General features: G+C 39.5%; 5 protein-coding genes, 2 long non-coding RNA genes, 1 other non-coding gene and 1 pseudogene across 8 annotated transcripts; 2 read left to right on the top strand and 7 right to left on the bottom strand.

Annotated features, from left to right (window-relative positions):
• Positions 1-16630: 16630 nt before the first annotated feature.
• LOC131224507 (small nucleolar RNA R71) lies at positions 16631-16737 on the top strand. Its single transcript, XR_009160985.1, has one exon. It is a non-coding gene; the product is annotated as a small nucleolar RNA R71 (small nucleolar RNA).
• Positions 16738-35025: 18288 nt separating this feature from the next.
• On the bottom strand, positions 35026-41220 carry LOC131222894 (acid phosphatase 1-like). The gene is made up of 3 exons (XM_058218136.1): positions 40821-41220; positions 37570-37779; positions 35026-35350 (listed from the first exon to the last, which is right to left on the bottom strand). Exons 1-3 carry the CDS (start codon positions 41216-41218, stop codon positions 35176-35178), a joined length of 783 nt encoding a protein of 260 aa, XP_058074119.1. The 5' UTR covers positions 41219-41220; the 3' UTR covers positions 35026-35175.
• A 20372-nt stretch (positions 41221-61592) lies between these two features.
• LOC131222897 (uncharacterized) lies at positions 61593-103668 on the top strand. The gene is made up of 2 exons (XR_009160222.1): positions 61593-61702; positions 103530-103668. It is a non-coding gene; the product is annotated as an uncharacterized LOC131222897 (long non-coding RNA).
• On the bottom strand, positions 75712-81514 carry LOC131222893 (acid phosphatase 1-like). The gene is made up of 3 exons (XM_058218135.1): positions 81099-81514; positions 76358-76567; positions 75712-76044 (listed from the first exon to the last, which is right to left on the bottom strand). The coding sequence occupies exons 1-3, from the start codon at positions 81494-81496 to the stop codon at positions 75870-75872; spliced, it is 783 nt and encodes a 260-aa protein (XP_058074118.1). The 5' UTR covers positions 81497-81514; the 3' UTR covers positions 75712-75869.
• On the bottom strand, positions 99697-102433 carry LOC131222896 (uncharacterized). The gene is made up of 3 exons (XR_009160221.1): positions 102145-102433; positions 101432-102086; positions 99697-101293 (listed from the first exon to the last, which is right to left on the bottom strand). It is a non-coding gene; the product is annotated as an uncharacterized LOC131222896 (long non-coding RNA).
• Positions 103303-113270, bottom strand: LOC131222895 (pentatricopeptide repeat-containing protein At2g22410, mitochondrial-like). The gene is made up of 3 exons (XM_058218137.1): positions 110953-113270; positions 103951-104030; positions 103303-103667 (listed from the first exon to the last, which is right to left on the bottom strand). The coding sequence occupies exon 1, from the start codon at positions 112993-112995 to the stop codon at positions 111367-111369; it is 1629 nt and encodes a 542-aa protein (XP_058074120.1). The 5' UTR covers positions 112996-113270; the 3' UTR covers positions 103303-103667; positions 103951-104030; positions 110953-111366.
• LOC131224116 (pentatricopeptide repeat-containing protein At2g22410, mitochondrial-like) lies at positions 108279-109070 on the bottom strand. The gene has a single exon (XM_058219666.1). It carries the CDS (start codon positions 109068-109070, stop codon positions 108279-108281), a length of 792 nt encoding a protein of 263 aa, XP_058075649.1.
• Positions 113271-113983: 713 nt separating the features above from the next.
• Positions 113984-122704, bottom strand: LOC131222891 (pentatricopeptide repeat-containing protein At2g22410, mitochondrial-like; annotated as a pseudogene).
• Positions 117343-119145, bottom strand: LOC131224115 (pentatricopeptide repeat-containing protein At2g22410, mitochondrial-like). Its single transcript, XM_058219665.1, has one exon. It carries the CDS (start codon positions 119143-119145, stop codon positions 117343-117345), a length of 1803 nt encoding a protein of 600 aa, XP_058075648.1.
• Positions 122705-142128: the final 19424 nt, after the last annotated feature.

The following is a 142128-nucleotide window of genomic DNA, read 5'->3' as shown; positions in this document are numbered from 1 at the left end:
CAATTGCACCTCCAATCTTCGAAAAGGTTCAAATTAATCCCTCACTCGAAAGCACCCTTCCTCAACTTGCATTGAAAGAGGCTATGGTTGTTGGAGGTACAGATATTAAAAAAAACCCTAGTGTGGTTTATAGATACTTTCCTTTGTAGTATTGGACGACGATTAATTGACTACATGTGGAAATTCAACTAGTAATTCACCAAGGGTGCTTGGTCAAACTTAGCCATTGCACGCATGAATTTGAAGAAGAACTCACGGAAGTTAAGACGAGCCCAAGTCGACACAATTGATCGACTACTCATCAAATTTCATGTGAAGTTTGGTGAATTTCATGCCAGGCTCTTACAATTTCATTTGTTAGGCTTAGTCAATTTTATACATTGATCGTTCAAATTCATGTGAAACTCGTTCAATTCCATTTGAAGCTCACTCAATTTCATTTTAGGGCTCACTCAATTTCATGTTAGGGTCACTCAATTTAATGTTTGCCTAGCTCAATTTCATGCTAGGCTCACTTAATTCAATATTTGCCCGGCTCAATTTCATGCTAGGCTCACTCAATTCAATGTTTGCCCAGCTCAATTTCATGCTAGGCTCGCTCAATTCAATGTTTGCCCACTCAATTTCATGCTAGGCTCGCTCAATTTAATGTTTGTATTGATAAATTTCATGCTAGGCTCACTCAATTTAATGTTTGCATCGATAAATTTCATGCTAGGCTCACTCAATTTAATGTTTGCATTGATAAACTTCATATTTTCCTCCATGAATTTCATTCTTGTCTCGCTCAATTTCATGTTTGCGTTGCTCAATTTCTAGTTTGTCACAATCAATTTTCAGTTTGCCATGCTCAATTTTAGCATTCCTCGCTCAATTGTCAGTTTGCCTCACTCAATATATAGTTTACCTTGCTCAATTTTCGCTCTTCCCTCGCTGAATTTCTAGTTTGCCTCATTCAAAATTAGGTTGCATCGCTAAATTTCCAGGCTTCCCTTGATCGATTTCATTTTTCCCTCGTTCAATTTCTAGTTTGCCTCGCCTAATTTCTAGCTTGTCTCGTTGAACTTTCGCTCTTCCCTTGCTGAATTTCTAGTTTGCCTCGTTCAATTTATAGGTTGTGTCGCTGAATTTCTAGTTTGCCTCGTTCAATTTATAGGTTGTGTCGCTGAATTTTCATGCTTCCCTCGCTTGATTATTTGTTTTCCCTTGCTCAAATTCGAACTTCCCTCGCTCGATTTCATGTTTCCCTTGCTCAATTTCTACTTTACCTCGTTGAAGTGCACGTTTGCCTCATTGAATCAGATGTTTACCTTAATCATTTTCATGTTTACCGTGCTTAATTTTAGTTGAGGTTTATTCCTTTTTATCCGAAGCTCATTCAAATTTATCAAGTGCTTGATATTTAGTATTAATGTATGTGAGGTAATGCTTAAATTCCTATTACTCTAATTCTATATGGATTAACCATGTGTAGAGAAGTTAGCCTTGTATACCCTTATACATTTGTGATTGCTTAATTATAAGTATATTTCTAGTAGATATGACATGAACCTTCAAATTACATTTTATTTTGTCTTATAAACCGTACAATGTGGAATATATGTTGAATGTTGAATGAACTTTTAAATATTCCAAATTGCTTAACCATACTTGAGATTGATATGCCACGTTTGTGGGCCGTCATTTGAGCTTAGAGGAATTATAAGAATCCATGTTAAATTCATGTGTTGATGTTTAATATCATAATTTGATAATATCTACAATTTAAAGAGCAATCTTGCCAAAATTTAAGGGATGTACGTGAGTACCATGATGCATAACATCCCCCCATGATATAAAAGCTTTACCGGGTGCTCAATGTAAGCCACATTCTGCTCCAGTTACTAGAATAACTATTTGAACCTATTTCGAATTCCCTCGGAACAACGGAAAATTGTGAACCTAGAGACGTAAAACTTTAGGACCCTTAGGAAATTTTAGATTTAGTTGTTTGAATGTAGAAATGAAACTTAGGTTTCCTTGAAATCATTAGAATAGTCATTCAAACTTGGTTGGAATCACTTTGGAATTATGAAATTTGAAAAGATAGAGACTCAATATTTTAAGTTCTCTAGGAGATTGCCTGCATAACCATGAAACCTAGGAACAAAAACTAGGTCCCCATTAAAAATTATTAGAATGATTGTTTGAACTTAGAACTAAACTTAGGAATTATGGGAGAACAAATAAACTGCTATGATGTATATTAGATTAAACAAGAATGCTCATTGAACTTGACCTCCAATGAACTTTTTCGCAATTTAGGATTTAAATTTTTCCATAATTTTCCTTAGTTGAAATGACATCGTGAAGACACTCAATAGACAGTAGGTGAAACGAGTTTAGGCATTGTAAGCAGTTCCTTACCCATTACATTGTACATTAGATCAAATTTAAGCACTCCCTAAACTTAAAACCCGCACTAGGAGTTAAAAATTAAAATTTCCTAAGAAATCTCATTAGTTAGATATGATATTTTACATAACTTTTAGCAATTAACATTAACTAGAAGCGATTTTATAAAGGTTTAAGAAAAAAAAATTAGCTCTAGATAGAGCATATTGAGACTAGGATTTTGTAATTTGAATCCCCAAATATATCTCTTTGATCAAAAACAACATCTATCGTATGTTCCAACAATTAGAAATAATTAATAGTGAAATTTCAACCATAGACTACTTGTTGAGACTAGCTTTGAAAATTTATGTAAGTTTAACATATTTTAAACCCAAATTCTCATGTAGAAATGTTAGGCTCCTAGATATATTTTTTTTTGTTTAAAGCGTACTAGGCCATCATAGAATCGTCCCTTATTAAAATAGAAGACTATATGATATTCCATCATAGATAGCGTCGCTGAATTTAACAAGCACCACATGAAATCATTCATATCTCCGAATTTGTAATCCATATAAGCTCTTGTTGTTTATTTAAAAAATTTAATGCATTGCTTACTCTTTATTTCCTTAAGCTTTCTATCATCCTCATTTATTATGGAACGTGAGTACTCGGTCCTCTATTATTTAATCAAGTTTTGTCTTATGGCAAGCTTCCATTGCTTAACGATTCACTAATATAATGTCATTGTATTGGTTTTCAGATAATGTCTATGAGAATCATCTGTTGTTATGGCGGGGAAATGGAATATGAAAACAAGCGATACTCGTACACTGGTGGGGATTCGATTTTTTTTTTGCCACGTGTCGAGACTACGTATGAGGAGCTTCTATCTAGAATTCACAAGATTATTAAGAGTCAACCAATAGATTGTGATATTAGGATGAAAGTAATATATCCTTACACAAACGAATCAATCCCTCCAACCGTAATCGTAGACAACGATGACGTGCGAGGGTTCCTGGCAACACAGTTGGAGCATTCAGATAAATTCATTTCTTTAGTTATTGAGACAACGCAACACATTAATAGGACAACACACGTGGAGAGTGTGCCTGAAGAGCATGGCGTGGAATTTGAATATATGACATCTCTATTACAAGTGGTAGTAAGCAACGATCAACTGCCCGAGCCGCCTCAAACATCAAACTTTGTGAGTAGCCAAGTCAGCTAGGCACGTGACCTTAACCTCATTTATGAATACATGGCATTGCCTTTAACAACAACAACAGATCTGTCATCATCATCCACCACTCAAGCCGTATGTGTAAGCGAACATGAAATTCAGCAGGCCAAGCTTGAATTTCAATGGGGCAAACATGAAATTGAGCGGGGCAAACATGAAATTTCAGTGGGGCAAACATGAAATTCAGCGGGGCAAACATGAATTTAAGCAGGGCAAACATGAAATTCAGCTGGGCAAACTGAAATTTGATCGGGGCAAGCATGAATTCAGCGGGGAAAACATGAAATTGAGCGGGGCAAACATGAAATTCAGCGAGCCAAACATAAAATTTAGCGAGGCAAACTTGAATTTCAGCGGGGCAAACTGAAAATTGAGCGGGGCAAGCATGAAATTCAGCAGGGGAAACAGAGTATGAGAATGGTTTCTACAATGGTGGCCCACCTGCAATGATGGTGGGTGTGGATCAATCAGGCTATTTGGATTCTTCAAACTCTGTAGTTTCGGCAGCAGAATCAGTGGCTAACATCAGAAATAGGCCCCATGTGTATGGAGGAAGTGATCATGGAAGAGAGACGATGAGCTTGCCTTTCATTGATTTCCTTGGAGTTGGGGCCACATAGAGATAGAGAGGTGTTTTCCATTGAAGTTTCCCTTGAGTCCTCATATATACATGTATTCAAAAAAAAAAAAATGAAAAGTAGAAAAAGAAAGGAATTGAACGAGGGAACCTCGCAATTGAGTGAGGCAACCTAGGAATTGAGTGAGGCAACCTAGGAATTGAGCGAGGGAAGCTAGAAATTGAGCGAGGGAACCTAGAAATTCAGCAAGGCAACCTAGGATTTGAGCAAGGGAACCTAGAAATTGAGCGAGGCAACCTACGAATTGAGCGAAGCAACCTAGGAATTGAGCGAGGGAAGCTAGAAATTGAGCGAGGGAACCTAGAAATTCAGTGAGGCAACCTAGGAATTGAGCGAGGAAACCTAGGAATTGAGCGAGGAAACCTAGAAATTAAGTGAGGGAGGTTAGAAATTGAGCGAGACAACCTATAAATCGAGCGAGGTAACCTAGGAATTGAGCGAGGGAAGCTAGAAATTAAGCAAGGGAACCTGGAAATTCAACAATGTAATATAAGATTTGAGCAAGGCAACCTAAGAATTGAGCGAGGGAAGCTAGAAATTGAGCGAGGGAACCTAGGAATTGAGCGAGGCAACCTGTAAATTGAGCGAGGGAACCTAGGAATTGAGCGAGGCAAGCTAAAAATTGAGCAAGGGAACCTTGTAATTGAGTGAGGCAACCTAGGAATTGAGCGAGGGAAGTTAGAAATTCAGCGAGGCAAGCTAAAAATTAAGCTAGGCAACCTAGGAATTAATTAAATGAGGCAAGCTAAAAATTGAGCGAGGGAGGCTAGAAATTGAGCAGGGCAAGTTAGAAATTGAGCGAGGGAAGCTAAAAATTTAGCGATGCAATATATAAATTGAGCGAGGGAACCTAGGAATTGAGCGAGGCAACCTAGGAATCGAGCGAGGTAGCGTAGAAATTCAGCAAGGCAACCTATGAATTGAGCCAGGTAACCTAGGAATTGAGCGAGGGAAGCCGAAAATTCAGCGAGGCAACATATAAATTGAGCGAGATAACCTAGGAATTGAGCGAGGCAACGTAGAAATTGAGCGAGGCAACCTACAAATTGAGCGAGGAAACGTAGAAATTGAGCAAGACAACATAAGAATTGAGCGAGGGAAAGTATAAGGTGAGCTAAGGAAACTTGAAATTAGGCGGGACAAACTAGAAGTTGAACAAAGCAAGCATGAAAGTTGAGCGACGGAAACATTTACACGTTATGAAATTTAATTCATTATAAATTTTTCTAAAGTACAAATTGTGTGGGATATATACAACACTATATATAATACAACATTCCATAAAATTTTCCTCTTCATCTCATGCCTATGACAAGTATCATTTACAGGTTACAGACAAACAATCATACATTATCGACTTCCTACAATGTATAGCAAATTTTTGCATGTCTGTTCCCTCTAAGGTGCGACCGCTGCAGAGTGTATCGTGAATTTCATTACAAGTATGCCACAGTCAAAACCATTACTTTGCTTTGGCACAGATTTCTATTCTTTAGCGGTCCATGTCTTCCCTTTAAGCGCGGTGACGTCTCCGGTGGCATGGAAGAGAATCGGGAGCGCCTCCGTCATCAATTTGATCTTCTGCTTATATTTTAGGAGAGTATTTAACACTAAGCTATCAATAATAACGATCTCCCGTTGTCTTAGATATAGGACCATCAAGAACCAATAAGAGTTATCATGGTTGAAGGGTACATAAACCTATCATGTTTAAGTAGGCTATCAGTAAAAAAAACATGATCAAAGAACACATTACAACCAGGCTTGATGTTATGTGACAAATGCATTACCCATTCACTATACCAAATCTCCTTGGCATGTGATTTACCCCGCTGCTTGGCAATTGCGATCACATTGTTCATCTTGCCTACCAACTTTGCACGTTCTAAAGCAGACTTCGAGTCCCGATACGCCTTTAGAGTCGGCATACTAGTTTGAAGGCATGCCTATTACAAACGTAATCAAAGATCGATGCAAGTAGAAAAAACACGAATTAATAGAAAAAACAGATTAGCGATAATTCGAAGTAAACATTTACCGTAAAATATGTGGAACAGAACTTGCAATCTTGGGGATATGCAATTGCACAATCAAACTGTCTTTCCTCTAGGAAGGTAACATATTTGTCGATAGCCTATTTCACAAAATAATATGATTCAACAATAATCGATTAAAAGATATAACTATATGAAAGTCAATGTATATAGACACTCTCATACGAATGCTTACCCCACTATCAACCCACGCATCATCTACCCATAAGGACTTGAACCATGAAGTCGTTGTCGTCTCCTTATTTGCTTCATAGTAGTTTTATAGCTCTTTGAGTTCATCCGTCGATAGCATCTTGAATGGATCCAACTGTAGATGAAATGGTATCGGAGATGTAGGAAAGGTTACAGCTTCCTTGGGTCACCTCACCACGTTCAGGATTGTATCGATCGAAGACAAGGACAAGAATGGAGAAACCATATAATAGGATGACTTCATTACCCTTTTAATTCTCCTTACATAAGTGGGTGGAGAAACGGATACTTCATCCAATAGATTACGCTAGGCCATACCATACGTTTGCACCTCCAACCCCACATTTCCCTGTTCTTTTTCTTCCATATCCTCTACCTCCACTTTCTTCTTCAACTCCTTATCCTCATCCTTCAAAAATTGTCCCCTCTATATATAGAAATCTTCCTTCTCCTTCTTCAAGGCCTCACTCTCTTTCGCTAAGTTTTCAGTTTCTCTCAACAACTCACACATCTGCCTATTCAACTCCTCTTTCTCCCTGAAAAACAATTCCTTCTCTTTCTTCAACTGTGCTCTCTCGTTCAGATCTTCTCTCTCTATCTTCAACAATTCCTTCTCTTTCAACAACACCTCCCTCTTATTGAGCCTCTCTTCTCTCTTTCTCAACTCTTCCTTCTCTTTCCTTAGCTCATCCCTCTCCTTCTTCAACTCCTCTCTCTCCTTCTTCAACTCATCTATCCGAACCCTAAATTCATCCATCAAAAGAGATGGTTTCACGATTTTCCCCCCCCCCCCCCCCCCGATCCCTCTCCCTGTACGCCTTTTTCATCACTTTCCGTTGATCCCTCCTCACCCTCGTCATCATTCTCGTTACCCTCATCGCTCAATTCCTGGGTTTCGATGACCTACAAAATGTAGTAATGCACATATAAGAGTCAGAAAACTTTTAATGATGAATTAAACAACATTCCATTTTAATTAAATGTTCATGATATCTCACCTGAAAACTATCACGAAGCAAGCGAACGGCGTCCGTTTCCCATTCTCGTAGGGTGGGTTCCAAGTTCTTTATTAAGATAGTCTAGAAAAGAACCCAAGACTGATGTTAATATACGGAGTGTAAGTGTTAAATCAAGCAAAGTGAACGGCGGAGAAATACATATACTTACAGCTTCACTCTAAAAAATTACATGTATTTTGTTGTACCTCCAACCCTTCCGGCCTCGATATTGAATGAAGCGTGAAATTTATGAGAGAACAAATGAAATAACACACTCTCGTAGGGCCGGTAATCTCTCCACAGCCCATATCTGTTTTAATGAGATTGCATGAGGATAAAAATCAACAATTGAATATAATCATGTAGAATAAAGAAAGAGTTCTTACCTGTAAAGGAAAGACACAACCATATACATTGTAGCGAACCGCACTTGATGCCATCACAGTAGTTGCGACCCCTTGCGACATTGTATTGTAGGCCAAACTACCCCAAGGATAGCTATAGAAATCCTCTATGAAGTCTACTAGGTATATATAATCCATGTTACACATAGTTTTCGATTCGGTTCCCCTAACAAAACACTCTACACACATAAGTAGAGCAACCTTCACGACATCCTCATGCTTATTGGTGTTAACTATTTTATTAAACACATATAATAAATGCTTTTTAAAATCTGAATATTCTTTAAAGTATTTGTCCATTAATGTACTCCTGATGGGACGTTTTATTTTTTTTGGTATTGTAAGCTCCCCAGTCTTAAGCCCCGTTATGAGGACGAAGTCCATCTCCGTGAATTGCAACCGTGTCCCCCATATCTCAAATATAAGATCACCTTTATATCTTATAAGAAGAAGGTGAAATAGAGCCCCTATAAATTGAAAGGATGAGAGGTGCAATAAGAAGGAAAATGGAGATTACTTGAATAGACTTAGCCGAGTATCATGCTTCTTTAATCCACCCTTCACCGTGTCGAACCACCATCTCAATGAACACTTAGAGGATGGGTTTGGGAATTGAGAATAAGAATCGTCACTTATAAACATGTAATGGAAAATATATTAAAAGTAAATTTCATTACTTAAAGAATTATAACGCAAAAAATTAAACATAGTTGAAATTGAGCAAGGCAAATTAGAAAATGAGTGAGGGAAACATGAAATTCAGCGAGGCAAGATGAAATTGAGCGAGGCAAGGTGAAATTGAGCGAGGCAACCAAGAAATTCAGCGAGGGAACCGAGACAATGAGCGAGGGAATCTAAGAATTCAGCGAGGCAACCTAGGATTTGAGCGAGGCAACCTAGGAATTGGGCGAGGGAACTTAGAAATTGAGTGAGGGAACCTAGGAATTGAGCGAGGCAACGTAAGAATTTAGCGAGGCAACCTAGGAATTGAGTGAGGGAAGCTAGAAATTGAGCGAGGCCACCTAGGAATTAAGCGAGGGAAGCTAGAAATTGAGCGAGGTAACCTAGGAATTGAGGGAGGGAACTTAGAAATTCAGCGAGGTAACCTAGGATTTGAGTGAGGGAAGCTAGAAATTGAGTGAGGCAACGTAGGAATTGAGCGAGGCAATTTAGGAATTGAGCGAGGGAAGATAGAAATTGAGCTAGGGAACCTAGAAATTGAGCGAGGGAACCTAGAAATGACCTTGAGAACCTCTTGTGGAGGTTGATTTTCACTCCCCAAGTGCGGGGTTGTGATGTAGTAATAAACTCGGTAAGACCGAGGTCGAATCCACAGGGACTGAAACCTGTACGTTATCTGAAAATAACCAGATCTAGAACTAGGCTAAGATGAAATTTAAACCAATTGTGATTTGAGGAATATGGTGAAATATTAATTTAAACTTAAAGAATTCAGAGAAAGTGAACTAGGGATTCAGAGGATCCACTTGTAGAGATCAGGGAGATCTTATGCCTGCTTCATGGATATTATACTGAACTTACTTGATATAGTTTTCAAGAGATGAAAGGTATAAGAATTAGGTATGATTCCATCACAAATCCATGCCTAAGAGACAAGGTAAACAACAGAACTTAGACCAATCCATAACCAACTAAAAGATGTATGAGTGTTAGGAAGGATTCCATTATCCAACCATGTCTATGAGACGATGGCGAACAACAGGGTTTCTGAACATCAAAATAAAAGGAAAGGAATTATTCAAGCCATCACAGATCTACTGTAATTTAAATCACAACATACCATTAATGATTAAAAGAATTTCTTAAATCAAAACAGAGTTAATCAGTTCAGTTTAAATTAAACTTGTAGAAGCTCCCATCACGCCACAAGCTTCACCTCTTAGCCCTAGCTAAGAGATTTAGCCTAACATAATCATAGGAAAAAGAAGAAAAATAAAGAAAAAATACATAAAAATTCCAAACACTTCTCTCTCCGCCTCTCTTTCTCTATCTGACGTCCCCTGTTCAAGCACACCCTCTTCTCCATGTTTGGAACTCTCTTTATAGTTGCTGGAGTGGTGGAAATCGGATTTGGGAAGCTATCCCACGCGCAGCAAAAGCCTTTTCGCAGCCAAGTTTGGGGCTTCATAACTCTCGCGTTCCTTGCATTATTTCTGTAAAATCAACGTCTCTTGGAAGTATTTTGGCTGGCCTACACGATGGACGGTTCAGATCTGTCATATGATCAAAGATGGTGGGCCACAACTGCCTGAAAAATTAGATTTCGCGGACGTGCGTAGCCTTTCGCACGTCCGGCACTGACGTGATCGGTGGGCCCCACAGAGGTGTTTTCAAGGAAATCCACCCGTCCATTAGATTGCCCTCGAAATTTCGGTAAGAAACAGATAGTTTTTCATGTCCATTGACTCAGAATCAGAGAAGAAATCATTCAAATATCAATTTGAACGTTGCAAGGCAGTCCACTTATGGCCTCTGTATCGCGCACGTGTGCTTACATGGGTTCAAAAGTTCAGCATAGGTTTGAAGAATTCATGGCCCTCTACAAGATGGACGGTTTAGATTAGCCGTCAGGCCATGGGTGGGGCCCACTTGCGTCCGCAAAAACGGACAGTTTCCGTCCGTTATACAACGTTAATGCGGCAATTGCCGTTTTAAAGAAGAAGATACGGGTCAGCCGCGCTGACCCGTTATACACGGTATGGTGCGGCTCGGCACATGTGTACCTCATGTACACACTTTGGTTATACGGGGCCCACTGTAATGTATATACAAGATCCGATCCATCCATTTGTTTCCTCATCTTATTTAAACCGCCGAGACCAAAGTTGAGACAGTTCCAAATATCAGGTGGGCCCAGAATCAACGGTTTATGGGCTGATCTGTCAGTTGGGGCACTTCTATAGTGATCCAAGGGCTAAATTTTGATATGTACGGTTAATTTATGGCCCTCAGGCCATGTATGAAGTTTTGAGCCAATCAGATGGCGAGAACTATATGATCTTGCATTTTTCACCAATTTCGGGCCTCTTTAACGTGAATAACTTGATTTCCTCGGATCCCTGGTGTGTAATTCCATCGATCTTGGTCCCCTGGAGTCCGTCCCTTGCCTTGGGTGTCATCAGAGCGTCAAATCCATGGTTTAAGCACCCTTTTTCAGTTCATGCTTGTAAATACACTCTGCATCACAAATACAATTAAATCAGGCTATTAAACGGTATCATGCTTGTAAATCCATGCAATAAATGGGTCTGATATGCAATATTTGACCCTCAACACAACCCCCAACCAGCATTTTGCTAGTCCCGAGCAAAATATGCGAAAAGTAAGTTGAGAATTACAGAACAATTTCTATAAACTCGCGTGATTTTTGTAGAATAATCCAGATATGAGAATTCCCAGATTCATGAATGTTGGATATTACTTCCTCCTAGACTCAAGCGCATGGTAAACTTCATAGTCAAGTTCAAAGTATTATTCCATTAATTAGAAAAATTCTAATCATTGAGATCTATGAGCGTACAGTGTAATCTCAGCTTATCATCATTAAAATTCACTTCTCTATTTTAGGATATCACTGGTAACCAATAAGAAGATTCATGATAACCAAAACTTGCCTCACAGATCATCTTTTCATTCCTTCAGCTTTTGATTTTTTTCATTAAAAGTAAAAATAACAAAAATGAAATCCTACCTACACCACTTTCGCAGGTACTCTTGATTGCATTTAGCGTATGCAACAAGCCTTTAAACCCCTAGGTTGCTCCTAGTGGACGAGTTGTAGTCTCGTGAGGGTTTGCAGCAATGTTACCCACAAACATTGAACTAACTAACTAGGAAAAATGAAACGGAAAGAAAAGTTGGGTTGGCTCCCAGGAGTGCTAGGTTTACCGTCTATCCTAAAACAGTATAAAGGAAACTACCCTAGTCCTATGAAAACAGGAAACCTACTTATACCTCTATCAGACTAGGAGATCAATCCTGGTAAACAGGATCAGTCAGAAGTATGGACATGTCCTCTGAATTAAATTTCTCGACAAATGGCTTTAAGCGATGTCCATTTACTTTAAACTCCTTGCCATTGTCAGGATCTCTTATCTCAACGGCCCCATGAGAGTAAGCAGTGATAACAGTGAAAGGGTCGATCCAACGAGATCGAAGCTTACCCGGAAAGAGATGTAATCGAGAGTTATACAAGAGGACTTTCTGGCTTGGCGTGAATGATTTTCGTAAAATATGTTGGTCATGAAACGCCTTCATCTTGTCCTTGTAAATTCTCGAGTTCTCATAAGCGTCGTTCCGGATTTCTTCGAGTTCATTTAATTGAAGTTTGCGTAGCGAGCCAGCGTTGTCCAAATTGAAATTCAAACTTTTGATTGCCCAGTAAGCTCTATGTTCCAACTCCACAGGCAAGTGGCAAGCTTTCCCATAGACAAGTCTAAAGGGAGACATTCCAATAGGAGTTTTAAAAGCAGTACGGTACGCCCATAAGGCATCGGTCAATCGAATTGACCAATCCTTACGGTCAGGGTTAACCATTTTTTCCAAAATGTGTTTGATCTCCCTATTGAAAATCTCAACTTGCCCGCTTGTCTGTGGGTGGTATGGGGTGCTCACCTTATGAGAGATACCGTATTTCTTCATTAAACTCTCAAATGGTCTATTACAAAAGTGTGAGCCCCCATCACTAATGATAGCTCGAGGCGTTCCAAATCGGGAAAGGATGTTTTCTTTCAGGAATTTAATGACCGTGCGATGGTCATTAGTTCGACATGGAATCGCTTCGACCCATTTAGTGACATAGTCTACGGCAAGCAAAATATATAAATTCCCAAAAGATTGGGGGAATGGCCCCATAAAATCGATGCCCCAGCAATCAAATGCCTCGATGATAAGAATGGGGTTCAGAGGCATCATATTTCGACGGGACAATGCTCCCAATTTTTGACAACGCTCACAAGCTTTGCAAAACTCGTGAGTGTCCCTGAACATAGTGGGCCAGTAAAAGCCACATTGTAAAATCTTGGCTGTGGTCTTTTTAGCAGAAAAGTGACCACCACAGGCCTGTGAGTGACAAAAGGAGATGATACTTTGATGCTCATCATCTGGCACACATCTCCTCAGGATTTGGTCTGGGCAATATTTAAACAAATACGGATCATCCCAGAAAAAGTTACGTACCTTGGTGAAAAATTTCTTCTTATCTTGCGCAGTCCAATGTGTCGGTATGGAACCTGTGGCAAGATAATTAGCAATATCAGAGAACCAAGGTGAATGGGAGACTCTGAACAATTGTTCATCAGGGGAACATGTCATTTATGTGTGTCGTCTCAAGGGAATCAGAAAGATTAAGATGGGAAAGATGGTTAGCCACTACATTCTCTACTTCTTTTTTATCTTTTATTTCCAAATCGAATTCTTAGAGTAGGAGGATCCATCTAATCATGCGGGACTTAGCATCATTCTTAGAAAGAATATACTTAAGTGCCGCATGATCTGTGTAACTGATGATCTTGGATCCGATCAAGTAGGAACTAAATTTGTCCAAAGAGAACACTACGACTAAGAGTTCCTTTTCCGTAGTCAAGTAGTTCACTTGGGCGGGATTTAGAGTCTTACTTACATAATGAATAATGTAGGGCTTCTTTTCTTTTCTCTGGCCTAGAACCGCCCCAAGTACATAATCAGATGTGTCATACATAAGTTCAAAAGGAAGACTTTGGTCGGGTGGCTGTATGATAGGTGCAGTAGTTAATATGCCCTTAAGCTTGGTGAAAGCTTTCTAGCATGGCTCAATCCACTCGTATGGTGCATCCTTTTGAAGTAGATTACATAGAGGACGAGAGATGAGACTAAAGTCCTTTATGAATCTTCTGTAAAACCTGGCGTGTCCTAGGAAGGATCGCACGTCCCTTATGTTCTTGGGTGGAGGTAGGTTAGAGATAAGATCGATCTTTGCCTTATCCACCTCGATTCCTTTGGATGAAATAATGTGCCGAAGGACAAGTCCCTTCTGAACCATGAAATGGCACTTCTCCCAATTAAGTACCAAGTTCTTTTCTTCACATCTTTTCAGCACGCATTTAAGGCTTTCCAAGCACTCGCTGAAAGATGGACCGAAGACAGAGAAATCGTCTATGAAGACCTCTAAATATTGCCCCACCATGTCAGAAAATATGCTCATCATACATCGTTGGAAGGTGGAGGAGCATTACATAGCCCAAACGGCATCCTTCGGTAAGCAAAGGTGCCGTAGGGACATGTAAATGTAGTCTTTTCTTGATCTTCAGGGGCGATCTCTATCTGGTTGTAGCTCGAATACCCATCAAGGAAACAGTAATATGAATGACCAGCTAGCCTTTCTAAAATTTTGATCAATGAAGGGCAAAGAAAAGTGGTCCTTCCTCGTGATAGTATTCAACTTCCTGTAGTCAATGCACATTCTCCAACCAATAATAACTCTAGTTAGCATGAGTTCATTATTGGTGTTGGCTACAATGGTGATTCTGGACTTCTTACGAACCACCTTAGTTGGGCTCACCCATTGACTATCGGATATAGGGTATATGATACCCACATCCAATAGTTTAAGAAACTCGGCCTTAACCACTTCCTTCATGTTTGAATTTAGTGTACATTGTGATTGCTGAGAGGTCTTCGCATTATCCTAAAGATATATGCGGTGAGTACAAATTGAGGGGTCGATTCCCTTGAGGTCCGCGATTGTCCATCCAAGGGCTCCCTTATGCTCCAGGAGAGTAGATATGAGCATACTCTCTTGTTCTTTCTCAAGGTGGGCAGAAATCACCACCGGGTATGTCTCATCTTGACCTAAGTATGCATATTTTAAATCAGAGGGCAAAGGTTTTAGGTCAAGCTTCGGTGGCTTGAGGTTAGACGGTAGAGGCACTTCATCAGTTTGGGGTAACTCTTCAAATTGTGGCCTCCACCGGTTAACTTCAAGTACCGGTACCGCATCAAGCATGGCACACGTCTCCCTAATTATGTCATCATCAAACTCATGGGAGTGGGCCAGGCACGTCTCTAGAGGATCAGAGGATAAGGTAAGGGGTGTCCTGTCATCCACGAAAGTATCGATCATGTTAATATTGTAGATATCGTCATCTTCCTCTATCCGTCTGGCCGTGTTGAAAAAGATATTCATTTCTAATGTCATATTCCCGAAAGACATACTCATGACACCATTCCTGCAATTGATAATTGCGTTTGAAGTGGCAAGGAATGGGCGACCAAGAATGACGGGAATCTGAGTGCTTGTGTTACCGATGGGTTCGGTATCCAGGATGATGAAATCAACTGGGTAGTAAAATCGATCAACCTGGACCAACACATCCTCAATTATCCCTCTTGGTATACGAACAGAGCGATCAGCAAGTTGTAGTGTGGTTAAGGTGGGTTTTAATTCACCTAAGCCCAACTGTTTATATACCGAGTAAGGGATAAGATTAACGCTCGCTCCTAAGTCAAGAAGTGCGTGATCAATTCGATGGTCCCCAATTACACATGATATGGTTGGGCTACCGGGGTCTTTGAATTTTTGCGGCACATCTTGCTTTAGGATGACACTCATTTTCTTAGTTAAGAAGATTTGCTTTTGCATATTCTGTCGTCTTTGGGTCGTACATAAGTCTTTCAGAAATTTGGCATATGAAGGTATTTGTTTCACGACATCAAGTAGAGGAATGTTGACCTACACTTGTTTCAACACCTCTAAAATATCTTGAGAGTTAGAAAGAGGTTTTGGTGCAACCAACCGTTGGGGAAATGGAGCAACCGGCTTTCCTTGAGGTTCCGGTTCTAACTCTGGTGGGGTATGACTAGATCCATCTTCTTTATCCACTTCCGGGTCCTTAGGATTTTCAGCCCTAACCGGAATGGTTTTGTCAATGATCTTTCCACTCCTAAGAGTGGTGATGGATTTAACTTGCTCCATCCGATTTGAAGAGCTTGGGTCGCTAACTTCATATTGCGGTTTAGGATTGGGAAGAGGTTGGTGGGAAGCTCCTTGTTCCCAATCGTATTTTCACCTTAAGTCCTTGTATTGCTTTTGTTAGGTCTTGGAAGGCTTGTAGCATACCATGATTGAAAAGCTCTTGCTTTTGAAAATGTTTGAACCGAATCCTCTTGAGGTTTCTCTTGAGTTGGATTTTGATTTAGGTAACCTTGAGGTGTAGCGGTTTGTCCATTCCTCCAACCGAAGTTTGGATGATTTCTCCAGCCAGGATTGTATGTGTTAGAGGTGGGCCCACTGAAAGGTCTTTGGTAATTGCTTACAGCATTGGATTGCTCATTTAATACCTCTTGAAAGGCAGAGATAGTTGGACAGTTTTCAGTAGTATGAATGTTGCAACCACAGATGCTACAAACAATTTCCTTAGCCTTATCCTTCTTAAATTCTATGGCCTCGAGTTTCCTAGTGAGATTAGCTACCTTAGCATTAATATCATCATCTTCTCTCAGGAGATACATTCCACCCCTTTCCTTGGAGTGAGTCGGCCTAGACGCAGTACTAGGTCTAGGAGAGATATCCCATGTTTGTGTGTTCTCAGCAAGTTTATCAAAGTAATCCCACACTTCATCAACTCCTTTATTCATAAACTCTCCATTACACATCGTCTCGACTAATTGGCGCATGGGAGATGTCAGTCCATCATAGAAAAAGTTCGTGATGCGCCACGTTTCAAAACCATGTTGTGGGCATGAACTGACAAGATCCTTGAACCGCTCCCAACATTGGAAGAATGTTTCATCTTCCCTTTGGACGAAGTTCATGATCGACTTTCTTAGGGTGTTCGTCTTATGGTATGGGAAAAACTTCTTAATGAACTCCCTTGTCATGTCATTCCATCTGCCAATTGATCGAGGACGTAGTGAATGTAACCACGTCTTGGCTTTCTCTTTCAAAGAAAAGGGAAAGAGTTTCAACCTGACCGTGTCATCAGATACGTTAAGAAAGTATAAGGTAGCTATGATCTCGTCAAATTCTTTTAAATGTAAGTAAGGATTCTCTGACTCAAGCCCATGAAATTTAGGGAGGAGTTGGATCACCCCTGGCTTGATATCCATGTGTCCTTCATTCTTAGGAAAAACCATGCATGAGGGCGTGCTCACCCCCGCCGGTTGTAAGTAATCTCGTAAGGTACGAGGCGGGGGTGCTTGATGCACCTCATTCTCATCTTGGAGATCTTCTACCCTAGGTTGGGGTAGAAGAGGTTGATTTCCAGCCATATCCTCCATTAACTCGGGGGATTTCGAGCGGTGTCTAGTCCTACGATGAACAGTTAACCCCTCAACTAATCCTCCTTCAGTCAAGAGACGTCGAGTGTTGTCACGAGCCCACTTGGGCATGAATCACTCGCAGCCCTCAATCAAATTCTAAACCTAATCCTAAGAAGGAAAATAAAAATCTAAACAGAAAAAGAGGGTTGGAAGGAAGTTACCAATTTGGAGTCCCTAAATTGAAACCTGCAAAATAGAACAAAACAAGTTAGTTTCTAAGAATGGCAAGCCTATAAAATTCCTAAGAAGAGAAATATAGAAATAAAAAGAAACAAGGAAGAATTCCTAAATTAGAAAGTAGCAATTTAGAAAGAGCGTACCAAATTTAGAAATTTCTAATAAGCCTACAAAACAGAAAAGTTAGTTTCTAAACAGAAAGTCTTAAAATAGAAAATTTCTAAAAATAAAATAGGAAACAAAATTAGATTCTAAAAAAGTTAGAATTAGAAACTCATTAAAAAGGAATCCTAATCAAGAAATAGTAAGGAAGAGAGAAATTACCACTTTAGAAACCTATCTCAGAATCCTACAAAATAAGAAAGTTGGGTTAGTTTCTAAAAAAGGAAAACTATCTAAAAATAGAAAGTTATTTAAATAGAAGATTTCTAAAAATTAAAGGAAAACATGGAATTAGAAAATTCTAAAATAAATCCTAAAAATCAGAAAAGTCCTAATCCTAAAACCAGTTATCTTCAGGAAACCGTCAGTCCCCGGCAACGGCGCCAAAAACTTGTTCACTCCCCAAGTGCGGGGTTGTGATGTAGTAATAAACTCGGTAAGACCGAGGTCGAATCCACAGGGACTGAAACTTATACGTTATCTGAAAATAACCAGATCTAGAACTAGGCTAAGATGAAATTTAAACCAATTGTGATTTGAGGAATATGGTGAAATATTAATTTAAACTTAAAGAATTCAGAGAAAGTGAACTAGGGATTCGGAGGATCCACTTGTAGAGATCAGGGAGATCTTATGCTTCTTGGATATTATACTGAACTTACTTGATATAGTTTTCAAGAGATGAAAGGTATAAGAATTAGGTATGATTCCATCACAAATCCATGCCTAAGAGACAAGGTAAACAATTGAACTTAGACCAATCCATAACCAATCAAAAGATGTATGAGTGCTAGGAAGGATCCCATCATCCACCCATGTCTATGAGACGATGGCGAACAACAGGGTTTCTGAACATCAAAATAAAAGGAAAGGAATTATTCAAGCCATCACAGATCTACTGTAATTTAAATCACAACAAATCATTAATGACTAAAAGAATTTCTTAAATCAAACAAAGTCAATCAGTTAAGTTCAATCAAACCTGTAGAAGCTCCCATCACGCCACAAGCTTCACCTCTTAGCCCTAGCTAAGGGATTTAGCCTAACATAATCATAGGAAAAAGAAAAAAAAATACATAAAAATTCAAAACACTTCTCTCTCCCCCTCTCTCCCTCTATCTGACGTCCCCTATTCAAGCATACCCCCTTCTCCACGTTTGAAACTCTTTTTATAGCTTTTGGAGTGGTGGAAATCGGATTTGGGAAGCTATCGTACGCGCAGCGAAAGCCTTTTCGCAGCCAAGTTTGGGGCTTCATAACTCTCGCGTTCCTTGCATTATTTCTGTAAAATCAGCGTCTCTTGGAAGTGTTTTGGCTGGCCTACACGATGGACGGTTCAGATCTGCCATATGATCAAAGATGGTGGGCCACAACTGCCTGGAAAGTCCGATTTCGCGGACGTGCGTAGCCTTTCGCACGTCCGGCGCTGACGTGATTGGTGGGCCCCACAGAGGTGTTTTCAAGGAAATCCACCCCGTCCATTAGATTGCCCTCGAAATTTCAGTAAGAAACGGATGGTTTTTCATATCCATTGACTAAGAATCAGAGAAGAAATCATCCAAACATCAATTTGAACGTTGCAGGGCAGTCCACTTATGGCCTCTGTATCGCGCACGTGTGATTGCATGAGTCCAAAAGCTCAGCATGGGTTCGATGAATTCGTGGCCCTCTACACGATGGACGGATTGGATTATCCGTACAGGCCATGGGTGGGGCCCACTTGCGTCCGCAAAAACGGACAGTTTCCGTCCGTTATACAACGTTAATGCGGCAATTGCCGTTTTAAAGAAGAAGATACGGGTCAGCCGCGCTGACCCGTTATACACGGTATGGTGCGGCTCGGCACATGTGTACCTCATGTACACACTTTGGTTATACGGGGCCCACTGTAATGTATATACAAGATCCGATCCATCCATTTGTTTCCTCATCTTATTTAAACCGCCGAGACCAAAGTTGAGACAGTTCCAAATATCAGGTGGGCCCAGAATCAACAGTTTATGAGCTGATCTGTCAGTTGGGGTACTTTCATAGTGATCTGAGGGCTAAAATTTGATATGTACGGTTGATTTATGGCCTTCAAGCCATTTATGAAGTTTTGAGCCAATCAGATGGCGAGAACTATTTGATTTTGCATTTTTCACCAATTTCGGACCTCTTTAACGTGAATGACTTGATTTCCTCCGATCCCTGGTGTGTAATTCCATCGATCTTGGTCCCTTGGAGTCCGCCCCTTGCCTTGGGTGTCATCAGAGCGTTAAATCCATGGTTTAAGCACCCTTTTTCAGTTCATGCTTGTCAATAACCTAGAAATTGAGCGAGGGAACCTAGAAATTGAGCGCGGTAACCTAAGAATTAAGCAAGGCAACATAAGATTTGAGCGAGGTAACATACAAATTGAGCGAGGCAACCTAGGAGTTGAGCGAGGGAAGCTAGAAATTGAGCGAGGGAACCTAGAAATTCAGCGAGGCAACATAGAAATTCAGCGATGGAACCTAGGAATTGCGCGAGGCAACGTAGAAATTGAGCGAGGCAACCTAGAAATTGAGCGAACGAACCTAGAAATTGAGCGAGGCAATTTAGAAATTGCATGACGTAACCTAGAAATTGAGCGAGGCAACGTAGAAATTGCGCGAGGCAATGTAGAAATTAAGCGAGGCAACCTATGGAAATTCAGCGAGGCAACCTAGAAATTCAGCGAGATAACCTAGAAATTGAGCGAGGCAACCTAGAAATTCAGTGAGGCAACATAGAAATTGCACGGGGCAACATAGAAATTGAACAAGGTAACCTAGAAATTCAGCGATGTAATGTAAAAATTCAGCGAGGCAATCTAGAATTTGAGTGAGGGAAACTAGAAATTCAGCGAGGCAACCTAAAAATTTAGCGAGACAACCTAGAAATTGAGCGAGGGAACCTAAGAATTTAATGAGGCAACTTAGAAATTCAGCGAGGCGACCTAGCAATTAAGCGAGGCAAACTAGAAATTGAGCGAGGCAAACAAGAAATTGGGCGAGGTAAGGTGAAAATTGACCAAGGCAAGATAAAAATTGAGCAAGGCAAGCTGGAAATCGAGTGAGGTAACCTAGAAATTGAGCAAGGGAAACATGAATTTGAGCGAGGCAAGCTTGAAATTGGGTGAGGCTAACTTGAAATTCAACGAGGCGAACATGAAATTCAGCGAGGCTAACATGAATTGGAATGAACTTTAAATGTAATTGAACTAACCTAACAATTTGCTCTTTGGTGAATTTGATCGAGCAGTTAATGAAATTGACCAAGCTTTACATGAAATTCTCTTCGGTGAATTTGATCAAGCAATTAATGCAGTTGACTGAGTAGTTCATAAAATTTTCCTTTACATTACATGAATCCGTGGAAGTTTCCCATCATATTTTTATGATATCTCTGTCAAATTTATGAATTGCTTGAGGAATTTCACCAATCATGAACCAAGAAGTAGGTCAAATGGACCAAAACCTCTCGCAAATTGGATTTATAGTTTGCTCAGTACGCTCTTATAGTACTGAGTTAACTGAGTTGAGCACACCCAGAGCCATAACTCAATTGGCAGACTGAGTGGAGATACCTCGTTTCAACACTTGAGGTCTTGGTATCGATCCCTAGCGGGGGTGGCTAACATGGAGTGTGTGTACTGACATGGGTGTGGTTCCACCGTAAAAACCTTGTTATGCCCCCACAATGATGTTTTATTTGTAATCCATCATGTTCGTAGGATGATTTTACATGGATGAGCCGAAAACCAAGATGCGAGCTTCATCCAGCAGTTTAATGGCCCATAAAAAATTTACACCGTTTAGGTAAATATACTACATTATACTTGTGGTGCGTGCTTTCTTCCGTGGAGGGACCATTTTTAGAAAATCGAGAGAATGCTGATGAATAGAGAGGGTGGGATCCAGCTAGAGGATGGTGCGATCCAAGCAACGGAAGTAGTGCAGGATTTTTTGTCTCTCTCTTTCTTTTTTCTTTTTTTGAAAATGGAGCGAGGGAAGGGAGGGAGAGGAAATGCAACAGCAATGAAAAGGAGGGGTAGTTTCATCCTCAAATTTGTTGTTCGCACGTGCCAGTCTAAGTTGGTAACTTAAGTTTGTATTGCTTCATAAAAACTGCTGGATAAAAGGTGGTGTCTACAGTGGTAAATTTCTCTGAAACAGGGATATCGATGGCCTGGATATCTAGGCTTAGGAAGCAGATTTGCTAGTGTACCACACACCATTGACCTCGGGGGTTGACGTATCTGGCTTACGTGGGTATCATAGTGAGAAATTGGTGTTGGCATTTGCTTTGCATCTGTGTTTCAGATGGCTTAATCGAGTTCTACCAGATTATATATGCAAAAGTTCGACAAATTCAATTACACGTTGTGGAAACTTAATATGAATGTGGTGTTAGTGAAGTAAGGATATACAATTACAACTAATGAAAAGAAAAGAAGTTTAAAAAGATGAAAGACAAATTATTTGAGAAGAAAAATCAATTAAATATTATAGACCTTTTTTTATATTAGATAATTCGGTTTTGGTCAACATATCTAATCCAACTACTACAAAATGTTTGTGATACAAATTATGAAACCCATGTGAGGTGAAATCGACGTCAAACTGTAACATCCTGAATTTTCACTATTTTGGATTTCCAAAAATTCTTGAAATTTTTTATTATTAATTAACTTATAATATCACTTAATGACTATTAGCACTCAATAATAGTGTAAACGCAGGTGGAACCAGTAAAGAACCGCACAAGTCCATTTAATCAACTTTAAGAAGCCAACGAATCCGCCCGATCACCTGAACATTAAGTTTAGCCCCATGATTCATTCACAGAGGGCCCAAATCTAACCGACCCATCGTCAATAAATTAAGACAATCATAACTAAATTAAAAGATCCAACCGAAGCCGAGTCAGACAAGGCCCGGATCTTGGCTAATAGACCAAATGAACCCCATTACTCTTTTAGCCTAAAACCGACGGTTTAGAGTGATCATGACCAAATCTCTACTTCCACTAGTTATAAATAGGCCACCCTATAAATTTAGTTAATCTAAACCCTGATCATTGCCCACGAGAAATCTCAATACCTAATTCATTCCAGAAAGGCCCCAATTTTCCAAACAAGATCTATACTGCTCGTTGGTGGGCCACTAGTTCCAAAACTATAGAATAATATCCGTCTTACTGGGCTTGACGTCTATCGCTGGAGTCAGACTTGAGTGCTGTCCAGAACCGCTCAACTTGAGCTAAAGGACGAGTGCATGAGAAGTGCAAATACCCTAAAAGAATGAATTGAAACTTAAGTAAATTGGGTCGTCCACTCTTATGCAAAGTTGAGGATTTCGGACCGTCAGTTTACGAGCAAACTTTACCCGTGGAGTAAGGATATTTTTCTACTCATATCCATATAGTCGCGGCCCTGATCGACTATCGGTGACCGTTAAACAGACTTCTAATCATATCTGTCGATCAACGTATCCAAATGGCGGGTCGATTATATACATACGTAGATCATCATTAGGGATAAATATCCTACGGTGTATATCAATATGTACACCCCATAGTGGGCCCTAGAGGATAGAAAAATCCTCCCATAGGATTAGTATAGTAAAAACCCAACACTTGGGGCCATTTGCACCAAATCTGACATTATAAAAGGGACTTCTTTGGGCACCCCTCTCCCCATACGAATTTGCCCTAGGAGAAAAGGGGGAAAAGGGAGAAGAGAAAGAATAGAAAGAAGGAGAAAGAAGAAAGGAAGAAGAGAGGAAAGGAGAGTTTGGTGGACCTTAGATCGAGGTGGGGCCCAAGGAAATCAAATCTTGTGATCCCCTACCTCCCCTCCAAGAAGAAACTCTCTACCACAACCACACCAATCGTTCCGTGATCGTCTAGGTAAGATCATTCATCCATTTTTCTTAAAATTCATGCCAATCCCATCTCAACCCATGTGTTGAGATGGGATTGACATGAATTTCTAACATGCAAATGCTTACTTTAGGGATTTCGGCCGTCCGACCCCAAAGCCCTCATTCCTAGGTCGTTTCCCAAGTCTCCAATGATCCATAGGTGCAGACTATTATCCTTAGGTGGCCTAGCACCAATTATAGTAGGAGTTTAATGATTTTGTTTATTTGGGATGTTGAAATGAAGAATCTAGAGCAAATCTAGGAATGGTATGTTTGTTGGAATTGTATAGATTGCATGTTTAGTTTTCATTTGATGTTGATCTTGCACCTCACATGATTTAGTATATGGATGATTACATGCTTATGTTTGTTTGATTTCTTCTCATATATGTTGCTTCATAGTGTGCATGATTCATTACTCTTGTGTATTTGATCCGTTGAGGTGTAGGAAGTGCTTAACTTCCTCCCTAATCCACACCACCCAAATGCACCTTGTTCATGATGTTGTATCTTGCTTGTTAGGAGTGTTTGAATCATATGTTGAGATGTCTGTGAACATGATATTGTTATGCTAGTTGATAACTTTGATGGTGGGCATGTTATGATTCGTTCTCAAAACCTTGAGTGGTTAGGAAACATGAGGAGAGACGGCAGCCCCATTGGTAGGGCTACCCCGGGCTAAACCCATGGGTTTGGGCGGGTGCGCATGGGCGGCAGTAGTTCGACTACACGGGCCTCTTGCGCTCAATGTCGTCCGTCACGTGCTCGCTTGACTCATACGGTCTAGCCTATTTACTGTCCAACCCCGTTTGTTAACCATGTTTGCTCACTTATGTATGGAATCTGGAACACCCTACCACCGTTGTAGCTCATCAGTAATGAATGAAAATTGATCCACAGTCTCGTGAGCCGAGCATGGTGGAATGGGACACTGTGTCCGAGCTGTCAGCTTACGATGGGGTGACGTGCCTCCCCGTAGTGACCGCGAGCGATCTCACATTTCAGCACCCCCCATGTGTTTGAAGTTGGAGATGTGGGAAACCTGACGGGATCAAGGATCGCGGGGTCCCAGCCACACGCGTTGGCTTGGCCTCGCAACCAGTTTAGGGCATTGATACGTGGGGTGTATTAGATTCTCCAACCTGCTGGATGAATGGAATTAACTAAGAACTTGGCTAACATGATCATTGCATCGCACTAGCTAGGTTGGCGACTCGGCAGTCGAGGTCGCTTTGAGGGAGTGTTGGTCATACGTGATCGTTAGACGGAGTCGCTCGAGGGAGTGTTGTGGCGAAGGCATGCATCATATCATCTATCATGCATATGCATTAACAAGATTAGTTAGGTGTTTCTGAATGATTGCTTTTTATTAAATTCATAATATAATTGATGTTTGTTATGACTTAAGACTAATAGCACCCACTGAGTTGATCATTATCTCCCACTCTGGGACGGTGTTTTAAAACACCAACAAGACTCTTTAGTAGCTGCAAGTAACGATGAGTTCGAGGAGGACGAGTTGTTCTACTTCCAGCTGATAGGTGGTTCGCCATAGATTAGCAGCCTATTGTGGATCGCTGAGTGGTGAACTCAGCTTATCATTCTTTTTGGACATATTTTTGTAATTCTGTCGGGCAACACCTTGCGCGACCCATTTATATTCTTTTGGATCTGTATATGTTGACCTCTTTCATTTCAGTAGACTAGTTATGATTGTACTTCATGTTCCAAGGAATTCCACGCTACGCATTTTAAGCCTGATTAAACGTAAATTAGTAAAATTGGTTATAAGTGACACCCGGGAACTTGGGAGCAGAGCGTATGCACGACCCCCAATTTTTAGGGTGTTACACAAACAATAGAATCTTCTTTGCAAGAACACTTTAATGAGTCTAACAATTTGATTACTAGATTGGCGATAGTCGATGTGAAAATTGATGATGAAGAAAATGTTGCACGCTCTATTCGATGCCAGATTCATGGGATGGTTTGATTATGAATCTCAACAACGATTCAAATCTCATTATGGAGTTAGTCATATCCATATTGCTTGTTTAAGAGTCTCGTAGAAAAACACAAAAAAATATAAATAAATAAATAAATCTACTGGTGATGCTATGACAGTCAGAGAAAGATCTACTGACAAGGACCAGTATCAGTGAGAGATATCAGACGAGATCCAAGTCGAAAGGGCACAAAACATGTAAGTGTTGAAATTGTGAAAAGAATGGCTACTTTCGTAAAAATTGTAGACTCAAGAAAGAAAATCAGAAAAATTAAAAACCTGATTTACATGATCAAGCATTAGATTGAAATGGTTCCCAAGGAAATCTAGTTGAAAAAGAAAAGTCATCCGAGGATGGGGAAGTATTGTCTGTAGTGATTCCATGAGAGAATCTGAGCCATCAATGGATCTTCGATTCGGGTATTTCATTTCACATGACTCCACGCAGCGATTGTTTCTGCACATACCAGTCATGTGATGGGGGCACAATTTACATGGATTATGATAGCATGTAAAAAATTGTGGGGATTGAAGATGTCAGAATAACTATATTTGATGGTATCACATATATAGTTTCTGGTGTGCAACAGGTACCAAACCTGTGGAATAATATTATCTAATTAGAAAACTTTGATGAAGATGACCAATTTTTTTTAGTGAAAATAGTAGATTGAAGATTGTTAAAGGAGTGATGGTGATGGTAAAAGGAGAGTTAAAGAGCAGTTTATATTATTTTATTAGAGATATTGTGGTTGACATAAACATTTGGAACACATGACTAAGAAATAACTAAAGGTACTTCTTGATTGAAATTTACTTTATGGTTTACAACTTATTAATTTAAATTTTTGTGAGGATTAACAATGTGAAAAACTTCACAGAGCTCGTTTTCCATCATACACTATCACAAGTAACGATGTTTTAAATATAATTCATTCTGATGTTTAAAAGGCTTCAGTCAAATCCTTATAATATTCAAAATACTTTGTTTCTTTTATTGACGATTTCTTTTCAGAAAAATATGGATTTACATGTTGAAAAGGAAAAGTGATGCTTTTACTTTATAAGTTTAAAGTATTAGTTGAAAATTCAAAGGGAAAAAAAATTAAGTGTTTGAGAACTAATAATGGAAGATAATACACCTCGAAAGAATTGAAGAATTTTTGCAGTGAGCATGAAATTGAGAGGCACTACACGGTCATTAGTACATTACAGCAGAATGGAGTTATAAATATATGAACTGTACGCTTATAAATTGTGTTAGGAGCATGTTGAGTTCAGCTAGGCTCGAGCAGTATTTTTTAGCATAGCCCATTAATATGACTAGTTACTTAGTAAATCATTCTCCTATGACTATGCTAGATTGCAAGATTCATAAAGAGATATTATCTAAAAAACTTGTTAATTATTTGTTCTTTCATAGTTTTAGTTGAGATCGGGAAGGCAGAGATGTAATGTGCCGCCCTACTATTGGGCTTGGGTGAGAGTAGTAGTTGCAGACGGTCGCTTAACTGTTGATGGTCAAATAGGAAAAATAAATGCGGCCTCCATTATCAGACTCAATGGCCGAGTCCACTGCCGAGTGTTGGCTGGGAAAGGGGTGTGACAAGCCCAAAGATTGCCTTATTGAAAAAATACGGGTCACCCACACCATCTAAGGGGGCTTAGTCTTGATCTTGGGTGTGGTAGAAATCTCTCTATATATATGGGCCATTGTGAGGGAATAACGTCAAAGTTTATGATTATGATTATAGATACAGTTTAATTAAGCTGTGATGGTATGAATGCGACATGCAGACATGTGTGGTATTCATGCATTTGGGATTGTGGATGCGTAAATATAATTTAAGTGCCACATATTTGTAAGCCATGATCCCCAATTAGTATGTAACTATTTAGAATTATGAGTTTATCATCCTAAAATCACTTTGTAGGTAGGCATTGAACTAACGTGGGTTGTGACCCTTGGTGCGAGGTCTCTACTTGCCCCCGATGCTACGCACTACAACTTGACCATTCATTGTGTGTTAACTTTGTAAGATGCCTACTTATGATAACATGCTTAATGTGCTTAGCAGTATTCTATTATGACTACATCTGTGATATCTCTCGTGATTGACAAATGTCCATGATAAGTCATGCTCACCTTTCAGCGCGCAGTATGATCCATGAGCTTGTGTGCTCACACCTATGTTTTTTAAAATATGCTTTCAGGACACTTCTAGACCCAAGGTGCATATAGATGTTGATGGATGTCCTTCTTATTGCTTCTTTCATTTTAAATTTTGGGCATATAAATGTTATGAACTTTGGATGATACTTTGGTGATATGTGGATATGATTTTAGCATGCCCTTTTGATTTATGGGGATGCAATATTTTACATTTTCATTGTAGCTTTAGCCTGCTTAACTAAAAATAAAAAATAAAAATCCCTCATCCACAAGCTAAATTTAGTGAGCTCGTTCGCCAAGTCTAGTGTGTGACGAGGAAGCTGGAGCAACTTGAGACCAACATTTGGAAAGTTGGAGAGCCTCATTGTCCGTTTTGGGGTGAGACATTGAATTTACCTGATTTTTAGATTCTTATCTTATTGTGGTCTTGCAAAACTGATGGATGGAGTGGATTTGTCATAGGCATCTATGTGGACCCCACACAACTTATGACTACAGGAACCTTCTTGTTTTCCGCAGGCACCGTCTATTAAAAAAAACTAGGTGGGAAAGCTCATAACATTACATATGCGTGCACAACATCTTTGAGCCCATGATGTGCTTATCGCTCAATTCAAACCGTCTGGCTAAGGGTCGTCGAGGATCCCTAGTCTAGAAATGATAACCAAAGGACCATCTGACTTTGTCATCCAATTCCGCCAAAAGACGTTAACTTGATTCAATTGTTAGGATTTCTAACCATCCATATGCTGTCCGATTAACAAGGCCCACAAAATCTATGGTTTGGATTACAACCCCAATTGCAACACTAAATAGTTGAAATAGATAATGATTATTTACTCTTTTAATTGTGTGGTGACATCATTTACATTTGACTACGTACAATTATGATTTTGCTATATTATTTGTTTCACTAAAATCATTATAAAAATGATGGTTGTGTAATGTAAAAATCTTAGTATTATAATTTACTTTATTTACTTTCTTTATTACTGTATTTGACTCTCAATTTATAGACTATAATTTTTATTTAAACAAATGCTTAAAAATGATAATGATAGCTCATATTTATCTTGCATTTCATAAGAATTTTGAAAACCAAACAGGCTTTAAAGAAAAAGTACATGTTCAAAGAGCTGTGATATTCAAATACAAATACAAGAAGCTCTTGGATATCTTCCATTTATGGTGTGGCCTATCATTAAACGGCTTGGATGACTGTAACATCACTCCTGATTTAACAACCCTAGACATAAAATGGCAATACAAGGGAATTGTATAGGCACTTAAGAATTACTTAGAAATTGCATCTGTGGCATGCAAGTAGTTCAAATTAAATTGTCAAAACCATAGGTTCCAGTTTAAATGCACCCCCAAGCAAGTAGTACATTTATCTAATCATCCAGTGTTATACTGGTGGACATTTATTGGATGGGAAAAATATAAAACCTCCCATGGTCTTATTTCAAAATAAGTGTTCACAAATTAGAGGTTAGGGTCCCAAATTATCTAACTTTGGGACTGTGACTTATGGCACATGCCTCTCAGCTGATTGGATACAGGCCCTCTTATGGTATAGTGCGTTGTATTGCATCATTTTCAATGAGAGAATGACACATTCTATTTCTCAGGTTTGAAAACCAGATGTATCATTGTTTTTAATTTTTAATTTTTAATTTTTACTTTGTGATTCACGCCAAACAGATCATTCCAGAGTCAAGTTGTGACTCATCCAGAGCCGAGAATATTTTTGAGGTGACATGTCAAACTAGTTCGATTAATGAATTGGGCCAAAGTCGTCTCAGAAAAGTTGCATCTGAACTGGACAAGTCAGCAGTCCATTCTGTGTATACTTGACAAAAAATGTTGGGTTAGGTATCATGCAATCCCTCTCAGTTAGGGCGACTGTGGGTCGGGTTCGGTTAAGTAGGGCTAATCCACGACCCATTACCCTTTCACCTCATCGAGCTGCAGCTCAACTAAGTCCAGTCCATCCAATCATAATCAGGTCTGAGCTCAACCATCCCAACCTGACCGGCCACATCCATACTGAACAGGTTTAAAGATGGAACATGGAGCTCAATGCACACTCGATCCAACTTATATATATATATATATATATATATTTTATATATATATATATATATATATATATATATATATATGCGCTCGAGCTGATGGGACCGTCCCATGAGGTTGAGCTGTGTGGGCCCCACCGTGATGCGTTTCGAACATCTACCCCATCAGTCAGATGCACCATTCCATCGTGGGCCTAGGTCTCAAAAATCAAGTCAATCCGTGACTTGTTGGGCCACACCACATATAGAAGTGGGGAGGGGCCGTGCACCATTAAAACATTCATAATCATTTTTTGGGCCCACCGAGATGTGGTTTGCAAATCCAGCCCATCCATTATGTGTGCCCCACTTGGATGAGGGTTCAGACCAAGTTTCAGTAGCATTCAAAACTCAGGTTGGGCCCCACCAACTGCTTTTATATGTTTTTGGCATGTCTTCACATGATTTTAGATGGTATGGCCCACCTAAGTTCCGTATACAGTTGATTTTTGAAATATCTCATAATTTAAAGGGGACCCATCAAATGCACAGTGTTGATGGTCGACACGCATCACGGTGGAGCCCACACAGCTCGACCTCATGGGAGCTTATCGTGAGGTCGAGCGCATAGTACCTTTTCCATATATATATATATATATATATATATATATATAGAGAGAGAGAGAGAGAGAGAGAGAGAGAGAGAGAGAGAGAGAGAGAGAGAGAGAGAGAGAGAGAGAGAGAGGAACGCTTACTGCGCACCTTCTTATGTGAGCACCTTAATTTGCAGATGTATCATGGGCATAGAATCTAAACCGTCCACATGATGTGTCACCCCTTGAAACCTCATAAGCCTAATTTTCAGCCCGATACGAAATTCTGATGGGCTATGGAAAAAGGAAAAAGTTTCCTCCCTTGATTTGCATTTCTCTTTATTATAGCCCAAAAGAGTTTTGGATTGGGCTAAAACTTGGGCCCAAAGAGTTTCAGGGGGCGCCGCATCACATGGACCATTCAGATTCTGTACCCATGACACGTGTGCAAAGGTGCACACCGAGTGCTCAAGTAAGATCTCTCTCTCTCTCTCTCTCTCTCTCTCTCTCTCTCTCTCTCTCTCTATATATATATATATATATATATATATATATATGAAAAGTTACTGTATACTCGACCGCATGTTTCCCTTCCATGAGGTCGAGTGCTGGCACTATGCTAGCGGTCGGATGGTGAAAGTTACAAAAGAAAGGTGAGATTTTACGGGAGAGTGGAGAAACAAAATGCTCTCTCTCACATATATTTCATACGGAAGCCTACTGCATGAAGGTTCTGCCCTAAAAACTTAAGTGGGGGCTACCGTGGGGGTTTTTTGTGAAATCCACCCTGTCCATCCGTTTTTCTCATATCATTTTAAGATATGATCCAAAAAATGAGTCAGGTCCAGGGATCAAGTGAACCACAAGTTGGGGATTAAACGTCCACCATTGAAAACTTCTTAGGAGATGGAGAAGTTTCGGATCAATTTGATATTTGTGTTTTCACTTCATCCACGTCTACATGACCTTTTGAATAGGTTGGATGGTAAAAATAACATCACGGAGGCCCTTAAAAAGGTTTCAAAAGTGGGTATCATTATCACCGCAGCTTCCTTTGGTGTGGTCCATTGGAGCTGTGGACTTGCTTCATTTTTAAAATCATACCTTAAAATGATCTGAGAAAGGCAATGAACGATGTGGATAAAATACTTACATCACGTTGGGCCCTACAGATCCCTACCGTCTGGGCGGGGGTAGGACACAATTCACGTCCTCTTTCTCTTGGGTAAGGCGGAATGGGCGGAAATGTATTGGCTACTCCCCTGCCACTAGCCCGGTGGTGGTGGTTGGTGCTTCACGGGCCCCACCATGGTGTATGTGTTTCATTCATGTTGTTCATCCATTTTTACATATCATGTTAATGCTTTATCCAAAAATAAAAGGAATATAAATATTAGGTGGACCACACCAAGGAAAACAATAGTGATTGGATATCCACCATTAAAATCCTCCAAAGGCCCACTGTACTGTTTATTTGACATCCAATCTGTTGATTAGGTCATATAGACCGAGATGAAGTGAAAAAACAAATATCAACTTGATCCAAAAAATTTTAATTGTCGATGCTCAATCAACACTGTTTCCTGTAATGTGGTCCACTTGAGATTGGGACATACCTTATTTTTTGTCTCATACCCGAAAATGATCTAGAAAAATAGGTGGATGAAACACATACATCATTGTGGGGCCCACGGAGCACTGACCACTCGCTACTGGCCGGTGGTAGGGGAGTAGCCAATTCGTTTCCGGAACCGCCCCATTTGACGCTGATTAGATATGACAGGTTGAGTAGAGTCATCTACTGAAGTGACGTCACCAAGTTTTGTAGGCCCCACTATGATGTATGTGTTGTATCCACACTGTCTATCCATTTTGAGATATCATTTTAGGGCATGAGCAAAAGAATGAGGTAGATAAAAATCTGTAGTGTGCGTTACCATAGAAAACAGTGGGGAGAGTGATTCCCACAGTTGAAACTATCCTAAGGCCCACCATAATGTTTATTTGAAATCCAACCTGTTCAAAAGTTAAAATAGACATGAAAGTAGGGAAAATACAAATATCAGCTTGATCTAAAACTTTTGTGGCATTTAGAAGTCACTGTTTTCTGTGTTGGGGTCAACCGGAGCTTTGGATTTAACTCGTTCTTTGGATATTGCCCTACAATGATTTTTCCAAGTGGATGGAAGGCGTGGATATAAAACACACATTATAGTGGGGCCCACGGAACTTGGTGACGTCACTTCAGTGACGAGTCCCGCTACTTAACCTTTCAGTATGGAATCCGCGCCCCCGTCTGACGGAAGCAGATTGCGCAGTAACTCACTGCGCTTAGCGGACTGAGTAAACTCTGTGATGTCCACCCTGAATTATGTATCTGATCCGCTCCGTCTATCCATTTTACCATATAATTATAGGGCATGAGTCCAAAAATTAATTATATAAAATGTTCAAATGGACCACACCACATGAAACAGTTGAATTGAACGTCTACTGTTGAAAAATTCTCGGCGCCACAGAAGTTTTGGATCAAGCTTATATTTGTTTTTTCTCTTCATCAATGTCTGTATGATATCATGAACAGATTGGATGACAAATAAACATCATTGTGGGGCCTAGCAAGATTTCAATAGTTGAAATCACTATTCCGACAGTTTCCTGTGATATGATTGACACCTGGTTTTAGGTCAATTTTAGGCTCAACTCCTTAAATGATATGGAAAAATGGATGGACCGGGTAAATTTCTAAAAAAATCCTACCGTACGCCCCCCACCTAGGTTTCCAAAGCAGTACTTCATGCTAATCAGTTTCATGGGTTTTGTTTCTCCACTCGTCCTAGTTGCCAGCTCTTGACCTCATGGAAAGGTATTATGCACTCCTTTTCCATATATATATATATATATATATATATATATATATATATATATATATATGGAAAAGGTACTATACGCTTGAGCTCATGATAAGCTCCCATGAGGTCGAGTTGTATGGGCCCACTGTGATGCGTGTCGACCATCAACACTGTGCATTTGATGGGTTCCCTTTAAATTATGGGATATCCCAAAAATCAGCTGCATACGGAACTCAAGTGGGCCATATCATCTAAAAAAATGTGAAGACATGCCAAAAACATATAAAAGCACTCGGTGGAGCCCACTTGAAATTTTCATGCGTCTGAAACTTGGTCTGAACCCTCATCCAAGTGGGACACACATAATGGATGGGCTGGATTTGCAAACCACATCTCGGTGGGCCCAAAAATGATTATGAATGTTTTAATGGTGCATGGCCCCTCTCAACTTCTGTATGTGGTGTGGCCCATACAAGTCACGGATTGACTTGATTTTTGAGACCTAGGCCCATGATGGAACGGTGCATCTGACTGATGGGGTAGATGTGGGGTAGATGTTCGAAACGCATCACGGTGGGGCCCACACAACTCGACCTCATGGGACGTTCCCATATAAAATTTTAGGTCAAGTCAGGGCCCAGTCCATCGATCAGCCATATGGACCATGGATTGGAGACTCGTCCATGCCTGATGCGACTCACCCTAGTTGACTCAGATCCAATTGAGTCCACTCCAGTTGAGAATGGCCCCACCTGCTTAGACCATTAAGAATGGCCACAGCATGGCAACTTGTGTGGCAACTTGTAGATGGCATGGATGCCTTGAACATGGCCCCACGCGCAGCGCTAATGGATGCCGCATCATCCCGCAAAACGGTTATTACAGAATTCAAGCGGTTTGCCTTTCACGGTGCTTGTGCTTTCTAGGGGTGCACATTTAACCGGGTTATTTGACCAAACTCAAAAGGGACATGGAATTTTTAAGAATATTTAAAAAACGAGGCGGAATTTTAGTATAAGTCATAATACAGGGATTTATATGTCCAAAGCCTAAAAAATGCAAAAAAAAAAGAAAAGAAAAGAAAAAAGAAAAAAGAAAAAAGCCTCCTCAATCTACAAATTCATAAATACTCATGTCCTTCAGATATGTGATTCCCACAGGTGGATTGGGAGCTTCATAGCTAGACTCAATGGCATTGGTGTCACCAATATTGATACCCATTAGGAGATAACTATCTGTTTGTGATGATACTTTAAGCTTATGTTTTTTTTTCCTAAAACTCCTCTAATACTTTCAAGATGCTAATTAGGTTTATGAAGGTAAAATAACGAGTGATCAAACCTTGGATCACTATACACCCACACTAATCAACTAACGAACCACTGATGATACTTTAAGCCTTGATCATAACCCCAATTTTAAAACATGGGTCTCCCTTACTTTTGTTGTATTTGATGTCTTAAATCAAATCAAATTTTGCACAGATTTTTTCGCAAAACTGCAAAAGTGCGGGATTTGTTTTCGATTTCGTTTATGATTCTTTATAAAACTATACATATGGGTGTAAACGGGATTGAAATGTATTCTAAGAGATTCTGAGGCTTTTTAAAAGAGTTACAGGGCTTCTAAAAGGGTGGAGCAAGAGAGTGATTTGAGGATTGCTCAAGTTTGGTAAGTCCTTCCTCTTTGTAATTTCTGCTTTCATAATGAAGATCCGTTGCTTTGTGCCATGGTTTTTTCTCGAAAAGATTTTGCATGTTAAATCTTTGTGTTCTCTTATGTTTGCTTGGTGATCTTCGATTATTATTTTAGATCCATCTCTATGCGATTCCGCAATTCAAAACCCAACTTTTGTTTTGTAAAATAAAACAACATGCATCTCCATCCATTTGATAAGCCACTTAGATATTCTTATTTGTTACATAGAGCCAATCCTCAAAACAAAGGACATACACCATGCAGAACAGTTAAGAGGAAAGGAAGAAAGGAAAGTAAACCATAGCTCAACTGATGTAGTACATAGGGTCAGGGACCTTAAAGGTTCGCTGGCCCACATTGGTTCCAAGAATATCACTCCATTGATCTCCCATATTCCCAACAATTCTATAGCCCTTGTCTTCAAGTATCCTTCTCCTGTTAGATTTGAATACGATGGCTGCTCCCTCTTCTTCAGGCAATCTGCATATCAAATAACCCAAATCTTAATATAAAAAACAAACTCCAAAATATGGTTTACATTTTGAGAGCCTGGTTTGGTACACAAACTGTACATTAAGAGGGATACACATTCCTTTCACCTTCATTGAAAATTAAAGGACAGACAGCATGAATTCAATATAGATTTTCATGAGTAACTTGGAAACATCACTTTAAATGTGTTGGGATTCTTGTCCCCTATCTTTAGAAGGTAGGTCTGCACAAGTCAGAGGTAAGAGACATGATATATGGGCACAAGTGGAAGTGTCATATGGATCACTTAGTGGGTCTGATCATGTGAATGGTTTGGATCATTGAATACAAACCAACCATGTGAACGGTTTAGATCGCTTGGCCATTGAAAACAAGCGCACTTATATGGACAGCTGGGGTCGCTGAATAAGAGCCAATCATATGAATAATTTTGATAATTTAACCATTGAAAGTCTATTTGCATCAACAATTTGGATCACTGAATATGGGCCCATTAAATTAATGGTTTGAAAAGCATAAAGGAGGTTGTGTCATCGGAAGCCATTATTGCTGTAAAAAAAAAGAAAAAAAGAAGTGAGAACCTGTTCCTTTCAAACCATGTAAAAAAAGGCAAGAAAATTGCTTAAATGATAAATGTAAGAGATCATTTCACAGCAAGTTGAACTGGGTAAGAGATACTTTACATTTTTATCATTGATGTTTCAAAAGAACGTGCCACAGATACATTATTAGCATGGCTGGACCAAAAGAATGTCAACTGGAAGAAGAAGCAGTTTGTCAGATCTGAGTCTAATCTTATGTAGGGTATGATGTAATTGGCCCCAAGCACATCGGGTTCGAAGAAATTCATTGAAGATAGAAAAAAAAATTACCATTTAAAATGCGAACCATAAATTAGTTGTAACTTTTGATTAGTGACTCATCACCGAACGCACAATATATTAATCTCTATTTAACGATGGTTTCGGGCTCAACCGACCTGCATGCTAGGTCTCGATTTAAAGTGTGATTGTAAATTGGTTGTAACTTTTGATTGGTGAATCATCACTAAATGTACCATCTATTGATCTTTACATAATGATGGTTTTAGGGTCAATCGACCTCCAAAGGTAGGTCTCGTCCGTTTGTTTTGTGAGAAAACACACATTCAGCTCAAAATCAAGATTTTAGAATAAAAATATACTATTTTTAGTAAATCCAATTTTGGTCGTGTTTTCTTATTTTTAGAGTTTCAAATTTTCATCTTTTTTAAAGATTAATTGTAATTATCCCATAATCCTCTAGTAAGGTTAATTTAGGACTTTTTATTTTTGTCAAAACTTTCTATTTCAGATAAGTTTTATTCTAATAGAATTAAAACTTCTATTAGGGCTAGAATTTTACTATTTTTGGTAATTTTGAATCAGGATTTTATTTTTTTTATTAGTGGCGTAATCGAGAAATCATAAACATTAAATAATAAAATTTTGAACTAAGTTCTTTTTTTATTTCGTGGATTTAAGATTAACTTTATGGATTCAAGGTTTTACTTAAGGCTGATGGTGATCTTTCTTTTCACACTCTTTCCTACAGCACAAGTGCAATCCATCGGTAAAGTGTGAACCCACCCACTCTAGCAAAACTTGATGGATGATTCATAGACAAAAGATTGTACAAATAACATACAAGTAATTCAAATTGAACTAATCAAATCATCAGTCTCCCTTTACATGTATCATAAACCTAAAGTTATACTATAAACCTAAGTTCACTGGTTTGATCATGTAACTATTGGATTGGTGGATGTTTTTATTGGATGATTGAGATGAAAAAGATGCACCAATTCTATTTCAACAAGCAAGCTCTCATCGTGTCATTTTTTTTTTTGGGTCCGACGGTGAGCTCAATAGGACCAAGTGTATATTGGTTAAACAAACCATTACGTAGAGCTTCGGGCGCTACTTCATCAACCCCTCATGAATCTATACAAAACTCACTAGAGGAACAACTTCAAAGGTCCCATTCTAGAAATAAATAAATAAATCATCAATCTGATTTGGCATTGTTATTTACATGGGGTTCAACAATTTAAGCTTAGTGAAATTAAAAATCTTGCAAAATATAAATATTAAAAGAATAAAACAATTCTATCCAAAATGTAAATTGGAAAATTATGTTTAAAATTAAACTGCATTATGTTAAATAAATCAAAGTTTTAAAATTATTACCTTAGTATGACTTTCTCCCAAGTATGAAAGCCTGCATTCTTAAGATTCTTCTCAGTAATTTTTCTCTTTACTTCTCTTCTTCCAGTTAAAAATACAACCTTAATTCCCAATGAGAGTAATTTCTTATATAGCTTCAGGCTCTCAGGCAATGGAGGAGCTTTTCCGAGGTCTACCCATTCATTGGATAGGGTGGAATTGAACGGCTCTGCCCTGAAAATAATGAAATATCCCATTTGTAAGTTTCCATCAATGTGTTCAATACGGGTGGCTTATGAACTACTAAGTGAGCAAATTCATAGGTTCCAACCCACCGCTCAGTAGTAAATAGAGTGCATTTCAACACCGAGGTCATGAATTCAAGTGCCCATGTGGAGTGTGTTCTTGTGTGAGTGAGTGTGTTTCAAAAAAGGGCAAGCAGATGGATGGTTGCCATATTTCACTGTCGACAGAGATGAGGAGATCATATCTTCAGATTGTGTTGGGTTATTACTTTAACAGGCATAGAGGGCCAGTACCACTTACACCCATGTGGATAGAACAACTTCACGTGGATGAAATCCACCCTGTCAATAGGTGGACTGCCCTGTGTTTGTACTGGGTGGCCCACTCAAAACCTAGATGGGCTACAACATGGGAAACAAGTGAGATGGGAAATCACACAATTAAAATTGTCAAAATATCATGTGCGTGTGCGGGCAAGTTCACAGTTGTGTGTGTGTAGAGACTATAGAGAGAAGGTCTCGAGTCCAACCAGTTGGGCTACAAGTTACAGTCCACCCAGCTGATAACTTCCCATCTGTTAAGTGCATGTAACATTCAACTCATCCAATAGCTTGCCCAAACCAGAAGGATCAAATAGTGCAAAAATCATTCATACCCACTCATCTAATAAGTCACATTTGTATTTTTCTATTTATAAATGGCTAGACATTGTTTTCTATGGTGTAGCCCACTTGAGGAATGGACAGAGCTGATTTTTTCATAAGGGAATCCTTATTGTGGAGCCAAGCTATTGGATGGGATAAAATGTCACATGCACTTAATAGGTCAGAAGTTATCAGTTGGGTGTACGGTAACCAGTAGTTCAACCGGTTGGACTTGAGACTTGCTCATACACACATTCCATCCGGTCCACTCATCTCAGGCACGACACTCTATTGAATGGAAACGTAAAAAATCAGAAAATTCCAAAACTCATGTGAGCCACACCTTCTCAATTTTAGAACTTTCATGTATGATTTTTCAATAGAAGCAAGATTACTTTTGAAAGGCTAAGATTACTTTTTAGGTATAGTCTAGCCTTCTTTGGATGGGCTAATTAGTGCATGCACGTGCCTCACCTTTCCATGACTCGGGACATATGCTTTCGTCACGAGAGAATAAAATAATACCATGCATATGAAGCAAGTACAATGTAATTGGGTGTGTCTGTGGTATATATCTACGCTTCCATATTTGAGATTGTATGTTGCCTCGTGATCATCCAAATGGGATTTGCTAGAAATGAGGGGAGTTGCATGGCAGCTCCACCAGTGCCTTGTTTCCACTGTTGGATGGCATGACTTTCCAGATCTCACCGATTATAAGGTGGGGTAAACTAGCAATGAACCCTAAACCAAAAATGACATTGGTCTACCAGAATAATAAGCCTAGTGCACAGGTTTTTAGCACATGGCATTTCCAAAATGAGCAGTATCTGATGAATGGTCCAGATCTTTGAAATATGTGCATATTATTGGAGAACAAATTACCGGATGGGAACTGCCTATAACCATGGTTGTAAAGTCCTATGTTTGTAATCCTTTACATTGCCCTGAGTGGGATATGCAATTATTAGATGACATGTTTATACTCCAAAACATATAATTTTTCTACCTAAAAATACCAGAACTTCCCTTTTCACGGAGATTTTGCATTTATCAAGCGTACATGGTGTTCGCCTGCTACAGGCTTTCGTAGGAAGTTTGTCTGCTAGGAAGCTAGCTATGGCCACCTAACTCACTATGTTGTTTTTTTATTAATCCACCTTATGCAACTGCTGTGCTACCTCATTTTGTAATGAGATAAAAAAAAAAAATTAAAAACAAATAAATAAATAAATTGAGATGGAACCAAAACTCAAGGATTACCCACAAGAGGGAGAAGTGGGGAAAGAAATCACTACAGTTGAAACCGTCCTGAATATATTTTGATGTGGATGAATTGAAAACACAAAAATCTTAGCCTGGTTCAATACTTTTGTGGCCATACAAATGTTTCAACAATGGTTATTCAATCCCTACTGTTTCCTCTCTTGTGGCTCACTTGAATTTTTGGTCAGCCTCATTTTTTATAAGGATCCTTAAAATGAGCTGGCATAACAGATGGACAAGGTGGATTAACCATGAACATAGCGGTGGGCTTCATCTAGCTTTCCAGAGGAGGAACTTCCTACCAAAATGCATCCTGCTTTTTCATTAAGCAAAACCTTAATTATAAGCAATTAAAGTCCACGAGGAGCTCTTGCATGAACCGGTACTCTATTTAAAAAAGAAAAATAAAATAAAATCTCATCCATCATGATAAAAAATAAAGCAGCTGCATACACTGAACAATGGAAAAATATTCTCATCCGTCATGATAACAGATAAAGCGGCTACATACACTGAACAATGGTGTATGAATCTAATTAGGCTTGGATGCTCATATCATCCATCTATCTCACGGAGGGTCTTTATCTAGAGAAATGACAAGAAAACAACATTTTTATCTTCCACTCATGGTCACCTAACTGGAGCATGTACGGCGTGAAAACAATGGGCCATACCGTGCAGATCGACCGATGAAAGATTGAAATATTCTACTCATCGACCTTCATGCTGTGGCCCACCTTATGCACGGACTGGATGTTAAGATTAGAAATCATCATACAGAACGTCTATTTTGTTTTAAAAAAATATATTATTTATTTATTTTTTATTTTTTTACTTATGTGCCACTTCGATGGAGCATCTGAGCCATCAAAAAGGTCTACCATACGATAAAGATGAACTTTAGTGATAGTTGAAAAACTACTCATTAGGTGAGTCACTTGGTTTATATTAAGTCAAACCATAGGCTGGATATTAATTTCAGTGGTGTAGCACACGTTATGAATGAATGGTTTTTGTCTCAGTTGATCTATGCAATGTGGCCCACCTTTTGTACGGCTAGGATGTTATAAACAAGTGACACGTGAGAAATCTACAGTCTATAAGTCAGATGAACGTTACCCAAATCCATGCTTAGCGAAGTATGGTAGATTAGAGAGCACGGTTTCATCAACGTCGAATACCCATATGTCCTTCCCATCCCCTTTCAGCTTAAGACTAGCGGCGTAGATCGCTGCCGCGTCAGCAACTACCTTCGAGTCCTTACGGTATAGATCACCCAACATGTAGTGGCCCACGTACTTCTCGCACGATAGTGGGACAGTCGTCCAATTGCGGATATTGTTAGTCTCCACCGCTAGCCTCCAGCTTGTGCATAAGATACCATGGACATGGTGGCCCCCCGATCCGGTGAGTGGACGGAGGAGATGAATTGGGAGAGGTTTTAATGCCTCTCCCACGTGTGAAGCGTGGGAAGTTGCCAGGATGGTCGTGAGGAAGAGTAGTGCAAGGGCTTCCATGGCCACAGGTTGTGTTTTCCTTATCTCTTGAGCTCCTTATATACATCTCTCTCAAGACAAATAACCGTAGTTTTGTAGAGTAACTACGATAATGCCCCTGGTTTTTGGAGGACGCGGATTGCGTCCTACCCCCGCCCGTTTCTAGCCCCGAACGGGCAGTTCTTTGGGCGGGCCCACCGTGATGTATCTGTTTATCTAAGCTGTCCATCCCCTTTTTCAGATCATTTTAAGGCATAAACGCGAAAATAAGTTAGATCCAACGCTCAAGTGGACCACACCAACTAATAAGCTTGGTTGCATTAAATGCACCAACCATTAACGTCAGTTGCATTAAATGCAAGAGTCATCTTTGGTGTGGTCCATTTGAGAGTTGGATCTGCCTCATTTTTGTGCTAATGACTTAAAATGATATTAGAAAAGAGATGCACGGTTTGGATAAACAGATACATCAAGGTGGGCTGCCCGTTCGGGGCTAGAGACGGGCGGGGGTAGGACGCAATCCGCGTCCGTTTTGGACGCATATGAGTAAACCTGGAAAGTGTGTGAAAAAGCCGGACAAAGCATAAGGTGGACCCAACCCTAAAGAGACTCGGATTTCCCGAGACCTCGTGATAAATCCACTCCGTCCATCCATTTTTCCGGCTAATTTTAGGACATTAGCCCAAAAACGAGGTAGATCCAAAACTTCAGCGTGCTACGAAACGAGAAACAGTGTGGATTGAATGCAAAACCTTCATGAGGCCACAAATGTTTTGGATCAATCTAATATTTTAGTGTTTTCATTTCATCCCAGTTGGAATGAGCTTATGAACGGTTTGGATGGCATGCACACATCACCGTGGACCCTGAAATGTTTCAACATTAGGCATTTCCCTTCTCCTTTTTTTCCAATCGTGATCCACTTGAGTTTTGAATCTGCCTCATTTTTGGACTCTCGCAGGCAATCTGCATCCACCCTAAAGGCAGAAACCGTACATTAAATGAATCGACGGCTTAGATAAATTTGCTGACCATCCACATTCAACACAACGGTTGCTTGCTTGATTCATGGATTGGACGGCCTGATCATCTTCACGGTGGGGGGCCACCTTATACACTTTTTTTTTTTTAGGTTAGCTTGTTGGTACACACCCATGTCAGTACACACACTCCATGTTAGCCACCCCGCTAGGGATCGATACCAAGACCTCAAGTGTTGAAACGAGGCATCTCCACTCAGTCTGACAGTTGAGATATGGATCTGGGTGTGGCACCTTATACAATGCAAGGATGTTTGACACGCCTGTAGGTTCGCATGCGTGCTGCTGTAGAAGTGTGCGTTGGGCACTGGGGCCTGCAAATCTCCCGCTTTATTTCTTAAGCAGAATTTTGCTGCCATACATCATACCATATTACTTTTTTAAATTTCCTTTGTTTTTTCATACGGTGGACTGTAGCCATTGAATCGGCATCATTTTCAAATAGTACAAACCATTCATGCGATGGACCTCGCCATGTGTGTATGATGTCCGTAGAAAACTTTTAAGATTAAAAGATTATTATTAAAATAATAATAATAATAATAATAATAATAATAATAAGAAAAAAAAGAAAAAAAAAAAAAGAAGAGATAAAAGGGATAGCGCCAACTTGATGTATTCTAGGGGTTGATTAGTAATGCCGGTTTATGCATACTTTAGCTCATTTGGTGGCATGAATTTGTGGGTAAATGAAATTAGAAGTGATTAAAATTCATAATTTTTGTATTTTGAAATATCTTATTTTTTTTACTTTGATTCGAATATAATTCAAATGAAATATCTTTTTTTTTTTTGCTAGGATAATTACATTGGTATCAAAGGTGTTGTTGATGCAGTTTTCCGATAGATTTAATATGCGAGACTCCCCTGAACCTGTAGATGCAGTAAAGAGGGACAAAAGAAGCCCTGGTTAATTGTAACGCCCTGAAAATCGGGGGTCGTGCATACACTCGACTCCCGAGTTCCCGAGTGTCACTTATCATAAATTTTATTGTTTTAAGGTTAATCAAATTTAGTTGCGCAACTTGGAATTACTTGGAGCATGATCACAACCGCAACTAGTCTACTGGAACGAAAGAGATATACATATATACAGGTCCAAAAGAATGCAAAATGGTTGCACAAGGCGTTGCCCAACAAAATCACAAAAATATGTCCAAAATGAATAATGAATTGAGTCCAACACCCAGCGATCCGAATCTGTCTACTAGGCTGGTGGAGAACCATCCATCAACTGGAAGTAGGACAGCTCATCCTCCTCGTCTAAGCTCGCGTCGTCAGGCTCCTCGAACTCCTCGTCACCTGCAGTTATGGAAGAGTTTGGTTGGTGTTTTAAAACACCGTCCCAGAGTGGGAGTGAGTGATCAACTCAGTGGGTGCTATTAGACTTAAGTTGCAACAAGCATCAGTTATAATATGAATTTAATGAAAAACAATCAATCATAAACACCTAGCTAATCTTATTAATGCGCATGCATGACGGATGATATGATGCATGCCCTCACCACAACTCTCCCTCGAGTGACTCCATCTAACGATCGCGTATAACCAACACTCCCTCAGAGCGACCTCGACTGCAGAGTCGCCAACCTAGCTAGTGCGATGTAACGATAATGTTAGCCATGTTCTTAGTTAATTCCATTCATCCAGTAATTTGGAGAATCTGATACACCCTACGTATCAAATGCCCTGAACGAGTTGCGAGGCCAAGACCCCCAACGTGTGAGGCCAAGACCCCGTGATCCTAGATCCCGTTGGGTTCACCGTCCCCTACTTCAAGCACACAGGGAGTGCTGAGAGAAAGGGATCGCTCGCAGTCACTACGGGGAGGTGCGTCACCCCAGCGTAGGCCGACAGCTCGGACACAGTGTCCCATTCCACCATGCCCGGCTCACAAGACTGTGGATCAATATTCCATCCGGTATCGATGGCCTACAATGGTGGTAGGGTGTTTCAGATTCCATACATAAGTGAGCAAACATGGTTAACAAACAGGGTTGGACAGTAATTAGGCTAGACTGCACGAGTCAGGCGAGCATGTGACGGACGACATCGAGCACAAGAGGCCCATGTAGTCGAACTACTGCCGCCCACGCGCACCCGCCCAAACTCATGGGTTTAGCCTTGGGTAGCCCTACCAATGGGGCTACCGTCTCTCCTCAAGTTTCCTAACCAATCCAAGGATTTGAGAATGACTCTTAACATGCCAACCATCAAGGATATCAACTAGCATAACAGTATCATGATCACATACATCTCACCATATGATTCAAATATTCCTAACAAATAAGCTACAACATCATGATCAAGGTGCTTGTGAGTGGTGTGGATTAGGGAGGAAGTTAAGCACTTCCTACACCTCAAGAAATCAAACGCACAAGAGTAATGAATCATGCACAACATGAAGCAACACATATGAGAAGAAATCATACGAACATGAGCATGTAATAATCCTTATACTAAATCATGTGAAAGGCAAGAATCAACATCATATGAAGGAAAACAAACGAGACATACGACTTCGTGCAATTCCAAACAAACCAAGTAATTCCTAGGTGTTCTCTAGATCCTTCAACACAACATCCCTAAACAAGCAAAATCATTAAACTCATGGTATAATTGGTGCTAGGCCACGTAAGGATAATAGTCCGCACCTATGGATCGTTGAAGACTTGAAAATCGACCTAGGAGCGTGGATTTGGGGTCGATCGGCCGGAATCCCTAAAGCAAGCACTTGCATGTTAGAATCTTATGCAAAATCTCCCTCAACATGAGGGGTTCCAAAAAAAATGAGAGATTTACTTACCCAATCGGCGGAGAGGGGTTCTCCCGGTTGTAGATGATGGATTTTCTTGAGGGAGAGATAGGGTTTTGTAAGATGGGACTCCCTTGGGCCCCACTTTGATTTATGGGGCACCTTCACTCTCCTTCACTCTCCCTTCCTCTCTTCTTCCTTTCTCCTTTCTCCCTTTTCTCTCTTCTCTCTTTCCTTCCCTAGGGCAAATTCGTATGGGGAGAGGGGGTGCCCAAATGAGGCCATTTTATAGTACCAGATTTGGTGTAAATGGCCCCAATAGCTAGGCCTTTACTATACTATCCTTATGGGAGGGTCTTTCTAACCTCTAGGGTCCACTATGGGGCGTATAAGTCAATATACACCGTAGGATAGTTAGCCCTAATGATGATCTACGTATGGATATGATCGGCCCACCATTTGGATGCGCCGATCGACAGATATGATGAGAAGTCTGTTCAATGGTTGCCGATGGTCGATCGGGGCCGCGGCTATACGGATATGAGTAGAGAAATATCCTCACTCCAAGTGTGAAGTTTGGTCGTAAACCGATGGTCCAAAATCCTCAACTTTGCATAAGAGTGGATGACCCAATTCACTTAAGTTTCAGCTCCTTTCTTTGGGGTATTTGTGCTTCTCATGCACTCGTCCTTTGACTCAAGTTGAGCGGTTCTCGGCAGTACCCAGGCCCAACTCCTGCAATGGATGTCAAGCCCAGTAAGACGGACATTATTCTATAGTTTTGGGACTAGTGGCCCACCAACGAGCGGTCTAGAGCTTGTTCGAAAAATCGGGACATTTCTGGAATGAATTTGGTAATGAGATTTCTCGTGAGCAATGATTAGGGTTTGAATTAACTATGTGCATGGTGTGGCCTATTTATAACTAGTGAAAGTGAAGATTTAGTTATGATTACTCTAACCCGTTGGTTTTAGGCTAAAAGAGTAACGAGGTTCATTTGGTCTATGATCTGGGCCTTGTCTGACTCGGTTTTGGTTGGATCTTTAATTTAGTTATGATTGTCTTGATTTATTAACGATGAGTCATATGTGAGTAAATCATGGGGCTAAACTTGTTGTTCAAATGATCATGCGGATTCGTTGGCTTCCTACGGTTGATTAAACGGACTTGTGTGGTTCTTTACTGGTACCACCCCTGTATAGACTAACATTGAGTGCTAATGATCATTTAAGTGATATTATAAGTTAATTTATAAAAGAAATTTCAAGGATTTTTGGGAATCCAAAATAGTGAAATTCCAGGATGTTACATTAATGTAGGGGACTCTCCGATGCCTAAGTTAACATTAGGGTTTTTCTATGTGAACATATTTGGATGGTGGACGATACCTCTTGGGATCCGATCTTACCCCCTAGATTTCTTGAAAGATCCTCTGAGACCCTAGAAGTTTACCCAAATCTTCTAGGTCGATCTTGGGTCAAGACATAAGGTGGGTCTTAACTTTATCAATGAATCATCCCTTGCTACCTGTGAGCCAATTGAGAGCATCGTTGATCTGTGGTCATGTGGCTCCTGACCTATAGTCGATCCGTAATCGACTTATGGCAGATTTATAATCAATCCGTAATCGACTTATGGCCGATCTACAGTCGATTTGTAATCGTCTATCGGCTGAGATACAATCAATCTATAATCGACCAATTCCCGACCTATGGGCTAGGTCAGTAGTACATGGCTATTAAAAGAACTCTTTGAGTATCCTTAAAGTTGCATCATCCTCCTTAGAGGTTACGCTCTTTGGATACAAAGGCTTTGTTAGGTTCGACGCTTAATGAACCTGAGCCAAATTAGTAGATTTGGTCCATTCCATAAGTTGACTTATCAACTTGTCCGTTTTTTCCCCCAACAGAGGTCATTAAGTTACTAATTCATTGTATATATGGCATGTCGATGATATCTTAAAATAATTTAACTATTAGCTGCATCATTAAAATCACATCAATAGAATAATCTGTGTAATCCAAACATTGGATATATAAATCGATGGTTAAAAAGCATTAATGAGTCGCTCGTTTGTGATTCTTATGCTTATAGCTCGTCCAAGGCTTGAAATTGTCTCTTTTTTTTTTTAATTGTTAAAGTATATATTTTAATAGACTTATTATAATCATTTTATCTAATATTATATGTAAACTAATTTATGATATTAAAGTTGATTTAGTAATCAAATTCAAATTCTTATGTATAAATGTACTATAGAATTTCGATATATTTTTATTTTAAAATTCAATGCATTTTAGTTATAGGCTGCAAAACATAATTAAGTCTTGAAATCAAATGTAATTGTGATTTGGATTCTAATACATTCCCACTACAGGCTCCCAAATAAGTTCTTAAAAGGAAATATAACTACATAATTAGAGAGTTGGTATCTCCCATTTATGATGTGGTTCATCGTATAAATAGTTAATTTGAATCATTGTAAAATGGCTAATGATCAAACATCTCTTGCACGAATGCATTATATGCACTAAGGAATTATTTGAAAATTGCATGTGGCATGCAAATAACTCAAGTTATCTAAACCATGGTTCCTAATTTAAATACACCATGAACCAAATAGCCAAAATAAAGTTTATAACATTGGAAGTCAATATATACCGTTATGTGTCTATATAGGGGTGGATAATTGGACCCGCAGCTATATGGTTGAATACATTAAAAAAAAATGATTGGTGGAGTAGAAAATTGGTCACTATAGATTCTTTATAGCCGTGGATTTTTATTTCCACCTCTAATATCTGACTACTATATATTTTATAAATCGATACCAACACTCGAGGCCTTGGTATCGATCCCTAGTGGGGGGTGGCCAACACGGAGTGTGTGTACTGACATGGGTGTGTACTAACAAGCTAACCCCCCCCCCCCAAAAAAAAAAAAAAAACTGATTTTAATGACCGAAAATAAAACTATTGTAAACGTTTAGGTGATAAGCTCTTTTAACTTAAATGTGCCACATTTTCCAGCTGGCCCAACTTACTTTAGGACCGAGCCAATTGACATCGGGTTAGAGGTATAATCTTAAATCAGTAATAAGCCTTTGCAAACCGGCTTGGCTCACCGGCGACACTACCCTACGGTGCGATACAAACCTGTTTCCATGATTTCAACCATCGGTTGAAATGCGGGCTCACCACACCCTTTGCCAGCCCTGCATCTACACTTTGTTATAAAAGAAAGTGGCACGAGGGTTAGTTCTAAATTTTTTAAAAAATAAAATTAAAATTTTAAAAAATAAAATAAAAGTAAAAATAAAAATAAAAATTAAAGTTGAGAATTATAAAAACGAAACACCGAAAGTGCCTGGCTAGAGAAATAAAATAACCAGCACGTGGAAATGGAGATGTCCCTGTATTTGATGGGGCCAGTGAGGAAAAGGAGGTGGAAAGGATGTTCGCTCGAAGAATATCGAAGAGGATCTTTTGACCACAAGTTCCCATATGCTACATGTTCAGGGAAACGGATTGGCTACGCCCCTGCCACCTGCCCGGTGGCTGATCGTCGGTGCTCAGTCGGCCTCACTATGATGTATGTGTTTCATCCATTCTATTCATCCATTTTTACTAATCATTTTAGGGCTTGATCTCAAAAATGAGAGGGACATAATTATAAGGTGGATCACACCATAGGAAAACAATAGTGATTGGATATCCACCATTAAAATCCTCCTAAGGCCTACTTTACTGTTTATTTGACGTCTAATCTGTTGATTAGGTCATTAAAATCCTCCTAAGGCCCACATTACTGTTTATTTGACATCCAATCTGTTGATTAGGTCATACAATCCCAGATGAAGCGAAAAAACAAAGATCAACTTGATCCAAAACTTTTATGGCCCCCAAATGGTTTTTAATGGTCAATGCTCATTCAACACTGTTTCATGTAATGTGGTCCACTTGAAATTGGGATATACTTCATTTTTGGTCTCATACTATAAAATGATCTGGAAAAATAGATGGACGGCATGGATGAAACACATACATTATGGTGAGGCCCACAGAGCACCGACTACCAGCCATTGGCTGGTGGCAGGGGGAGTAGCCAATTCGTATCCCATGTGTGCATAGCCATTCATCAGGCGGGCCCAATGTGGACGGAAGTGGATTGCGACAAGAGCTCCTATGGGGCCCTTGATGTATCTGCTTATTCATGCCGTCCATCCATTTTCTCGTATCATTTTAAGTTATGTGACCAAAAATGAGGCAGATCTAACGCTCATGCGGACCACCCCAAATAGTGAGCTAGGTTTTTATTAAATGCAAGAGTCATCTCTAGTGTGATCCACTTGAGCGTTGGATCTGACTCATTATTGGTCCCATACATTAGAATGATATTAGAAAATGGACGGGTAGCGTGGATAAACAGACACATCACGGTGGGCCCCATAGGAGCTCTGATCGTACGGCTTACTGTCCAACCGTGGTTGGGATGCAATCCAGCGATTAAGCAGATCGAACGTATGTGAGAAAGATGGATGGTTTTTTTTAAAAAAAACGACCGTTGGCATATAGTTAATAAAATATTGTGGCAGTCTGATGTGTAGACCAACTCTACGATATGTCTGGGATGGTCACGGCTAGATCAACGGTCCAGATCGCACACATCTGCTTCTCGGATGGCTCTTCACATAAATTCCTAAGCAGGTCTCGAGGATATCGGGTTCGTTAATCTAAGAATAGGTGTCCCTGACTGACACAGACAGTTATTTGGTCCGTAAAGCACGCGGCACTCATGTGCAAGATCTGAGCCGTTCATTAGCACTAGTCCAAGTCACCCATAGGCCATATGGGATGATCAAAATCGAGAGCGTGCAAAACGGACACGAAAACCATTTTTATTCACTGCGCATCAAAGGCTTCGATTTAAGGAGCCATACCTGTAAGGCTGTAACTTGAACCAGGTCATATTTTCATTTGGTGGGCCACACGCTCAACTTGAATAAGGCTATTTTTATTAATGGCCAAGGAAGCAGCACACCCGACAACGATGATTTCGGGTCCATGAGTAATCCGTGGCAAAACCCCATCGATCCATCCAGCGGTCATTGGTAGCCATTAGCGGGCCTACCGGGGTCATTAGCGAACGTGGAAATCTTTAATACTCTTTATTTATGGTGTTCATGATACGCTGGCACAAATAAATTATTTTTAAATCGATTTGGTGGGATATAAACAAATAATTTAAATGAAGTGTCTGGATTGTGGGATAAGGATTAGGTGGAATGAAAACAAATGTGAATGAATTAATATAAATTGATCATGTGGAGTACAAACAAATGTCGAGATTAGGATAGTTCGAACGATCTGATTTTGGGAATTTGACACGTGGACAGTAGGTCCCACAATTTAGTCGGTTTAATATAAGCTAATAAAAGGCACGTGTGCAGTGTATGAGTACGTGCGAGTGTCATAAGTAGCCGGAGTGTCAAATAACTCTGTGTGGCCGTGCTTTTGCTTTTCAAGGAGACCTTGTTCCCATTAGGACCCGGGTTCGGTAGGTGGGTCCCTGACTGTGGGACCCACCTCGATGTATCTGTCTTATATCATATCCATGCCGTCAATACGTTTTGCCTGATCAGTTTAGAAATGAGAGCAAAAATGCAGGAGATCCAAGCCTTGGGTGGACTACACGAAAGGATACCGTATTGATTGAATGCTCGCGATTAAAAACTTCTTCAGTGCCAATGGAATGTTTATTTTCCATCCTTCCCGTTGATAAGGTCACACAGATCCAGATGAAGGGTTCAAAAAAAATATAAGCTTAATCCTGAACTTTTGTGGCCCACATAAATTTTTGATGGTCGATCTCCATCGTTTCCTGTTTTGTTGTGCATCTGAGATTGGAATATGCTGGGTTTCTGGTCTCATGCAATAAAATCATTTTGCTTAATGTATGGACCGTGTAGATATAATACACGTACGTACATCAAGGTGGTCCCCATAGTCAGGGATCCACTAACCCCAGTGGATCCGGATCTACCCACCCTGTTCTCATAAGTGAGGTTATTAATTAAAGTTGGCGTCGTAATTAAATAAGTCGGTGACATCACTTAAATGCTACTTTACCGGTCGTCCCTGGTATGGCCATGGCCTTGGACTTTTTAAAATAGAGTAGGGGCCCACTAAATCATACCCCAGTTGATTTTGTCTGTTTACTTTAATTGGACATCCATAAACTCACAATATGAACATTATCAAAAAAAAAATAAAAAAATGAAGTTTTTGTGGCCCACAAATGCACGAGCGTTGTGTGTTAATTCCAGACTATTTCCACCAATGTGATCCATCCTCGATAACTTCAGCCCTCAAACTTTGTCCAATAAGCCTGAAATTAAAATCCCATTCTTGTTGGTGACTTAGATTTGTTTCCAAACAATCTAGTGAGTCCTACATAGGATCTCACGAGGTTTCACCTTACAACACAAGGCCATTCAGTCCTTTAAAAAAAATAAAAATAAATAAATAAATTTCTTTTTCCTTCTCTCAAACAAAGAAGAGCGGACCACAACAAAGAGGCAAATCACCCTAGTCAATTCAATGGGCCCCATTGTGAGATTGGTTAAAAAAAGGTTGGGCCCCTGCCGCAAGATACTATTGGGCCTTCTTCGACATCTATTTTTTATTTTATTAATATTTTTTAAAAATTTTAATTATTTTTTCAAATGTAAGAGAACCACGCAAAGAGTCAAAGCGTCTTCAACGGGTAGTAGTTGTACAACTGAATTCTACACTATCCGAGTAATAACTTAGACCTTTAACACATGACAATCATAACCCAAGCCCTTAACACATGATAACCTAAACTCTTAGCACATGACAACCATGATTCAAACCCTTAACACATTATATCCTAGACCCTTAACATATGACAATTAAGACTCTTAACACATGACAACCTAAATTAAAATTCTTAATACATGAGAATCTAGACCCTTAACACAAACAACTTAGACTCTTAATACATGACAACCACTTTAACCAAGGTAATAAATTACAAAATTCAAATTTTATTACCTTCATTATCTTCCACATGACAACCATAATCATTCTTATCTACCTAAAATCCTTTCTGACAATCACTTCTCTCCCACGACAATAACAATCATAGTCATTCCTCTATATCCACAGCAAAAAGTGACTTTCATAAGAAAATGCAATTCTATAATAAAATAAAATAAAAAATTCATTTAAAATATCTTTCACGTTTTAATTGTCTCTTGATGTAGAACGTGTCACAGATACGTTCCCAGCATGGTTGAGCCAAAAGAAGATGGACCGTGAATTGACCATAACTTTTGATCCGGGTATTGTTATGGGGTGTACAACCTATCAATCTTTACTGAAACGGGCCATCCGAGGTGAACTGACCCACAAAGTGGGTCGCATCTGTCCGTTTCGTCAGAAAACGTGCGCTTTTAGCTCAAAAACGAATTTTTAGAAAAATTTTACTATTTTTAGTAATTCCGATTTTTTTAATATTTTTAGAATTTTAGATTTTCTTTCATTTTAGAAATAATTTTTAGTTATACTAGAACTCTTCTAGAGAAAGTTTATTTGCAATTTTTATTTTTAGAAATTAGGCCTTAGAAGAGTTTTATTAGAATTTGGATTTTTATTAGAGTTAGAGTTTTGCTATTTTTGGTAATTACGAATTTTAGTTTTTTTTTTCTATATTAATGGTGTAATGAGATACATTAAACAATTATCAATGATCAATTAATCAATTTCGAATTTATTAGAATTTATTTCTATTTTCTGCTTTCTTTCCTCGTGGATTCGAGAAGTCTCTATGAGGGGTCCAGAGAAGCTCTGTGGATTCGGAGTAGTTATCATCATCACATCCATCCCTGCGTCACCTCTATATGTAAGAAATGTGTTTGTCGGAATAAAAATAATATTTTTTTAAGGCTTTAGAAATTATTTGCGATGACAGTGAACATACGCCAGAAAATACCGTCAAAAGGTTGGTGGTGGGTCCTTAAAAAACATGTTCAAAAAGGAAGAAAAAATTCCAAGAAAACAACAAACAAAGAAAAAAAGTTTCACATGGCCACCAAGTCCTAAATAAGAGTAGTTTTTATTTGCTAATTCTTCAAAAAGTAATTAAAAGGCAAATTAAAGAATATATCTGATAAGTAAAAAATTTTTAACTTTTGACAATACTGCGAAGCTATTACAGTTAGGTTTGAAAGTTGGGTGGGTTGAACCCGACCGACCCGTGACCGACTTGACATTGGGTTGGGCTTGGGCAAGATGTATCGAGTCTAATTTCGGGCTTGGGCTATATGAACACCAACCCGGTAAATCTTGGGTTGGGCTCGGGTTGAGGTCTTGGGTTGCCCAACCCAACCTTAACCTGATCAATATATAAGTTACTTATAAATTATAATTGAGCGTGGATCGTATGTGTTAAAGACACAGGAAATTCTAGTGTTGTTAGGTCTCATTGGTCCACATCATTTTCGATGACTCAAGCTAACTAGAAATGTTGGATTTCTCTCTCCCAAATAGATTGTATGCTACCCAACACGACTTTTAAATAGTAGTTGTCCTGTATTTTAAAATCATTAGTATAAAACATAAAATCCTAAATATAAAAAATTAGATGTGTATTAAAATATAATAAACTAATACAATTATTAAAATATTAGTATGTATCCACCTGACCAACCCAACTGAACCCGCTTGGGTTGGGATTGGGTTGAGAATTCCCAACCCGAGGTTGGGTTGGGTTAGGATTGAGGTACAAAACCTTGGATTGGGCTAGGGTTGACCACCAACCCGGCTCGACCAGTCCGACTTTCACCCCTGGTTACAGTGAAAAAATCCATATCTTAGACCACTCCTGAAAGAATATTTGTGCCTTCCTTATAATGCTTCTTTTACCTTCACGAGGCTGACATGACGGTAATTGATTATAACAGTCCAAGTGAAGGGCCCCACACCTTCGAGTAAGATACGATGATCAAGAGATAATAGATATTTTCTTGGTACACTGGCAACTATGATGGCCAATATCCAGACAGAGGGTACTGAGAAATTATTAATTTGGCATCAACCGGAAACGGATGGGCTACTCGCCTACTCCCCCTGCCACTTCCCCTGGTGGCTGATGATCAGTGCTCTATGGGCCCCACCATGATGTATGTGTTTCATCCATGCTGTTCATCCATATTTACGTATCATTTTATGGCTTGATACCAAAAATGAGAGGAATATAAATCTCAAGTGGACCACACCACAGAAAAATAATAGTGATTGGATATCCACCATTAAAATTCTTCTCAGGCCCACTGTAATGTTTATTTGACATCCAATCTGTTGATTAGTTCATACAAACCTAGATGAAGGGAAAAAACAAAGATCAGCTTGATCCAAAACTTTTATGGCCCCTAAAAAATTTTTAATGATCAACGTTCATTCAACACTGTTTCCTGTAATGTGGTCCATTTGAAATGGGATATAGCTCATTTTTTGTTTCATGCACTAAAATGATCTAGAAAAATAGATGGGCGGCATGGATGAAACACATACATTATGGTGAGGCCCACAAAGTACCGACCACCACCATTGGCTGGTGGCAGGGGAGTAGCCAAGCCGTTTCCGAAAAAACCTATCTCACGGTCAATAGCAATCACTGGTATAGATGTATGCCATGTGTATCATTTCTAAGTGCTTGAGTATCAAGAGTCATGCAAAGCCGTCGAAACAAATAACTCCCCGATAAGCAAACGTAGAAGACGATCGTAACCTTTGGATCATTGGACCCGTAGATTTTGAAAAAGAAAATCTCATGTGGGGGTGATGGGAAAGGATATCTCGACGTGATTTTCCGCGTGGCTCATGATATTGGTGGTTGTGCATGAGTACAGGACAAGGCCTAAAAGTTTCCACTTGAAATCACGACCTAAGAGGACTTGGATTGGGTATGGGTAGTGACCCCCACTACTCCCTTCGGTCCACGTTGGTGCTGGCAATGCTCTATAGGTCTGCCATGATGTTGTATATGTTTTATCCACTCCATCCATTCAATTTGCCAGCTTATTTTAGACATGAGCCCAAAATTAAGGCAGATTCAAATATTAGTTGGACCACATTTGCCCTTCTTCCATGTCTTTGTGAGCTGATTAATAGGTTGAATTGCATATAAACATTATTGTAGGCGTTGGGAAGTTTTCTATGGTGGGTGTTCAATCACTAATGTTTCTTGTGGTGTGGTCCACCTAAGATTTAGATCTGCCTTAATTTTCTCATGCCCTCAAATGAGCTAGTAAAATGGATGTAGCATGGAAAAAACATATACATTATGGTGGATCTCGTATAACTTTTCTTACCAGCCCCGAGAGTGGGGTACAGAGGGCCCAACTGAATCTCAGTCTTTGACTGACCCATAAATACTTTTATGATCGGTGCTTTGAAAAGTTCCTTGAGCTCACTATGACCCATGTGTTTTATCCACCCCTCGTTCATTTTCCCAACTCATTTTAAAGCATGAACCCACAATGAGGTCAAACTAAATCTCAAGTGGACCACATCATAGGAAACAATGGTGATTAAACGCCCACCATATATTAGAAACTTCTTTTGGGGCCTCAAAAGTTTTGGATCAAGCATATATTTGTGTTTTCTTTTCATCTAACTCTATGTAATCTAATCAATAGGTTCAATGAAAGTAAACTTTTTAGCGGCCGGTAGAAGCTTTTAATGCATTCAATCACTATTATTTCCTATGGTGCAGTCCACCCAAGATTTGGATTGTCTCATTTTTGGGATCATGCCCTAACGAAGATAAAGTACATAGACTATGGTAAGGCCTACAGAGCTTTTCTAGAACTGGCCAAATCTGCGTCGTACAACCCAAGCTGGGTTATTAATTATTTCTTTGCAGATGAAAAAGGATCTAACCGTTGCTTGCCCTTGGCCACGAGCCAGTGCTGGCCCCTACGTACCTCTGAAAGGGAGTTATCTTGAAGCATATCCACACGGAAATGGTGCACGTGGTACACAAGCACTCAAGTAAGACCAGGTAAATTGTGGAACCTACAGTCTAAGAAGCTAAGAGTCCAAAAATTAGAATGGTTAAACAATCTCGACCCTTAATTTATAGACATTTGTTTTCTGAAATAAAGCCATCGGATATTTTTCAGTTTTAACTGTCCAAGGGGTTGCACCTGTAGAGTTTTATACGTTTGTCTTGTGCTACTCAAATAGAAAGAGAAATTTTTTATGAGCTTAGCCACGCTTTATGCTACAAAATATTGAGCAGTTAAGAATAATGATGTGTAAGTGAAATGAAGATGCTGAGATGAGTAAATATCCGGATGAGAAAGAACGGAACAAGAAATCATTGAATTGGAGGAGATTTCGGAGTACTTCAATAGGTGATAGGTCAAGTGAAATTAGACATAATGGTTTAGTCATATGTAATAAAGAACAAAAACTATGTCGATAAGAAGTTAAAAGAAACAAATTAAATGTTTTAAAACATCAAGGAGGGGTCTTAAAATGATATAGATAGAGATAATAAGAAAAGACATGATGGTATGTGGTCTAATAAGAGTTATAGCTCTTGATGATAACGGAAAAAGATTCTTGCAGCTGACCTCAATTAATTGGAATAAGGCTTCGAAGATGATGAACCATCCAATAAGTGCCTACCAATATGATAGTAAGATAATCAAATTATGGTAAGATAATCAAATTATGGTACGCCACATTGTACAATCTTTAAGTGGTTTCAAGCTCTTGTTTACCATGGGTCATGATGGTCCATCAGATGGTAAAAGTGTTTCTCACTTCTAAAAGAGTCAAGTGGAGGAGAGTAGCGGGCATGCCTACAACACTTCGTTGTGGGGAGCCCATGCAACAAAAAAAATAAATAATAATAATAAATAAATAATTCATAGGGTCAACAGTGGTGTATGTGTGAATCCACTCACTTTACACAAATTCTGCTAGCTCATGTGAGGATGTGAGCTGAAAAATCATACATGTTATTATCAAATGCACCACACAATAGGTTAGAGTGGGAATGGAAACACATACTTGGGGTCATTGAAGTTTCAAACTAGATCGAGGTTTGTGTTTTCCTTTCATCGCGGTGATACTCATCTTGTGAGCAAGCTGAAAGGCATATAAACAACATTGTGGCCCAGGAAGGTTTTAACAGTGTGCGCCTCCATCTCACTGCTTTTTGTTGTGTTGAGTTTTTGACTTGCTCGATCATAGGCTTATATTTTAGCGATAGGTACTGTTTGATAAACTGAAGAATAAGCTATGAAAATTAATTTAGGTGTTGAAAGTTTAAAGTGCTACATTGTAATAATTTGAAGGTTTTTTAGTCAAAAGTGAAAAGAAATTTTAATGCCCCATTACTTTAATCGTTCAACCTTCAGCACTAAGTGAAGGGAGGGGATCTAAAAAGAAAACCTCATTTATATTTTCAATAAAAATTAATTTAAGCACTTAATAAATTAGATTTTTTCAAACCATCTAAATCAATGGAAATATCAAATTTCAGTAGTAAGAGACGAAAGTAAATTTTATCAAATGGCTCCTTTGGTGTAACTATGTATGGAGAGGATGTTACGTGAGCATCATAGGCACCCCTCATGGCATTATTTTTTTAAATTTTATTTCGGGGGCATACTTCCGACAAGTTATAATTATCTGTTATATCAGTTTTACCCAGCATGTAAAACAAGAATCCAGATCCTCTGCTTGCCACGAGCAGTAAAGTCATCCTTATTAGTCAACAACATCATTGACATTGTTTGATGACGTGACCCAATTAGATTACAACAAACAGAATATTTTATGCTTGAGGATTTAGATTCATAAAACAACCAAGCTCCCCTAAGTCCCATATGTATATGTGAAATCCACTCCGTCCATCAATTGAGAACACTTATTTTTACCGCACATACAAAATATCGTATGAAGAAAAACAAACATGGCCACATCAACGGGACAATGTAAAATTGCACATAAAACTTTCAAGTTCATAAGTTGTGGTCTACCCGAATTTTGAGTCAGGCTGATTTTTGTATAATCACTTCATCCTTGTGATTGAATGGGTTTGATGAAAGATACATACCACAATTGCCCCACACAAACCTACGGTTGGCATCCCATCTCATTATTTCCTGTAGTGCGGTCTTCCTGAGTTATATATTTAGATGATTTTTTGCCCTAAGACCTAGCACTGCAAAGTGCACTTGATGGACCGAGTGAAGTTAAGAAAAACATGGTGGGCCCACAGAGTTTGATTGTTGTACGGGCTGCAGGTAAAACAGTCATCGTGGAGAATGAGCAAAGGCGACTCTGTTTGTGCCTATCTCTATTCAGCATCATGAGGAGATCTCTCCCTTTGGACTACCTGGTTTTATGCTCTCTTTTGATAATAAAGTAGTTCACCGAAAAAATGCCTTCCTTTGGACTCAAATGGTCAGAGCCATCCATTTGTGTACTATGATCCAGATAGCCAAACTGAAATGATTATTTTTCTAGAGCTGAATATGAGCAGTTGTCTCTAGTCATAGTAGTCCAAACAATTATGGACGGCTACTTTTTAGGCCATGACCTGACTCAAACAAATGCTAGCCATTAATATGAGGAAAACTATAAGGGCCACTTAACATTCTTAAAAATCTAAGATTTTGGAGTAGTTGGAAATTGAAATTCAAGATTTGAAAACAGGGTCATTCTGGCACCTCTGGAACCATGGATTTCAATTCGAGGAAAAATACCCTTAATCTAATTTATTTTTTTTAAAAAAAAAAAAAAAAAACAAACAAAACAGAATAAAAGACTAGTTATAAAATTTAAGATTTTTAATTTTTTTCCAACCGTTACAACTATCATTTTCTACCCTCTTTAAGATATCCACACTCATTAAAACAATTTTTATATTTTCATTTGCATTCATATCATGAGGATGATGCATTAGAAAATAAGCTAATGAAATTATTATGTGTGACACATTGTAAACAATTGATAATCACTCAAAAAGAGAAATAATATTTGGAGTTTCTCCCTTAGCCAAATGCTAGCTCACAGTAAATTCATAATAATATTAATAATGATTTTTGTGCATGTTATATACATATGTTGCGTCAAAAATATTTGTTAAAATGTTTGAGATAACTTATTTCATTACATTTATTATTATGTGAATATATAAAAAATAATTTCAGAAACCTTCAAAGTTAAAATGTTAGATTATACCAAACACAATTTCTAAACTCTTAGATTTTGAAAATACAATTGAAAATTCAAGATCTAAAACCTAGCTAGTGCTTGAAATTCGAAGTAAGAATTTAGGGTTCAAATCCAAGCACCCAAACAACAATTAACACTTTGCCATAGTGTTATACACATATGCAACCTTGGATATTGATGCAATGTGGTGAAGCAAAGCTGCTGATTTGCAGTCTCAGGAGTAGCACAATTCACTCAAATAGAAGAATTTGCAATCTTCTCATATTTTCTCTGTATGTGGAGAGAAAATAAATTCGTTTCTTCCTTCCCTGAGGGAGGAAGACTTAATTCTCATCTTAAGTACCTGTTTGTGAAGCAACTTTTTTTAAATTTAGTTTAATTATTAAACTTAAATAGGTAGCTTAGTAGAAAATTAAACTTATTTCCTTCAAATTTTTTTATTTTTATTTTTTGCTTTTCAACTACTAAAAAGTAACTTACCAGACTCATTGTGACTAGTGCGCTCGAAGTTATGATGCTCCACATGATGAATGGATCAGATCTCCAAGTGATGAATGGATCCAAGCTCCATCTGTGCCATGTTGGAAGATTCACGCGAGATGTTTTTGAGAAATCCACCTCATCAACTATTTTATTCAGCTTATTGTAGGGTTGAATACCCCACAAATGAGGTTAACATTAGCAGAGTCATAAAATTTATTAAATTATTTTTAGGGTAGCAAGAAAATTCAATCTAAGTCGATAAGTTCACACTCCATGCTTATAATTAACTCAGGCCACACCTATTAATAACCCTATTTGTTCCCAAGTTTCATCCAAAGCTTAAGATGACATCATAAACCACTTCTAAGGTGGCATTTGTTGAGAATTTGATATTCTCAAATTACATATTTATAATTTGTGTAAAAAATAAGGAAAGAAACTGAAAATATTAAGGATCAACTAAAGCACGTGTGATCATGTTGTCCTTAAAGCGTTATTTATCCCTTCTCAAAATTAATTGAGATTCCTAATAGATGATCAACTTAAAGGAAATTTTCTATGTCAATGAGAAGAACAAAAAAGAAGTTACTGGTTAGACCACTACACTAATCTGTTTCTTGTGGACTTACTGGCTTCGGTTTGTATTGAACCTTGTTGGCTTGGCCAGAGAACTATTAGAGCTTTACCGATTCATATAAGATAGTGAGTCATGTGGTTTGTAGTAATGAAATGAACCGGTCAAGATCAGTTTATATAAGTTATGGTAGTTGGATGTTTTAGTCCAGGGTCATAACTCCAATTGACTGTTGGTGAGAGACTGGCCGTTATTTGACAGTTTCTAACTATTTTGCATGTGAAAAAACTAACTATATGCTAGCCATTTAGACTCAGTGACTAGCCATTTATAACTGTTAGGCTAGCCATATGTAACAGTTTCTGCATGGTTTAGTTTATTACAACATGTGCAGTTATACTAGGCCTCTTAAACGGCAAGTCTTGATACTCTTTGGATTCACCAAGCAAATAATAAGGTACTCAATACCTTACTTATTAATAAAATATTTTCTCATCCCCTTTTCGATATGGGACTATTCCCAAAACATAGAAAACCAATTTTTTTAAACAAACCTTTATATATATATATATATATATATATATATATATATATATAATTTTAATCAAAACATTTTCCATAATAGCATTTGGCCAAGCTAAGATTGAGCTAGGGTTGGCCCTAGTTCTAATTAGGATAAAAATGTCATGGCATGGTCCTAGTTCTACATGCATGATCCCAACTACTGCTTAAGTCGATCTTATATTGGAGGTGCCTTGCCAAAAATCATACTGATGCACAAATTAAGTGTGCCACAAGTACAATTGGCCCATGCTAAATCTAGCTTGGACACCAGGCTTAGATTTTAAGACCCCCCATGCCCCTTAGGCCAGGTTCAAGGGTCTAGTCCCTGGTTCTAAATGACCAAGCCAACCTCCTCACTACCAGCCCTAAGCCTATTATAATGAGAATGGTCATTTTAAGTAGTTTTAACTAACTATACAACACCTTTTAACTGTTGTTATTTTCTTAGCAAGAGCCATATATAATCATGGTTGTCTATATAGAACAACAATCTATATAATCTACACTTGATGATGCTTTTTCGCTTCAAAATGGCCTAACATCATTCCACTACAACCGCATTGTTATAATTTCAAAAGATCAATTTTCAAACCTTGGTTTCACTTTCTCCCTTTAATCATTTAATTAAAAAACTTGCGCACATTGCCATCTATAGATAAGCCAATAGGTTTTCTTATTCAATACATAGGTATACTCTATACATTAAAACCCATAGAAGAAGGAAAGCATACAACATAAGGACATAGTAACCAAGGAAACCAAACCCTAACTTAACTGATGTAGTACATAGGGTCAGGGACCTTAAAGGTTTTCAGGCTTGTAGGGGTGTAACGTCCTGGATTTTCAAAAATCCTTGAATTCTTTTTTTATATATAATTAACTTATATTATCACTTACCGACCATTAACACTCAATGTTAGTTTATACACAAGTGGTACCAGTAAAGAACCGTACAAGTCCGATTAATCAACCTAGGAAGCCAACGAATCCGCTCGATCACTTAAACACCGAGTTTAGCCACATGATTTGCTCACACAGAGCCTAAATCTAACCGACCTACCACTGATTAATTAAGACAATCATAACTAAATTAAAAGATCTACCCGAAGCTGAGTTAGATAAGGCCCGGATCTTAACTAATGGATCAAATCAACCCTGTTACTCTTTTAGCCTAAAACCGACGGTTTAGAGTAATCATGACGAAATCTCTACTTTCACTAATTATAAATAGGCCACACTATGAATATACTTAATCTAAATCCTAATCATTGCCCACAAGAAATTTCAATACATAATTCATTCTACAAATGCCTCGATTTTCTGAACAAGCTCTAGACCGCTTGTTAATGGGCCACTAGTTCCAAAACTATAGAATAATGTCCATCTTACTGGACTCAACGTCCATCGTAGGTGTCGAACCTGGGTAGTGTCTAGAACCGCTCAACTTGAGCCAAAGGACGAGTGCATGCGAAGTGCAAATACTCTAAAGGAAGAAACTGAAACTTAAGTGAATTGGGTCGTCCACTCTTATGCAAAGTTGAGAATTTCAAACCGTCGGTTTATTACCAAACTTCACACATAAAATAAGGATATTTTCCTACTCATATCCGTATAGCTGCGGCCCCGATCGACCATCGGTGACCGTTGAAGAGACTTCTAATCAAATCTATCGATCGGCGCATCCAAATGGCGGGCCGATCATATCTATACGTAGATCATCATTAGGACTAACTATCCTATAGTGTATATTAATATGTAGGCCTCATAATGGGCCCTAAAGGTTAGAAAGACACTCTCATAGGGCTAGTATAGTAAAAACCTAGCCCTTGTGGCCATTTACGCCAAATTCGGCACTATATAAGGGTTTCGTTTGGGCAACCTCTCCTCCCATACGAATTTCAACCAGAGAAAAAGGGAGAAGAGAAAGAAGAGAAAAGAGTAGAAAGAAAGAAGGAAAGCTTGGAAGCATGAGGGTTTGTGCACCTTCACCCTCTCATCTCCTCTATAACAATATTATCCTCCACTAGTGTCAATTCGAAGACGATTAAAAGTAAGTATTGAGTTATGTTTATAAATTTAGATCTTGTATTTAATTCATTCCAATTCTTACAAGCTTGTATGCTTACTTAGGTTCTTGACAATCTTTCACCAACGCCTAAATCTTACGAACACCGTGAATTGGGCGAAACGTCATAAGGTGCGGACTATTATTTTTAGGTTTTCATTTATCGACCCTTGAGGGTCTCAGTTAATGATTAAATGTTTGTAGATGAATTTGTACATGCTAATATGTTGACATTTTGATTTTTCTATAATATATGTTATTGGCTGCATATGGATGCTTACATGTTTGATAAAAATATCTAGGTGATTGAATGTGTTATTTCATGGATGCTCATATGCTTGATTGAATGCCCAACTGAATGTGTTATTTTTTTAATGCCCACATGTTTGATAAAATGCCTAAGTAGATGTGTTGTTCCAATATTGATGCTCACATGTTCGATGAAATGCTTGAGTGATTGTGTAGTAGAACCCCTGCTATAATTGTGTGATGTAATGTTTAGTCCGTAACGATACTTAGGATTTCTATGATGTTGGGTCGATTGGCTAACTGCCCGAACTAAAGGAGTGGACTCAGTTAGGGCGACCACCCTAAGCTTGTTCGATCGACTCGGGTTGAATGTGGACGACCGACAGTAGTTGGACTACACAAGATACTTGCACCCAATGTCGGTTGTGTCATGGTTCTCCTAAGTTAATCAAATTAGCCCACTAGCCAACTGATTATGTACGTTTACAATGTATGACACGACTAAATGGAATCTAGGATACCCCGTTCTTATTGAATTTGTCCATTCATAATTGTTATTACGATACGATCCACTAAGACTCATGAGCCGAGCATGGTGGTATGGGTCATCGTGTCCGAGTTGTCAGCCTACGCTGGGTAATGAGTCTCCCCGTAGTGACCAGTGAGTAACTAAGACTTATGAGTCGGGCATGGTGGTATGGGACACCATGTCTAAGCTGTCGGCCTATGCTGGGGTGACGAGCCTCTCCATATTGACTAGAAGCACTGATGGAGGTGATAAACCATTGTTCGAACGACCCTCGTCAAATTACCCAGCCGATGGTTCTGTGCCAGAGTACCGTTCGAATGATCGGACGTGAATGAAATTGGGCGACGAGCCCTTTCCTTTGTATTGATTTGATTTAATGTGATAAGCTCACACCTCTATAACACCCCAGCCACTGTTCATCCGGGCTATAGTTCGAGCATAGGTTGTCATCCGGGTCCATGTGTGGGATCAGTCGGGCTTCAAAAATAGTGTTCCAGTCAGTCGGGGTAGCGTATTGTGGGCTGTTACAACCTCGGAACTAAGTCATCATACTCGGTTTGGGTGACGACCCATACCGGTTTAATCCTCATACGTTTGGGTATCATATCGTATCTTTAAAATTATTGATTTGTGATACAAATGAGTGGAACCTAAATTTGGATCAAGAGACATTGGTAAAGAGCCACTGCGTGCGGCAACGATTCACGTAATCCGGATAAGGACTTGTGATATAACGTCAGTATTCTACCTTCGCCAATATGTTGGATGAATTGAACTTAATAATTACTTGATTAATATGATCATTTACTACATTGTGTTAGCTTAAAATGTGGCAAACAAGCGTGGTTGTCGCGTGATAAGGAAGTGTTGTCATTTGTGAAACAGGTGGTCGGAGTCGCGTGTGAGGGAGTGTTATTTGGAAAGGGCATGCATCATGTCATATCTTCATATGCACATTTAACAAGAGTATTTAGAAAATGTTTGATTTCTTATTTTATCATTACTTGCGCTGATTGTGTCGATAGCATATGTAACTTAGAACTAATGGAACCACTGAGTTAGTTACTCACTCTCACCTGGGACAGTGTTTTAAAACACCAACCAGGCATATCATTGATGCAGGTACTAGTGAAACCTCAAACAGGTAGACTTATATCGAGTTGTGCCAATGCCGTTACGTTTTAGAGAATTGGGAGTAAACTGAAAGCTTTATACTTTAATAATCTTGGGCATGTATATTGTGGCTTGTACAATCCCATTTTGGGTGATAATCATAATTGAAATTATATCTTTAACTTTTAGCCCCATATTTCTGAAGATATGATACTTCCACCTCTAAATGGTGGAAGATATGATACTTACCAAGTAAATATAGTAAAAAAAATCCATCTCTCTCATGTGTAAATTGAAACATTATCTTAAAATATTAAACCATATTAGTTTCCACAAAACAAAGTTTTAAGTTATACCTTAATATCACCTTCTCCCACGTGTGGAACCCTGCATTCTTAAGATTCTTCTCTGCACTTTCTCTACGCTGTTCACCTCTTCCTGTTAAAAATACAACCTTAATTCCTAATGAGAGTAGTTTCTTGTACAACTTTGGGCTCTCCAACAATGGAGGAGCTTTCTTGAGTGCCGCCCATGCATTGAACAGGGTGGAATTGTACGGCACCGCCCTAAAAATTATGAAATGGCCCATGAGAAAGTTACCATTAATGTATCCAATTCTACTTATTTATGGATTACTAAGGGGCCATTTGGGTGCAAGAAAATTCATGTTAAGGGCAAACAACTTAACCCATTTATTCAGCTTAGTAATGGGTTAGGCTTAGACCTAAATCTTGAACGGGTCAGGCTGGAACTTTAGATTGGGCCCATTTGAATTTTGATTTTGGTAGGCGTAGGCCCGCTCATTGCCCACCTTACAATTTACTAGAAGGCAACAAGAAAAATAAGGATTTTGTCCCGAAACGTGGACTAAAGCAAGAATAATAAAGCTCGTGTACACACTGCACATGAGATAGTATGGAATATAAATATGAGATACAATCCATGTATAAGTTAGCACAATTACCTACATTTTTTTTCAAAAATTAAATATTGTTCACTCAGCATGTAAGACTCGTATCCTAGTCCGTACTGTTCCGTTGACTACCGCGATCCTTCCCGTTGAATTCCGGCAACCTGCGACCTATAATCAACGTTTGCGCGCAATCCTAAGTCATATCCTATAGATTTGAGTCGGTTTAATCTAAGACTTGTACTATTACGAACGCACCGTCGCCGCGGTTCCACCGATCCGATACCCTGGCCAGGAGATATGGATCGGCGTTTATTTCGAAGAAACGCTACGCTTTTATGAACTCAAGAGAATCTCTACAACCCATCCCATCAATCAATCAAAGTACACACTCATGCTTTCTTTCTCCCCAAGTCAAGCAACTACCAAGTCAACTCTCAAGTCAAGTACACTATCACCTCACATTCATCACCTCTCCCTTACAACCAACCATTCTCTCTCTCTTTCTCTTCTCATTTTCCAAGCAACCAAGTAAAGAAAGAGTGGTGGACGTCCAAGCTTTTCCATGAGAAAAGAGTGAGTTATGTGGCCCACTTCCTCTCCCAAAATTCTTCATCCTAGCCCTTCATTTCTCATCACCCTCCATTAAAGTGACACAAGGAGATCGACGTTCCATCCGACCAAGAAGATCGAACGGTGGGTGTTTCTATAAGCCTAGATTTCTTGTTTTGATGATGGGCCAAGTGAGGCCTACCGATCGATGGTATGGATCTCACTTTAGACCCTAGATGTGGCCGATGGACCACTTTGATTCTCATGATCATTCCATGATGGGACCATTCTCCATGGACCCCATCATGATGCTTATTTTTCTTACATAAATAGGGGCATCTAGACCTTGCATTTTGGTGGAGAAAGGATCTCCACCGTTGATTTCAATCAGTGGGCCCATATGTAATGGGACCTACTTGATGTATGTTGTAAATCATGGAAGGGAGGGCCCATAGTGCCGGGGTCCCTCCATCACTCGATCTCTCTCTTTCTCTCTCTTTTCCCTTATTGTTGGGCCCTTGATGTATGCATTCTATCCAAGTCATCCACCGTCGTGGGACCAACTTGATGGACGTGTAGGATCTACACCATCCAAACCATGTGGACCCTACCTTGGGATGATGGGAAAACATGAATATCAGATTTATCTAAATCAGGTGGGCCACGTCCACGTGGGACCCACCAGTCATGGTCCCCACACGTGGGACCCACCCTGACAATATATGTATACACGCCATCCGTCCAGGGACGCTGGACGTGTTCTGTAGGCGTGAACAAGCAGTCGGTTGTCCTCATTGCAGCAAAAAAAATATATACATAAAATAGCTTGGTTTTGCTTTTTGGGTGGGCTGCTGATGCAGGCCCCACCTTGATGTATGGGTCCAATCCACGCCGTCCATCCCAATCCCTATATCATTTTAGGCATTGAGTCGAAAATTGAAGCCAATCCGACTATCTGGCGGGCCATAGTATAGCAAACAGCGTTTTTACCATTGAAGTCCATCCTGATGTTTCTGTACCCCAAAATATTTTGAATAGTGGGCTTGATGGGTCTGTCTTGAGCAGTAAAAACCAACGGGTGGGGTGGATTTTATTGATGCAGGCCCCACCCAGGAAAAACCTTTGGAAAAAAAAAACATGCAGCGCCTAGTGCTGCAGCGTCAGCAGCGCAGGATGCTGCCACCTGCTGGTGACGGGTAAGAGAGGCAGGGACCCTGGGTCCCAGCCATGGGCCCCACCGTGATGTGTGTTGTCATCAACACTGTGCATTTGGGTGGGCCCCATTTAGGCAGTGGGCCCCCCTAAAAATCAGCCGTATACAAGCTCAGGTGGCCCACGTCACAGGAACAGTGGGATTGAACGTCTGACATTGAAACCCATTTGGGTTTTCATAGAAGTGTTGGATCCATATGAAATTTGTTTTCCCTCTTCATCCGAGTCTGTGTGACCTTATCAACGTTGGATGGAAAATAAATGTTACGGTGGGCCACACATGTGGACCCACCTTATGAAGTAGATTGGCTGGAGTACCACACACCAGCTGTATAGCTGGTGAACATGACGTCACCAAGTTATGTGGGCCCCACCTGTTTCACCCTTGCCGTCCATCTATGGGACCCACCATGATGCTTGTGTTGCATCCAAACCGTCCAACCATTTTGAAAGATAATTTTATGGCTTGAGACTAAAAATGAGATAGATCTAGGATCAGGTGGATCACATTACATAAAACAGTGGGATTGAGTGTCCACCATTAAAACCCTTGGACTACAGGGTTTAGACCATTATGATATTTGTTTTCCCTCTTAATCCAAGTCTTTAAGACCTCATGATTAGATTGGATGAAAAATAAACTTTATAGCGGGCCTTGTGATTTATTTAATAGTAAGAATTATTATCTCCACTGCTATTTGTGGTATGGTTCAAATGATCCTTCAATATGACTCTTTTTGGGTATGTATGAGGCTCATCTTGATGTATTGGTGGTCCGTTCGTTGAGGCTCACTTTGGTATATATATGAGGCCCATATGATTAGGCCCATCTTGATGTATTTATGACCTTCCGTTGAGGCCCACCTTGATGTATATAAGGCCTATGTTATGCGGCCCATTGTGATGTATTCAAGACCCATGGGTTATGGCCCATTGCAATGTACATAAGGACCATTGGTGCGGCCCATTGATGTGGCCCACTTGATGAATATAAGGCCCATGTGATATGGCCCATTTGATGTATCGAAGGCCCATAGGTCGAGGCCCAACAGGATGTCTTTAAGGTCTATTGCAATGTGTGATTCCACCATGGTTTGTGTGATGATATTTATGACAGGTCGTGCCTTGGGAGCAATGATAGTTTGACGTCCACATTATAAGAATAATGTTGGTTAAATGTCCACATTATAACCCTCCTTAGGGCCCATTGATAGGCCCATACTTGTTGTGTGTAGGCCATCTAGGCCCATCTTCATTGTGAGGACAGTTCATCACTTTATAACATGCTTAGTATAATTCTATTACTCATGTCATACACATCATATGCATACTTGATATGAGTAGTGACTGATCATAACATATGCCATTGGGTAGATTATTTATGGGATTCACTAATAAGAGTTACCCACATGAGCGCGTGGTATGCGTAGGATTGTTGTATGACTGGACAGTGTGATTCATACATCTCGCATTTATGTGTAATGATCATTGTACGCCCTAGCGACATCAGAGCCATGGCTCCACAGGCATATCAGATACCGAAAATACTTGGTTCGAGCACTGTGGGCACTTAGGATGTCATTGAGTGAAGTCCCAGAACTTTTTTGGTACTATTAGATGCTCTAACGTCTAGACCGAATGGATACACGAGCACCCGAGTGCCGAATACTAGTAGGCCGCGTCTCCCACTATATCGTAGTCGGTTGGAAGGGGGTGTGGCCTTATCCGCCCGAGTGAGGGGGTTGTAAGCTAAGCTAAGTTTGACCAGCTCGTAAATGAGTCCGCTATCGACGAGCCGGGTAGGTATTAGCAGACTACTGGTCAGGTAGATAGTGTGGTCTTTTCCACTCGCTGGGCTATGTGGCTAGGGAGGCGGCAGTCAGTGTGGAGTGTACTAGACCTCGGTGATATCCCAGAGAGAAACTGTACTGATATGTGTACTTGATGAGGACTGACATACTTGCTTTGCATCTCGCATATGACATTTGACTACATAGGCCTTGCATCGCATGACCTTGGTATAGCCGATAGCATTCATGCCTTGCATCACACAACTTTGGTAAAGCTGATTATATTCATGGACTTACCCGCATATCTTTACATTACTCTGATATTGTATACTTGGCACTTGCCTTGCGCACACACTTACACCACCCTCTAAGCTTTTGTAAGCTTATGCACAACCGTTGCGTGCAGGTGTTGTTGGATCACAGCAGTGCTGAGGCAGGAGCGCGCAACAGATTATTTTGGAGGTTTTTGATCACCCTGTATTTTCCTTTCCACTTTGTACTTAAAGTTTTTGATATAGTGGATATGTGGTGATGTTGTTTTATGACTTGGTTATGCTTGTGGTTATACTCCATTACAAAATTTCATACTGAAAATCCTCCTTGTAGGATCCCAGGATCGGAATCTGGCATATGAATGCCGGGATCCAAGAATGGGGCACTATGGAGGCTATCGGCGCCGGATTCGGCGATCGAAAATTTTGTAAACCCGGTTTCCGAGTTCGGGGCATGACACAACATGTGAATCTAATATTTGAAAAAAGGTTATTAATTCAAAAATATTCACCTAAAACATTTGTTTTGCAAATTGATGATCGCTTGATCGATAAATCAATCCATTACTTAGATACAACATTAATATAGAGGTTCCCTTTTTATAGGTATATTGGATCTCAGACCTGTGCCATGCTGGCACATGTGTGATGCATACATTAAGTTGGTTGCACACACGTGCACTTAACAAAGTTATTGCTTTTATAAGGAGGAATGACATAAGGCATATGGAGTAGACACTTAGAGTGACAAATATTGGCCAGATTTCGAAAAAATATATCACAATATTTTCACTGTAAATGCACTAAACAATTTTACAAAGATATTTTCAAACTACAGGTAGATTTTAAGATATGACATTGATCTTATTGTTAAATAATAGTGACTTCAACCTAGAAGATAGTAAAAACCTTAAACAATTAGTTTGTTTATATATATATATATATATATATATATATATATATATATATGTTTATTTATATATATATATATATATATATATATATATATATATGTATATATATATATATGTATGTATATATATATATGTATATATATATATATAAAGATACCGCTTGGATTTTAGAGTCACATCACGTTATGATGAGTTCTCAAAAAAATATCGCTTGATAGCTGAGCATTCGGGTACACACACACACACATATATATATAGAGAGAGAGAGAGAGTCATGCTTACCTTGCGCACCTACAGACGTGTTGTAACACCCGGGTCAATAAGAACAGTGTTCTGAGACGTCCACGAGTTGATTGCCGAAGGACCGCACAATTCGATCGCATGTGCGAGGCCCACCACCAATAAATTAAAATGAATTAAGCCGCTAATGCGATCAAGTCTGAATGTATCGGGTCAAACGAGGGTCGTAAAGCCAATCTGCCCAATGATACTTGGCGACTGTCTGTACGGGCCGTGCAATGCCAGAAAAAAGGGGCAAATAAATTCGAAACTATGGGAAGCTAGGGACCTCACTGGGCTTGTGGTCCATCGCAGGCAATGGACTCAAACGATACTTGGAAATGAACGATTTGCGCCATCTAGCCGGCGCTTGTGAAACGTAACTCTCCCAAGTAATAGCCTAAGATCTGAATTTTTAAAATAATTAGTCATGCCACTTAGGACAATAAATTATGACATTTCGACCGTTAGATTTCACCTAGACCATACGTCGAAGATATTTCCTTGCCTTCGTCCACCAAATCTGATCCTTGATCGAAAGACAGTGACCGTTGATCACGAATCTGACCCTTGCGGTCAATTTTCGCATCTGTTTGCCACCAAAATTTGGATAGCCCCTCATCAGACTATGGGACACCCATCCCATGGCACAGATGGGCCAAGGGGCCACCAGGGCAACCCCGAAAATCGTAAGTGTGCTCCAAAGGGTCACTTGTGGTAGGAATTGCCACCCCAGGGCCAGTTGGGCAAAAACTCGGGCTATAGAAGCCTTTAACTCTCTCTCTCTCTCCCTCAGTCCCACAACACATTTCCAGCAAAAGAGAGAGAGAGAGAGGAGAGAGAAGAGAGAGTGAGAGTGAGGGAGGAAGGGGAGTTGTGATAGGAAGGGAACTGGGAATTGAGTAATCCCCCTCTCTACCGCTGTAGAGGTGGAGTATCGCTGATCAGAAGGTAACCACTCAAACTCCCCTCAAATTTTTGTAGGATAGGCCACTTGCATGTGTCCTGACATGCCAATTCCTCTGGCACAGGGCCCCAGCGCGTCAATTTACGGACCCGGCACTGCTAGAGCAACTCCAAGAACCTCCAACCGACCATAGGTGCGGACCATTACCTCTAGATGGCCTATTATCATACCTAGAATGAATCTTAGTGATTATGTTTGATATGTTGCCTTGCATGTTGCTTCCATGGAGTGGAATGGCTAAATTCAGAATTGTGCAAGTAAATTTCCTAAATTGGGGAAGAAATCCTGGTTTTAACTTCCCTAATACATGCATAGCTTGATTTGTTTGATAAGTGTGAAATTATAATTATAATGTTCCTAAAATTGTTGATTTTATGGAGTGAATCCGGTTGCATGTCCCTTATATGTGTGGATTAGGTTAATTAGCTGTTTGCATTGTTGATTTCTTGACAAATGTGGAATTCCTGATTATGATATCCTCAATTTTACAAAGTTAGCAAGATAAATTCGGACGCATGTCTCTCACATGCATGAAGTGGGTGAATTGACTGCCCACTTTCTCCAAGTATGTTTAAATTCTTCCTGTATTCGGCTATAGTGCTCGTTCCCTTCCATGTTCTCTTGAAGCCTAGACCCATGTCCATGTCCATCAGGAAATACCCTGAATTCTTCTAAAACAGTAACTTCTGTACTGATAGTGAATGTGTTTTATCATTATACATGCCTAATTATCTCACAACTATGAGTATATCGACTTCTACTTTATTATATTGCACCTATAGACTGTTCCCTCTATGGATCGACCAACAATTCAAAACCCACTTGTGCAACCCTTCTGATAGGCCCACCCATGGGTAAATTTGGCCCGACCAGTCAAACTGCGTGTTGTCGGCTGCAATTGGACTACGTGAGACGTTGCTCTTAAGCCACACAGCTCGTAGTTCACCGCATGGGGACAAATTGGCCCACCAGTTGGTCATCCATGTACGTTAACCATGTTTGTACACGCCTACTTGAACTGGAGGCACCCTGTGTCCGTTTGCGTCTATTGACAAACCGCTAGTTACGGCCCACAAATCTTAAGAGTCGGGCATGGTGGTATGGGACACTATGCCCGAACTGTCGGCCTACGTTGGGGTGACGAGCCTCCCTATAGTGACCGCGAGCAAAGACCCCTTCTTAAACTACCTTCGTATGATTTTAATATTGATAATGACAACCCCAAACGGGCCAAGGTCACGAGAGCCATACGGCCACGGCCGCCAGGGCCGCGCGATCGGGATATGACATTGATCTGACAAGGTGTCTCAATTTTCCCAAATTGCTGGATGAATTGACGTAATTAATCAACTTGGCTAACATCCTACATTACATTGCATTAGCTAGTATTGGCGATTCGGCAGTTGAGGTCGCATTGAGTGAGTGTTGGGCACTGCGATCGTTAGATGTTGTCGCTCGAGGGAGTGTTGGAGGAAAGGGCATGCATAATGTCATTCAAACATGCATTTACATTAACAAGAGTAATTAGGTTTCCTCGAATGTTTGCTTTTCTCTAAATTTGTTCATGCGTATGATAACATGTGTAACTTATTGTTAATGGTACCATTAAGTTAGCTACTTACTCTCACTCTAGGAAGGTATTTTAAAACACCAACTAGAGCCTGTCTTAGACACAAGGATTACAGCGCTGGACGCGCTTAATGGAGCAAGTGTGGATGACGAGGAGGAGCTGTCTTGCTTCCGGATCTTTGGCGGATCCTCTTAGTCTGCTGTAGGGATGATTGTAGGGCACGGGCCAGAGTCCTAGTCATTTTGGGGATTATGCATTGGTGGGACTAGTCCCTCTCATCTTTACTTTACTTTGCATTTGGACATGAATATTTTATATTTATATAGTCGCACTTGGTATTATGAGTCTAGCTCGTGATTCCTAATGGCTACGCTACAAATACTGCGGTTATAAACCGTAGCCATAGGTCTACAGAATGGATAGTACAACTGTGCTGAATGCAAGGGTATTTTCATCCGAAAATAGTGTCAATATAGAATGGTTTAGTTTGGGAAAGTAAAGTTTGGGAGGTTTGGAAAGGATGGTGGGTTAAAGGTGGGCTTTATAGTCAAATATTTCTCGATTTATAACTTCAAAAAAATAAAATAAAATAAAAAAATAAAAAAATAAAAAATCTTCTTTTTCTATTTTCATTGTCAAGTGTGGAAGGGTGTGGTGTCTCTAAATGTATGGAAATTCCCAATCAACATAATGAAGCATGTAATAGCATTTTAGTTGTCAGACAATAAGTATCCAAGTTCAAGGAGTTGCAACAAAATCATGGAATAAATGAGGAAGAAAATCCATTTTAAAAATCATAAAATAATAATAATAAGAAGAAGAAGAATCTCTTATATATACAAGACAAGTAGCCATGGACAACTTTAATAAGCAGTTAGTCTTAAGGAATTTTGAATTTTGAATTGTTTAAAAAAAAAAATTGAGAAGGATTTGAAATAAAGAGGGTATTATTATCGTTTGGGTTGTCTTAAACTGGGGTCATTTCTGTACATTTTGATACTAGTAACCTGCACCCTTTCCGTCAGTGTCAAGGTCCAAGGACTCATAACAAAATCATGAAATATATGAGGAAGAAAAGTTATTACAAAAATCACAAAATAATAATAAAAATAAGAAGAAAAAAAAAAAAAGAATTTCTTATGTAATATCACACAAGTTGCCATGGACAAATTTAGTAAGTAATTAGTCTCGAGGGAATTGTGAGTTTTGAATTTTAAAAGGAAATTGAAAAGGATTCGGAATAAGGAGGATATTGTCTTAAAATACACATTAAGGATCAATGGGATGTCTACTAATAACAGATGGTCATAAAGATCTACAACAGAGATCACCCAATACACATGCACATAGCTAATGGGTTCAGGCTCACGTTGGTTTTCCATGGCACTGGCTCCAACACCGACAACAAGTGCCAAGTCTAAGATAATTATTAGATGGTGGCCACTCGAACAAATGAGGTTAAGATAAGCCGCATTATATATACTTTTTATTGAATTATTTTTTGGGCAGCAAGAGATGTCAAGCCCAGCCAGATGAGGCCCAAAATTAAATTAAACCTCACCTATTGATAACCATAATTGTTTCCAAAATTTCATCCATGGTTTAAAACAACATTAGGAAGCCCTTCTAAGATGGCAATTGGTCGAGCTAAGATTGAGCTAGGGTTAGCCCTGGTCCTAACCAAGATAAAAATGCCACCACACGGTCCAGTCCTCTAGGGACCCTGGGAGGAAACAGGGGAATAAAAATGAGTCACGTATGCGTGCATCATCCCAGCTATTACTTAGGTCAATCCTATATTAGAGATGCCCCACTGAAAATCATGCCGCGATTTGTGAATCAAGTGTACCACAAGTACAAAGCAAGTGGATGACCAAATAAATTCCAAGTTTCTCTTGGCGGTCCAAATATTTCAAACAAGGTGGCCACCCTTTTGTGTGGGAATCCTATTTTTCAGTCAAGGCATCTATGTATATGAAGAAACCCTTTAAATAGGGGACCATTGACAATTGACCCAGACTCAATCTAACCTTGGGCACCAGGCTTAGGTTTTAAGACCTCTCCTATCCCTTGGGCCAGGTTCAAGGACCCAGTCCTTGGTCCTAAATGGCCAAGCCACCCACCTCACTACCCACCCTAAGCCTGTTACCATGAGAATGGTCATTTTAAGTGGTTTTGACTAACCAAACAACACATTTTAACCATCCGTTGTTATTTTCTGACATTGGTTGCACTTCACATTGCTTTTTCACTTCAAAATGGCCTGATATTATTCCATGACAACGGTCTTGCCAACACATTGTTATTAGTTCATAATACCAATTTTCAAACATTGGTTTCACTTTCTCCTTTTTAATCATTTAATTAAATAATTTGTGCACATTACCATCTATATGATAAGCTAATAGGTTTTCTTATTCAGTACATAGGTCTCCTCCATACAAGTCCATAAAAGTAGGAAAGGATACAACATAGTAACCAAGGAAACCAAACCGTTGCTCAACCTATGTAGTAAAGATACAACATAGTAACCAAGGAGACCAAACCCTAGCTCAACCGATGTAGTACATAGGGTCAGGAACCTTAAAGGTTCTAAGGCCTGTAGGGGTCCCGAGAATATCACTCCATTGATCTCCCGAGTTTCCAACAATTATACAACCTTCTGCTTGAAGTTCCTTTCTCTTTCCAGTTTTGTATACTAAAGCTGATCCTGTATCCGTAGCTTGCCTGCACCGTATAACCCAAATCATCATGTCAAAACAAACTCTATTTTGGTACCCAAAATGTACATTTGATAGTGTGTACACATACCCCCCCACAATCATCGAATGCATGGACCTCAAAAATCCAACATATACTTTTGAAAGTATCTTTGAAATATATATTGAGATTCATTTCCACCAACTTTGGGTGGTGGGACATATGATACTTTCCAAATACATATATTAAAAAATTCCCAATCTTTCTCATGTGTAAATTGAGACATTAGTTTAAAATTTTATACTATTTTAGGTTCTATAAAACAAAGTTTCAATTATACCTTAATATGAGCTTCTCCCAGCTGTGGAACCCTGCTTTCTTAAGATTCTTCTCTGTAATTTCTCTCTTCGATTCACTTCTTCCCGTTAAAAACACGATCTTAATTCCCAATTTGATTAATTTCTTGTACAGCTTCAGGCTCTCCGGTAGTGCAGGAGCTTCCCCGAGATCCACCCATGCTTGGAATAGGGAATTATCGTACGGCTGCACCCTGAAAATGATGAAATGGCCCATTAGAAAGTTTACATTAATGTATTCATGAACTAGTAAAGGGTCATTTGGATGCAAGAAATGTCATGTTGGGAGCAAACAACTTGTTTATCATTTAACTCATTTACTCAGCTTAGTAATAGCCTAGCACTGAACCTGAGTCTTGATCAACTAGTCGGATGGGGGCTTTAGAGGGGGCCATTCAAATTTTGATCTTGCTATGCTCAGGCCTGCCCATTACCCACCCTAACATTTACTAATATTAGGGAAGAGGAAAATAAGAAGTTTATCCTTAGAAGGTTTACAACAACAAGGATAACTTATTTTTTGAAAATAAATATTATAAAATACTAGGCTTAGCTCAGTGCATGCTTGAATATTTTTTTTTTTCAGGCATACCTATTACATTTGTTAAGTATACCAAATGTGTGACCGTCTGTATATAAGCAACTCTTAGGTTATTTCACCACCACAAGAAAGGGTGTGGACTACACTACCTAATCCGCATCCTACATAAATTTATTATGTCCACGTCAGCAAAAGTATCCTCATCCATACAAAATTCAGGCAAGTGTGTTTTAAAAATGAAACTTTGATTATATTGCTAAGGTCATGCATGCTTGTGTAATAAAACTTGCACGCACACACCACATGGGACAGCATGGCACACACATAGGTGCTGGATCCATTCCATACATCAGTTTCGCCCAACCATCAGCATGTTTTTTCAAAAATAAATCTTGTTCGCTCCGCATGTGGACCCAATATTGGAAATCGGTCATTAAATTGGAAATTACTAGTCAATTATTTCTTTGTTATGGTAATAATATAATAGTTCTTTTTTTTATGGATGGATTTGATGTTAGACATATCTTGCAAAGGTGGCACATGTGTGATGTGTACATGATGTTGATTGCACACATGTACACTTAACAAAGTTCTTGATATTGTAGGGAGGCATGATAGCAAACTCAGTGTGCCAAATATTGCCTGGATTTTAAAATCTCATGATATAATATTATAATGATATTTGAAAACTATAGGCACATTTTAAAATACTGCATTCTTACTATTAAATAATAGCCAGATCAACCTAATATATATATATATATATATATATATATATATATATATATATATATATATATATGTGTGTGTGTGTGTGTGTGTGTGTGTGTGTGTAATCTTAATCATTTACTTCTACCGAGATCTTTCCAATAATATCCTAAGAAAAATCTGAAGATGTCCGGAGAAATTTTCATGCTGAGAAATTGCCGAAAACCGAACTCGCTGGTCACTGCAATGCACGGAACGCTACGGCGGTATCGTCGCTCTTCCCGCATCTCTTGTGCCACAAGTTCCGAGACCATACATCAGTAAGCTGGGGAGAAGTGGTAGGGTCCAGGTGATATATTCATGACATCCAACCGTTCATCAGATGCATGACCTCAAGTTACATCCGGTATACAAACTTCAGACTGATGCAATACTCATATGGAGCACACCACGGGAAAAAAGGTGACGATGGACACCTACCTTTGATTTGATAGGAGCCTCACCATGCGGGGTACCGGCAATCGACACCATTCAGACACTTCGTATGGCCCGGATGAAGGGTATGAGACAAAACCAGTCCGTGTTTCGAGTCAGGTGGGTCGGGCCCTACTGAAAATCAAGAGTGGGAGCTCCATCCCATTTTGTTCCCTGTGCTGTGGTCTACTTGACCGTTGGATCGGACTGACATTTTATACCTGGAGGCTAACAATAGCTCGATGGATGTCATGCATTCGTCACGTGGGCCCCACATCTGACCAGTACCACTGTAACCACCTCTAAAAAAATAATAAAATAAAATTAAAAGGGGGGGAGAGAATAGTAAACGAGAGCGGATAAGGTACGCCCCAGCCTCATCTATGAAGGTGCATGTAAGCCCATTACCATGGGGACCACCTTATGTATGTATTCGATGTCCATTATGTATGTATTGGATATCCATGCAATCCATCCGTTCTTTAAAGATCATTTTAGGATACGAGCTCAAAAATAAAGCAATCAAAATCTCACGTGACTGTACTACAGGAAACAGCGGTGATTAAATGCTCTGCCATAAAAAATTTCCTCAGGGCCCTATAGTATTTTTATAATGTTTATTTACCATCAAACCTGTCTAGAATTTCAACGCAAACCTAATTTCCTTAGGGCCCACTGTAATATTTTTATAATGTTTACCTACCATCCAACCTGTCTGTAATTTCACGCAAACCTGGTCGATGGAAAAAAAAACAAAGAAGAAGCAAATATTGCTTAAAACTTAACTTTTGTGGCCCACAATAAAGTTTTAATAGTAAATAACCACTGTTTCCCATGGTATAGTCTAACTGAGATTATATCTGCATAATTTTTGGACTCACGCCCTAAAATGATATGGAAAAGCGGATGGATGGGGTGGATATATAATAAATACACCAAGGTGTTCTCCACAGTCTAATCCGCTACCACAGAAAACATGCACACCCATTCACAAGTCCCTTTCATCGAGAGAGCTCGGTACTCTGAAAGCATGTGATGGATGATACGCAGGCATACAGAAATTACTCGGAAATTGCATACATGAGATACAGCTAAGTTAAATTAAACTGTCCAAATGATGGTTCCCGTTTAGATGTATCCCCAACCAAAATATTAAACTTAATTGATTATCTGACCATCAGATTGGTAGACATTTATAGACAGTTAAAAAACCTATTCGATGGTCCTGTTCCAAAAACCCATGTCCACGAATCAAAGGCTAGGATTTTTCAATCAATCTGATTTTGTGACTGTAAATTAGACACGGTGGGTTCCACAATTTAGCCTGTTTAAATACAATTAATCTATGACATGGGTACAAGGTGCAGGCGTATAAAGCTTTACACATGCCTGACTCCTATTCTAATACATTTATCCACATGTCATTTTCATAGGATGGAGGACCGCATGATATCTCCCATGCGGTGCCTACTTCCTACCGCCTAGTTGCACACGTATCTGAAATCTGGACCATTCATCAGTTAGGGAATGCTGTGGCCAAAAATAAGGATGGTGATACGCTTATTTTTCTAAGCACCCATTTTTCATCTGCCTGTTCAGCCAATCATCGATATTTTTGGTTAGGGGCATGTTCAAAGTCTACCCTCTTCCAGATGAACGGCTCAGATTCTAACACGTGTGCCACTGGACAGTAGGAAGTAGGTACTACATCAGTTCTGTAAAAACCCCCCACAAAAGTATTAAAATGAACTGCCGTACGTAACCACTGGGAGAGTGTTGTTTCCATTTTCGGCCCAGATATCCGGCCAAATTAGGCGGGCTGAATCATAGAAAACATTGACAACAGTTAATCTGGTCATAGTATACATAAGGTACATCTAGTGAGTGGATGGTCCCGATTTTTTAGCTAAGTGATCTTCATGATGAGTTTTACCTGATGGACGGGTTGGATGTCAGACTAATCTGACACGTGAGCATTTACGTGGTCCAACACAGGCTGGTTGTTTTTGAAAGAGAGGAACGGTCTCTACAGTTGCACGCACCACTAACTGAGGCCCACATTCCAAGATAGTCCGACTATTTAAACCGTCCATATTCTCCACTCATTAAATAAAAAAAATTAGGAAAAAAAAAAAGGCTATTGGCATATGATGACACTACTGCAATGATTCTAACCTTCAAATTTTAGGCTGAAAATGATTACTGCAAAGAAAAATTCACTATAAGATAGTGATGGTCATAATAATTGATTAAGCTTTATTTTCTTACAGTATCCCATTAAGCATAGAGTTCATATCATGAACGGTTAAGATCATTGGACCAGTAGTCATGATGGGCACAATGGACGGCGATGACGCTGGATTCTGATTTGCTACAGAGGCAAAAAGGAGAGAGTGTGAATATATTTATTTCACGTATTATTGTATTCTTTGGTCAGCTGGGAAAAGATGCTAATTCCAAGCGCTTGTGTAGCAGCACGCCGGCACACGTGAAAATATGAAACGCACGTGTGAGATCAGATTTTTCCATAGTGTGGGAAATAATGGTTAGATTCTTTACCTAAAGAAGAAAACAATTTCACGCACCTAATGGAAAAGTGTTTATAATTGCATGTATGCCCACGTGCAGATGAGTGGTTGTGTTCGAATCCCTTACACGTGTGTAATTAGTAAACTTATGTTTTTAAGTAGATTTTAAAAAATCAATAAATTCGACAAATTGACTTTATGGCCAACCGTTGGATTAAACCCTACTGCTTATTAAGGTTCCAATCAACAAACTCCATTCGTTATTGTCGAATGTTGTGGATAGAATGCAGCCCTACGTATTTCTGTAGATAATAGCCATTGATTTAGAATTATACATGGTGTTCCAAACCGTTTACACGATGGGCCTCTAACGTGGAACGGAATGCATCAGCCCAGATTAGATCACCTAACATGACCCCAGATTCAACGGCTATAATCACGATGCATAGCAAACCTCTAATCAAAGGAACTCACCCAAATCCATGTTGCGCATAGTACGGTAGGTTAGAGAGCACGGTTTCATCAATGTCAAACACCCATATTTTCTTTCCATCACCTCCCAGAGTAAGATTAGCGGCGTAGGACGCTGCCGTGTCAGCAACCATCTTCGAGTCCTCACGGTATAGATGACCCAACATGTAGTGGCCAACGTAGTTCTCGCAAGATTGCGGGACTGTTGTCCAATCACGGATATTGTTAGTCTCCACCGCTAGCCTCCAGCTCGAGCATGAGATACCATGGATATGGAGATCCCTCGATCCAGTAAGTGGACGGAGGAGATGAATTGGTAGGGGTATTCCACCCCTTTCCAAGTCTGAAGCGTGGGAAGTTGCTACGATGGTTGTGAGGAAGAGTATTGCAAGGGCTTCCATGATTAGTGGTTGTATATGCCTGACCTCACGGGGTCCTTAAATAGATCGCTCCTTGAAGAAATAGCCTTAGTGTGGTAGAGGAACTACGATCGTGCCCCTAGATTTTGAAATTTTATAGGTCCACGTAAGCATTGCCCAATTTGTCACGCTGACTTCCAGCCACCGTCATGGTTGTAAGAAATCCACATGCTCATCCATTTTTTCAGTTATTATTAACAACATGCCCCGAGAATGATTCAATCCAAAACTTAAGTGGGCCACACGACCGGAAATAATGAGGATTGAATCTCTACCGTTGAAACATTCATGGGTCAACGAAGTTTTGTATGAGCTGATATTTCGGTGTTTTCAGTTCATGCTAATAGGAATGACCTTATGATATATATCGATCGCATTTAGACATTATGGTGCAGCTAGGGTGGTTAAAATGTAGTTATTTATTTATTTATTTAATATTTCTTGTGTGGCTTACTCTATTATATTTTGTTTCAAAATTTATATTAAAATTAAAATTTTAAATATTTTGATTTTTCTTCACATTTAAAATTCTTGAAACTTTCCAGCCGTGGATTTTATCTAACATTGAATTTATCAAAAAGAAAAAAAATTATATATAAGATAGATTTGTTTACCTTAGGACTTGAGCCTCATTTAGAGAGCAAATGAATTTGGCAATTCTTTATTTATTTTTTACCTATTGCATTGTGTACTTAAGTTTTAGACTCATTTTTTGGTCCGTCCAGAAATATAGATGGAATGGGTGAATTTTTCATGATCATCGAAATGACCGCACCTAGCTACCTAGCACAGGTAGTTCCCGTGAAAGGCTTTTGCGGGCGATCCATATCCGGAGCAGATTAGTAACAGTGATTAAGGTGTTATCCTAACTTGGCAGCTCGTGATGTGTGCGGAGAAGCTGTCTTATCTCTAACAAGCATCCGACGGCCAATGATACGCCACATAGGATAACATTAATTAACACCTAATCGGCACCCATCCGACGGCCACAAAAGTTTCTAGCCAATATAATATTTGTTTTCTACGTTCATCCAAATTTGTATGACCTTTGTATGACGAATAACCATTAAAGTAGCCCCAAGGAAGTTTTTAATGCTGAGGCCATCTATTTCCACTATTCATGTAGTATGGTCCACCTAAGATTTGAATTTGCTTCTTTATTTGAAATAATAATATAAAATAATTTGGGAAAAGGAACAGATAATGTTATATTTAATGGAAGGAATATTCAAAGAAATTTTTGTGGTAAAAATAATCTGGACAGCAATTTTAAATGAGTACATTTTAATAATTTCCCTTTTTTTCTAAAAAAGTAGCACAGTGTGAGTATTCTATGCCACGTGGTGTGTCCATGACAGCTAACCCATCCAATAAGTGTATCCCCATGACTATAGCACAAAAAATCAGATTGGTCAAATTATAAAGTTTGCCATAAAAATCAGATTGGTCAAATTATCAAGTGGGCCATAGGTGAATTGAGAGTTTTTGTGTGCATTTTCATACGATGTGCCGTCCTGGATGATTGGATAAACATGATTTTTTGTTCATGTGATCATCATGGTAGGATGAAACTGTTGCACGGATTAGATTTAATTCACACAATGTGTAAACTGTTGCACGGATTAGATTTAATTCACACAATGTGTACCCTACTATGCTAGGCTCTACTACCTTTTGAGAAAGAAAATCGAAGAGGGCCTTTCACTCATTTCCTTCGTATCGGGCACGTGTAAAACGTGGGAGATAGGTCAATTCAATAACTTGGGGAACCCGATAGAGTTGGAAAATCCAGAAGGATTAAAAAATTCAAAACCTTGCATATGATAAGTTCGTAATAAAAAAATTAATTAATTACATGGGATAAAATATTCTAAGACTTAGAAGATTCGCGGATTGGGTACAACACCCATAAGGACGAGGCTAGAGTCGGACGGTCCTATAAGAGGATCTGTGGGTCTGTCATAGTGTATATGTTTTATCCACACCATATAAATCATTTTAGGGCACAAACCTAAAAAGGATGAAGATTGAAGGTTCATATGGACCACACTAAAGGTAACAGTGGAGATTGAATTCCTACCGTTGAAAACTTGTAAGGGCTTACCATGATGTTTATTTACCATCCAACATGTTTATAAGGTCACGTAGACCCGTATGGAGTGGAAACATAAATACCAGCTTCATTCAAAACTTATGTCCCAAAGAAGTTTCAACTGTTAGCTTTCAATCCCCACTTTTTCATATGGTGTGGTCTAATTAAGATTTCAATCCATGTTATTTCTGGGATCATGCATTAGAATGATCTATAAAAATGGATGGACGGTGTGGATAAAATATAATATCATGATGGGCCCCATGGAACCCCTGATAGGACCGTCTATCTGTGGCTAGTTCCTGATGGGGTAGTGCCCAGTCCGGGCCCCCTGCAGTACTGCTTACGACTTTTTTCTTTTTCCAAGGCAAGTTGGGCTCTAAGCCTCTAACCCTATGGCGCAGCTTCGTGTGTAGACCCAGACTGTGGGGCCCACCTCGTGTGTGCGCCTTACATCTACGTTGTCAATCCATTCTGACAGATCATTTTATGTCTGGGTAAAAACAATGAAGAAGGTTGATATCTAGGGTGGACCACACCACAGGAAACAATGGTTATTGACAAGTAAAAACTTCCTGTGGGCTTGAAACGTTTTGGATCAAGCTGATATTTGTTTGGTCCTTCATCTAGGTTGTTTTTTTTTTTTCCTTAACGTTATCAACAAGTTGGATGGCAAATAAACATTCCCTTGGTCCCTAAAATGTTTTTAATGGTGGATATTCAATCACCACTGATTCCTGTGGTGTTGTCAACCTAAGATTTGGATCTGCTTCATTTTTGAGACTGTGATTTAAAATGAGCTGTCAAAATGGCTGAATAGCATGGATGTAATCAGGAATTGCTCCACCCACCTCCAATCCAGCAAAAGCCGCTCCCCAACCTTAGACCTAAGCGCTAAAACGGACCCCATCTATTACCGGGCCAATGGCTTAACCCAGTGGCATTTTCAAAGAATCCGAACAAAAGATTGGTACCAATGTGCACAGTTGGATCTATCAATGCCATTGACGTTTCTTAATTTCATAGGCTCGTTTTTTTTTTTTTCTTCTTCTTCTTCTTCCTCTTTTTAATCATCAAGAGGGGAACCGTGAAGTAGTTGCAGATGTATGAAATTTCCAAATGGACATTGTCAGGTTTATATTGCATGTGATAGCTTCTTAGTTCTCACACAGCCAGTGTCCAGGATTGAGGTGTTGCAATAAAATCACAGAACATAGAGGAAAAGGTTGGCTAAGCAAATGGACGCCGTTTTATATATACAACGCATACATCATGGTGGGCCCCATGGTCAAGATTGCACTCACCTAACCATGTTCCTCCCTCTACATGTATATACAAATCCTTTCTCTATGTGTAACCTATGCCCTTTCTCTGTAGCCTATCATGTACTGAACAAACTCTAAAATTATAATGATCAAGAAATCATAACCATCCAATTAATAACATTTAAATGTGGGATTAAATGTAAAATAATATGATCCAAATTCAAGAGAAAAAATCAAAAGGTCCGAAGTTATTGACCATTGATTCTATCAATGTGGGCCTGAAGAGCTAACCAGCAGGGAAAAAGAATAAAGAGTTGACCATCTCAATTTCCATGCAGGTGAGCCCACCAGTCAGAGGGTGCGGGTAGGGTGGATCGCAAACTGTGGGGCCCACGGCAACGTATGTGCCTTACATCCACACCATCTATCCATTTTGATAGCTCATTTTAGGGCATGATCCAAATGTTAGGTAAACCATACCATAGTAAACAAGCACGATTGAATCCCTACCATTAAAAACTTCACGGGGAACATGGAATGTTTATTTTCTATGTTAATAAGGTCACAATGACCTGGATGAAGAGACCACACAAATATCATCTTGATCCAAAATGTGTGGCCCGTGATAAGTTTTTAACAGTCGATTACCACTGTTTCAAAATGGATGCACGGCGTGGTATAAGGCACATACATCATGGTGGGCCCATGGTCAGGAATCCCGCCCACCCACCTCGGTGGATGTGGGAATACACGTGCACTACCCAATGCAAAATGTGGTAGGCTGCAGGTTGTGGCACGCAAGGGGCAGACAAATGGAGAGATAGATTCAAAACAGAAACTTTAGAAAGAAACATTCCAACAAAAATCCAAGTCATTTGCCTTTTTCGTGTAAAAATCTGAATTGTGTGTTAATGTACAGTAATATAAAAATAGCCCTACTACTTAGCATTTTATATAAAGAGAGAACGCACTGAAGAAATAAAAAAACAAAAACAAAAACAAAACTTCTTTCACTTGAAATAAGTAAGTTGCATTTAGAGCTAAGCATAGGAGAAGTCAACTAGGCAGACTCGACTGAATCAAGTGAGTGGGTCAATCCGAATCAAGCAGACTTCGCTCAATCCAAACTCAAATCGAGACGAGTTCGGATCACTCAGTATCTTGACTCCACCCAAAATCTAGCTCAATATTTACCAACTCAATCTGAAACCCAACATGACTCGGGTTCATAGAGAGAGTGTGTGTAACTAAATCTAATCTAACCTACCTGCCGCACCCAACCCGACCTCTCTTCCTCCCTCCTCATCCTCTCCTAAGTCCAACAGCCACCCCTCTCTCTCTCTCTCTCTCTCTCTCTCTCCTTCAAGGTAATTTTGTGTTCGGGAAGACTTTTTTTTTTTTTGGGTTAGCTTGTTAGTACACACCCATGTCAGCACACACACTCCATGTTAGCCACCCCCACTAGGAATCAATACCAAGACCTCAAGTGTTGAAATGAGGTATCTCCACTCAGTCTGCCATTTGAGATATGGATTTGGGTGTTGTGTTCGGGAAGCCTTGATATATTTCATTATTTCTATCAATCCCTGTGAAATACATTATGTTATGGTATTCTAATTTGGGAGTTTTGTGAAATTAGAGTTAAAAAGTAAGAATTTAATGCTCAAAAATCACTAAAGCAAGGGGATGGATCTTAGGAAACCAAGATTGAAGAATTCACATGCCAAAGATCCAAGAAAACCAAGTGAGGAATGAAAAGAATCGAAGATTTGAAGTGAAGAATCCCGAAATCGTCTTGAAAAGTGTATACTAAAGCTCTGAAGTCTATTTTGGAAAACTAACGCAGCAGGAAGTTTGTTTTAAACGAACTATGCAGTGAGAAGTCTATTTTGAGAAAATACGTATATTTGAGCCGTTTTCTAGGGTTTTCAACTTTGTACGAAAATTGGAGTTCTCTACTTATAAATAGGGCCTCCTAGGGCATTCTTAAACATCATTAGAAGTATTCAAGAGCAATATTTAGAGTTTTTTAAGAGTTCTTTAGTTTTATTAAAGCTTTATAAGTTATTTTTTTTATTTTAGATCTTTTCTATTTGCATTTTTTTCTTCTTTCTTTCTTGTTGCTTTTTATTTCTGCAATTTAATTATGTTTTTCTAAGTTCCCTCTAGCCCAAGCTAGAAGGGAAGCACATGGGTTTAATATTTCTTTAAGTTATGATGATTGATTGTTTTAATAATGAGAAGAATGGTGTATGCATGTTATCTATTATTTAGGTTTTGTTTTTTATCCTCTTGTGAGATCCATATGTTTCCATCATATAAGATCCACATTGATGGATAGGCTTACCCTAGATCAATCAGATTTCCTAAATAGGAGAGGTTCTCAACCTGTTATATTTCTTTGATATTCATTATCCTATAGATATTGAATACTTAAAATCACTGGCGCTTGAGAATATATGTCAATGGTGCAAATCCATTATTTTCTAATCTTTTATATCATTTATTAAAATATTTAAACTGTTTTATTTTTCTATTAGGCTGACCATAGTGCTCAGATCCTAGTTATGTTATCTAAGTCATCATGATTTTGGAACATTAACCTACATGTGGAACTTTGAAGCTTGGGTGTTATTTTATTCAGTTGAATTACATCCATTAAAAAAATTCCAAAATCAAATCATCAATTTAGTTTTTATTACTTAGTTTATTTTGTATTCGATTTTTTCCTTCTTGCAATTCATCTCCCCGTGGGATCGACCCTGTATTCACGGGATACTAATACCAAGACCTCAAGTGTTGAAATGAGGTATCTCCACTCAGTCTGCCATTTGAGATATGGATTTGGGTGTTGTGTTCGGGAAGCCTTGATATATTTCATTATTTCTATCAATCCCTGTGAAATACATTATGTTATGGTATTCTAATTTGGGAGTTTTGTGAAATTAGAGTTAGGTAGGGTTGAATCGACAAATTGAAATAGGTTGGGTGCTTGTATTTGGTCCAGGTTAGCCCAAGTATGTCTAGGCTAGCTCAAGTGCAGCTGGGTTGGTTCAAAGTGAGCTATTTCTAATCTCTAAACCCTAAACACTACCTTTTAAAGAAGAGGTCAATTCAACCCAACTTGGTACTGACTCGACCCGGCTCAATCCCTGTGAACAGGTAGGACTCGGCCCGGGTTAGTTGAGGCCCGACGAGAAGGCATACTGGACTTGGTACCAAGTCAAGTCAAGTTTAGGTCAAGTCTATTTCAAAATCAGGTTAGGTGATGTCACCCTTAAGTCAGTCCAACTCAAATCGATGCCTAACTTTAGTTGCATGTTGCTATTTTTGTGAGTGAAATCCAACACATAAGTTGGTGAGCAACCAAAAATAAAAGGTTTGGAGAGGGTTGAAATTTCCGTACTCATCCAACGGTGGGCAAACCATCTTCCTATTTCCATTGTTGTGGTGGGACTGAGATCTAGATCTTCCCCTCTTTTGGGCTAGTGTCCTAGCAGGAGCATATGCACCTGATGGAGGGAGCAGATGTCACAAATATCACAATAGCCTCCACGTAGCCTTTACTGGTCAATGCTTTCCTAATTAATTTAATCCTATCTCCGGATTGTTAGAACCTGTCTAGTATGACAATAACAACTAACAACCATACTTATTGTTTATTGAAGCATATCTATAGTTTCAACCAAGATAGTGGGGCCCTTACCGTGAGGCCCACCTTGATGTATGTATTAAGTATCCAAGCCGTTCAATCACAAGTGTACCACACCATTAGAAACAGTGTGATTGACCATTAAAAACTTCCTGTGAATCACAAAATTTTTGGATCAAGCTGATATTTGCTTTTTCCTTCATTCGGTTTACGTGACCTTATCGACAGGTTATTGGATGGTAAATAAACACTGCAGAAACATTATGGTGGACCGTAGAAAGTTTTTAATGGTAGGGGTTCAATCACCACTTTCTCCTATAACATGGCCCTCCTGAGATTGGTACCTGCTTCATGTTTCCGCTCATGCCACAAATTGATTTGGAAAAACGAACGGACGGTATGGATTTAGAAAACATACATCAAGGTAGCCCCATGGTAAGGAGCGCACTGTCCTGGGTGACGCTGCGCCGCACCTAATCCACTCCCAAGCTCTTCGCTCGTATCCACCGTAAACTTGCCCAGGTTGAACTGTTAGTGGTAAAGCCCTGGGCAAGACAGAGAAGAGAACGTTTCAGCACGTGAACCATGTGCTATTGCATAGCCCCATTTGCTTGGACGTAAATGCCCATCGTACCCACACGCCCCTCCTGTATCCATTTGGCTGTACATGACCAGCTATTTGATACTCTGACTGTATACGGTCCTTGATATGCATGCAAAAATTGTACAGCATACAGTAACAAACATATTTTTGTGTTTTCAATTCATGCTTATAGGAATAACCTTATGTATTGTATGGATGTCATATAAACAATATGGTGCAACCATGGTGGTTTAAAGTAGGGCTGTACATCGAGTTGAGTCAAGTCAAGGTGGGGCAAGCTTAGCTTGACTTGTCCATGCTATACTCGAGCACGAGCTCGCCCTCGACCTCAACATTGAAGCTTGGCTTGTTTGCCAAAGCTTTCGAGTTGAGTTCGAGTCGAGCTAGTGGCTTGAGTCGAGTCCAATATACCTCAATAGGATAAGGGAAAAAAAAAGAGAAAATGGGTACAAGTGGGGTTTTTTAGTACAAAAATTTTAGTTTTAACTTTTTTTAAAAAAACTTAAATATATATATTCAAAATTAATATTATATATATATAATATATTATTAAAATATATTACTCGAGCCGAGACGAGCTCGAGCTTCGAGCTCGAGTCAAGTTCGAGTCAAGTTAAGTTGAAATACACCATGGTTGAACTTGGCTTGAACTCAACTCGAGCTTTGGTAAACAAGCTTGACTCACCTTGAATCGGCCTTTCAAGCCGAGTCAATTCGAGCTGAATCGAGTCGAGTTGAGCGAGCTTTTCGAGCTACCTTAACTCATGTACAGCCCTAGTTTAAAGGTAATTATTTCTGTATCTAATTATTATTTATTGTGGGGCTTACTTTGTTGTATTTTGTTTCAAATTTTATTTTAAAATTGAAATTTTAAATATTTTAAATTCCTTCCAATTTTAAAATTTCTAATGCTTTTAGGTTATAGGTTTTGTCTCGTATCAGATTTATCAAAGAAAATTTTTCTGTATATAAGATAAGCTTTTTGTCTTAGGACTTGAGCCTCATTTAGGGGCATATGAATTTGGTCTATAAGAGACTAGGCCAATAGCTCTAATATATACCATTAACCATATATGTATGAGTATTCGTAGAACCTAACATAATCAGAGAGATGTGATTGTGTTTCATTTTCAAAAGATAAAATATTTTCTAATATTCTAAAAACTTTTTCTGTCTTTTGATTTATGAATTTTTATTGTTATATTCGTCGTTGACTTAACTCAGCACTTTCAAATTAAACTATAAGTGGTTTTGTGACTACACTGCTAAGACTGGGTTATAGTCATTTATCTTGGAGGTTGATTGCTCTGGAAACCTTTTGCACTTGGAACACTGTTCAAGGAAAGCAAATTCAATTTCAAGCATAGACGCATTAACTAAACTCTGTAAATTTTCTATATTAAATTTTATTTTCTTTTTGCTTAACTTATTAAGATATTATCCTAACTTTTTTTTTATTTGTTTACACGCACACACATGCCTTAGTGGGATTTCACCACCTATGGATAGTCGAACCTGGATGAGTGTTGAAACTTCCAGGAGTCTACCACCGGAGCAAGAGTAGCGAACCAGGTGTTATCCTAACTTGGCAGCTTGTTTTTGGTGTGGAGAAGCTGTCAAAACGGCCCCTCGAGTTTCATAGGTTGAATGTGTGCTCGGGCTTGATCTTATCTCTGACAAGCATCCAACGGCCAATGATACGCCACATTGGGATAACATTAATTAACACCTTATCAGCACCCTTCCACCTTGGTCAGGCCGCACCATGTGGCGAGATGTGTCTGGTCAGATATGGTACGAGTATCTGCTCTGAAAATTCTGATTTTATTTTTCGATAACGCCTGACTTATCAGGGAGCAGATAAGGTTCATCATTTGGTCGCAGATGCGCCGAGTACCCGCTATGCTGATAATTCTGATTTTATTAGTCAACAATAATGCCTGATTGCGTGGCTCTTACTGTAGGTCCAACCACCTTGATATATACATTTTAAAATTCATGTCGTCCATCCATTCTTTCATATTATTTTAGTGCATGAAACAATAATGCTGGATCAAATTCATATATGAGATGAACCATATCATAAGACACAATAGTTATTGAACGTTAAAAATTCTTGCATGCCACAAAAGTTTTGAACTAATATAATATTTGTTTTCTACATCCAAATTTGTGTGACCTTAAATACAGTTTGTATGGCAACCCAGAAAGTTTTTAATGGTGAAGCCATCTATTACCACTATTGATCATGTAGTATGGTCTACCTACGATTTGAATCTGCTTCAATTTTTTGAAATAATAATCTAAAAGGATTTGGCAAATTAAAGGGATGGATAATGTTATATTTAATGGAAGGAATATTAAAAGAAATTTTTGTAATAAAAATAATCTGCACCGCAAAAATTTTAAATGAGTACCTTTTAATAATTTCCCCATTTTTCTAAAAAAGTAGCCTAGGAAAGTCTTTCAGAAATCCGCGTCCGTCTATGACATCTAACACATCCAATAAGTGCATCCCCATTGGTCAAATCATCAAGTGAGCAATAGGTGAATTGAGAGTTTTTGTGTGCATTTTTATATGATGTGCCGTCCTGGATGATTGGATAAACATAGTTTTTTGTTCATGTGATAATTACGGTAGGATGAAACTGTTGCACGGATTGGATTTAATTCACACAATGTGTACCCTACTGCGCTAGGCTCCACTATCTTTTGAGAAAGAAAATCGAAGAAAGCCTTTCACTCATTTCCCTCGTATCGGGCACATGTAACACGTGGCAGACAAGTCAGTTCAACAACTTGGGATACCCGATAGAGTTGAAAAATCCAGTAGGATTAAAAAATTGAAAATCTTGCATGTGAAATGTTTGCAGAAAAGGTAAATAAATTTACATGGGATAAAATACTCTGGGACTTAGAAGAGGGCACGGATTGGGTAGTACCCCGTGAGTACCAGTCTAGAGTCGGACGGTCCTATGAGGGGATATGTGGGCCTATCATGGTGTATATGTTTTATCCACATCATATAACTCATTTTAGGACACAAACCTAAAAAGGAGGAAGATTGAAGGTTCATATGGACGACACTAAAGATAACAGTGGAGTTTGAAAACCTACCGTTGAAAACTTGTAAGGGCTCACCGGATGTTTATTTACCCTCCAACATGTTCATGGGGTCACGTAGACATGTATAAAGTAGAAACATAGATACTAGCTTGATCCAAAACTTATGTCCTAAAGAAGTTTTCAACGGTTAGCTTTCAATCCTCACTTCTTCCTATGGTGTGGTTTACTTGAGACTTCAATCTACATTCTTTCTAGGTTCATGCAATAAAATGATCTATCAACGTGGATGGACGGCGTGGATAAAACATAAATATCACGAAGGGCCCGATGGAGCCCTTGACAAGACGGTGGTTAGTTCCTGATAGGGTAGTACCAAGTCCGCGCCCCCTGAAGTCCTGCTTCGGACTTTTCTCTTTTTATTAGCCGTAGGGACGCGGATTGCGTACTAACCCCGCCCGTTCCTAACTCCGAACGGGCAGTTCTTTGGGCGGGCCCACCATGATGTATCTGTACATCCAAGCCGTCAATCTCTTTTCTCAGATTATTTTAAGGCATCAAAAGAAAAATGAGTAGATCCAACACTCAAGTGGACCTCACGGTAAGGGTCACACTGTCATTCCGTACGATGAGGGAGTAGCCAATCCGTTTCCCACCGTTGCCCACTTCAGATTAAACACATACAAATGAGGTATTTGTTTCAAAGGTGAACGTCGTTGTTATCGCTGTTTTCTTTGGTGTGGTCCACTTGAGGATTTTATATATTTAAATCTTATATTCATGCCCTAATATGAGGTGTAAAAACAGATAGACGGTGGGGATAAAATGGATTCCTCTGTTATCCGGTCATCAGGGATTTTCTGTTACCCTAATGGTTTGGCGTCCGAAGCTTTTTTTTTATTATTTTTATTTTTTTAGTGAGTGGTGACGTGGACCAATGAGGATTAGGGTATCAGGAAATCTCTGTTGACCAGATAACAGAGGATCCGGACTGGCATTGAGAATTATTTTGAAACAAGAAAGACTCATATCTGACGATACGTTGCAGTCCAACTCAAACACGATGGGTAGTACCCACGTGCTTCTTCATTTAAGATAATGGATAACCGTTGATATAATTATGAAAAACAGATGTGAACCACAAGATGGGTGGGACCAGATGATTTTTGCATATGATGATCATCATGTTAGAGATAAACTTTTGTATGGATTGGATGTCACTCAAACACGATAGTATGAAATTATTCTGTGTCTGGACGGTAAATTACCGTACAATGGGTGGAACACGAGCATCTCTTTTTTAAAATAAAAAATAAAAAAATTAAGTATGATATCTTGATTTCACGATCTGCAAGGAGATTCGTTTGTCCTTTTCATTTTTTGTTTTACTTATTTTTCTGTTTTTAATTTGCGTTTGGCGTGTAACTGACGGTTCTGCCGACACGAAATGCATTTGCTCCTTTTGATGTGAATGATTTAGCCCGTAGAACTGGAATGCACTGCACCCATTTCTCGACAGCACAGGTGGCCGGGCAAGGTATCGATCGGAACCGTTCATCTGGTTTTAAGAAAGGTTGGATGAAAAATGGTCCAAAATACAAATCGATTAGATGTTCTAACCATCTAATCAGTTGAATTTAGATCGATGGTGGTAAGAAAATTAGTTAACGGCGAGCACCCAACAGGAGAACGTGAAGAAGATTTTTTAATTTTTTTTATGGTACGCTTTTCTATGCATCGTACGGTCGTAAAATATCACTGGATGAATGCCTCCCATTGATTCATCGCCAGAAGTGGATTGGCTACTAGCCGACGGAAACGGATTCGCTACTCCCTCTGCCGCCAGCCAATTGCTGATGGTCGGTGCTCTGTAGCCTAACCATGATGTATGTGTTTCATCAACGCCGTACATCTATTTTTCCAGATCATTTTATGGCATGACACCAAAAATGAGGTATATCCTAATCTGAAGTGGACCATATTACAGGAAACAGTGTTAAATGAACGTGGACGAATAAAAAAAATTTTGGGGGTCATAAAAGTTTTGAATCAAGTTTGTCTTTTTTTTTCCCTTCGTCTGGGGCTGTATAACCTGATCAACAGACTGGATGTCAAATAAACAGTACAGTGGGCCTTAGAAGGATTTTAACGGTGGATATCCAATCACTATTCTTTTCCTGTGATGTGGTCCACCTGAGATTTATACCCCTCTTACTTTTGGATCAAGCCCCAAAATGATCAGTAAAAATGGATGAACTGAAACACATACATCATAGTGGGGCCCACAGAGCACCGACCATCAGCCACAGGGCTGGTGGCAGGGGCAGTAGCCAACGACGGACGGTCCTGCAGGGGCTCTATGGGTCCCACATTAATGTATTTGTTTTATCGACGCCGTCTATCCCATTGTACAAAGCATTTTAGGCCATGATCCCAAAAAGAGGTAGATGTAAGTCTCAACTGTACCACACGGTCCACACCTCAGGAAGCAGTCGAATGGAACGGAGATGATGATATTTTCCAAAAAATATCATCATATCCAAAGACCATCTGGACCACACCACTGATAGCGGCAGAGATAATGATTTTCTCCATTAAACAATTCGTAGGATCCATCATAACGTTTATTTTCCATCCATTCTGTTGGTAAGATCACAAAGACCTGTATGGAGAGAAAAAACAAACTTCATGTTATCCGATACTTCGGTGACTAAAAAAGATTTCAATGGTAGACATTTAATTCTTCACTCCTTTTTGTAGTGTGGTCTACTTAATAGTTGGATTTGTTTTATTTTTCATCTCAAGCTTTTAATGGTTAGATCTGTTTTAACAGATACCTAAGACCTACAAAATTTGCTGGCGTCAAATACAGCCGTTGTGTATTTGGTATGCCAATCCGCTCATGTAACAATAGCGGATTGGCATGTGTACCGCACACCAGTTATATAGCTGCTAGTGGTACGTGTCGATGCGAAGATGAGCACTGATGCTCCTCGACCTCTTAGATGAATGGTTCAAATGAGATCAAGGTTACATGGCCCCTACACTGATGTATTTATCATATCTATACTGATCATCTATTTTTAGAGATCAGTTTAGAGCATTATCCAATAAACAAATCATATCCAAAGATCATCTGGACCACATCACAAATAGCAATAAAGATAATGATTTTCACTGTTAAAAAATTCGTACGGCCCACCATGGCATTTATTTTCCATCCAATCTGTTCATAACGTCACAAAGACATGGGTGAAGAGAAAAAACAAATTTCATATTAATCTAAAACTTCTATGACCTTAAAAAGGATTTTAATGGTAGACGTTCAATCCCCTACTACTTTTTTCAGTGTGGTCCACTTGATAGTTAAAAATGTCTTACTTTTCACCTCAAGCCTTAAGACGAGCTTACCAAATGAATGGATGGTTCAGATATAACACATACCTCATGATCAGACACATAAAACTAACTAACGTAAATACAGCAGCTATGTCCCTGGTGTTAGGTACACCAGCCAACCCTGGACCAAAGCTAACGTGGTATACGAGTGAAAAATACCTCGTTTCAACACCGAGGTCTTGTCTCGATCCCCGGTGGACTGGCTAGCAGTGACGTGTGAACTTATTCCCTAGTGGGGTGGCTGGCACTGACGTGTGAACTGACAGTAGGGCATGCTAATAAGCTAGTGGGGTGGCTGGCACTGACGTGTGAACTGACAGTAGGGCATGCTAATGAGCCAGTGTGAACTGACAGAAGTGGGGAATACTAATAAGCTAACAAAAAGGAGAAAAGGGTACACCAGCCAATCCGCTTCCTCCTGCGGAAGCCTTCCGCACAAAGTTCCTGTAAACCTGGGTGGGGCTCACCATTGCATGAAATAGTATTGAATGAGTGCTTACTATTAAAAACCTTTTGGGCATAAAAGTTCTGGATCAAATTGGTCTTTATTTTTTACCTTCATCGAGGCTTCTATGACCTAATCAATAGATTGGATGTCAAATAAACAGTACAGTGGGCGTTAAGAGAATTTTAACGGTGGATATCCAGTCACTATTGTTTTCATGTGGTGTAGTCCACCTGATATTTATAATCCTCTCATTTTTAGCATCAAGCTTTAAAATAATACGTAAAAATGGACGAAACAAATACATAATGGTGGGCCCACAGAGCACCTACCACCAGCCACCGGGCTGGTGGCGGGGGAGTAGCATCCGTTTCCGGATCAAAGACTCAATGGGGTCAACAGTGATGTTTACATACCATCCGTACCGTTCGTAATGCCATATCCTACGATTATTTCAACTGTGGACCTACAATCCTCACGTTTTCAGCTCACTCGAATTCTGTATGTGGCTCATTTTAGGCACCAAGTACTAAAATGATCTAAAAAAACGGATGGACGGGGTGGATTTCTAAAAACACGTGGAAATATTGTTTTCCTGCGTCATGATTCGGTCAGGTCTTCGATTCCTCTCACTGATGCTCTGTGCCAATTGATGCCCCCATTAATATCATCATGTAGGTTGCACGTGTATTTACTGCAGCCTTTAGCAAGAAGTTTATGTTTATGAGAAATCTACCCCGTTCATCCTAACAAAAACTAGATGGATCCATAACTCAAGTGAGCTACACGGGAGGAAACAACGGGGATTCAATTACCATCATTTATACATTCGTATGGCCATAAATGTTTTATATAATTTTTGGTTTTTCACTTCATCACAGTGGTGATGACCTTATAAGTGGTTTACATGGTATATAAACATCAAGGTGTAGCTCGTAAAGTTTTCAATGGTAGTCATTTCTTTTTCCAATTTTTCCTCCCGTGTGGCCCACTTGACTGTTTTATTCACCTAATTGTTTTGAACTTATCCTAGAATAAGACCGCAGAATGGATAGATGGTGTGGATTTCTCAAAAACATCACTGTTGAGCCCACCTAACATTCCAGTGTAGAAACTTTCAGAAATCCACTTCCGCATTGTATCAATTTAGGCCAACTAAATTATGGAAGTTCTATAGCTAAGTGAAATCCCTAAAATCAGATTAGTTTAATAATGCTGGGATAGGGAGGGATTAGGTGAGACCCCATATCCACCGAGGTGGGTCGGAACCCTGACTTTGGGCCCACTGTGATGTATGTGATTACGTACGCGTACACTTCATCCCTATTAAAAGTTCATTTTTTTTTAAAAAAATAAAAATAAAAATAAAAATAAAACAATAAAAAAATGAAGCATATGACTATAGTACAGAAAACAGTGGTAATCGAACGGTGAAGACTTCTCGCTGGCCACAAAAGTTTTGGATCGAGCTGATATTTGTTTAGTCTACTCATCAAGATCGTTGTGACCTTATCAACAGGTCAAAAGGTCCAAGTGAGATTTAGATTTGCTTCATATTTTGAACCATGTCCTAAAATCATGAGCTTTCAAAATGGTAGATATGAGCCTCACTTAATCCGCTCATGCTGGGATAGGAGAAATGGATTATTTCTACCCGTCTAATAAAGTCCGCTAATGTGACATCAAGTTACATTAAATAAGAATCAAGATCCTCTGTTTGCTACAAGCAATGATTTCCTGACTGCTGCAATATGATTGGTCCACCTACATTGTTAGTACTGCTGCATTAAATGTAAAAAATTTCTGCACGTTGTAAGCAAATGATCCTGACTCATTAAATAATTTTAATTTTTAAGATCTTATAAACTAGCACTTAATTTAGACCGTTGAATCTGAATCCGTGTGTATACCGATTCCTTCAACAGCCAACACAAAATGCCTTCGCCTCTATGGATTTGAAAGATTTAGCCCGTGCACTTGGAATACGTTACACTCCTTTCTCCACAGCAGAGGTGGCCTGGGAAGGTATCAATAGGAACGTTCATCTAGTTTTGGACATAGAGGATGGAAAATGGTTCAAAATACACATCCATCGGAGGATCCAACCGTCTGATCAGTTGAATTTAGATCAAAGATGGTAAGAAAATTAGCTGATGGCATGCAACCAACATGTAGGGCTGTGGATGGGCCTGGATTGGGCCAGGCAAAATTGAAATTTTGAATAAGCAGGTTCTAGCAGTTCCAAATCTGGGCCAAAGCCAACCCAGGGCTGGCCCATTAAGAGCATACCAGTAGGAGAAGGTGAAGAAACAAATCTGATGGTGTGCTTTTTTTATGCGTCGGCCAGTCTTGAAAGCACAATGGATGGCTCCTATCGATTCCCTGCCATGTGTACGGTGGATAGATGTCTCTTTCCTGTTATCTATAAAATTATCAATTATCCGCGAGAAAGATCTACGTACTGAAATTCTCTCACATATACTATCAGTAGAGCTGGGCATCGGACCAAGTCGAATCGGATTGAGTCCAACTCGACTCGGTCCGAAATTAACATGGACTGACCCGAACTCGATCCAATCCAGGACCGAGTCTGGGTCATCTGACTTGAACCAATCCGGACCACTGCTGGCCTGATCCAATCCGAGTTCAACTCGGTCAGGAAAACCGAGTCAGATCGGATTGGGCACGGTTCAGATCGGTCCAAAATTTTTGTTTTTATTTTTTTTGAAAAATTTAAAAAAAAAATTAATAGTAAAAAAATTGTAACAAAATGGTGGTGATTCTTAAATCATACAGAAGGTATAATTTCATGAAAATCTAAGCCGTCAAAGTTGCCGACTTAAGTATTTATGTCTTGATGGTGCATGGCCTAAAAGTTTTACTTAGAGTCTAAGACGATAATACTAATTATCTGATCTTTCCATTTGAATAACTCTTGTCCATTGATAATATGGGTAACATATTTATTATTTAAGAGATATGCTTCATCCAGTGTGGCTCATAAATTATAATAAGAAATTAAGGGTAACATGCATATACTGACATATAGATTAGGTAAAACTAACATGAATATACTGACATAAAATAAATAAAGTAAATAAACCATGTCCAAAATCAAAAGCAAATAAACCTAAAATGCACGTACTAACATATAAATTAGGTAAAACTTTTATACATTCAATATCCTCTATATAATGAATGCCTTTGTGGCATGTAACTAAATGAACCTTGTCCATCGTAACCGTAATAGTAACCCCCTCCTTCACCTCCACCTTCGTCGCCAGATTCATCCTTCGGTTCTTTTTTTATGGATTCAACTGTAGGAGAAATCTCGGCCGACTCCGAATTCGATGTATCCAAAAAACGGTCATTCACCTTTGCTGAATTTGATGGTGGGGATGCCTTCCCATCGTCCTCATTCATAGATACAAGAAGTTTTTTCAGACGCTTTTTATGATCCGATTTATACGAGATTCTCAACCGCCTATAAAATACTGCAAGACTTTTAAAAAACTTTGATGTTTTACTCGTACCTGCTTCAACATCATATTGTCTCAGAGGTGGATGTTGTTGTTTGGTACTCGATCTGGATGCCATTTATAAGCTTTCTTTAACGGCCTCTTTATAATTACATTATTCTTGTTCTCTTAAAATTCTCTCTCATCATTCTTCTCTAGTAATTGTGGAAGGCCTGGAACCAGAGGCAGTTCCTCTGCTTAACCCTTCTTCATTTATAATAGACTTTTATATATTCTTTCGTTAGTTGTGTTGGTTGTAGTTGTAGGGTGAGGGGTGTAGGAAGTCTTTGTATTTGAGTCGAGAATCGCTCTAAATAAATCTCGAACTTCCTGAGAAAATTTGCTACACGGTACGGCATCTCCTCCCCGACAAGCCAAATGTAATTTGAGCCGTTTGTTTTGTTGACAAATTGTTTTCCACACAACTTACATTTTCACTTTATCTTACCATCCTGGGAGTAAACTTAGACTTCATAATCCTAAATATCTGCCAATGCATCATCTTCCGATGACATATCTAAGTTATGAATGAACGCAGTTACCCAACAATATACTAAGAAATTTAAACAACATTAATTAATTAAATAGTAAAAATGAAAAAAAGAAAAATATCCATCCACCCATAACCATAATATTACAATATAACTGTTTTAAAAAATTACAAATATCATAATATAACTTTTAAGCAAATCCAATAGAAATATAAGGTAGTGTCTCATATTGCAGTTGTAGGTACAGTCTCATCTAAGATTTTGGAGTACTTGGAAATTGAAATTCAAGATTTGAAAACGGGGTCATTCTGGCACCTCTAGAACCATGGATTTCAATTCGAGGAAAAATCCCCTTAATCTAAATTTAAAAAAAATAAATAAATAAATAAAAAAAAAAAAAAAAAAAAAAACCAAAACAGAACAGAATAAAAGACTAGTTATAAAATTTACGATTGTTAATTTTTTCCAACCATTACAACTATCATTTTCTACTCTCTTTAAGATATCCACACTCATTCAAACGATTTTTATATTTTCATTTGCATTCATATCATGATGATGATGCATTAGAAAATAAGCTTATGAAATTATTACGTGTGACACACGGTAAACAATTGATAATCACTCAGAAAGAGATATAATATTTTATTTTATTTATAAAATTAGTAGACGAACTTTTACCAGCTTCTTGATATTTGGAGTTTCTCCCTTTAGCCAAATGCTAGCTCATAGTAAATTCATAATAATAATAATGATTTTTGTGTATGTTATATACATATGTTGTGTCAAAAATATTTGTTACAATGTTTGAGATAACTTATTTCATTACATTTATTCTTATGTGAATATATAAAAATAATAATTTCAGAAACCTTCAAAGTTAAAATGTTAGATTATACCAAACACAATTTCTAAATTCTTAGATTTTGAAAATCCAAACCGTCAAATACAATTGAAAATTCAAGATCTAAAACCTAGCTAATGTTTGAAATTCAAAGGTAGAATTTAGGGTTCAAATCCAAGCACCCAAACGACAATTAACACTTTGCCATAGTGTTATACACATATGCAACCTTGGATATTGATGCAATGTGGCGAAGCAAAGCTGCTGATTTGCAGTCTCAGGAATAGCACAATTTACTCAAATAGAAGAATTTGCAATCGTCTCACACTTTCTCTGTATGTGGAGAGAAAATAAATTTGTTTCCTTCTTCCCTGAGGGAGGAAGACTTAATTCTCATCTTAAGTACCTGTTTGTCAAGCAACTTTTTTAATTTTAGTTTAATTATTAAACTTAAATAAATAGCTTAGTAGAAAATTAAACTTATTTCCTTCAAATTTTTTATTTTTTATTTTTTTTGCTTTTCAACTACCAAAAAGTAACTTACCAGACTCATCATGAGCAGTGCGCTCGGAGCTATGATGCTCCACATGATGAATGGATCAGATCTCCAAGTGATGAATGAATCAAATCTCCATTTGTGCCATGTTGGAAGATTCACGTGAGATGTTTTTGAGAAATCCACCTCATCAACTATTTTATTCAGCTTATTGTAGGGTTGAATACCCCACAAATGAGGTTAACATAAGCAGAGTCATAATTTTTATTAAATTATTTTTAGGGCAGCAAGAAAATTCAAGCTCGGTCAGATGAGTTCACACTCCATGCTTAAAATTAACTCAGGCCACACCTATTAATAACCCTATTTGTTCCCAAGTTTCATCGAAAGTTTAAGACGACATCATAAACCACTTCTAAGGTGGCATTTGTTGAGAATTTGATACTCTCAAATTACATATTTATAATTTGTGTAAAAAATAAGGAAAGAAACTGAAAATATTAAGGATTAACTGAAACATGTTTGATCACGTTGTCCTTAAAGCATTATTTGTCACTTCTCAAAATTAATTGAGATTGCTGGTAGATGATAAACTTAAAGGAAAATTTCTAAGTCAATTAGAAGAACAAAAAAGAAGTTACTGGCTTAGACCACTATACTGATCTGTTTCTTGTGGACTTGTTGGCTTAAGTTCGTATTGAACCTTGCTGGCTTGACCAGAGAACTATTAAATCTTTACTGGTTCATATGAGATAGTGAACCTTGCTGGCTTGACCAGAGAACTATTAAATCTTTACTGGTTCATATGAGATAGTGAGTCGTGTTGTTTATAGTGATGAAATGAACCGATCAAGCTCAGTTTATATAGGTTATGGTAGTTGGACGTTTTGGTCCATGGTCATAACTCCAATTGACTGTTTCTGACTATTGGTGAGAAACTAGCCGTTATTTGACAGTTTCTAACTATTTTGCAAGTGGAAAAGCTAACTGTATGCTAGCCATTTAGACTCAATGACTAGCTGTTTATGACCGTTAGGATAGCCATATGCAATAGTTACGTCAAGTCTTGATACTCTCTGGATTCACCAAGCAAATAATAAGGTACTCAATACTTTACTTATTAATAAAATACTTTCTTATCTCCTTTCCGATATGAGACTATTCCCAAAACACAGAAAACCAAGTTTTTTTTAATAAACCTTATATATTATATATATAATAATTTTAATCAAAACATTTTCCATAATAGCATTTGGCCAAGCTAAGATTGAGCTAGGGTTGGCCCTAGTTCTAATTAGGATAAAAATGTCATGGCATGGTCCTAGTCCTACATGCATGATCCCAGCTACTGCTGAGGTCGATCCTATACTGGAGATGCCCTGCCAAAAATCATACTGATGCACAAATTAAGTGTGCCACAAGTACAAGTGGAAGTGGATGACCAAATAAAATACCAAAGTTTTTCGTAGCAGTCCAAATATTTCCAACACTGTGGCCCACCTTTTGAATGGGTGGCTTACCTTTCAGTTAAGATGTCTACAGGAAGAAACCCTTTTAAATAATAGGACCATCAACAATTGGCCCAGGCTCAATCTAGCTTGGACACCAGGCTTAGATTTTAAGACCCCTCATGTCCCTTAGGCCAGGTTCAAGGGCCCAGTCCCTGGTTCCACATGGCCAAGCCACCCTCCTCACTACCAGCCCTAAGCCTATTATAATGAGAATGGCCATTTAAAGTAGTTTTAACTAACCATACAACACCTTTTAACTGTTGTTATTTTCTTAGCAAGAGCCATATATAATCATAGTTCTCTATACAGAACAACAATCTATATAATCTACACTTGATGATGCTTTTTCGCTTCAAAATGGCCTAACATCATTCCACTACAACCGCATTGTCATAATTTCAAAAGACCAATTTTCAAACCTTGGTTTCACTTTCTCCCTTTAATCATTTAATTAAATAACTTACGCACATTGCCATCTATAGATAAGCCAGTAGGTTTTCTTATTCAATACATAGGTATACTCCATACCCTAAAACCCATAGAAGAAGGAAAGCATAAAACACAAGGACATGGTAACCAAGGAAACCAAACCCTAGCTCAACTGATGTAGTACATAGGGTCAGGGACCTTAAAAGGTTCTCAGGCCTGTAGGGGTCCCAAGAATATCACTCCATTGCTCTCCCATGTTTCCAACAATTGTATAACCTTGCACTTCAAGTTGCCTTCTCTTTCCAGATTTGTATACTACAGCATTTCCCTCATCCTCAGGCTGCCTGCACCATATAACCCAAATCATTGCATCAAAACAAATTTCAATTCGGTACCCAAGAGTGCGTAGACACCGCAGAAATCCAACATATATTTTTGAAACTATCTTTGAAATCTCACTTTAAAACATATGTTGAGATTCTTTTCCACCACCTCTAGATGGTGGGAGATATGATACTTACCAAGTAAATATTTTTTAAAAATCCATCTCTCTTATGTGTAAATTGAAACATTATCTTAAAATATTAAACTATGTTAGGTTCTACAAAACAAGGTTTAAAGTTCTACCTTAATATGACCTTCTCCCAGGTGTGGAACCCCGCATTCTTAAGATTCTTCTCTGTACTCTCTGAGTGATTCACCTCTTCCTGTTAAAAATACAACCTTAATTCCCAATGAGAGTAATTTCTTGTACAGCTTCAGGCTCTCCGGCAGTGAAGGAGCTTTCCCGAGTGCCACCCATGCATTGAATAGGGTGGAATTGAACGGCTCCGCCCTAAAAATTATGAAATGGCCCATGAGAAAGTTTCCATTAATGTATTCAATTCTACTAATTTATGAATTGCTAAGGGGCCATTTGGATGCAAGAAAAGTCATGTTCAGGGCAAACAACTTAAACCCAATTACTCAGCTTAGTAATGGACTAGGCTTAGCCCTGAATCTTGAACTGGTCAGGCTGGAGCTTTAGAGTGGACCCATTTGAATTTTGATTTTGGTAGGCGTAGGCCTGGCTCATTGCCCACCTTACAATTTACTAGTAGGAACCAAGAAAAATAAGGATTTTGTCCCAAAATGTGGACTGAAGCAAGAATAATAAAGCTTGTGTACAGGCCACACAACAGACAGTACGGAATATAAATATGAGATCCAATCCATGTATCAAGTTAGCCCAATCACCTTCATTTTTTTTACAAAAATTAAATATTGTCCACTCAGCAAGTGAATCTAATATTTGAAAAATAAAAATGGTTATTAATCTGGAAATATTCACCTAAAACATTTATTTCGCAAATTGATGACTGCTTGATTGATAGATCAATCCATTTCTTGGATACAATATTAATACAGAGGTTCCCTTTTTATAGGAGTATTGGATCTCAGACCTGTGCCATACTGGCACATGTGTGATGCATACATTAAGTTGGTTGCACACACGTGCACTTAACAAAGCTCTTGCTTTTGTAGGGAGGACTGATATGAGGCACATGGAGTAAACACTTAGCATGACAAATATTGCCCAGGTTTCAAAAATATCACAATATTTTCACTATAAATGCACTAAACAATTTTACAAAGATATTTTCACACTATAGGCAGATTTTAAGATACGGCATTGATCTTATCGTTAAATAATAGTGACTTCAACCTAAAAGATTGTAAAAACCTTAAACAATCCATTTGTGTGTGTGTGTGTACAGGGTTGATTTTCCCACAATCTCCATGACAACACATGGGGCCACCGCGATGTCCATCAATTTCTCCAGCTCGATCATGGGAGGACATGATCCCAACCGTCGATCAATGAGGTACAGGGTTGATTTTCGTCACCCCAAAAATCTTCAAGAGATCCAAAACATGATCAATAGCCCATAAAACAATATTTAAGAAGACGCCCAAGGTAGAAAATTGGAAAATTACACAATCGAAGGGTTGAGAAAGTGCCATATGAGAGATTTTATGACTAGTCCCCATCAGTCATTAAACCATTTCCATTTTTTATGTAATGCATGGATTGGATGGAACGCAGACAATGTGTGGCGCACCATGCTCGACCCTACTACTTTTAAGTAAAAAATATAAAAAAAAAAATCATTTCCTTATAGTCCACATGTGAAATGTGGGGGAAATGGTTGTTTTACGGCCATGGTCATTAATGGGGCTTTAAAGATTAGGTTTGGAAGTTGAATGATTGGGATAATACGACAGAGTTGAAGACAAAAATTCAGAAGAATAAAACAAATAAAAATCTTGCATTTGATAAATTCTATCAAAGAAAGTGGAGAAATCTGGCAGAATACACATGCAGAACCACTTTAGATTTTTGTGTGTAAGTTTGAACCCAGAGGCACTTTCAAGGCTTGTGTCTCGGGCCAGCTGGTGTTAGCCTCCTGGCAGGGGGTCCATTTAATAGGTGTGTTGGAAGTTAATGCCGGCTAAATGTTAGGTGTGGCCTGACTGATCGCTGATGTTGCCATGTTTGTCACTCTGTTGCTGTCCTGTTTCCAGGGTGGTTGGATTAGCTATTGATGTGAATGGTGAGGCCTTGTGTGTGTCCTCTCTTTGTCGTGGCTCTATTTTCTCTCATATATTTCTCTTTTATGTTGTAATGCAGTGTTAAACAATAGGTGAGGACTGTTACTTTTTTGTGGTGTCCACCTGAAAGATTGTAGAGATTTAAAATATATAAATAAAATTTCAGGTAGTATGCTTTCACCTTTTTGGATAAAAAAAAGAGGCAACTTCGAAGAACCAAAACAAAAAATTAGTACCTGCCACAACCATTGATGCTTTTTTCAATTTTATAGGTGTTTTGAAAGATCTGCTGAAAAGAAGGCAGTTATAGATTTACAACTCAAACTGTAGGCAGTCTATACAAAAAGTGTGTGTATATATATATATATATATATATATATATATCTTCTTTTTCTATTTTCATTGTCAAGTGTGGAAGGGTGCGGTGTCTCTAAATGTATGGAAATTCCCAACCAACATAGTCTGACTTTATGAAGCATATAATAGCATCTTAGTTGTCACACAGTGAACTTCAGGTTCAAGGAGTTGCAACAAACTCATGGAATAAATGTGGAAGAAAATCCACTTCAAAAATCATAAAATAATAATAAAAATTAGTGGAAGAAGAAGAATCTCTTATATATACAACATGTTGTTAACAAATGTCTTAAATCTGAGGAAATTCGACTAACCCGAGAAAGTTCAGGTGAAAATTCAGCAACAATTTATTTTGGAACTTCCGAGAAATTCAACCAGTCGAAGGACAAGTTCGACTAGCCGAAGTGTCCTTCGACTAGCCCGAGCTCTGGTTCGACTAGTCGGAGGTTACATAAATTGTGCGCGGACTGCATAAATTTGAGGCAGTTTCTGGATTATTCCAAGTCAGTGTGGAAGTTGGGGTTCCTAATCTAAAAATAGGAGTTCCCAGGGCAATTCTTACATATTCTAAGGCTTCTTAAAGTACTCTAAGGGTTTCTAAAAGTGGTTCTAAGGTTTCAAAGGGGTGGAGCAAGGGAGAGATTCAAGGTTATTGAATTGGGTAAGTCTTCTCTCTTTGTAATTTCTGCTTTCATAGTGAATATCTGTTGCTCTGTGCCGTAGTTTATTTCCGAAAGAGTTTTCCACATTAAATCTTTGTGTTTGCTTGGTGCTCTCAAATTGCTATCCTAGATTCATCTATGTGTGATTCCTTAGCACAATCCCTAACAAGTGGTATCAAAGCAATCGTTGGGACACAGATTTGAATCTACAGGATTAACATCAATGAGAAGCACTAGGTATGATATTGAGAAGTACTCAGGGAAAAATAACTTTGAGTTATGGAAGATTAAGATGATCAGTTCATTAACCAAGCAAGGTGAGGATGGTGCTCTTGAGGAAAGAAAGTCTACTATGACTAATAATGAATGAAATACTTTTGATAAGAAGGCCTTATCCTCGATCCGTTTATATCTCACGGATGAGGTCCTATATAATGTTTTAAGAGAGAAAACTGTTGTAGGTTTATGGGCGAAGTTAAAGGATATTTATCCTAAAAAATCTACTGAGAATCGCTTACACTTGAAGCTACAGTTATTCACATTCAGATTGGTAGAGGGTGGAGATGTGGAGGCCCACATCAGTAATTTTAATAAACTGATTTGCAAATTGTTGGACACCATTATCTTAGTAATTCAGATCGGGCATGTATACTCTACCGCCATTGTACGAGTCATTCAGGGACTCATTGTGCACCGGAAATAAAACCTAAGTGTGGACGCCATTATCTCAGTCCTCAAGGGAAGGTCATGAGAAAGATAAATGATGGCTTTGGGTTATCTTCTAATGCACTGTTTAAAAGGGGAAGAAATCTGAGCGAGGTATAGGATCTTCAAAACCTAGATCTAAATCAAAGGGAAATGGCAAAGGAAAACTAAAGTGTTGGAAGTATAGGATGAATGGACACTTGAAGAAGGAATGCACAAATCCTAAAGCGAAGAAAGAAAACTCTCGGACAATGAATTCATAAACAATGCCATTGACCTTAATCATGCTACAGCCAGGAGTCTACTCCACGCCTCTCTCTCATTGCGACCCACACCTTCCTAGCTTCACCCCACATGTTCGCTTCCATACACATGTTCGCAAGCAGCACAGATTCCACTATCATGAGGGTCCAATTCAAAGAGTTTTGATGCGGCCTGCTCTCCCATCACAACATTGCCATGCATCCTACAAGCAAAAAACAAGGCTCCCCACACCACGGCATCCGGCTTCTTGGGCATGGTCTTGATCAGGTTCTCTGCCTCATCTAGAAGCCCAGCTCTGCCAAGAAGGTCCACCATGCATGAATAGTGCTTGAATTTCGGAAATAGGCCAAATTTTCTGCTCATTTGATCGATGAATCAATGACCCTCATCTACTAATCCAGCGTGACAACAAGCTAATAAGACCTCCACAAATGTAACCTCGTCTGGGGTCAAACTGATATCAATCATCTTCATGAAGTAGCTTATAGCATCTCGTCCACGCCCATGAATGGCCAAACCACCAATCATGGCCGTCCATGTCAACGTCTTCCTCTCAGGGATCTCTTCAAACACTTGGAGCGACTTTTCGATATTCCAACACTTGGCATACATGTCCACCAAGGTCGTGCCCAATGCTACAGTTTGAGGAATCCTGTGTCTATCGATATAGTGATGAACCCATATCCCCGTCTCGAGCGCTCCGATTTGTGCACACGCAGACAACAGGCTAACCATGGCAACCTCATTGGGCTTTACACCTGTAGCTGGCATTCCCTGAAACAAAGCTAGCGCATCCTTGCCTCGCTTGTGTTGTACATAGCCAGCAATCATGGAATTCCACATCACGACATCTCTTTCGAGCATTTCATCAAAACACTCCCTAGCAGCATCCAGATAACTGAACTTCACATACCCCATGACCATTGTAGTCCAAGAAACTACAGTTCTTCTCGGCATTTTGTCAAACAATAGCCTTGCCTGCTCCAAATTCCCGCACTTCACATACATGTCCATGAGAGCATTACTGAGAGCTATGGTGAATTTCAATCCTCTTTCTTCGATGTAGTGATGAAACCCTCTTTCGAGCTCCAAATCTCCTAATTGGGCACAAGACGAAACTACCCCAATCATTGTCACCTCATCAGGCTCAACCCCTTCTCCCTCCATTTCCCGAAAAAGCTTTAACGCCTCATCCACCCGCTCACTCCGTACATAGCCATTTATCATAGAATTCTAAGAAACCAAAACTCTCACACAACTTCCATCAAACACCCAACGCGCATCTTCCAATCCACTGCACATTACAAACATATGAATAGCGGCATTGTGGACAAAGACATCTGAATCAAAGCCCAATTGCCAAACATGCCCGAGAATCCTGGCACCCAACTTGATGGCGGACAATCGAGCGGATGCATTGAGCAAGAAGGGCAACTTGTAATTGTCGGGCCGACAGCCCATCCCGAGCATCCGCTTATACAGCAAAAGAGCCACTTTGGGGTCCTCGCTTTCCGAAAACCCTCTAATGGTAATATTCCCCATATATGCATTTGGGTTTTCGATGCGGACCAGGATCTTGCAGCAATAATCGGGATCAACGAAATTGGAATCCACACAAAATGCGATAAATTGGCTTGAAGCGAATGTGTCAAGGATCAATCCAGTTAAGATCATCTGGGCATGGATTTGCTTCACATGTCTGATGTCGCCGTTGGATTTTTGAAAGAGAGAGAGAGAGAGAAGAGGGTTTTTGAAACGAGGGGCGGTCGCGTTGGATTTCGATCATGCGGTGAGAGGAGGCAAGTGTGGAGGAATGAGATCTGTGGGAATGGGATTGAAGGGTGTTTGGGAAATGAAGGGATCGATCGGAGAAAAAAGAGTGAGGATTTGAAATCTTTTGGCATGGGAAGGGGGTGCAGGTTAAGGCGAAAAGAGTTGTAGGTTAAGGTAGAAAAGAAGGGAGGTTGGGGGTGCAACTATCGGAATTTTAAAAGATGGTTGAATCGTTTGAAGTTCCCGCCACAATAAGGCTCAACGACCGCTGGTTCGCCCGACCCCACCACACGCACACACGTGCTAACGAGACAGCGTTAAACCATGATGAAAAACTCTTCAAGGGGGATACACCGTGGAAATCAGTGTAGCACTGATGGCCTGACGCAATGTATGTTTGTGCCCACCTAATGAGTGGACAAGTCAGAATTTTGGCCCCACAGAGATCCACCCGTGCTTGGAATAGGGAATTATCGTACAGCTGTGCCCTGAAAATGATGAAATGGCCCATCAGAAAGTTTGCATTAATGTATTCATGAACTAGTAAGGGGCCATTTGGATGCAAGAAATTATCATGTTTGGAGCAAAGAGCTTGTTTATCATTTAACCCATTTACTCAGCCTAGTAATGGCCTAGCACTGGACTTGAATCTTGAACTGGTCGGGTGGGGGCTTTAGAGGGGCCCCATTCAAATTTTGATTTTGCTAGGCTCAGGCCTGCCCATTGCCCACCCTACCATTTACTAATATTAGGGATGAGGAAAATGTTTGTCCCTAGAAGGTTTACTACAACAAGGATAACTTATTTTTTGAAAATAAATATTATAAAATACTAGTCTTAGATCAGTGCATGCTTGAATATATTTTTTTTATGCATACGTACTACATTAGTGAAGTATACCACATGTGTGACCGTCTGTATGTAAGCATCTCTTAGGTTATTTCACCACCACAAGAAAGGGTGTGGACTTCACTACCTAATCCGCATCCTACATAAATTTATTATGTCCACATCAGCAAAAGTACCCTCATCCTTACAAAAATCAGGCAAGTTCGTTTTAAAAGTGAACCTTTCATTATATTGCTAAGGTCATGCATGCGTGTGTAATAAAACTTGTACGTACACACCACATGGGACAGCATGGCACACACATAGGCGCGGGATCCATTCCATACATCAGTTTGGCCCAACCATCTGCATGTTTTTCTAAAAATAAATCTTGTTCACTCAGCATGTGGACCCAATGTTGGAAATAGGTCATTAAATTGGAAATTACCAATCAGCTCTAATTTCACATGATTTGAGAATCATCAAGCATATATCCAGCCAGCTCTAATTGTTTGGCCAGCTGCACCAAGCATGCATAGATCTGTTTGGTCTGTGGGTGTGATTTGTCTCGGCCAATGAATTCATAAATAATACCATTCACCTCAATCAAGCTACAGCCAGGAGTCTTCTCCAGCCCTCTCTCTCTCATCGCGGCCCCCACCTTCCTAGCTTCACCCCACATGTTCGCTTCCATACACATGCTCGCGAGCAGCACACAGATTCCACCGTCATGAGGGTCCAATTCAAAGAGTTTTGATGCGGCCTGCTCTCCCATCACAACATTACCATTGATCCTACAAGCAAAAAACAAGGCTCCCCACACCACAGCATCCGGCTTCATGGGCATGGTCTTGATCAAGTCCTATCCCTCATCTAGAAGCCCAGCTCTGCCAAGAAGGTCCACCATGCATGAATAGTGCTTGAGTTTCGGAGATAGGCCAAATGTTGTGCTCATTTGATCGAAGAATCGATGACCCTCATCTACTAATCCGGCGTGACAACAAGCTGATAAGACCTCTACAAATGTAACCTCGTCTGGGGTCAAACCGATATCTATCATCTTCATGAAGTAGCTTATAGCATCTCGTCCACGCCCATGAATGGCCAAACCACCAATCATGGTCGTCCACGTCAACGTCTTCCTCTCGGGGATCACTTCAAACACTTGGAGCGACTTTTCAATTTTCCCACACTTAGCATACATGTCCACCAAAGCCATGCCCAATGCTACAGTTTGAGGAATCATGTGTCTGTCGATATAGTGATGAACCCATATCCCCGTCTCGAGCGCTCCAATTTGTGCACACGCAGACAACAGGCTAACCATGGCAACCCCATTGGGCTTTACACCTGCAGCTTGCATTTCCTGAAACAGAGCTAGCGCATCCTTGCCTCGCTTGTGTTGTACATAGCCAGCAATCATGGAATTCCACATCACGACATCTCTTTCGGGCATTTCATCAAAACACTCCCTAGCAGCATCCATATAACCGAACTTCACATACCCCACGACCATTGTAGTCCAAGAAACTACAGTTCTTCTCGGCATGTTGTCAAACAACAGCCTTGCCTGCTCCAAACTCCCGCACTTCACATACATGTCCATGAGAGCATTACTGAGAGCTATGGTGAATTTCAATCCTCTTTCTTCGATGTAGTGATGAAACCCTCTTTCGAGCTCCAAATCTCCTAATTGGGCACAAGACGAAACTACCCCAATCATTGTCACCTCATCAGGCTCAACCCCTTCTCCCTCCATTTCCTGAAAAAGCTTCAACGCCTCATCCACCCGCCCACTCCATACATAGCCATTTATCATAGAATTCCAAGAAACCAAATCTCTCACACAACTTCCATCAAACCCCCGACGCGCATCTTCCAATCCATGGCACATTGCAAACATATGAATAGCCGCATTGCGGACAAAGACATCCGAATCAAAGCCCAAATGCCAAACATGCCCGAGAATCCCGACACCCAACTTGATGGCGAACAATCGAGCGGATGCCTTGAGCAACAAGGGGAAAGTGTAATTGTCGGGCCGACAACCCATCCCGAGCATCCGCATATACAGCAAAAGAGCCTCTTTCGGGTCCTCGCTTTCCGAAAACCCTCTAATGGTAATATTCCACATATATGCATTTGGGTTTTCGATGCGGACCAAGATCTTGCAGCGATAATCGGGGTCAACGAAATTGGAATCCACACAAAACGCGATAAATTGGCTTGAAGCGAATGTGTGAAGGATCAACCCAGTTAAGATCATCTGGGCATGGATTTGCTTCACATGTCTAATGTCGCCATTGGATTTTTGCAAGAGAGAGAGAAGAGGGCTTTTGAAACGAGGGGCGGTCGCGTTGGGATTTCGATCGTGCGGTGAGAGGAGGCAAGTGTGGAGGAATGAGATCTGTGGGAATGGGATTGAAGGGTGTTTGGGAAATGAAGGGATCGATCGGAGAAAAAGGAGTGAGGATTTGAAATCTTTTGGCATGGGAAGGGGATGCAGGTTAAGGGGAAGAGACTTGTAGGTTAAGGTAGAAAAGAAGGGAGGTTGGGGGTGCAACTGACGGAATTTTAAAAGATGGTTGAATCGTTTGAAGTTCCCGCCACAATAAGGCTCAACGACCACTGGTCCGCCCGACCCCACCACAGGCACACACGTGCCAACGAGACAGCGTGCGAGAAAACCACGCTGAAAAACTCTTCAGGGGGGATACACCATGGAAATCAGTGTAGCACTGATGGCCTGACGCAATGTATGTTTGTGCCCACCTAATGAGTGGACAAGTCAGAATTTTGGCCCCATCGAGATCCACCCATGCTTGGAATAGGGAATTATCGTACGGCTGTGCCCTAAAAATGATGAAATGGCCCATCAGAAAGTTTGCATTAATGTATTCATGAACTAGTAAGGGGCCATTTGGATGCAAGAAATATCATGTTTGGAGCAAATAGCTTGTTTATCACTTAACCCATTTACTCAGCCTAGGAATGGCCTAGCACTGGACCTGAATCTTGAACTGGTCGGGTGGGGGCTGTAGAGGGCCCCATTCAAATTTTGATTTTGCTAGGCTCAGGCCTGCCCATTGCCCACCCTACCATTTACTAATATTAGGGATGAGGAAAATAATATGTTTGTCCCTAGAAGGTTTACTACAAGGATAACTTATTTTTTGAAAATAAATATTATAAAATACTACTCTTAGATCAGTGCATGCTTGAATATATTTTTTTTATGCATACGTACTACATTTGTGAAGTATACCACATGTGTGACCGTCTGTATGTAAGCATTTCTTAGGTTATTTCACCACCACAAGAAAGGGTGTGGCCTTCACCACCTAATCCGCATCCTACATAAATTGATTATGTCCACGTCAGAAAAAGTACCCTCATCCTTACAAAAATCAGGCAAGTTCATTTTAAAAGTGAACCTTTCATTTCACTGCTAAGGTCATGCATGCGTGTGTAATAAAACTTGTACGTACATACCACATGGGACAGCATGGCACACACATAGGTGCGGGATCCATTCCATATATCAGTTTGGCCCAACCATCTGCATGTTTTTCTAGAAGTAAATCTTGTTCACTCAGCATGTGGACCCAATATTGGAAATAGGTCATTAAATTGGAAATTACCAGTCAACTCTAATTTCACATGATTTGAGAATCATCAAGCATATATCCAGCCAGCTCTAATTGTTTGGCCAGCTACACCAAGCATGCATAGATCTGTTTGGTCTGTGGGTGTGATTTGTCTCGGACAATGAATTCATAAACAATGCCATTCACCTCAATCATGCTACAGCCAGGAGTCTTCTCCACCCCTCTCATTGCGGCCGGCACCTTCCTAGCTTCACCCCACATGTTCGCTTCCATACACATGTTCGCAAGCAGCACATAGATTCCACCGTCATGAGGGTCCAATTCAAAGAGTTTTGATGCGGCCTGCTCTCCCATCACAACATTACCATGCATCCTACAAGCAAAAAACAAGGCTCCCCACACGACAGCATCCGGCTTCATGGGCATGGTCTTGATCAAGTCCTCTGCCTCATCTAGAAGCCCAGCTCTACCAAGGTCCACCATGCATAAATAGTGCTTGAGTTTCAGAGATAGGCCAAATTTTGTGCTCATTTGATCAAAGAATCAATGACCCTCATCTACTAATCCGGCGTGACAACAAGCTGATAAAACCTCTACAAATGTAACCTCGTCTGGGGTCAAACCGATATCAATCATCTTCATGAAGTAGCTCATAGCATCTCATGCACGCCCATGAATGGCCAAACCACCAATCATGGCCGTCCACGTCAACGTCTTCCTCTCGGGGATATCTTCAAACACTTGGAGCGACTTTTCAATTTTCCCACACTTAGCATACATGTCCACCAAAGCCATGCCCAATGCTACAGTTTGAGGAATCCTGTGTCTGTCGATATAGTGATGAACCCATATCCCCGTCTCGAGCGCTCCGATTTGTGCACACGCAGACAACAGGCTAACCATGGCAACCTCATTGGGCTTTACACCTATAGCTGGCATTTCCTGAAACAGAGCTAGCGCATCCTTGCCTCGCTTGTGTTGTACATAGCCAGCAATCATGGAATTCCACATCACGACATCTCTTTCGAGCATTTCATCAAAACACTCCCTAGCAACATCCAGATAACCGAACTTCACATACCCCATGACCATTATAGTCCAAGAAACTACAGTTCTTCTCGGCATGTTGTCAAACAACAGCCTTGCCTGCTCCAAACTCCCGCACTTCACATACATGTCCATGAGAGCATTACTGAGAGTTATGGTGAATTTCAATCCTCTTTCTTCGATGTAGTGATGAAACCCTCTTTCGAGCTCCAAATCTCCTAATTGGGCACAAGACGAAACTACCCCAATCATTGTCACCTCATCAGGCTCAACCCCTTCTCCCTCCATTTCCCGAAAAAGCTTCAACGCCTCATCCACCCGCTCACTCCGTACATAGCCATTTATCATAGAATTCCAAGAAACCAAATCTCTCACACAACTTCCATCAAACACCCAACGCGCATCTTCCAATCCACGGCACATTACAAACATATGAATAGCCGCATTGCGGACAGACATCCAAATCGAAGCCCAATTGCCAAACATGCCCGAGAATCCCGGCACCCAACTTGATGGCGGACAATCGAGCGGATGCATTGAGCAACAAGGGGAACGTGTAATTATCGGGCCGACAGCCCATCCCGAGCATCCGCTTATACAGCAAAAGAGCCTCTTTGGCGTCCTCGCTTTCCGAAAACCCTCTAATGGTAATATTCCCCATATATGCATTTGGGTTTTCGATGCAGACCAGGATCTTGCAGCAATAATTGGGATCAACGAAATTGGAATCCACACAAAACACAATAAATTGGCTTGAAGCGAATGTGTCAAGGATCAATCCAGTTAAGATCATCTGGGCATGGATTTGCTTCACATGTCTGATGTCACCGTTGGATTTTCGCAAGAGAGAGAGAGAGAAGAGGGTTTTTGAAACAATGGGCGGTCGCGTTGGGATTTCGATCGTGCGGTGAGAGGAGGCAAGTGTGGAGGAATGAGATCTGTGGGAATGGGATTGAAGGGTGTTTGGGAAATGAAGGGATCGATTGGAGAAAAAGGAGTGAGGATTTGAAATCTTTTGGCATGGGAAGGGGGTGTAGGTTAAGGGGAAGAGAGTTGTATGTTAAGGTAGAAAAGAAGGGAGGTTTGGGGTGCAACTGTCGGAATTTTAAAAGATAGTTGAATCGTTTGAAGTTCCCGCCACAATAAGGCTCAACGATCGCTGGTCCGCCCGACCCCACCACACGCACACACGTGCCAACAAGACAGCGTTAAACCATGATGAAAAACTCTTCAAGGGGGATACACCGTGGAAATCAGTGTAGCACTAATGGCCTAACGCAATGCATGTTTGTGCCCACCTAATGAGTGGAAAAGTCGGAATTTTAGCCCCACCGAGATCCACCCATGCTTGGAATAGGGAATTATCGTACGGTTGTGCCCTGAAAATGATGAAATGGCCCATCAGAAAGTTTGCATTAATGTATTCATGAACTAGTAAGGGGCCATTTGAATGTAACAAATATCATGTTTGGAGCCAACAGCTTGTTTATCATTTAACCCATTTACTCAACCTAGGAATGGCCTAGCACTGGACTTGAATCTTGAACTGGTCGGGTGAGGGCTTTAGAAGGGCCCCATTCAAATTTTGATTTTGCTAGGCTCAGGCCTGCCCATTGCCCACCCTACCATTTACTAATATTAGGAATGAGGAAAATAATATGTTTGTCCCTAGAAGGTTTACTACAAGGATAACTTATTTTTTGAAAGTAAATATTATAAAATACTACTCTTAGATCAGTGCATGCTTGAATATTTTTTTTTTATGCATACGTACTACATTTGTGAAGTATACCACATGTGTGACCGTCTATATGTAAGCATCTCTTAGGTTATTTCACCACCACAAGAAAGGGTGTGGACTTCACCACCTAATCCGCATCCTACATAAATTTATTATGTCCATGTCAGCAAAAGTACCCTCATCCTTACAAAAATCAGGCAAGTTCGTTTTAAAAGTGAACCTTTCATTATATTGCTAAGGTCATGCATGTGTGTGTAATAAAACTTGTACGTACACACCACATGGGACAGCATGGCACACACATAGGTGCGGGATCCATTCCATACATCAGTTTGGCCCAACCATCAGCATGTTTTACTAAAAATAAATCTTGTTCACTCAACATGTGGACCCAATATTGGAAATAGGTCATTAAATTGGAAATTACCAGTCAGCTCTAATTTCACATGATTTGAGAATCATCAAGCATATATCCAGCCAGCTCTAATTGTTTGGCCAGCTGCACCAAGCATGCATAGATCTGTTTGGTTTGTGGGTGTGATTTGTCTCGGACAATGAATTCATCAACAATGCCATTCACCTCAATCATGCTACAGCCAGGAGTCTTCTCCACCCCTCTCTCTCTCATTGCGGCCCGCACCTTCCTAGCTTCACCCCACATGTTCGCTTCCATACACATGTTCGCAAGCAGCACATATATTCCACTATCATGAGGGTCCAATTCAAAGAGTTTTGATGCGGCCTGCTCTCCCATCACAACATTACCATGCATCCTACAAGCAAAAAAGAAGGCTCCCCACACCACAGCATCCGGCTTCATGGGCATGGTCTTGATCAGGTCCTCTGCCTCATCTAGAAGCCCAGCTCTGCCAAGAAGGTCCACCATGCATGAATAGTGCTTGAGTTTCGGAGATAGGCCAAATTTTGTGCTCATTTGATCGAAGAATCGATGACCCTCATCTACTAATCCGGCGTGACAACAAGCTGATAAGACCTCTACAAATGTAACCTCGTCTGGGGTCAAACCGATATCAATCATCTTCAGGAAGTAGCTTATAGCATCTCGTCCACGCCCATGAATGGCCAAACCACCAATCATGGCCGTCCACGTCAACGTGTTCCTCTCGGGGATCTTTTCAAACACTTGGAGCGACTTTTCGATTTTCCCACACTTAGCATACATGTCCACCAAAGCCGTGCCCAATGCCACAGTTTGAGGAATCCTGTGTCTGTCGATATAGTGATGAACCCATATCCCTGTCTCGAGCGCTCCGATTTGTGCACACGCAGACAACAGGCTAACCATGGCAACCTCATTGGGCTTTACACCTGTAGCTTGCATTCCCTGAAACAGAGCTAGCGCATCCTTGCCTCGCTTGTGTTGTACATAGCCAGCAATCATGGAATTCCACATCACGACGTCTCTTTCGGGCATTTCATCAAAACACTCCCTAGCAGCATCCAGAAAACCGAACTTCACATACCCCACAACCATTGTAGTCCAAGAAACTACAGTTCTTCTCGGCATTTTGTCAAACAATAGCCTTGCCTGCTCCAAACTCCCGCACTTCACATACATGTCCATGATAGCATTACTGAGAGCTATGGTGAATTTCAATCCTCTTTCTTCGATGTAGTGATGAAACCCTCTTCCGAGCTCCAAATCTCCTAATTGGGCACAAGACGAAACTACCCCAATCATTGTCACCTCATCAGGCTCAACCCCTTCTCCCTCCATTTCCCAAAAAAGCTTCAACGCCTCATCCACCCGCCCACTCCGTACATAGCCATTTATCATAGAATTCCAAGAAACCAAATCTCTCACACAACTTCCATCAAACACCAGACGCGCATCTCCCAATCCACGGCACATTGCAAACATATGAATAGTCGCATTGCGGACAAAGACATCCGAATCGAAGCCCAAATGCCAAACATGCCCGAGAATCCCGGCACCCAACTTGATGGCGGACAATCGAGCGGATGCCTTGAGCAACAAGGGGAACGTGTAATTGTCGGGCCGACAGCCCATCCCGAGCATCCGCTTATACAGCAAAAGAGCCTCTTTGGGATCCTCGCTTTCCGAAAACCCTCTAATGGTAATATTCCACATATACGCATTTGGGTTTTCGATGCTGACCAGGATCTTGCAGCAATAATCGCGATCAACGAAATTGGAATCCACACAAAACGCAATAAATTGGCTTGAAGCGAATGTGTCAAGGATCAATCCAGTTAAGATCATCTGGGCATGGATTTGCTTCACATGTCTGATGTCGCCGTTGGATTTTTGCAAGAGAGAGAGAAGAGGGTTTTTGAAACGATGGGCGGTTGCGTTGGGATTTCGATCGTGCGGTGAGAGGAGGCAAGTGTGGAGGAATGAGATCTGTAGGAATGGGATTGAAGGGTGTTTGGGAAATGAAGGGATTGATCGGAGAAAAAGGAGTGAGGATTTGAAATCTTTTGGCATGGGAAGGGGGTGCAGGTTAAGGGGAAGAGAGTTGTAGGTTAAGGTAGAAGAGAAGGGAGGTTGGGGGTGCAACTGTCAGAATTTTAAAAGATAGTTGAATCACTTGAAGTTCCCGCCACAATAAGGCTCAACGATCGCTGGTCCGCCCGACCCCACCACATGCACACACGTGCCAACGAGACAGCATTAAACCATGATGAAAAACTCTTCAGGGGGGATACACCGTGGAAATCAGTGTAGCACTGATGGCCTGACGCAATGTATGTTTGTGCCCACCTAATGAGTGGACAAGTCAGAATTTTGGCCCCATCGAGATCCACCCGTGCTTGGAATAGGGAATTATCGTACGGCTGTGCCCTGAAAATGATGAAATGGCCCATCAGAAAGTTTGCATTAATGTATTCATGAACTAGTAAGGGGCCATTTGGATGCAAGAAATGTCATGTTTAGAGCAAACAGCTTGTTTATCATTTAACCCATTTACTCAGCCTAGGAATGGCCTAGCACTGGACCTGAATCTTGAACTGGTCGGGTGGGGGCTTTAGAGGGGCCCCATTCAAATTTTGATTTTGCTAGGCTCAAGCCTGCCCATTGCCTACCCTACCATTTACTAATATTAGGGATGAGGAAAATATTATGTTTGTCCCTAGAAGGTTTACTAGAACAAGGATAACTTATTTTTTGAAAATAAATATTATAAAATACTAGTCTTAGATCAGTGCATGCTTGAATATATTTTCTTTATGCATACGTACTACATTTGTTAAGTATACCATATGCGTGACCGTCTGTATGTAAGCATCTCTTAGGCTATTTCACCACCACAAGAAAGGGTGTGGACTTCACTACCTAATCCGCATCCTACATAAATTTATTATGTCCACGTCAGCAAAAGTACCCTCATCCTTACAAAAATCAGGCAAGTTCGTTTTAAAAATGAACCTTTCATTATATTGCTAAGGTCATGCATGCGTGTGTAATAAAATTTGTACATACACACCACATGGGACAGCATGGCACACACATAGGTGCGGGATCCATTCCATACATCAGTTTGGCCCAACAATCTGCATGTTTTTCTAAAAATAAATCTTGTTCACTCAGCATGTGGACCCAATATTGGAAATAGATCATTAAATTGGAAATTACCAGTCAGCTCTAATTTCACATGATTTGAGAATCATCAACATATATCCAGCCAGCTCTAATTGTTTGGCCAGCTGCACCAAGCATGAATAGATCTGTTTGCTATATCTAAGATATCAAATTTAATTCTAAAGAAAATAAACTGAAAATCAAGTTTTGCATAAATCTTACAAAGAGGAAATAAGAATAGATCCGGAATCACTTCCAAATCATTTCCTTCAAACATCCAAAGAAGCAACAGATCTGGACCCCTTTTCCCCCAAAAGGAAAAGTTGGTGGGGCCATGTAGGTCGTCCAATTCAAACTTGAATGAACTTTGGATTTTATTTTATTCAAACTCTCAAATTCCTTTCTCCTTGTGGGAGTAAGTAAACCACTGAGGGGCCCGGAAGTCTGGCAGCGGCCGGTCCTGTTGGCAGGCCCCACTCGCCCTCCACTCCCATATATTGGACCGGATACAGCGCTGCGCCTCAGTACAATAGCTGCAAGTGAAAATGCTCATCTACGGCTGTACCACAACTTGTGGTACACCACCTTTTCTGTAAGAAGCATGTCTAAGGGCCTGTTTGGATGCCTGTAAGTTGGGTAAGTGGGAAGTTACTTACAAGGAAGTCACTTACAGGTGGTGTTTGGGGGAGAAAAATCATCTGTAAGTAACTTACAACCTGTAAGTCACTTACAGGCAAATCTACCAAAAAACTGCAGGGGGATGGGGGTGGGAAGTCACTTCCCTGTAAGTCACTTACAAGCTCAACGGTCAGATTTTTAAAAAGAGGGGAAGAGGGAGAAACGCACCAACCCACCAAATCTCTCTCCGTCTTTGCAATCTCTCCCTGCAGTTACTGCCTTTTGTCTCTTCTCCTCCTAAAATGGTAGGGTTTCATCTACCCTTTTTTCTCCTTTGAAAACGGGAGTGGTTTGACGTTACTCTATAAGGCATGCTGGCATCCAAACAGTCACTTATATGCACCTGCGTATTTTTTCACACGTGTCATGGGCCTCTAATCCGAACGGACCATGTGATGCAACATCCCATGAAACCGTCAAGGGCTGTGGCCTGTGGTTGGTGATCCTGTAGATCGTTTATCTGGTTGGTCTCACTGTGGCCTGTGGTTGGTGATCCTGTGATGTACTCGCAGTGTTGGTGAATCTCTTAGATTGCATAGTTAGAATGCAAGTAATTTAACGATCTACATCAGTGTTGGTGAATCTCTTAGATCCTGAGCATCAAACTCCTCATTAGAGAATGAGAAAAACTTTGATGATAGAGTGGGATTGATGATGCGCTGGCCCTTGGAAATTACATCAGATTGCACAGTTGGAATGTAAGTAATTTAATTATTAGATTTTCTATTAATGTTTTTAAGTTTATTCTCAATGCTTAAATTGAGTTATTACTCCATATTATAGATTTTTTGAATTTGTGGGCCCACTTTTATAGCCTTGATGATTGGTTTAGCTTAATAATTATCTCAAATATTCATCTTGATGGGCTTAACAAAATAACATATTTGATCCCATGTTTTTTTATATGATTATAACATTTTAGAATGATTCCCCAAGCTAAACTATGCTCGATGTGAATATACAGCTTTCTACCTATAAGTAACTTATAGGTTATCCAAACAGAAAAAGTAACTTACCTGTAAGTGACTTACAACTTACATCCAAACAGGTTACCTGTAAGTAACTTTCACCTGTAAGTCACTTACAGGTAAGTCACTTACAACTTAAAAGAACTTACAGGCAAGAAGCATGTCACTTACTGTAAGGAATCAGAAACATGAAAACGGTAGGCCCCACCACGGAGCTAATCTGAAAGAGAAACCATGGCGGCCCGATTATCAGGTGCGCCACAACGTTGGAATCAATATATAACCGTTGGTGTGGCCCACCAAACATATCAACAGGTTGTATGGCAAATACACATTCCCATGGAATCCACCCTAAGATCCGAAAAACCCTAAATCGGCATTGAGATTGAGAGAGAAATACCTCAATGTTCCTGGAGATTTAAGCCTTCAACCACAGATTCAGAGAGAGCGAGAGGGCGTGCGTGGGTAGGGCGGTCGGCAACAGGATCTTGGGTGGGGATAGAGAGAGAGACAGTGGGAAGAGAGATCGAGCAAGGAAGAGAGAGAGGAGGGAGAGATCGACAGGAAGAGAGAGAGGAAGGAGAGATATGTAGGAATAGTGCATGGCTAGTCCTACACGGGATTGGAAGCGGAGTGGCTGGGGTACCATACACTAGCTATATAGCTGGTGTATTGACGTCAGCTAGTACTGTGGGTCCCATCATGAGGTATGTGTATATCCAAACCGTCCATCGATTTGGAAAGCTCGCGTTAAGGCTTGAGACGAAAGATAAGACAGATCTAACTATCAAGTGGACCACACTGTAAAAATCAGTGGAGGATTGAACGTCTACCATTAAAACCCCTTCGGGTCATGGAAGTTTTGGATCAATATGAAATTTGTTTTTCCTCTTCATCCATGTATTTGTGGCCTTATGAACATATTAGATGAAAAATAAAAAATGTTATGGTGAGCCATACGAAATTTTTAACGCCGAAAATCATCGTCATGCTGGTATTTGTGGTGTGGTCCATTTAATCCTTGGATATGATTCATTTTTTGGATAATTATCTAGAATGATAGCATAAACTCGGTTGGGCCCATCATGAATGTATTTATCTTATCCACTCCATCCATCCGTGTTTTCAAATCATGTTAGTGGTTCAGCCCAAAATTGATGTATATCTAAAGTTCAAGTGGACCATACCACAGGAAACCATGAGAATAATGATTTCCACCATTGAAACCTTTCTATGGCCAGCAATGATGTTTATTTGTCATCCAACCTGTTCATAATATCACAAAGACATGGATGAAGTGAAAACACAAATATTAGATTGATCTAAAACTTCTGTGGCCCCACAAAATTTTCAATGGTAAATGTTCAATTCACACTCTTTCCGTTGGTGTGGTCCATTTGAGCTTTGGATATGTTTCATTTTTGAGATAAAGTCCTTAACTTATCTGCTAAAATGTATGGACGGAGTAGATAGAATGCATGAATTACCGTGGGACCCACAGAGTTTACTCAGTACACTAAGCCTACGGAGTTGCTCATTACACAATCCACTTCCTTCCAAATGATACCTCCGCCTGGATGGATTAGTCTAGGTAGGGCTCTGTGGGGCCCATAATGATGTAAGTATTTTATCCACACCGTTCATTGTTTTTCTCAATTCATTTTAAGGTATGAGCAAAAAAATGAGGTAGGTAAAGGGCTCCAGTGGACCACACCAAAGGAAGCTGCAATGATAATGACACCCACCATTGAAACCTTTCTAAGGGCCAGCGTGATGTTTTTTTACCATCCAACCTATTCATAAGGTCATATACGTGGATGAAGTGAAAACATAGATATTAGCTTCATCTAAAACTTCTTCAGCTCTCAATAAGTTTTTTTAATGGTGGACGTTCAATCCCCACTTTGTAGTTCACTTAAGCCTTGGACCCGCCCCATTTTTTCATTATTATCTTGAAATGATTCGAGTAAAGCATTAAATGGTTTAGAGAAAGTCAGTCCATGACTTGGGTGGGCCAAGAGCTCAACAATAAAGTCAATACATGACTTGGGTGGGCAAAGGGCTTAACAATAAAGTCAATCCATGACTTGGGTGGGCCACACCACATAATATAGTGGACAGGGGTTTCCTTAAAATGTTCATAATCATATATAGGGCCTACCTAAATGTGATTCATAGATCCAGCCCATTCATTATGTGTGTCCCACTTGGATGAGGGGCCAGACCAAGTTTCGGCTGCATCCAAAACTCATTTGGGCCCCACCAAGTGCTTTTATATATTTTAGGATGTCTTCACATAGTTTTAGATGGTATGGCCCACCTGAGTTTTGTATATGGATGATTTTTGAGATATCTCATAACCTAAAGGGGACAAATCAAATACACAGTATTGATGCTCGACATACATCATGATGGAGCCCACAAAACTTACTAACATTAATTCTTAGGTTTTCACAACGTTAATAAGTTGGGTTACAATTTTAACCTAAATATTTGGCTCCTTTTAAATGCCTGGTCCATTCACTCCATTTTACTGATCAATACCCTCAATTTGACTAGTTACTCACTCCGATTAGGCTATATATGAAAAAAATATTGGGCATACAAGATTGATCAACAATTTAAGTGAAATTTGATTTAAACATATGAAGTTATGATTTAAACATATGAAGTTATTTGCACTTCAATTTGGACTGATTAGATTGTCCGAAAATGATTAAAGGTTCAATTAGTGGATGTGCCTAATAATTTAGTAAAAATAAAATAAAATTTCACAAATATATCTCAATTTTCATTTAAAAATCACATTTTTTTCAAAATGTATATTTTGTTTACTCTTAAAATTTCTTTCAAAACTTAAAAAAAAATATCATTTTTATTATCAAATAAATCAAAAAAATTAAAATACAATTTCTGAATTTTTATTTTCAAAATCTCAAAAAAAAATCCCAAATTTTATTTTTATTTTCCTCAAAAATTTCAAAATGCCGATTTTTTTTCTTCAAAAGCACCATTTAGTTTTCAACTTTTCAATTTTCTTTTTTTTAAATGTTATATATATATATATATATATATATCAAAATCTCGATGTTTTTATAAATAACTTTTGCTTTTAATTTTAATTTTCGAACATTTTCAATTATTTTTCAATATTGCAAAAATTTTCAACTTCTTTATTTTCCTTTTCAAAATGTTTGTTTTTTGTTTAAGTATCGATTTTTTAATATCATTTTATCTTGAAAACTTCAATTCTTTCGAACTTCTTCATTTTTTTTTTTGAAGTATTTTTTTTGAACTAGTCAATTTTTATTGAACTTCTCAATTTTATTTTATTTTTCAAAATACAAACTCTCATTTTCTTTTTCAAAATATTTTCATTTTTCAAAGTTGTCAAAAATTTCACATTTTTTAAAATCTTTTTAATCTTTTTTTAGGATATCATTTTTTTCTCAAAATCAAATTCTTTTTTTCAAAATTATCAACTTTATTCAATATTCTTTTTTTTTTTCCTAAAAAATAGATTTTTATTAAATCACGATTAATCTTTTCGAAATCTCAAAATTTCTCAAACATTGTTAAAATTTTTAAACTTCTCAATATTCTTTTTCATATGATATTACAATCATTTAAATATATGTATTAAATAAAAAATTAATAATAATTTCCACTCATTTGATATAAAAACAAAATAAAAAATTCTTTGCATTTAATCAATTGTTAAAAAATAATCTTAGATATGTACAATTAAACCATTGAAATTCTATTTTAAAAAAAAAAACGTAACTTTCCATCATATTCTTAAAAAAACGAAAAAAAAAATTGTTTCAAGGCAAAAGTCATTGTACGACGGACCATAATGCGTCGCAAAAGCAACTAAATCCGTCGCTGAAGTATTATTTGGGGCGTTACTTTTACAAAATCTGTGACGGATTAAATCCGTCACAAATTTTGGGCGTAACTTCTCAAGGTAAAACTGATTTTAGCGACGGATTTCGGTCCGTCGCTAATTTCCGCCATATTCTGCACCGGATTTTCGCGAAAGGAGCGACGGACATTTTCCCTTAGCGACGGATTAAATTCGTCGTTAAATCAAGGAATTTTTGTGACGGATGATGTCCGCCGCACATTCGCGATTGTAGCATACTGCCCACCTTTAACCCACGACTGGCTCTTACTGTAGGTCCACTTTGATATGTACATTTAAATTCATGCCGTCCATTTATTTGTTTAAGATTATTTTAATGCAAGAAACCGAAACATAAGCAAATCCTTATATGAGATAAACCATGTCGTAAAAAACAATGGTGCTTGAACATTAAAAAATTCTTGTGAGCCACAAAAGTTTTGCGCCAATATAATATTTGTTTTCTACGTTCATCCAAATTTGTATGACCTTATAGACAGGTTGTATGGCAAATAACCATTAAGGTAGCCTCCATAAGTTTTTAATGGTGAGGCCATCTATTGCCACTATTCATGTAGTATGTTCCACGTAAGATCTGAATTTGCTTCATTTTTTGAAATAATAATAAAAAATGACTTGGCAAAAGGGACAGATAATGTTATATTTAATGGAAGGAATATTCAAAGAAATTTGTGGTAAAAATAATCTGAACCGCAGAAATTTTCAATGAGTACATTTTAATAATTTTCCCTTTTTTTTCCAAAAAGTAGCAGTGTGAGTATTCTATGCCACGTGGTGTGTCTATGACATATAACCCATCCAATAAGTGCATCCCCATGATGACTATAGCACAAAAAATCAGATTGGTCAAATTATAAAGTGGGCCATAGGTGAATTGAGAGTTTTTGTGTGCATTTTCATATGATGTGCCGTCTTGGATGATTGGATAAACATGATTTTTTGTTCATGTGATCATCATGGTAGGATGAAACTGTTGCACGGATTAGATTTAATTCACACAATGTGTACCCTACTATGCTAGGCTCTACTACCTTCTGAGAAAGAAAATAGAAGAGGGCCTTTCACTCATTTCCCTCGTATCGGGCAGTGTAAAACGTGGGAGACATGTCAATTCAATAACTTGGGGAACCCGATAGAGTTGGAAAATCCATAAGGATTAAAAAATTCAAAACCTTGCATGTGATAAGCTCCTAATAAAAAATTTTAATTACATGGGGTAAAATATTCTAGGACTTGGAAGAGGGCGCGGATTGGTTACTACCCCCGTAAGGACCAGGCTAGAGTCGGACGGTCCTATAAGGGGATCTGTGGGTCTATCATGCTGTATATGTTTTATCCACACCATATAAATCATTTTAGGGCACAAACCAAAAAAGGAGGAAGATTGAAGGTTCAGATGGACCACACTAAAGGTAACAGTGGAGATTGAATTCCCACAGTTGAAAACTTGTAAGGGCGTACCGTGATGTTTATTTACCATACAACATGTTTATAAGGTCACATAGACCTGTATGGAGTGGAAACATAAATACCAGTTTGATCCAAAACTTATGTCCCAAAGAAGTTTTCAACGGTTAGCTTTCAACCCCACTTCTTCATATGGTGTGGTCCACTTGAGATTTCAATCCACATTATTTCTGGGTTCATGCATTAAAAATGATCTATAAAAATGGATGGACGGTGTGGATAAAATATAAATATCACGATGGGGCCCATGGAGCCCCTGACAGGACCGTCTCTGTGGCTAGTTCCTGAGGGTAGTACCCAGTCCGCGCCCCCTGCAGTACTGCTTCGGACTTTTATCTTTTTCCAATGCAAGCTGGGCTCTAACCCTAGGGCGCCGCTTCGTGGGTAGACCCCTGACTGTGGGGCCCACCTTGTGTCTGAGCCATACATCTACGTTGTCAATCCATTTTGACCGATCATTTTATGTCTGGGTAAAAACAATGAAGAAGGTTGATATCTAAGGTGGACCACACCACAGGATATTGACAATTAAAAACTTCCTGTGGGCTAGAAACGTTTTAGATCAAGCTGATATTTGTTTGGTCCTTCATCTAGGATTTTTTTTTTTCAATTACGTTATCAATAAGTTGGATGGCAAATAAACATTCCAATTGCCCTTACAATGTTTTTAATGGTGGATATTCAATCACCACTGATTCCTGTGTTGTCCACCTAAGATTTGCTTCATTTTTTAGACTGATTTAAAATGAGCTGTCAAAATGGATGAATAACATTGATTATAACACGTGATGCATGTGGACGAAACATTGCATTCTTTTATACACTAAGATTAGGAATGCATTTTTCTCATCCATATTTTACATTCTTTTCTTACAAGGCATCTTATATGAAAAACCATGGAGAAGCTGTCTATGCAAATTTCTTTTGTGGGCACAACTTTAATTGCATCCAAACTGCCCCTAAATCACTAGGGTTAAAGGATAAAGCCTGACTTCTTGTTTTAACGTGGATGGTATGGTGGGAATCCTTATGCACAACTCCCAACCTATGTGGGGCCACAATTTTGTGCATGTACGTGACATACACTTCATTTATCAGGTCTTCTCTATAACGTAAGGCCTTGCAGAAAAATATCTGCTTAATCTACAAATCAGGTGGGCCACACACAGTAAACAGTAGCAATGGGACGCCAGCCACAGGTTTGTGTGCAGGCCTACATGCATGTGTCTATTTCATCTAACCCATTCATTTATGCTAATAATCTAGATGAAGAGATTTCAAAAAAAATCCGATTGATCCAAATGATATCCAAAAAATCAGGCCTACATGCGTATCACTAGATTATTAATCTATTAGAAACATGACCCACTAATGATATCATAAAATAATTAGATTATCAATTGCATCACCATAATTACTTTAATATGATGATCAGCACCGCTATTGTCCATGTAAATCAACGGATAAAAATAGTTGGTTAGTCAATCAGTCGTGATCTTGTACTTGTGGCCCATTCGAGACTTGGGTTAGGGTTTAGGTTAAGGTAGGGTTTAGAATTAGGGTAGGGTTTTGGGTTCGGCTGGACCACCAACGAGCCAGAGCTGGACCACCAGACCACCAACGAGTCAGGGCCGGACCACCTGACCACTGCCGGACCACCGTCGAGTCAGTGTGGTCCACCAGTGAGCCACTGGCTCGAAAATACATTGAAAAAAAAAACACAAAAGAACTTACCGGATCGAGATTGGATGGTCGGACAAGTTGCTGGTAAGTTCGAAGTCCGGATCAAGCACGGTTAGACTGTTAGAGAATAGGAGATTGGTTACGGTTTGGATTCGTTCAGTTAGGATAAAAGAAATAATAATAATAAATAAATAAAATACCTACCGGATTTGAAGAAGATAGGGACTGCCAGACGGGTTGCCGACTTGCCGGGCTGATCGGTGGTGCACCGGTGGTGGTGGACAGGTGGGTACGGATCGAGAGAGAGGGGTTTGTTCGTTCGGTTTCGGGACGGGTAGAGTAGAAAGAGGGGTAAACGTTAAAGGTAAAATGTTTTTTTTTTAAAAAAAAAATTTAAAAGGGTAAAAAACTATATTAGGACCTGTTCCGGATCAGGTCGGATCGGATCTATTCGGATCGAATCGGTCTGAATTGACCACGATCCGACGAACGATTGAATTTGATTGGCCCTACTTGAACCGTACCGATTTAGGCATTCGATTTGGTTCGGATCGGGTTGGATCCACCGGATCGGGTCAGAAATGCCCAGCTCTAACTATCGGTCAATAGATGCCCCATTATTACCTTCACGTGTTGATACACTAACGGATTCTTGATAGGCAGGCACTCAAAGTTGTACACGTGGCATAAAAAAGATCAATTTTGACCAACTAAATTATTAGGACTTTCTAAAATCAGATTAATTTAATAATGCTGGTCCAGATGCTTGTTAGGATAGGGATGTTGGATATATTTCAATTTCTACCCCTCTAACAAGGTCCACCAATATGACAGCCAGATATTTTTAGTTCATTAGAAGCTGGCCCATATTTTGGACGGTGCCTGTATCCCACGTAATGAAATTTTAAAATAACTTCTGTGGGCCCACTTACCATCTATCACAATTAATTAAGGAGCGGATGCGAACTGCCTACAACACAGGATTACAGGAATCGCAGGCACTCCTGACATGGCTCATAACTGCACCATGTGAGCATACCCAAGGCATGGCCCATAAATCACTTTAAATAATTTCCTTATTCAAATGATAACATTACCTTTTCATTGCCGGCCCTACATTCATAGGAGCCGGATTAGGTGCGCCCTGGCCTTAGCCAAGAGGTAGCAGCCCTTACTCTCGCCCCACCTCGGTGTGTGTATTCTATTTCCAAGCCGTCCATACGTCTTGCCAGATCATTCAAGGGAATGAACCCAAAATTGAAGAAGATCCAACTCTCAGGTGGGCCATACTATAAGAAATAATTACTATCATTAAACACTTTCTACAGCCCACTGTAATGTTTTGGTACTATTTTATTTCCATCCAACCTGATAATAAGGTCACATAAACTTTGATGGAAGGATAAAACAAATATTAACTTGATCCAAAACTTTTATTATCCATTAATGGTCAATCGCCATTGTTTCCTTTGGCATGGTCTATAGAAAATTGGCGGTGGCGTGTCGACTTACAGGAAATGCAGCTAGCTTGCCAAACCAACTATTTATATTTGAGCTTGCTGCATTTGATTCATTTTTTGGCTCATGGCCTAAAATGAGGCAAAACAGATGGACATAATACATATATCAAGGTGGGGCCCACAAAGCTTTTCCGGTACTAAGAACAGTACAAGCTTGGTAGTTGAGGAGTCACTACTGAATCCAGAGTTCATACATGTGCACTTTAGGAGTTGTATATATGGCATTAAGTCAAACTAAATTGAGGAAATTATGGTTTGCCATTTTATATGTTCCGTGAATTTAAAAAAAAAAATGCTTTTATTTGATCATCTAACTATCTGATTGGCTTATTTGATAATTTGGTTGTCTGATTGGTAGACATTTATTGGACAGTCAAAAATGAAAGATATCCAATGGTCCGATTTCTACAATAAGTGTCCGCAAATCAAAGGTTCAACTAATCTGATTTTTTGGTTGTGACTTACCAACATGGGATCTAAATTTAATTGGTTTGATTTGATATGTACCACGTGTATAATTTCTGAATGCCTGATTATCAAGCATCATGTGGCGTGGATGATCATGTGACTTCCTTTGACTCTGTAACAACTGTTTTTGTACAATGGTGGCCCACTTAATTAGTAAAATGTTCTTGATCACATAAATCTTTGAAGAGTGGCCCACTTCATGTAGACTTTTTTGTGAACTTTAATCTTTTGAAATGCTGAGGATTTTTTGTCCCAAGAAAGACAGGCTTTGTACTTGCAAATGTAAACATGGAAATTGACCACTGTAATCACCACCTTTTACCCGGCGTCTTTTAGACGCACTCGCAAATTTTACTTTCTTATAGTAAACCATTTTGTACGGCCACACCATTGGCGAGGAAAATGCCCTTGGCTAAAAACCTATAGCTGCGGTTATAATCCGTAGCTAGATGGAGTAAATGCAGGGATACGGTCGGTATGTCCGTACAGAATAGTTTACTCTAAGAAAATAAAGTTTGGGAGTGTCTTTAAAAGACGCCGGGTAAAAGGTGGCATCTACAGTGGTCAATTTCTCCATTAACATGTGGTGGGAGCGGTGGATGCAAGTGTGTAGTGCTTGCTTGCCTACCTGTTTTGGTATCTCTCACCTAATTTACAACAAGTCCATTTGATAAAATTACCTTTTATAATTTTTTTTTAAAAAACTCTTATTTGGAGCAAACAATCTTACTAAAACATTTAAATAAAAGACCTTTTAGGAGCAGTTGATGTCATTTTTTAAATTTGTAACTACTCGGCCTTAAACAAGCATGCTCCTTCATACTCACTTTGGATGTGAGTCGTCCATTCATGTTAGACATTCATGCTTATATGCCGTCCAATCCATTTATATTACTGATCTCAGCAAGCTGAAAGTAATGTCCAAAGATCACGCTGTTATGAACCTCAGGTAGACTACACCATGTAAACTTATAGAGTTTCTAGGCAGATTTTACACTATTTCCTGTGGAGAGGCCCATCTGAGTTTTGAATCAGTGTTATTTTTTGGATCATGGCCTAACATGGTTTGACACACCTGATGAACGGTACGGATCTCATCCATATCAAGTTAAGAAAGTAATATAAGCATTTTCGTACCTAAATTCTTAGTAGAATCTTTAGTCTACCTGATCTGACCTTTCGAGTTCCGATGAATGATTGCAGCCATCTAATTGATTGGTATTTCTTGGATGGGCCATATCCTGAAAATTGTGCTGACTAAAATGCTTTTGATCATCGGTAAAGCTTGCGTGATCCTGACTGTTGATCTAATGGGCCATGGCCAAAAATCTCCCTGACCGGAACAGATCTAATCATCTACTTGTTGTGAGCTTTTATGGTTCAATGTGAACGACTTTGTTATGGCGGTCACTCATCCATAACCGTTGATTTTTTGCTCTTTTTTTTAAAAAAGTTGTTCTTTCCTTATATGCGGCGCTGAGTCTCTCCATGCACTCATCTATTCAGGTGGGCCATATAACATAGATTGTCTGGCCGATGGTCAACTCATCAGGTGGACCATACATGCATTTTGAGGAGGGGGCCATCAGCAATTCTTTTGAAACCATGTATTGTTATACTACACTTGGGTGCAGCTGATCAATTGTCAGGCCTAATTCTTTGGACCGTACAATCTACCTTCCACTGCCCAAATTTTGCACGGCTCGGATGATCCATATATGGGTACGTGTGGGCATGGCGTGCACGTGTGAACTTAGCATTTCTCTTGCGAGTTTGAGTAGCCATCTGATACTTGAGTTGGTAGGCTATCAATGGGCAAGATTGGCCCGTGAGCTTTGGGCCTGGCCTAATTTGGGCCGGGATCAGTCTCTAGTGCTGGGCTGGGCCTAAAATTAGAACACGTTCGTTAACAGGCTGATCCATTCTGGCTCATTTGAGGTTTCAAGGCATTTCTGTGATATATCATGGGTGGTGGCATGGTAAATGAACGTTCCAGATCTTCTACAAAAGTGACGGCCTGGCTCAAACTTGGGCCGTTTGTTTAGTACATCACAGTTGGAGCTGGTCTTCAGTACAGGTTATAATTTCCGGGCTGGGCTTGGACTGGCCTCATCCTTACAACCCTATTGGCCTGGTCCATCCATGATAAAGTATTCTTAAGTCCTGGCATGAGATAATGACTGTGATCTACGGCTCGTACCCATCCCAGCACATCCCGTGACTTGAATCAAAATCAGAGCAGGCCAATCATCCAAATGCTCGTCCCACCAGTGCTCTCCTTGGGCCTAATGTCAACCCAAAGACAGCTAAACTAACATACAAGTGGGCCCAGACCAGTTTCTATTTTACTTATAAATGTTGTGCTCACCGTGCAGGTGGCAATCTGTTCGTGATCCCATTCGTTGATCTAGTGTGCAGAACCTGAACGGGCCATAGGCTGCAAAATGAGGAGATTGGATGATTGGATGGTTATGAATTCATTGAATATGGATGGAACTTTGCTAACCGCACATTTTCATTCAATGGATGGGATAGTTACCATGGCACCATGGGGTATATCCAGACCATTTAGTGGCCCATCGGATCAGCGACACCATCAAAGCCTGGGACACTTTCTTAATGAGTTTTTGAAATTGGTTTGTGATACAGCCCTAGTACCACCTTGATGGAGCCTATGTGGTTGCAATAGACTAATTAAAATTGAAAATTTTTACAACTACAGGTAACTGATGAACCGAAATCACGCCATGGGTATAAGTTGGAATCACTTATAACCAAAGAATAATCATTAACTCTCTTTTGCTAGAAATTTTGCTAGAAATTCTGTAAGAAAAAATCTTTTTTTCTTTTTTTCTTTTTTATAACTAAAAAATATGAATATTTTCAACTTATGAAATAGGTCCTTATATAGACTAATCATACCAACCCCTTTTAATTACATTGAAGAACAACCATAAGTTCCAATACATACTACAGATTTCTAAAAACAAAACACAACTATAAAATATGTATTTTAAAAAAAAAAAACGAAAAAAAAAAATCTTCCTAAGGCATCTTGAATCTTAAAATTTCTTTCATTTTTTATACACACGGCATGGTCTTAGAGCTATACATTATAAATATATTTAAATGCTTGGGCTAGATATCATAGGCTGCATGCAAAGGCTTGGGCCTAATTTATGGATGGGGCTTGCTTTCTGAATTAGGACTACATTATTCTCACCTTCTTTAAAAAATGCTTGGCCTTGAGTTTGAAGTGCAATACTTTTTTAGAAAATTTTAAATTATCTTCTTCTTCCTTGGTGCTTGATGGTTTTATTGGGCATTCGTTATGCTTTATCTCTTTTGAATGTCTAAATGAAGTAAACCATTTGATTTCACATGGTTAAAGAAAATATATGACTTCCTCTTCATATGACAAAAAACCCATCTACTTCTTCAACTATATTGTACAAACCTTCATTTAAGAGGCTGATGTGGGAGAAGATGGTGGTCACTTCTTTCTCATGTATTGGAAGATCTTTGTCATGCCAAACTCTCTCGTTATCATTTTGGTCATGTGTTTCTTCAACTTTACCATCTTCATTAAAAATATCATGTCTAAACATTTATCCAACTTCATTTTCATATGCAATATTAAAACAAATCTCTTTATCAAAGATAGGTGACTTACTCCAATTAACAATCTTTATACTACAATATTAGAGAAAGTAGGAAAATTCCACTTCTTCAATATGAAATTAAAAAATGTTCAATTGTTATTCAAATTAGATTCTTTCACGATAAATCAAACTTGCCCTAATGTTACTCCGATGCAATTCTGATACCACTTTGACACAACCCGATGTGGTGGTAATGGACTATTAAAACTGAAATTTTCAGCAACTAGAAATTGCCAATGAATCAGAAATCACTTTATTAGTGTGAGTTGGAATTAATTACGACCAAAGAGAAATTAATCAATTCTCTTTTCTGTTAAAAATTACAGAAAATCATATACGTTTTTTTATAACTAAAAAGTAATAGATATTTTCTTATTGCAAAACTAAGTCCTTATATAGACCAATTACACCAACTTCTCTTAGGGGTGTGTTTGTTTAACCATTTACCCCGTAAATGTTACTATTACTTTTAGAATGCATTAGGAGAGAGATAGAAATCACGCCTTAAATGCGCCTCCAAAATCGAGATTGCATCACAGGTATCAACTATTGAAAATCTGCCTCCAAAATCGAGATTGCATCACAGGTATCAACTATTGAAAATCTATGAGTCCCACCGTGATGTATGTATTTAGTCAGTGTTGTCAATTTGCCTTACCAGCTCATCTTAGGGCATCAGCCAAAAATGATTTAGATTGTGAGCTCAAGTAGACCACACCATGGAAACAAGCGAGAAAATTTTGTGCAAAGCACATAGTAATGTGTATATTTCGTCCAACCAATTCAAAAGGTCAGAAAGAGATAAATGAATTAATAAAAAAATAAACTTGCATATTGATCCAAAACTTTTATATTCCCCCAAAAAGCTTTCAAGAGTAGATGTTCAATTCTCATCCACCATTACATGTGATCCACATCATGCCATAAAATGAGCTAATAAAACAGATGAACGGTGTGGATCAGACATATATCACAGTGGGCCCACAAATTCCCATGATAAGTAATTATTACTAATTTTAGTGCATTTACAATTTTACCCTTCAAAACAAAAACACCTTTAATTACATTTAGAATAACCATGAGTCCCATTCCCATTATATACTACAAATTTCTAAAAAGAAGATACAACTTTAAAAAGAAAATTAAAAAGACCTTCACAAAAATACATGAATCTTAAAAATAATAATAATAATAATAATTTCCCAATCATACCACATGGTTCTAAACCCATATATTATAAAGATAATTAAATGCTTGGTCTGAAAATCATAGGGTGAATACTGAGAATTGGGCTAGTTCATGAGTTGGGCTTTCGTTTTGAAATGGGATTGCATCGGTTTGATCGAGCATGGCCGCCTATACATTCATGGCCTTTGGATCGGCCCACCCTTTTATTGAATTTATAGCTCATGTGTCCCATACATTCACTTGTTTAGGCCCACCTCCATCTGGAAGTTTCTACGGTGGGCGTCCCCCTACCCAATTCCTCCATTGTTCCTTTTGGTGTGGCCCACCTTAGTTGTGGATAAGGATACATAGATTTTGGGATTCAAAACTAACATTAGAGAGAGCATCTATTGGACGAGTTGGATGGTACTCACACATCACGGTGGACCTCACACTGCTAGAACTCACGGTAATTGCCACCAGTCCAACATATGTGATCATCCGTAGATAGTAGTAAAGTCTAGCCCAGCTACGTAGACATTCCTTCGGATTTAATGGCTGAGATTTCGTTCTTAAAAGCAGCTGTTTTAGCAAAATCCAAAAAGAAGACCACGTTCTCTTATTCCCACACCCACTGCTAATTTCCCTTTTCAACTGTGTGGGCCCAAATCAGCACATGGGATTATAGGAACCCTTAAATTGCTAACAATGAAGGGAATCATATCACACGTGTCAATGTGGCACGCGTACACCGAATCCCCAACATTTATCCGTTGGGGTCTACTACAAACATGCCTTGGCCCAGAAATAAGCTCGATCATCAGTTGCACCAAACATATTTCTTTAATATGTACGTAATCACCCATTTCTTCCATTCGTGTGTAGGGTTGGATCTGCCTGATGGGTGGCTTGGATTTCACTCAAGCGGGCCATATTAACACGTGTGAGAGGCAAGCGCTGGAACACGCTATATATTTCCGCATTCCTCGGCAATGGAACCTCTTTCGAAAGCATCGAGAATCTTCTATAAAGAGAAAGAAACGAATATCAACTTTTTATGGTGGACCATTGCGTGGCCCTCTTTTCGATTGCGTCTGGAGAGGGACCCGCTAGCGGATAAACTCCCGTAATAATTCACCACCACTTTAAGCCTCGATCTTCACCGTCCAAATCGCAATAAGCTGATGATGGTCACTGTTGCGGGTAAAAATGATTTGACCACCCATAGGATTAGCTCGGTCTCACTAGCACATACTTTTCTACAGCAAAGGGTTCCCGAATAACAATCTCAAATTATTCCGGAAAGAGAGTAGACTTCACACTCCCAAGCCTAATCCTCCCTATTGGTATTTTTGAGCTTCGAGCAAGCTTATTTGTCCAAGCTTCGACCAAACTAATCTGTTTGAGCTTCGACTAAGCTTATCTATACATCTCTAATAATCGTTCAGATGTATACGATCAGAGGATGACCAGAAGACTGATCGGCTAGGCAAGATCAAAGGGACGGTCTATCAAGAACGACAAGTATCATCGATGAGATGGGTCCGCTCCCTATGCTCGGAACCTAGACAGATTAAGGTACACGAAGAGCTAACCAGTGACAATCAGTGTAAATACTCGTTCTGAGCCGATCATGGAGATCTGCCTGACCAATCAATGGCGTGGCTCAGCTCGACTTCAGCCTAAGTAATTGAGGGTTCAACTCAGGTTAGTCTCGACCACCCGTTGCATGATTCTATGGTCACTTATCACTTACATGAATCACGTGTAGGAAACCTACGCAAAGATGGCACCTAATATCACGAATCGTCTTCAGCCCACCTATATTATAAGGGGCTCATCTACATGAAAAGGTACACAGAACCTACTCAAGACCTCTTGATATTACTATACTGAGATTCCTAACCTGACTTTGGTAATGAAAGGTCTCCTGCTCTAGCCAGGGTCTCTTTTGTCTTCTTCCTATGCAGGTATCTGAAGGTCTAGAGAGGGTGGATCAAATTTTCGCATCAACATGTAACCATCTATTTCGCCTATTATATTTGGATCACCAACTCTCTTGCTTTTAACCATCCATTTGATAGACACCAATTGGATGGCTAAAATTACTCAACTCGTGAGATTTTAGAACTATGTTCCATCCACAATGTTCTTTACAATTTGGATGGTCTGGATTATGGTACATGTGTGCCCCATCACTTGAATAGAATGCATTATGGTACATGATACACTGGAGTAGAGCTGTCAACAGGCCAGGCCTGGGGTAGGTCTGGGTCAGAATTTTGAATTGTTTCAGCCCGGTCCGTCGGGCTAGCCAATTCAAAATTCTGATTTTTAGGGGCGAGCTCCGCTCATTGACACGCTTACGTTAGAGTGTAGTGCTGTCAACAGGCCTGGCCCGGGTTAGTCTTGGCATGGATTTTGAACTATTTCGACCTGGGCCAGCCCCGTTCAAAATCTGATTTGGTGGGCCCGAGTCCGGCCCATTGACACCCTACCAGAGTGTTGTGGACGCACGCATAAAATGATGTGACTCCTCATTAGCCATGGCCTGACATTCTGTAATCCTTGTAGTCCAAAACGAACCATTGATTGTCCTGAACATCTGAACGGGTGACTTATCACCAACAACTCGTGACTGATTGTCATATGGCCGATCACGTGGGTCCTACTCATGGCTCAGCGGTGGACTTTGTGAGTTTCAACACTGTCGTCATGGGTTCGAGTGCCCAGGTGTTTGGGTGCCCACCAGTTAGGCAGCTAAGATAGCTCTGCATGCACTCAGCCCGGTGGCTACTGGAAAATGCCTTGTGGGCCCCACTATAATATATGTGTTTTATCCATGATGTTAATCTATTTTGTAGGTCATTTTAGGGCATGAGCCTAAAAATGAGACAAATCCAAATCTCAAGTGAACCACACTACAAGAAAACAGTGGTGATTGAATGCCACCATTAGAAACTTCCTAGGGGGCTCGAGAAGTTTTTAATTGTAGATGTTCAATAACCAATGGTTCATGTGAAATTATCCATATAAGATTTGGATCTGCTTCATTTTTGGGCTCATGCACTAAAATGACATTGAAATCTAGAGTGTCCAAATTAATAATGATATTAGCCATCTGACTTTTCCCTTCAAACTTGGACGCTTGCTATTTCAGTTTTAACTATTTATTTGATTGATTGGTTAGGATTGCTTGAACAATATGATTTTAAATATACACTCCTTTGACAATGGGACTCATATGTTGGATGGTCTTGATAGCTCTTCAATTATGTAACCTTTTAATTGTCACTGTGTATTGCAGGACACGTGGACATTGAAAAAAAATACTGGGAAGTCATTGCAAGTAAGACTGTGGCATTTAAAATGTTTTTTTTAAAAAAAAAAAAAGGAATGAGACAGATCACGCGTACGGAAAAACACTTGGCAGCTTACATTTTACCGCAAAAAGCCTGAACCGCTTACATTTGTATACCGATGGACGTGGATTTCATATTGAGCATAGTGTCCTTAGTAAACTCTGTGGGGCCCATCTTGACATATCTCATCTACTTAGTCCAGCCGTCCTATCAATTTGTTTTAGTGGACGAGCCCAGAATTGAAGCATATCCAAAGCTCAAGTGGACCACACCACAATAAATAGTGGGGATAAAGATATATACCATTAAAACTTTCATATGATCCACGTTGATGTGTATTTGCATCCTACTTATTCATGAGATCACACGGACATGGTTGAAGGTAAAACACAAGTACGAACTTGATCCAAATTTTTTGTGGTCCCAATGAAATTTTAAATAGTGCACATGCATTTCCTACCGTTTCTTCAATTTTGGACCCATACCTTAGAATGAGTTCGCAAAATAGATAATACATACAAGGTGGACTCCACATACTCAATACAACATGTAATCTACGTTCTACACCGAACCCATTGCTCATAAGAAAATTTAAGCATATCCAAAGCTCAAGTGGACCACATCATAAGAAATATTGGGGATATCCACCGTTGAAGCTTTTCTAGGGCCCACATTGATGTGTATTTACATCTAATTGTTCATAACATCACACAGACATGAATGAAGGGAAAACACAAATACTAATTAATTTGATCCAAAAAAATTTGTGGTTCTCATGAAGTTTAGAATGGTACATGTACAATTCCCACGGTTTCCTGTGGTGTGCCCCCCTTAAGCTTTAGATTCAATTTTGGACTCACTACAATGAGCTGGAAAAATATATGGAGGGCATAGATATATAAGACACTACATCAAGGTAAGCTCCACAAAATTTACTCAGTACGGGATTACGTTCTTGCTTATCCTCTCTTGTTGCATGTAGTTGGCAATCACTCTCCATAGCCCCCCAGGCGCTGATTGGGTAAAATTGATGGAATGATAGACAGTTTGTCAAAGATGGAGCCCACATAAAGCTAGTGTGTTGCATGGTGACCCTGCCACCACCAACCTTTGAGTTCTTAGGACCCTGTGAGGCCCACTATAATGTATGTGTTTTATCCATACCATCCATCCATTTTTTGGCTCATTTCAGGGCATGAGCCCAACTTTGAGGAAGATACAAAGTATTAGTAGACCACATGACTAGAAACAATGGGGATAATGGTGCCCAATGTCGAAACCTTCCTAGGGCCTACCATGATGTGTACTTGTCATCCAATTTGTCCATAAGTTCACACATACCTAGTTGAAAGGAAAACACAAATATCAACTTGACCCAAAACTTCTACGCCCTAAGATGTTTTCAAAGGTAAGCCTTCAATCCCCATTGTTTCCTATGGTGTGGTCCACTTGAGCTTTGGATATATATGCTTCAATTTTGGGTTCATGCCTTAAAATGAACTAGTAAAATGGATGGTAGCCCGTGGATAAAATACATACATCATGATGGCCCCCAAAGTCCTGCCACCAAGGAGTTTGGTAATGCAGGCTCACCACACAATCCACGGTCATTTGAAAGTTGTTTGTTACTTGATCCAGTGCTATCCTTGACAACAGCTTGTCATCCAATCAAATCTCACTTTGTAATATAGACATCTCTCTTTTGCCATTCTTTCAGCATTAGCAACAAAGCCAGTCTCATCATTTTTGTGTATAGTCACCATCCCTTCCCTCCTAATAATCCATCAGGAACATCTATCTTTTTCTCTCCACCTGCATTATGTTGCATTCTATAGTAAGAGAAAAATAATTAAGTTACCATCCTTTTGTAATCGTGAAAGCTAACATTGGAACCTAGCCCTTTAATGCTTATACTCTGAAATAGGCAGCCTAAAATACCTTAGAAGCTACTTTATTTATAAGTTTTCTTTTGGGCCCTTTATGCTGCATGAAACTACAACGAAAGCGTCCATGGGCTAAGATACCAACCCATATGGCTTCTTACATGCACGTCAAAGAAAAGTTTCAGGGAAAACCGACCATGAACCTCTCTCTCTCTCTCTCTCTCTCTCTCTCTCTCTCTCTCTCTCTCTCTCTCTCTCTCTCTCTCCCTCCCTCCCTCCTGCGTGTGTGGCCCTCGCCCCATTCTCTGCAAGTAGCACACATCATGTCTCTCTCTCTTTTTATAGCCCGCAGCAATGCAGTCCTTTTTGTGTAGCCATCACCCTTTCCATTCCCACCTGATAATGCCTCCCAGGTCGCTCTCTCCCTCCTTTTCTCTTCACATTCATCATCGTACATGCCATATCCCCAATGCTCTATAGTGGGAGGAAAATGAGTCATCACCCTTTTTAAATTGTCCAAAACTAACATAGGAGTCTAGCGCTTTAATTGTTATATTCTATAGTGGCCAAGCTAAACTACCTTTAAAGCTGTTTTATTTAAGAGTTTTCCTTTATGCTCTTTATTCCATAAGGAACTACAACGAAGGCAGCGAAGGGCTGAGATACCAACTAATACAGCTTCCTTTCATGCACATTCATGAAAAGTTCCAAAGCAAACAGACGATGAACGTCCCACACTACTCTCTTTCTCATCCTGCAAAAACAAAGAGACTGGCCCGTCCTCGTGGAAAACAAAAAAAAAGGCTCCCACATAGATTAGAATAAAGCGCCAAAGAACTCCTTTTCCATTTTCCATGGTAGGATAAGCTAAAGAGAGTGT

The sequence above is a fragment of the Magnolia sinica genome, chromosome 13, assembly GCF_029962835.1.
Source record: "Magnolia sinica isolate HGM2019 chromosome 13, MsV1, whole genome shotgun sequence".
Classification (NCBI taxonomy): domain Eukaryota; kingdom Viridiplantae; phylum Streptophyta; class Magnoliopsida; order Magnoliales; family Magnoliaceae; genus Magnolia; species Magnolia sinica.
This window is presented reverse-complemented; position numbering and strand designations above follow the sequence as displayed.

Coding starts and splice junctions, on each gene's coding strand:
- LOC131222894 (XM_058218136.1), bottom strand. CDS start 41,218: ATGGAAGCCCTTGCACTACTCTTCCTCACGACCATCCTGGCAACTTCC. Junction 37,780..40,820: donor TTCGCTAAGCATGGATTTGG/GTAACGTTCATC, acceptor CATTATTTTCAG/GGCAGAGCCGTTCAATTCCA. Junction 35,351..37,569: donor TGGGAGAAAGTCATACTAAG/GTAATAATTTTA, acceptor TTTGATATGCAG/ATTGCCTGAAGAAGAGGGAG.
- LOC131222893 (XM_058218135.1), bottom strand. CDS start 81,496: ATGGAAGCCCTTGCAATACTCTTCCTCACAACCATCGTAGCAACTTCC. Junction 76,568..81,098: donor TATGCGCAACATGGATTTGG/GTGAGTTCCTTT, acceptor CATCATTTTCAG/GGTGCAGCCGTACGATAATT. Junction 76,045..76,357: donor TGGGAGAAGCTCATATTAAG/GTATAATTGAAA, acceptor TATACGGTGCAG/GCAAGCTACGGATACAGGAT.
- LOC131224116 (XM_058219666.1), bottom strand. CDS start 109,070: ATGGAGGGAGAAGGGGTTGAGCCTGATGAGGTGACAATGATTGGGGTA.
- LOC131222895 (XM_058218137.1), bottom strand. CDS start 112,995: ATGCCAAAAGATTTCAAATCCTCACTCCTTTTTCTCCGATCGATCCCT.
- LOC131224115 (XM_058219665.1), bottom strand. CDS start 119,145: ATGATCTTAACTGGATTGATCCTTGACACATTCGCTTCAAGCCAATTT.